At 42.3% G+C, this 130,713-nt stretch overlaps 1 protein-coding gene across 1 annotated transcript; it reads left to right on the top strand.

Moving 5' to 3' along the window:
- Positions 1-9,833: 9,833 nt before the first annotated feature.
- LOC140358191 (SH3 and cysteine-rich domain-containing protein 2-like) lies at positions 9,834-89,660 on the top strand. The gene is made up of 12 exons (XM_072442878.1): positions 9,834-9,969; positions 47,428-47,779; positions 55,674-55,768; positions 61,885-61,969; positions 62,206-62,304; positions 66,968-67,083; positions 68,526-68,592; positions 68,719-68,807; positions 75,526-75,614; positions 83,771-83,822; positions 88,467-88,604; positions 89,497-89,660. The coding sequence occupies exons 1-12, from the start codon at positions 9,883-9,885 to the stop codon at positions 89,593-89,595; spliced, it is 1,368 nt and encodes a 455-aa protein (XP_072298979.1). The 5' UTR covers positions 9,834-9,882; the 3' UTR covers positions 89,596-89,660.
- Positions 89,661-130,713: the final 41,053 nt, after the last annotated feature.

Raw genomic sequence — 130,713 nt, 5'->3', positions numbered from 1 at the left:
ACAAAACCTTTACAGAAATGCTGTGAAATGGGTTTTATTACATTTGGAGTTTTAATGTCATTTTTCAGTCTTTTCTCGTGTGTTAAAGCTCCTGGAGTTGTTTAAATTGTGAACAACAAACCGATTATTTCATCACAAATCTTAAATTCTGTCCAGATTGAGGATCAGTGCAACAAAACTCAGACGCAGACTTCTGCTTGTTTTTCACAAAATCGATTTATTATTCAGGAAATTCAGCGCTATTTGTGAAAAATGTGTGTGTATTGCGTCCAAATTAAATCCAAATTCATTGTCTCCATTGCAAATCAACACATCATCATATTTAGCATTGAATTGGCATTTTAAACCAGCTGCCCTTGAACTGGCACAAAGAGAGTAGAATATTTATGACTATTTGAGGCTGGATTACCTCAGAAACATCGCCACGAAACCACAATTTAAGTCTGTTAAATTTCAATATGTTCTGAAATGTTAGCATAATTTAACATTTAGCTCCTGTTTTGTTTTGTTTTTTCCGCTCGATCGCTACGAAAAACACATGGCACCGGCTGGCCAGGCTAGTTTAGTAACAATATTGGTAAAGCTGAATGGTCTATGTCTATGGTTACTATGGTTACAAAATGCACTGTTGTTCTATTGGTCCGCTGATGATGTAAACCAGTTGGAAAGGTTGTGTCGTTTTTAAGGCTAGAAGAATAGTCCTGGGTTTATATCAAAATGTCACTTTCCTTAAAATGGAAGAAAACGGCTTCAAATTCTGCTTTTTGTTTAGTTTTTTCTTATTTCAAAAACACTGGAAAAACTTTCAAATGGTGTGGCGTTCATACCCAAGAAATTAAAACATTTTGACAATGACTGTAGTTGATAAATTACTGTAAAACTTGTCCTCTTTTTTCTTTTTCTTTTTTTTTACAATTAACGATATAAATGAATATGTACGTATAAATAAATATTAACCTATATTATTAACATGGTTTCCTTGTGACTCCAATGTGTTGTTCGACCAGAAGGGGGCGGCAGAGTTCCTTATAACTTCTTGCAGCTTTTCAAACGTGTTAATTGGGTTTATAATTGGTAGATTATTGTGAAGTGGCTGCTCTGTTTATTAATTTATATTTAATGAAAAGGGGAAAAAGACTAAGTGGCTCTTAACGTAATTAGAGCCCTTTGTTATTAAAATGGCACCAAATTAACGTTGTAAATTATGGAAAAATATTTGCTAAAAAAACGAAATTTCTCATTATTTTGCCTGTTTTGCTCTATATTTATGTATTTAGAATATTTTGATGAATTATTTTCTGAATCAACTGCACTCTAAACCAAAGCTGTGCAATACTGTTGGATGTTTGGTGCAGTATAAAAGATTACTTGCCCACAATGCAACACTATTTGTTTAAAGTTGAATTCTAAAAAATGTACTTGAAATGCGCAAACATCATTGTATAATATTTATTGCACAAAACGAGTTAAATAATTTAGTATAAACTTGTTAAACTGCACAATTATCTGAATACTATTGAGATTAAAGCGTATCATTTAGTTTCACTTCATGACATTTATATCAGTTATTTCCTCAAAGATTACATTTCTTTATTCACCTAAACTATTCTTTAATTCGAGGAAGTCCAGAGTTTAAGAAGATGCTTTTGTGAAATATCCCACACTGAGGCATTATCGTTGCTATCACTTCTCTACATTTATTCATTTACAAGTGTCTTTATATTGCTCCGTGTAATGCCGTAATGTCAAACGTGTTATATCTCTATGGAAAGCAAGTGGCAGAGTCTCGGAAAAGTTACACAGTGCGGCTTTAGTGAAGTCGTGTGTCCGATTCTAAACGCCAAACCCGCTGCAATCTTACGCTTCACCGCCGCGTTTGTTCAATTTGTCGACTCATTTCCGGCTGAGTTCTGTGTCCGATTTACTGGCTCCTGATGACGTCCTTGCATCAGGTTTATTTCCCATCGGCCTTTGCTCCCGGGACAGCGCCATGGCGACTGGATCCGCGGCCTGGTCCTGTCTTCCGCCGTGTGGGACTTGTTAGCGTCTTGTTTTGAGTCCTGTTCAAGTCCAGATTTAGGGCGTGTTCACACTTGGTTTGAGTCCTGTTCTAGTCCAAATTTAGGGCGTGTTCACACTTGGTTTGAGCCAGGTTTAGTGCTGATGTGGACTTGATTTGGTCCTGCTCTAGGACGCGTTCACACTTGCACTTCCAACATGTCAGAACTGTGACTAAAACTGAAACTAAACCTGGACTAGATCACAAAACTAAAAACAAGGACTACAACCAGAACCAGTCCACTTCCAGACCAAAATGGACTTCATTTAGGACCAAATAAGTGAGAATGCACCCTTAGTCCTGGTGAGAGTGAATAAATATAACAACTGTGAACTACTACTACTACTATTACAACCACAATAAACACTACTACAGTACTACTACTGCTACTAACAATGTGAATCCCACCAGCCGAAATACTACACGGTGAAACAACTCTGTGTAACTTCAGACGTATGTTACGACTTTGCCTGGAAGTACTGCTTTAAACGTGTGCATCTTCGTGGATACGAGGACGTGACGCCACCGGGCCAAGTTACAGGTCAGATCTGTGGAGAAATGGCAAATGGTAAGAGTGCAAACTGTAGGAGACGATTTGCAAAGAACAGAACATTTCTAATAAATATAAAAATGAAAACACTGCAAGACAAAGTAATGTTTTCAAATGACACGTCTCTGTTTTGGTGAATTAACTCTCCGAATGCGGCTTTAAAACGCAAGAAATGCAAACGTTCCGGCACAAAAACGCCTTTTGTCGACAATTTGCTTCGCGACTTTGAAGTTACGACAATGGGACAATTGTATCGCCTGCTTTTTCCCCCCGATGGCATTGTTTTGCTTTTATATTAAACGTTCTGTAGCTTTGCCTCGTTTGAGCCTTGCGTGCTCATTTTATTTTAGCATTCACTTTGCTCTCCCCCCGCCAAATAATGAATGAGATAACGCCGCCTTTTGTGTCTCTTCGCTCTGACATTTCGACGGCGCGAAGAAGACTCCGGGCTTTGAAGTCGGGTTTAAGGTGGGAAAGCTCTCAAGGCGAAAAGGAGAACGTTTGTGCCGCGCCAAAGACTTTCAAATTCGGTGTCCAAAAAAAAAAAGGTGCCAGAAACCGAGCAGATGTCCCCCGAGCAGATGTCCCCCGAGCAGGCACAGCTAAACCCCGTGAAACAGAGACGAGATGAGTGAGAAATGCTACGAGGGTCTTTGAGAGGAGATCTGAGAAACGTGGTTCTAAAATCGGACCGTTGTCTGATTTTAGTCCTTTTTTTCCATCCCAAACTTGACCAAAATGCCTGTTCCTGACCATAACCTGATTGAGAAGTTGTATGTGGACATAATGAGCCTCTGCATAGCACCAGGGAGGAGGAAACGCCTTGTTCCAGAACGTCCTGCGTTATGATTCTGCTAAAAACCCTGCCTTAAGTAACAGTATGCGGTGGTACTCGTTTTTTGTTAAGTACAGATGCATGAGCAAAAGTATGACATGAAAATATCTTCTTAAAGTACATTTTGGACGGGTACTTCTACGTCGGGAGTCAAAAGTAAAAGCTTTTCAGATTTTGAAAACTGATAAAGCATCAAAAGTAGTGATCTGGAGTGAAAATTGTGCCCATTTTTGTTCAACTGAATTTATTTCCCAATTTTTCTTGCTGTTTTTCTTTGTATTTTCTCAAACTGTGAACGCGCTGAAAAGAAAGTAAAAAAATAAAGAAAAGGACTTTTTACTTTAGTCAAAAAAATGTAGCGCAGTAGAAAACACAGATACTCTCGAATGTACTGAAGTAAAAGTAAAAAGTATCCACTGTAAAAAGTACTGAAGTAAAATGCAGAGAGCTAAGAATTCTACTTTTACTTTTGTGCATTGTTGCTTTCCGCCACTGACGGTGTGTAACATTCTGGAGGTGTAAATCCCATCAATGCGACAACATTTCTGTGGAAAAAAATCTCTCCGGGTCAAGTACGAGTCAGGTTTGTGGAGATGCAAGCTCACTCCCTGCAAAGAAAAACGTTGAATACATTTTTGTGCAATTACAACACAAAAAACACAAACATCACTTTATTTTAGTGCATTTTTACAATTAAAAAGTCACTTACTAGGGCTTTAAACATGAATCTGTTACATATAATTTAGTACGTTTACCAATAGGCTATTTCAGTTATTTTAGTAAGTGGTCAGATTTAAGTGGAAATGGATGTGTGACTTAAATGCAATTTAAAAAAAACGTTGATACTTTCAGCTAAATCTTAAATGTGAGAACGAGCTGTGGTTTGCTGACATTTACAACTACTCCATCATCTTAATTAAATGCGTGTGATTAGAAGATAAAGTCGGTCTCAAGGTTGTATCCCACTCAGCGCTGCACAAGTGACTGTCGCTAATGCAATAACATTCACTCTTTCCACACTATTCCCTTGAAGTATTTGCCCATGTCAGTTCTCATCCAAATAAGGAAGCGTGTTTGTCCAAGGCCTTGGACTCGACATGGGCGGTATGTTAAGTGGACCGTATTTCTGTCTTATTTTAACGTCAAAGCTGAGTAAGAAGAGCCTCCTGCGTTGCATAATGCAAAGTGAAGTGCCGAGTCCAGTCGTTAAATGTGGCTCACATCACGCAGGGTTTAAGCCTTTTAGAGTTCTGGACTAAGCGAGTTTTAATGCTGTTTTAGAACTGGTTTATTCGATATACCTGTATTTTCTGGACTATAAGTCGCACTAGCCAAAAAATACAAGAAAAAAACATAAGTTGCGCTGGAGTATGAAATGCGGTGTGAAAATAACATATATTATCACATGTAAGTCGCTCCGAAGTATACGTATATAAGTATAAATATAAGTAGAAGTCGCACCCCGGCCAAAACTAATATTATTATATATTATTATTATTATTATTAATAATTTATTTGTTTTTTTATTTATTTATTATTATTTATTTATTATTTGATGCATTATTTTATTTCAAATTGTTTTAATGACATGACAAAAGTAAATGAATGAATAATGTTTTGCACACAGTCCATTAAATTGGTCCCTTTTCAAATTGAGTCTGAATGTGTGTTTTTTTCCCCCGATGTTGGTCCAGTCAATGAATGTCGGTCCAATTTGTGTCATTCGTCTTTTTGATTTAGTTCAGATTTAAATCCTGGTTAAGTGCTTTTCTTTCTTCAGACTTTTCTAACGTTTGGACCTGTTTTTGTCCCATTGGCTGGTGTCCACTTGGTCCAAACCCGAGTCTTGCTTAGACCCTCTTTAGTCATGATACAGACCAGACTAGATAATGTAAAGCTTTGTTGTGAAATGGAACATCTTCAGTTTAGCCTTTTACTATTTTTGACCAATGTTGGATGTGCTGTTTGTTGAGAACACTTTGCCAATACAGATAAAAACTAAATCCATGACCAAACCTGGACTAGTTCAGGGCTAAACGGGGACTAGAATGTGACAAAACTGTGTCCACATGAGGACCAACTACATACAGGACAGAGTAATGACAGAGTAATGACAGAATAACGCAGCCCATTTGCTAATTTTCTATCCAAGGTGAAATTGCTGCTCGCATTAAAATGCAAATGAATGGTTTGGATTCGAGCCGAGGTTTGATTCCTCTTCTGCGAGCAAGTCTACAAGTGACAAAAGTTCGATGTTATTAAATGAACGTTTGTGTTTCTCGTACGGATCCGTCTACTGTAGTTACCATATCGTTTTCCTCATCGTGCATCTACCCTCGATCGGACAATCACTCTTACTTGAGTAGTAGTTGCCCCAAATGCAACATGTTTCTTTCCTGGTTTTGAGAGTGAAAAAAAATCAAAATGAGATACTTTTTTGATAAACTTTGTCCTGTTGCTTTTCTCATACGTCAGTCACAAACTCTCAACAACGTTCCACCAACTTGCACGGAAAAACGAGCAGTAATTGTCAGTATCATGACTTTCGTCAGTGGCTTTAGAGGACGGGTTATGTGGGCGAAATGGACGAAGGGCAAAGCTACAATTGTGGGTCCAAATGGGTCACTTTCCCCTCACGTCTCAAGGAGAAGATGACCGACGTGACGTACGACTTCGCCGGACAGCAGGACGCGCACTGACGAGTTAAAGGAGCGGATTTTTACCGGTGGAAGATCTGCCAACTGCTTGTCTCCGTTGAGATGTTCCACGCTATGGCATTAAACCTGTCTCTGTGTGGAGTCAAGCGGGTCCTACACAAACACACCAGTATTTCATATGTTTGTCTAATAAAACCAACATTAACGATCTTCTAATGTTCGCCGGCGACTCCGTAATCTACACACGCGGCAGTAACGTCTGGAAGGTCACAGAACGATCCCAAACTCCCACCACTCCAGTCCCGTCTCAAATGAAATACTGTTGCCATGGTTTTGGCCAAATCCGACACTCCTCATACTGAACCTGACGACTTTGTTTCAGGGGAACGACGGCAGATTGTCCCGGAATACAAATATATAATAGATTCAAAACGGTCATCCATGTCGCGCGTCAGTGGAATCTGTTTCAAAGTACTATGTCATCTCAGCAAATTTCAAACCTATTCCGCCGCCAAATGTCCACGCCTTCGATGATTCTGTCCCACGTCACGTGTGTCCACTCATCTGGTCAAACGAACGGTCAAAATCCTGGACCAAACAAACAAACAAACAAACCACTTGCACTCACCATTGCCCCATACGACACAAACACAGTCTACTCAGCTCGGAGAACATGGTCAAACCAGAGGAGCAGGAGAACCAGAGGAGCAGTGGAACCAGAGGAGCAGCAGAACCAGAGGAGCAGGAGAAGCAGAGGAGCAGCACAACCAGAGGAGCAGGAGAACTAGAGGAGCAGCTGGAACCAGAGGAGCAGCGTAACCAGAGGAGCAGGAGAACCAGAGGAGAAACAGAACCAGAGGAGCAGGAGAACCAGAAGAGCAGGAGAACCAGAGGAGAAACAGAACCAGAGGAGGAACAGAACCAGAGGAGCAGGAGAACCAGAGGAGCAGGAGAACCAGAGGAGCAGCAGAACCAGAGGAGCAGCAGAACCAGAGGAGCAGCAGAACCAGAGGAGCAGGAGAAGCAGAGGAGCAGCAGAACCAGAGGAGCAGGAGAACCAGAGGAGCAGGAGAAGCAGAGGAGCAGCACAACCAGAGGAGCAGCAGAACCAGAGGAGCAGCAGAACCAGAGGAGCAGTGGAACCAGAGGAGCAGCAGAACCAGAGGAGCAGGAGAACCAGAGGAGCAGGAGAAGCAGAGGAGCAGCACAACCAGAGGAGCAGGAGAACTAGAGGAGCAGCTGGAACCAGAGGAGCAGCGTAACCAGAGGAGCAGGAGAACCAGAGGAGAAACAGAACCAGAGGAGCAGGAGAACCAGAAGAGCAGGAGAACCAGAGGAGAAACAGAACCAGAGGAGGAACAGAACCAGAGGAGCAGGAGAACCAGAGGAGCAGGAGAACCAGAGGAGCAGCAGAACCAGAGGAGCAGCAGAACCAGAGGAGCAGCAGAACCAGAGGAGCAGGAGAACCAGAGGAGCAGGAGAACCAGAGGAGCAGCAGAACCAGAGGAGCAGCAGAACCAGAGGAGCAGGAGAACCAGAGGAGCAGGAGAACCAGAGGAGCAGGAGAACCAGAGGAGCAGCAGAACCAGAGGAGCAGCAGAACCAGAGGAGCAGCAGAACCAGAGGAGCAGCACAACCAGGGGAGAAGGAGAACCAGGGGAGAAGGAGAACCAGGGGAGAAGGAGAACCAGGGGAGGAGCAGCAGAACCAGAGGAGCCGGAGAACCAGAGGAGCAGCAGAACCAGAGGAGCAGCAGAACCAGAGAAGCAGCAGAACCAGAGGAGCAGCAGAACCAGAGGAGCAGCAGAACCAGAGGAGAAGGAGAACCAGGGGAGAAGGAGAACCAGGGGAGAAGGAGAACCAGAGGAGCAGCAGAACCAGAGGAGCAGGAGAACCAGAGGAGCAGGAGAACCAGAGGAGCAGGAGAACCAGAGGAGCAGGAGAACCAGGGGAGAAGGAGAACCAGGGGAGAAGGAGAACCAGAGGAGCAGGAGAACCAGAGGAGCAGGAGAACCAGAGGAGCAGTAAGAGGGAACTGCATCATCCTCTTCAGGAAAAGTACCTTCAGTCCAACAGCTTCTTCTCCACAAATATCACAGATGCAAACTCAAAATACAGTTGAAACAATGGCTCATTGCAAACCCGATCTGTCATTTATTATAGTTAAAATAAAATAAAAAATAAAATCACTTGGATGACTAGAACAAATTAGATTAGATTTAGTTGACTAATTTAGAAGCCTTTTACATTTTTATTGGTTGAAACTAGACTAATACTAAAAATCATACAGTCAAAAGACTAAAATACTTAGAGGTGGAGCCACTAAAGGAGGCCTACACACCTCCAAATGCCTTGTTGCGAATTTGAACCAAAAAGCCATGTTTGAATAAAGGCTTTTTAATTATTTCTCTAAACAGAGTGCCTTGGATCTTTTGTCTGTGGGAATTTTCTACTCATATATTTTTTTTCTGCCACAATTCATAACAACTTTCTCTTTTTGCAAGGAATCACCCGTCTCCAATTCACCACCAGTTTTAATTTGACCTTTTTCTGGACTTTCAGTATCCACGCAGCGCTCCTCATTTATATATATTTTTGACTAAAATACTTCCTTAGGAGTGAAACGGACAACGTTACAGGTCAGATCTATGGAGAGGTGACCCCACTCACAGCAAGTATACATGCTTTTCAAGGTAAATGTTTGAGCGATAACAACACATGTCCAAGATGTATAACTTCAATGCTAGTTAAGGCTATGAGAGAGAAGCAGGTGGTGAACCCTTTAAAAGTTACATAGTGCACCTTTAAAACTACAGACAAAACCAAACACAAAACCAAGACCACAGCAGATGAACATGTTTAACCAAATGCATCTTTAGTTTCAGCCCGTGCCCTCTCCCCCCTCCCGGACCCTCTCCCCCCCTCCCGTGCCCTCTCCACCCTCTCCCCCCTCTCCACCCTCCCGGACCCTCTCCACCCTCCCGGACCCTCTCCCCTCTCCCGGACCCTCTCCACCCTCTCCCTCCTCCCGGACCCTCTCCCCTCTCCCGGACCCTCTCCACCCTCTCCCCCCTCCCGGACCCTCTCCCCTCTCCCGGACCCTCTCCACCCTCTCCCCCCTCCCGGACCCTCTCCCCCCTCCCGGACCCACGCGTCCTGATTTAGTCCTAACGGATCCCGGCAGAGTTGTAAACACCGGCCCTATCACGCGCGCCAGACGCACGGAGAGGCGTGCCTTGGGATGCGCTTAAATCCGCGCGTGCAGCCGGAGAGGGCACACTCTGACTCTGCTGAGCGCATCCCTCACTAACACTAGCTCCTTGTTTGGGGTTTTTGGAGATTTGACCTTCTCAAATCGTTTTTTGTTGCGGACGGTGCGTTTTTTATCAGGACTGTGCGTTTTTGTTGCGGACTGTGCCGCTTTCGGGCTCTGCGCCGCGCGTAAAAGACGCACATCCACGCGCCAGACACGCCGTTAAACGCTCCTTAATCCCCTCGTCTCGCGCGGTGGAGCAAAACGACCTTCGCGAGCAGTTACTGGACGTGTAGTTCGCGCGGTTCCCGTCCCGGACACGCACATGGCGCAGTCGCATCCACGTCGCGTCCACGTCCGCCGCGCGCACTCGTCCATGTGATGTTGCGCTTCTGTCAGTCACGTGCGATGTTTAACTTGAATATCAGAGTCTCTCGCGGATTTTAATAGTTTTTGGCTGTTTTTGGCTCTTTTTTTTGTTTTTCTTTCTTTCCTTCATCTTGTACGTGATTGAACGCGTCGCCGCCGATGATGACCGAGAACAGCGAGATGGAGAGCGACTCGCAGCTGCAGCGCTCGCCCGGGACCGTGCCCATCCAGCCGGTGCCCTCCAAGGTAAGACCCCAAATGCCCTGCTGAGCTCAAATCACAACTTCCAAACTGTCCACTGCACTTTGAATGTACAAGAATAACCCATCATTTAAAATAAATGAATACAAAATAGATATAAAAACTGCAGTAGCCAGTATTTACAGCTATATTCTGATGCCATGATTCGGGCTCGTGTAATAAGACTTTCCATTTGCAGTTGTGATCCGGGGGGAGCGTCACAGCCTCTCGTGACACAATTGACCCTTCTGCTGCTTGTCCGGTGCAAAATGACACTTTTAATATGATATAAATGTTGTTTTCTTACTGATACTACAGCACTTTAGTAAAAAATGGAGAACTAATCGGATAATCCAGTAATAAATGTGATTGTTGGTGTATGTGTGTGCTGAAAAGGAATCTGATGATCATTATTTTTAAATTCTATTTTATTATTGATGTATTATTATTTTTCCCCCAGTTTTTTGTGTGTCTTTGAAATACATTCAAAACAACTTGAAAAAACACCTTACAACAAACAAACAAAACATGTCACACCGGTCAGTACAATGGATTTAAAAATAACAATTTCAATCAGTATAATATTTGTTAATTTTTGCATCATATCCCTTGTCAAAACTTGCCCTGATGCAAAGTTTGTTTTATTCAACCATTTATTCAAGCAGTAAAGTCCCCATTTTCAGCACAGATCGGTCATAACGCCAACAACACCCGTTTAGACACTCACAAAACAGTCACAAAATAGTCACAAAACAGTCACAAACCACAGAGAGACCATTTCCAAAACCTCTCTTACATTTAAACTGACCCGCTGCTGGACTTTACAGTGTGCGTGACATTTCGACCGCCTGATCCCTCCGAAAGTCAGATAACACTGTGATTTTTGGGGTGCATTCGTGTGGACATAGACTGTGACCTTTACTCATGCCTGATTATAATGTGTATTGCCTCTCGACGCCTGCAGGGGGCGTTCAGTTCCTTTTTAAACGACTGTTACCTTTGAAATCAATGGGGAGCCTGTGAGCCTGTCAATTATGAATGTTTAGCTCCTTTTCCTTGGACTGAGTGCCCATCAAACCGCTTTAGTTAAATGTGCTTATAAGGCTGGGACATTAATCATATTCAGTGTTACTTGTCAGTGATTTATTTATGTTTTAACCGAGACGTCAATCTTCTGTCAGTGAAGCTTGTGGATCGGTGTAACGTTTGGACTTCAGGGGAATAAACTGGGTTAGTGTGAAATGGCACAGATTTTACAAGTCTGACTTCTTTATGATAACGAAATCAATCCTGAAAGACATTTTTATTTTGTTTTTGAAAAGGAATAAATGAAATGAATCGAGATCGAGCGATAGGGAGGGGGAAATTAATGATTTACTGAATATTTGGTGTTTGTTCAGCACTTTTTAGCACTTTGGTCGACTTTGTTGTATTTAAGGTGCTCTACAAATAAAGTTGGATTATTTATGAATGTATTTATACATATTTTTTGCTATATCGTCAAGCCCTTGATGTGTTTCTTTGTTGCTACTCTAAATTACATTGTTGAACATGTTGAAACTAAATTGTTTTTTAAGTGAGTGAATGAATCTAGTTTTGACTTTATTTGTTGTTGTATTAATTAAAGTTTTACACCACTCGACTAGGTATTTATGGAGAAAACTTTGAAAAATCTGTGGGAAATGACAGGAAGTGACATCACACTAGAAACACTCGTTCCAGTCAAAGTTTATGCATAATTTACACAAAGAAACAACTTTTTTCACTCTCTAAACATGAATTCAACAAAATAAAGTCGCTTTCATATATTTTCATTTGTCAATTAAAAAAAAAAGCGACATTAGATGAGTTATTCCCCAGTGTTTCCTGGGTAATTTCCTAGTGTTATGTCATCAAATACAACCAGGAAGTGAAATTATAAACCTGAAAAATGTGCTCTTCTCTGATAAAAAAAAAAAATGTACAGCACAATTCAAAATATATTTATCTTAACTGCATTTTAGTTCAATGATTCATCGCAGTGTCGGAAGTTTCAAACGCCTCATTTGAGTTTGTGTCAGGATTTGTACATTTTGTGCTCGGTGTGGTTAAAATAAAGGCGGGCAATAGTGACAAAGATGAATATGATGAAGTATCCGGATAATTATAGTTACAATTCCAACAAAAATGTATTAAAAAACATATTAGTTGAGGTTTAACTGTCAGACAAATGTGGAATGTCTGTAATACGAATCACAAAAGTGCAGAAATGTGAAAGACTGCAACATAACTTTGAACATTTTCATTTTGAATCAGCTCTTTCTTTCAGCATTTTTGTCATACAATAAACAATATCTTGATCTTGACATTTTTGCATATCTTCAAAACAACATTAACATGAATTTTATCAAAATGTCGGTATATTACCCACCTTTATTGTGAAGGAACATGCGTTACTTAAGATGGGGGTGACAGGTGGATTAGCGACATGCTTTTATGTGTATAGATGTGTATATGTGTATTTACGTATTTATTTGAAATGATCTGCTTACAAGGAAACAAGAAAAAATAAACACATTGGACTGAAAAACATCACAGATTTATGCGCAACACTATGTTAATCTGAGGTGCGAGAGGTTCCATTTTGTCCTAAATGATATAAATAAGTGATCATCGTCCATCACTGAACCAAACTAACCTGACCACACGGTTCTGTCCCATTCACGAGCGCTCACTGGATCTTGTAAGTTAGATTCTATCCTCTTCCAGATAGTGGGCGATGCAGAAAGGAATCAAAAAGAGAAATCCATGCCATGTCTTGTATATGAAGTTATTGCTTGAGCATTTTTCGATGACTACAGTTTCCTTCAGGGAAAGAGTGCTCTCTGAAACACTCACCACGATGACTCATCCAGGTGAGTAGCCCACGTCCTTCTGCTCATCCAAGGGGAAGGATAGAGACTGTTCTCTAGGTAAAACAGTATCCCTATTTCTCTCTCTCTCTATTCCCTCTCTCCTTCTCTACCGCTTTCTCTCTCTCTCTATTCCCTCTCTCCTTCTCTCCCTCTTTCTCTAACTATTCCCTCTCTCCTTCTCTCCCTCCTTCTCTCTCTATTCCCTCTCTCCTTCTCTCCCTCCTTCAATCTCTCTATTCCTTCTCTCCGTCTTTCTCTCTCTCTCTATTCCCTCTCTCCTTCTCTACCGCTTTCTCTCTCTCTCTATTCCCTCTCTCCTTCTCTCCCTCTTTCTCTAACTATTCCCTCTCTCCTTCTCTCCCTCCTTCTCTCTCTATTCCCTCTCTCCTTCTCTCCCTCCTTCAATCTCTCTATTCTTTCTCTCCGTCTTTCTCTCTCTCTCTATTCCCTCTCTCCTTCTCTCCCTCTTTCTCTAACTATTCCCTCTCTCCTTCTCTCCCTCCTTCTCTCTCTATTCCCTCTCTCCTTCTCTCCCTCCTTCAATCTCTCTATTCCTTCTCTCCGTCTTTCTCCCTCTCTCTATTCCCTCTCTCCTCTCCCTCCTTCAATCTCTCTATTCCTTCTCTCCCTCTTTCTCTCTCTCTCTATTCCCTCTCTCCTTCTCTACCTCCCTCTCTCTCTCTCTATTCCCTCTCTCCTTCTCTACCTCTTTCTCTCCCTCTCTATTCCCTCTCCCCTTCTCTCCCTCTCTCCTCTCTCTCTATTCCCTCTCTCCTTCTCTCCCTCTTTCTCTCTCTATTCCCTCTCTCCTTCTCTACCTCCCTCTCTCTCTCTCTATTCCCTCTCTCCTTCTCTACCTCTTTCTCTCCCTCTCTATTCCCTCTCCCCTTCTCTCCCTCTCTCCTCCCTCTCTATTCCCTCTCTCCTTCTCTCCCTCTTTCTTTCTATTCCCTCTCTCCTTCTCTCCCTCTCCTCTCTCTCTATTCCCTCTCTCCTTCTCTACCTCCCTCTCTCTATTCTCTCTCCCTCTCTCCTCTCTCTCTATTCCCTCTCTCTTTCTCTTCCTCTTTCTCTCTCTCCCCTTCTTTTCTTTTTTTACGGTATAGCATGGAACGCATACTTTGAAGACGTAAAAGTACAGAAACGTACAACTACAGTAGGTGGCGGTAAATACACCTTTTGGTTGGTGGTAAATAACAACAACAACAACAACAAAAGTGCACCTTTAAAGCCACAGTTCCTACCTTGTGTGGTGTGGTGTGGCAGGTTTGACTGTATAAACGTACTATTTTCTGTTGAATTGAGCATTTACGCAGGTCCAACTAGAGCACAAGTGGTCCAACGTCATCCAGATTGTTCCAAAATGTGCTGTCGCTTTATAGATTTCGAGGACTGGACTCGTGGCGGGTAAAAGCTCTCGAGTGTCCGCTAATGCCAGTCAATGGAACATGCTTCGCTAATGGAACGCTTGAGACGCATTTTCGCCTCCACAGCAATCGCAGCAAACCTGTTTAGTTACTCTGGACTCGGCGTTCGTAAATGTTCTTGAAGATAAACGACGAGTCCAAAAGCAGCAGGGAAACAAACTAAATCCATCACTGCTCATTTCTGCGTCGTCGCTCTTTTCTTTTCTGCGCTACTCGCTTCGATTCGTGTTGGTTTCAGTGACACGTTGAGCCTTGACCCATCTTCAAGAAACTGAAAACAACTAAACCTGATTCACGTACACTGAAATAAAGGAAAACCCTCGACGTCGTGGGAAATACACCGTCGTCAGATATATCGTGCGCTCGGGATCGTGAATGTTGACGTAAATTCACGTCCCTACGTGCTTTCTACGCGAGTTAGTTTCGATATTACTCAGACTCTGTTGTGTGAAGTACAGACCAGCCATTAATGAGGTTGTGTCACGGCTTTATTTAGATTTTTTAGTCTTCGCTGACAACAAAAATTGCAGATTTCCCACCAAAAATATCCAATTTGCGCAAAATTCTTCATCTTGGCAGACCGGCAATGCTTGTTTTATTTCAGTTTATAGTCAGACACTCCCTGCATTATTAAGAGTATAAGAGTCTTTTCTTTTGTCTTTTTTTTTTCTTAATACGGTCTACGTTCCTACCCTCACCTATGGTCATGAGCTTTGGGTAGTGACCGAAAGAACAAGATCGCGGATACAAGCGGTCGAAATGAGTTTCCTCCGCCGTGTGGCTGGGCGCTCCCTTAGAGATAAGGTGAGGACCTCGGCCACACAGGGGGAGCTCGGAGCAGAGCCGCTGCTCCTCCACGTCGAGAGGAGCCAGCTGAGGTGGCTCGGGCATCTGTTCCGGATGCCTCCTGGGCGCCTCCCTCGGGAGGTGTTTCAGGCATGTCCCACCGGGAAGAGGCCCCTGGGAAGACCCAGGACACGCTGGAGAGACTATGTCTCTTGGCTGGCCTGGGAACGCCTCGGGATCCCCCCGGAGGAGTTAGAGGAAGTGTCTGGGGAGAAGGAGGTCTGGGAGTCCCTGCTCAGACTGCTGCCCCCGCGACCCGGCCCCGGATAAAGCGGTAGAAGATGGATGGATGGATGGACTACTGATGCTTTGGTAAACTTGTTAGCATGTTCTTTATGCTATAGTTATCTGAATAACTGTTAATATGTTACGTTCACATACCAGACACTTACCACAGTTCAATGTCTGTCTCCCAAATGCGACTTATACTCCAGTGCAACTAATATATGTTTTTTTCTTCTCAATTATGCATTTTTTTGGCTGGTGCGACTTATACTCCGGAGCAACTTATAGTCCGGACAATACGGTATCTGTTTCTTTATTGTTATACTCCTGTACCTAATTATAAAAAATAATTGGACACAACAGACAATAACTAACTAGGAGCACACATTTGAGGAAACTAAAATATTGCCCCCAAAAAAAGCACTTTCTTTTACATCTTGTGCTCATTTGCATTGGCACGGTCCACTAGACGGAACACGCTCGTTACGGTCTCGTTTGGTCTCGTTTTGGGCTCCTTCCAGAACAATCAGAGCAGAAAACCACGGCTCAACGTCCAACAGATTTGGCTTTAACCTTTGGCCGTGTGAGCGCTGCAGAAGTGCGAGGAGCAGGTGCAGGCGGAGCGGCGCTGGACCGCTCTGAAAGGGTCTGGATCTGGCCGTGTTACGAGAGGTCACGGGAGGTTTGTGAAGTCTGTTTGGACTCGGAGAGCGCCGGGTCGTGAAGGGACGGAGCGAGAAAGGACGAAAAATACAGTTTAAAGCCTCACACCGGTACGACGATCGGAGGTTTGGCGTAAATGACATGATTTTCTCCAAAAAATAAAGATGTTAATGTGATTTTTTAGAGATCCTTTTTACGTCCCACACATTTGGTGATGTTTCAAATGTCATTTTTGAATTCAAACTTTCTTACAAACAATGACTTCTTGTCTAAAAATCTTTATATTTCTGTTTTTGATGTATTTGATGATTGAAAATGCCACAATAAGCTGGAACGTGGGCATACAAACCTTTGACTGCATTGATTGTATTTCTATAGTCCCTGGTCAGTTGAGTCATCAGTCTGAAGCTCGATCAGTCCTGCTTTTTATGTCTAAAGCACCAAAGCTTTCAAAAAGAGTTATTCACACATTTATTTGTAGCCCCGTTAGCTTCCACAAGGATCTCCTGGAGTCCTAGAGTTTGACAGTTTTTATGTTAATTATAAGCTACGATTCACTGTTATTGTTTCGTTTGTGCTTTGTTCTGTCTTTATTTAACGAACAAACGAACGACTAAATGTTTGAATGACGCAATAAGATAACTGTCCGAAACCAGGTCTTACCATTTACTGTAGCGTTTCTGTAAATATATGTTTTATTCCGAAAACTAGCGGCTAATCACTACCGTTACCAAATCACGGCGCTGCCAGAGGGCTGAATCATTGGAAGGATGTAATCAGTCAGCCACATATCCCGTCATGTTTTTAATTAGATAATAAACGAACAGAGAACAGGCTCTGAGTGGTGATGACAGCAGATGCACTATATAATCCTCACAGATTCATATCACAGTCACTGGAATCAGCGCCAGGGAATCGGAGCGAGAGGAAGCACGAGCTCAGTCGTGCGGTCGGGATACAACGTCTCAAACGCATAAGAAATACAAGAAAGAAAGACTTGTTAAACATTTACCAGCACTACAACAAAAGACACGGCTTGTAATGGACATGGAATACATTGAAGTATTCCACGCTTAAGCGAACTCAGAAAAGAAATGGACACGAAGGACGAAAGACGAAAAAGAAGGGCAAGAGAGACTAAAAGGACAAGACAAAAAAGAAGGGCAAAAAGGACAAGACAAAAAAGAAGGGCAAGAAGGACAAGACAAAAAAGAAGGGCAAAAAGGACAAGACAAAAAAGAAGGGCAAGAAGAACTAAAAGGACAAGAAGGAAAAGAAAAAGAAGGGCGAGAAGAACGAGAAGAAAAGAACGACGAGAAGAAGGACGAGGAGAAAAAGAAGGACAAGGAGAAAAAGGACAAGAAGGACGAGAAGAAAGAAAAAGAAAAAGAAGGACTAGAAGGACGAGACAAAAAGAAGGGCAGAGAGGGCGAGAGGGGCAGGATGTCTACAATTAACAAAATATAAAACAAATGCTAGTGTGTTACTAAATTCAAGCTATGTCTTCTTAAATGTTGCCTCAACCTTTTCTTTTGCTTCCTTTCCCGACGATACTTGACCACAGTCACACTGATCTCCTGGAGGTTCCTGGAGGTTCCTGGACGCTCCTGGACACTCCTGGAGGCTCCTGGACACTCCTCTGCAGCCAAAGAGTCGGAGACATGTTATTTTCTGTTCCGTCTCCGAGACAAAATGGAACAAGACATAAAAGTGAAGTTTGGGCCGAGACGACGGGCCCATTTGTCGACTCATGTGAACATCTACCACGGACACGCCATGACTCATTAGAGGGCGAGTGATGATGAGGGGAACGTCGTTGTGGAGGCACGAAGTCTTTTCCTCTCGAAGGGAAAACAAATGACTGTTTCTGCCTTCTGGTTTTCAGTGTCGAGAAATATATACAAAAGATATAAAAGTAATATACAGCATGAGATTGAACACGTTGCCATGTAGTAAAGCAAATATGATGAAGCTGTACAAATGATATATAATGACTTGTTTAGGAGCTATAAACCAAAAATAGCTTGGAACAAAAATGGATGAGTGATGGAAAATAAAAACCATAGTGATTGACAAGCCATTACAAAATGTGATGTCTTTTGAATAGAGAAAAATACTGGAAATGTCTATAACAAGAAATAATAATTAGATTCAGATTTCCTTTCCCGCCGCTCCATGAGACTCAAGGACTTGACTCACGGCGGTAAACATTTTTAAGTGTCTGTTAAAGCATCGACTGAGCTTGTTATAATTAAAACGCTGAACGGCCGTGGCCTTTTTTACCATCGATTCGAGCTCGTTTGACGCTTTCAGCAGGAAAGAAAAGGTTCAGCTCTCAGCTTTTCTCCGCTCTTCACTTATGCGTTAAATAATGTTACATTTGCTCCACTTAAGTATGTTTGAATAAAGCTTTCTTATGCTGGCAAATCTAATAATGACTTAGTTTGTCAAGCGTTGATCGTCGTTGTAGTTGGAGGTGGGAGACGTAACAAAAAACGGTGTGAGGAGTCTTCGCTGCTTTGGATGTGAACGAGACTAAAGATAATGGTGGTTGATTTTAGAAAAAGCACACGCAGTTATGGAGCGGTCACAGTGAACGGTCAGACTGTGGAGCTGGTGAGTCGGTAGAAGAACCTGGGCTCAATCATTGACTCTGGTCTTAACTTTGATGCAGACTGTGAGGAAACTGTGGACAAGACGCTTAGACTTGAGACTCTCTTGTTTTATTAAGTCCTTCTTATCGTTCTGCGTCTCGTCTTGTTTTGGAAATGTGTCAGTGAAGAACAAAAATGGGATTTCTCAGATTGTGAAATGGGCTGGCGAGCTGATTGGACGTCCTCAACGAAGTGTGGAGTCTACATACACCAGACAGACTCAGCTCCAGTGTCATGCAGGACCGGAGCCACGCCCTGATCGCTCTGTTTCAGGAGCCATGCCCCGAACACTCTGTTTCAGGAGCCACGCCCTGATCGCTCTGTTTCAGGAGCCACGCCCTGAACGCTCTGTTTCAGGAGCCACGCCCTGATTGCTCTGTTTCAGGAGCCACGCCCTGATCGCTCTGTTTCAGGAGCCACACCCCGAAAGCGCTGTTTCAGGAGCCACACCCTGGACGCGCTGTTTCAGGAGCCACGCCCTGAACACTCTGTTTCAGGAGCCACGCCCTGAACACTCTGTTTCAGGAGCCACGCCCTGAACGCTCTGTATCAGGAGCCATGCCCTGACCACTCTGTTTCAGGAGCCACGCCCTGATCGCTCTGTTTCAGGAGCCACGCACCCGAACGCGCTGTTTCAGGAGCCACACCCTGGACGCTCTGTTTCAGGAGCCACGCCCTGAACGCTCTGTTTCAGGAGCCACACCCTGGACGCTCTGTTTCAGGAGCCACACCCTGATCGCTCTGTTTCAGGAGCCACGCCCTGAACGCTCTGTTTCAGGAGCCACGCCCTGAACGCTCTGTTTCAGGAGCCACACCCTGAAAGCGCTGTTTCAGGAGCCACGCCCTGATCTCTCTGTTTCAGGAGCCACGCCCTGAACGCTCTGTTTCAGGAGCCACGCCCTGAACGCTCTGTTTCAGGAGCCACGCCCTGTACGCTCTGTTTCAGGAGCCACACAGTGTTTACCATACACGTTTGTTGTAACATAATATTAAATATAAGGATTATCTGTGGATTTGTTGGCCTTATCATGATCATTACTGCAGTACATCGTCTTTAATAAATAGTGGATGGAGTAATATATTTTTGGGGGAGTGCTGTAACCTTATTGTTTAGTCAACTCGTCAAACAATTATTTCTATTGTACATTGAGACTTTCTAAATACATTATCAACCAAATAAAGGTGGAAATAAGGCGACTTTAAGAGTGAGAATATTCACAAAAAGCGTCGAATCGTTTGTTCTTTTTTGACATTCTGATTGAATAATGCCGCTTATCATCATATGTCATTAAAGGTCTTTTAGTGAGTGTTTCAGTCCAAATACAACTACCAGTCGATTAATCATTGCAGCTCTAATTGTGTGCACACTTTCTTTGTTATTTCTTGAAAATGAGATTAAAGCTGTAACGTATATCATTCATTATAATCTACTTTAGTGTTTCGTTTGCTATGTATTTGTTGCAGCTAATGTATTTTTCTTATGATAATGTACATTTAGAAAGAGGATTAGTGGGATTATGCAGCTTTAGCATCATTGTGTCAGCGGTTTCAATATAATCTTTTATCACGCTATCTTCTGTAAATACTGTCCGTCTCCATTTGACTTTGGAGACGCTCTGTCGCCCAATTTCACTGTAGGAAAGGAAAAGTTGGTGCCAAAAACGTCACCGTCGTCTGAAAATACATCACCTTGACTCGCTTCTCCGCTCCTTCACACAAAAGTCCAGTCAGAGACGCTTTGCCGCTCCAGTTCGGACATTTAAATATAGTGTATGTTTTAGGCTGACCTGAAGGCGTGAACTTCTATCTCTAGTTTTACATTTTAAACTCATGTCCTCGGGCTCGAACACTTTTAAATCTGTCCCAATTAGAAGAGTCAGGATTATGCATTCAGGTCACACAATTGTAAGAGCTAATACATGATAATTGTGGCAGTTTAAGAAGCTGAATTAAGTCTTTTTTATTCAATCTGCAGTCCGGAATAAACCTGTAAAGTACTTTTTTTATCATTGAATTTTCTTACTTTCTTATTACCCATCAATGCATTAAAACTCATCAATATTGTGACCAGCTTTACCAGCTTCTGATGATTTTTTGCTAGAATAATGAGTTGTAAAGGAGATGTTATAAGAGAACCAGAATAGGAGAAACGAGCATGTTGAAAAGAGAAAAGAAGTAGTTGTTGTGTACATTTGTTTGGTTTTGTGTGACTGGAACTATTTGGGCTTCTGACTTATTGCCTCACTATTTCCACAGTATCGTCTTTGTCAATGAAAATATGTAATTACTTAAATGAATAGTAAATATATCAAAAATGTTACGTTCTTTTTCAGTAATTATTGGAGCAAATATACCGTATTTTATAAGTATAAGACACACCAGCCAAAATGGATTATAGAGAAGAAAAAACATAGTATAAGTCGTAGTCGAGTATAAGTGGAGTATAAGTATGAATTTTGGGGAAATGTATTTGATCAAATCCAAGACCAAGAACAGACATTTGACCTTGAAATGCAGTTTAAAATAATAACAGATTAGAGAACATGGTGAATAGGTGTACGTATGCTAACGCTAACACCTTCAGCTACATGAGGCACAGACAGAACTGTGGTAAGTGTCTGGTATGTTAACGTAACATATTAACAGTTATTCAGATAACTATAGCATAAAGAACATGCTAACAAGTTTACCAAAGCATCAGTTTTACCCCAAATCACTAAATCCATTGAATTCTTCTTCCTCTGTGTCACTTCTAAACAACTCCACAAACTCCAGAGGAAGAGGAAGTGCAGATTCTTCTTCTGCGTCGCTTAGAGCCTAGAGCGCCCTCTTGTGGTTGTCAGTGTGAAAATAACAAATAAAATCACATATAAGTCGCTCTGGAGTATAAGTCGTAGTCCGGCAAAACTATGAAAAAAGGAAACTACGGTAGATTTGAAGATGTCAATATTACAACATTTATATTAGGAAAAACGCTACAAAAAGAGCTGATTATAAAGAAAATGTTGCTAAATTTCAAATAAAAATTTCACATAAATTTCACATTTGTCTGATAATCAAACCTCAATCAACCCTTTTTAAAGACACGTTTTAACACATTTAATTGGACAGACGTAATATCATCGGACTATTGTCATCGGGATATCCGTGTTTGTCAATGTCGGCCACGCCCACTACTTATATGAAACTATAAATATGACAATGAGGTGGCTGTGGTTGACGTCCATGAAACAAAGTCGTGGTATCTTGTTCTCGGGGACAGTGCGGCTCTCGCTTTGAGCTGCAGCTTGACCAGACTCTTTGTGACACAGACAGTTTGTGAGTGAAGTGTGACTGGCCTGAGCTGTGAAAATCAAGTGCAAAAACAAAAAAATGCTAAAAAAGATCACGCCGAGTCCGTTCTTTCGCCCCGTGCTGCTCCTCACGTGTGCGTTTAGCAGTACAAGTCGTTACCCAAAGGCGTGCTGCGGTTTATTAATTCAAAATTCAAGGTATTTGTCCCTCGCCGGCTTTTAATTAAAATATGAAATTACAAATGACAGCATCCATTATAGCAATTAATGATGCTGTTTGAGGAGTTTGTTTGCTCCGTGTCGAGGATGAGCATGAATCATGTCTAGAGTCTTTTCGAATCCATTTGGTGGATGACACAAACACTTTAATTTGATGCGAAGAGTTGGATGAGTGAAGAGTTATTAAAGCAAAAACATATAAACTGATGTGAATGCGAGGAACCAAAGTACAACAGTTCATTTCAGGCTTTCAGTTAGAACAAAACCATTCACGCTGTTTTATGGATGTATTTTTAATAATTATACGGGGTTTTTGACAGTTATTAAGACACATTTCATTTTGTTCTTGTCTAATATACTTCTCGTTTAAACTACAAGCTAATATTACATGACGATGAGGCAAAAATTACTTTAAAAGGAATGATTTGTGTCTTTTTTTAATTGTATTTTAAATTTTATAGCTGTAATTCTGCTGTCGATCTAAATGGGGGACATAGTCAACATTTCAAAAGTTCTAAGGATCGAAGACCAAGTGTAAAATGTAAACTTTTGAACTAAAGGAACCAGGAAAGCTCAGACTTCTACGACGCCGACATGTTGAACTCTTTAATATTCAATCAAAAATCGCATTACTATCGAGCTCCTCGGCGTCTGAAACAATCTCCTACTGTATTTATTGAGAAATCGGTCCGTTTGTGTTGACTTTATTCCGCCTCGCCCACTTTTCCCTCTTTTTCCCACGTGATCGTCGCTTCTGTTGTAATGACACTTCCGGTCCAGCGGGAACGCCGTTGGTTTGAATGGAGAACGAGGGAAAAGTCTCAACGCTAAAACATGCAATAAAGTAGATTGATTTGAGTAAAATGTTCAATGTTCATGAGACCAACAAGTCAACAATGCATGGATTCTCTGGGCCCGAAAACGGCTTTTAATCTTTGTAGAACTTATCTTCTCTGGAGGTCGGCACTCTATGTTCACTAATACAACCGGAAGAAGGATTACGTGGAATGGCGGCCCAAAACAAAACCCACAAATAAAGGAATAACACTTTTAAATGCATTCTATATTTAGTTAATAAGTCCAGAAATCAATTTTTTAGTGATACCGGCTTCAACTTTGAAATGCCAATTGTCGAGGCTCAACGGCTGCTCAATCTACTATCGACCCGTCCACACCTCAACAGCTTTACTCCTCTTTAGTCACCTTATTCCGGATGCTGCCGTGGGTCGGTTGCCACTAGGGGGTGTGCCAAAATCACTATATCGCCACGAGTCATTTTTGGTCAAATTATTTCACGACACATGTGTAGAAAGGAAACTTGTTTACGTAAAACATTTGACATTTTGACTGTTTTGTTGATTAAAACGGGCGTGTTTCACTTTGAGTTTGTGCAAGTCGCGGTTTAACAAATACAAATGTTGTTCAAATGTATCGGGCTCTTTACAAAATAGCGATATATCATGGGCAATATATCGATAATCGCATGTATCGCAAAATTGTGATATTATCGTATCGTGGGTTAGAATCGAATCGCGCGGTGACCCTGTGATTCCAGCCCTACAACCCCGTTTCCAAGCCGCCCGTTGAACGTTTTATACTATTAGATCTGCGTTATATCCCTCGTTCGCCGTTTAAGTGAACATAAGTGCCAAAACAGGAAGTGCGACGCCATAGCCGTCCTAAGGAAAGTGGGCGGGGCAGAATAAGATGAACTGTTGCGCTCTGATGTGTCCTGCCTTTTGTTTAAACCCCAAAGGCTTCGGCAACGGCTTCAGCTTTGATCTCAGGTAATTGTAGTCGGGCGGAATGAGGACGGCTTAATTGATTTCTAATTGATATTTAGAAAATCCCCAGATCCAGCGCGCGGCGAGCGAGAGCGGGTCGACGCCGCTTCGGAGCGTGTTCGAAATGGGTCGTCAGCTTCATTAATTAATATGGCACCTCGTCAAGTCTGAACTCGGCGATGTGACACCGTTAAGAGGCGCGAGCGCAGACGGGACAGACTGTCTGTGTGATCTAAAGCCTCGTGGTTATTGAAATGACGGCGTTCAATCATTTTTTTACGTTAGCACAAATATGAGGTAAATGTGGGCCAATCGTCCAGCTCAAACAGCCCTGAAGAAAGAACGTTATTGATCTCACAGCAGAGAAATAAACTTATTATTACAGCTCTTATTTAGAGGATGTATTGAAATATGTACAATTTGTTGTTCTGTGCGCAACATTAGAAGGTCAAATATACCGTCTGTAATTAAACTAGGGCTGCAATAACCATTATTTTAGCAGTCGACGCGATTACCGTATTTTCCGGACTATAAGTCGCACTTTTTCATAGTTTTGGCCGGGGTGCAACTTATACTTATACTTATACTCCGGAGCGACTTATATGTGATATTATTTGTTATTTTTTCACACTTGCAACCACATTTCATACTCCAGTGCAACTTATATATGTTTTTTCTGGTGCGACTTATACTCCAGTGCGCCTTATAGTCCGGGAAATACGGTATTTCTATTGTACGTTGAGATTTAAAACTATTGAAAATCAGGCATAAAGTGAAGTTTCTGCTCTTTTGTGGTTACTTGTTTTAACGTTTTATGCGCCACTTAAACCTTGAATTTACTGTCACATTTTCGATGCATTGTCAAAATATTGTCTGAATGTCGTTATCGAGATGATGCAAAACAAAACAATTAAGACATTTTTGTTAATATCGCCTAATTATTACACAGATCCAATATGTGCCTGGGAGCTCCATTATTTCAGATATTATGGATTATTGACAAACCAGTGACAGAAATACTTCCAGGTCAAAGGGTGAATGATTACCTATTGTGCCAGTTGTTCTTATGTCCTCCAAAATCAGATTAGTATCAGATTTCTGAACGTTTAACATGATGTAAATGTCACGCACATTCAGAATATGAGGCGCGTAATACGAGGAATCGAAATCAGAACGAAATCAGATGTTTTTGTTGTTTACATTTCTGATTTTGAGTCTGCACATGTAACTGCCTCCATTATGGGAATATTAGAAGAAAAACAAGTTGTGTTTTTTGTTCAGTGTCAAAACTGGTTTTAGAATCTTTATTTTTACAACTCTTCGTGGGTTTCAGGCATAAGGATGACACGGTGAAGGTCCTTTGTGGTCATTGTCATAATATATAACATCAAAAGTATCAAAAGGGCTGCGCAATTTGGAGAAAAATATCTAATTGTGATTATTCTGATAAGCATCGAGATATTACGAATAGATTTGCAATATTTGTTTTAGAAATGGGATTCTTCAAGGATTTATTGTACTTATTCTTTTGCATAAAAATATTGAGACTTATTTTTACGCAGAGTACGTCAGAATATTTTGTTGTTTGTGGAGGGAAAATATGAAATCTCAGAATGTGCTTGTGATTTACTAATTGTGTCCATTCAAATAACGATTTCGATTGCGATTACCTAACAAAATCCTTTAAATCAGGAAGGAATCATTCGTCTGAAACCGCTAACCACCGCTAACTAACGCTAACTAACGCTAACTAACGCTAACTAACGCTGCTAACCAACGGTGTGAAAGATTGCTACCTCAAAACCCTGATCCTTTTGGCGTGGTCGCCGAACAAACCTGCAAATATCTCCCATTATCTAACGTTTCTGATTTTGCCAATACTGATGTTTTACTCCGCGTAAACACTCGCGGTCCATTTCTAAAACGAGGTAATACGGTCACCAAATCACAGAGCTGCCAACGTCTCAACATGAGGAGGTATGAAGATTCAATCGTCCTCCACAATCTCCCCTCACCCTGTACTTTTGTCTAAGGTCTTGTATCTCTCGGCGTGTTTGGAGGGCGACTGCCACGGCGTAATGACCGCGTGATGGGCCGCGTGATGGCCCGCTTGATGGCCGCGTGATGGGCCGCGAGCGCCGGAGTGCACTGCCGCATAGTAGTAATCACGCTGCCATTATCCTCTACGCTTTTCTCAGAGTAAACGGCTTCTGCGCGGGCTGTGGCGGGGGCTCCGTGTGTGCGTGTGCTAAGTGCGCGACCGGAGAAGGGTGATGTAAAAGTGTGAAAGGCCTGCACGCGGCACACAGGTCTCAGACGGGGTTTAAAGGAGATATTCCAGTTCAGGGATGTCCAGGTTTTTAGGTTCATTGATAATCGTGACAATTTTAGAAGCAAATTTAAGTGTTTTTTGTTCAACATAGAGCAAAAAAAATAGACAAGGCAAGGCAAGGCAAGTTTATTTGTAGAGCACATTTCATACACAAGGCAATTCAAAGTGCTTCACACAGCAGGAAAAATGCAACACAAGCAATTACAGAAACAGAAATACAATAAAATTAACTAAATTAAAAATGATCAATCCAACTGATTTTCTAAACTAATAAAATCACAAACAAAAGAGAAGAGTGCAAAGAAAAAATCCTTTCAGTCATATGCGCAGCTAAACAAAACTGTTTTTATACAGACGGAAATGTTACGTCTGGCTGATTTTTTCACATTTAACTTTATTTTGTTTTTCAGATAGTTAAATTTTTAAAGCTTGAATAGTATTACCGTATTTTCCGGACAATAAATTGCACCTTTTTTCATAGTTTGGCTGAGGTGCGACTTATATGTGATATTATTAGTTATTTTCACACTGACAACCACAAGAGGGCGCTCTAGGCTCTAAGCGACGCAGAAGAAGAATCTGCACTTCCTCTTCCTCTGGAGTTTGTGGAGTTGTTTAGAACTGACACAGAGGAAGAAGAATTCAATGGATTTAGTGATTTGGGGTAAAACTGATGCTTTGGTAAACTTGTTAGCATGTTCTTTATGCTATAGTTATCTGAATAACTGTTAATATGTTACATTAACATACCAGACACTTACCACAGTTCTGTCTGTGCCTCATGTAGCTGAAGGTGTTAGCGTTAGCATACGTACACCTATTCACCATGTTCTCTAATCTGTTATTATTTTAAATTGCTTATATAAGTATAAGTATAAGTATACTCCGGAAAATACAGTATGTGTTAGTTGGACCGTGAGAATGAAGGAAAATGGAAGATTTCACTGTTGTTTGGTCAGAGTCTCACAGATAATCGTGATTAATCATTAAATTGTGATGTTTTTTTTCTCACAATACTGTAATCGTAACACTAAAATTGGATATTGTGACATCCCTGGTCCAGTCTCTTTTATTTTCAAAGAGTCAATGCAAAAAGAAAGAGCTTGAAGTTTGTTTTCTGATTAGCAAAGTAGGAAAGTTGCTTTCAATTCAATTCAGTTAAATTAAATTTATTTTTGTTGCGCCCAAAATCACAACAGCAGTTCTCTCGGAGGGCGACAGGGAAAAACAGATTAAACAATTTTCACAGGGACTTGGCAATGTCCCAATATCCCGTGTCCTTACACAAATGTCCCAGGATCCCGTGTCCTTAGACAAATGTCCCAGCATCCCGTGTCCTTAGACAAATGTCCCAGCATCCCGTGTCCTTAGACAAATGTCCCAGCATCCCGTGTCCTTACACAAATGTCCCAATATCCCATGTCCTTAGACAAATGTCCCAGCATCCCGTGTCCTTAGACCCACCTTCTCGGCCAGGAAAAACTACAAAACCTCGTATTTCTGTGGGAAACTGTGACTAGAATAGAATCTCACTACAAACGCCAATAGTTTTCAGCGAGCTTTGTCGATGCTAGCGTATTTGAAGTAGAGAAATCGAGAACTTGGGCAAATGCAAAATCTGAGGCGAGTAATCAGAGGGATAAAGAACAGAAAGAAATGAGATGTTGTTGTTGTCTTTTGAATCTTTTAACGCCACAAATCTGATTGTAATCTGATTTTGAGTGTGCATACATATAACTGCACCCAATATAGTCAAGAGAAGAAAAACAAGTGATTTTTTTTGTCCTGTGTCAAAAGTAGTTCCGGTATCTTAGTTCTGGAGTAAGTGGAAATGCTGAGTACTCGAGACTCAAACATAACGACTTATGGCTCGACTCGGACGTTTCTGAGGACAGCGACTCGACTTGACGTTGATCTGACTATGATATTGTATTTTTTTTCAATTTCAGACCTGCATGTCATACAAACAACAATACATACCTGTTGAACATATCACACACAATTCCTGGTTTGAAAAGGAAATGGATGAAGCGAAGCGTTTAAGTGTGCCCACCCGTTCACTCCATCAGACTATAGAAAATAACACACGCTAACATATATTATAACTAACATGTATGTCATAAACGCACGCATCCACATTCAGGACAAAGTCAAACCAAAGACGACCTCTGAACCTTCATCAGCCGCTCGGACTTGGACTTCAACGAGCATAAAACCAAAATCGTGTGAGAAATTGAACCCAAAAACCACGTTAGACTGCATGGGTTAGCGGTTAGCTCTTTGAGGCTACACGTGATGATTGAATCCAACTGCAAGATGGTTTTGCTTCACCCTTATTAAATTGTCGTTATCCCAGTTTGTCATAAAGTCTTCCAGTCCCAAACAACAGGGGGCGACGGCGCGCACGAATAATGATCTCCCAAAATAAGTGGAGCACCTGCACGAGGCGTTTTAATGAAGCCCTTTGAAACCGCAGCCGACAAAAACACTGAAGACGCTGCCTCAAACTGCTGCTCCAGGTATCGCAGTTAATTACCTCACGTTTTGATGTTGTGCATGAACCCGAGAGTTTAATTTGTGTATCGACTTTCAAGTTTCCTGTCTTGTCATGTTTATTTCACATACCGGTGTATATATGCCATGTGATTTCTTTTGATCTGGTCTAATTAAGCGTTTTTTCCAGGTCATGATTAGTCTTATGTTAAATTGAGCACTTATAACATTCATTTTTCATCTATTAATCCCTTGACACGGTGTACTTTTTTTGTATAACAACTGTAAGAATTAGGGATTACGCCAACAATTGGATTTCACTTTGTTTGTGTTGCATGTTTGTCACGAAATATGGCCAGTGTACACGATGTATGAAGTAGTTATGTTGCTCTTTATATAAGGTACGTATAATATGTGGTGTAAAACAGGGTGTTACTCAGTGGAGTGCTGTCATAAATCGTTCTGAAATATATCCAAATAAGCCCATTTTCCTCTCACTTCTGCTGCTGAAGCTTGGCTGAACTCACTGCGTCTTTTACAGGCAGTACTGCGGGAAGCTTGGTTCTTCTTCTCCCGCCGCTGCTCAGTCTGTGGCCGTGTTCAGAGGCTCGTTCACGCTCCGCTCTCTAACATGAAGAACCGGAGCGGACAGCAGCTTCTTTTAGAGCTCTGCACATGCTCTGAGGACCACATAGCCTCAGACCAATGGATCTGAGCTCAAACCTGCTGAATAAACCTGTGGGAATCACGGATGTTCGCAATGTGGTGCCAAACTGAGCATGTGCAGAGGAGAAGTGAAGCAACAGCAGCGCCTAATTCAACAAGCAGACTTAAAAAACACCTTTTAGAGACAGGTCTGTGTTTGTAGCTAAGACTCTGTTCACGTTTGTAATGATTCGACAACAATATACAAGGTTAATTTGTGTAATGAATTGGTTAATGAAGTCATAATGGGAGGCGTTCCTTCACGTGGTAGACCTGCGTTTGAGGCCCACTCTCGCATGATAGTTTTATGACCCACTAAACATGAATAAACACCCCAGGTCTGCTTGGCCATCCATAAAAGTCGCCACACGCCACTGGTGTTACTAAACGCTGTAGAGGTCGTAAGTCAAACAAGATGCTTTAATTCACAAGAAGTCCTTTAGTCTTGACCAACAATTACACAATCTGGAGTATATTTACAGCTTGATACGGCCCTGTTTAATGCACCGGTGTAGCTTTGCCCTTGACCTGCTCGAAACTGAAAAATATCCTCTGTAATCAATTTAGACAGCATCAAATTCAAACTAAATGAAACTGAATTATCCTCAGAAATATAGGTATAAAAGCGAAGTGGGCTGAAGCGTGAAGGGGGCTGTGAGTCTGGGATGTTAAGCAGAACTGTCTCGGCAGCTAAGTGTGCTCAAACTGTAGGTCCAAAGGTGCTGAGAGCCAGAATCATGCATTTTAAAGAAACTGCCTCTTCAAATACGTTGTAGAAAAATATTGAGTTGTAGTCATCTGGACACTTTCATTCTCAATCTGTGGATCTAGACTAAGACTTCAAAATACACTTTCAAGTTCTATAATAGGTGCTGCTACTTTAATATTGTACTACTTAACTTACAAAAAATGGTACACGATTATCCAATGATTATTTCTTTCAATTATTTGACTCTTTATTGTCTATTGAGGTTTTTGAAATAGGTTTTTAAGGTAGTAATGTGGTGACTGACGGCGTGTGAAGTGTATTATTGTTGCTGACATGACACAATCGGTCCATCACGCTCCACAATAAATGCATATTATAAAGGCTGTGCTGCATTCAAAGGTTATAATGAGATACTTCAGTGCTCACTTAATAAACTGACAGCATTTGGCACAAATGAGCCTCTGTCGCTGAGGGCATTCTGCACCAGCGCCCGACGGCTTCAGCCTCAGTTTTTATTATGAAAGGTCTTTTGACGTTCAGTGTGTATAACCGTACAACAGTATAACCGTATAACCGTATAACGATTACAAATGGTCTAAATGATATTTGAATGGTCGACTAGTCACAACCACAGCCCTACTTCAAAATATGGTTATTATGCGTCAGGTATTTAGATAATGTTCAACTTTCACTTCTTTCAAAATAAAATACCATAGCTACTTAAACTATTGACTTTAAACGCTTCAAGTTAACGCTGAATGTAGTTTTAAAGCCATTTCCAAAACGCAGGATCAGCTCAGAGTAAGTAGTAATTAGGATCGTTTAAATATTTGGCATGTTTGCTTTACAAAGTGCTGCACATTTTTGGACCCTTGATCATTTGAAGGCACCGACAGAGAAAAGATTGCACGGAAACATAATTGTTTTTGTTGCGGGCGAATGGTTTAAAACATCAAAGCGTGTCGTGGCCATAAACGGCTCTCATCATGGCGCTCCGGTGGGATGCGCGCTTTGTTGTTCGGCGTGGTCCTGTGGGCACCGCGCAGCATCCCATTAATACTTCAGAGCTTCCTGTTGGTGTTCTTTTGCACACCGATAACAGGCCAGAGCGAAGGATATGTTCAATGTTGGTTTTACAGCTGGATTATCTCTTATTATCTCTTTTTATAGCTCAATAAAAACACACACAGACTCTAACAGCAAATATGATATAAATTGAAGTAAATAAATCAGAGATGGTAATAATTGAACATCGTCTTTTTTAACTCAATTCAATAGCATGTGGTGTTTAGCATGCAGAGCTGTCATTGGATTTACATCAGATGCCCTTCCTGACGTCACAGTCCATGTTTATGAGGGCTTAAGACCCAATCAGAAAGCTTCGTGTTCATTGAAATGTATTACAACTCTAACGTAAGCATCAGATTCTAACATTTACAACTCGATTTCAAGGCAAAGGCTCAGAATAGCAAGTTCTATGCCACTTTTCTTAGTCAATATGATGTTATTTTCAGCTACAAATACTAGTACTTTCTCTTTGTTACCATGGGGTCTAAGTCTAGTTCTGATGAAACTCAAAATCATGACAAAACTGTACAAGAAAGGTCAAATTTTGTGCTGTTTATGTGCTTTTTTCCCAGCATTGATAGTTGCTCAAATGAGTATCTTTCAACACTAGTTTTAGAATCGATTTAGTATCTGATTTCCCATACTTTTGACCCCTTGAATTCTACATTATGGCAACATTTTATTATTGCTTCAAAAAACAGTGATAAGAAAGATTGAGCTCCCGGAAGACTCGAACTTTCTGTATCTCCTGCAGCTCTCTGTCAACTTTACGCAATAGCAATAGCAATAAAGATGAATTCATATCTGCCTTAATGTTTTATAGCATTGAGCTTGAAATTCAAAACCTTGGGAAACTGCCGTCATAGTTTCAGAGCGTCTTGGTCTTAGTTTGCGGATGATTCATGCACCTCCACAGAGACAGCCTCAAGTATTGCTTCCAGCTCTAAAAATGGAAGGTTTTGATGGGTAAAAACTAAATAAAAATGCAGTCATGGCGTTTGTTCCCAGGACAGTTTCTTTTTGTCAGTCCCCAGAGTCCGGACTGAGATGGGGAAGAAAGAGGAGGAGTGTGTTTGTGAAGTTTTGCATTACTGTTATGTCTTTTATTGTTGTAAGGCGACCTTGTGTGCCCAGTGCATTCTTCTTTTTCCTTTTCTTTTTCTTCTTCTTCTACTTCTTCTTCTTCTACATATTCTTCATCTCCTTTTTCTTCTACGTCTTCTTCTTCTTCTACGTCTTCTATGTATTCTTCTTCTACGTCTTCTTCTTCTTCTACGTCTTCTATGTATTCTTCTTCTACGTATTCTTCTTCTTCTACGTCTTCTTCTACGTCTACTTCTACGTCTACGTCTTCTTCTTCTATGTCTTCTTCTTCTTCTTCTACGTCTTCTATGTATTCTTCTATGTATTCTTCTTCTACGTCTTCTTCTTCTACGTCTTCTATGTATTCTTCTTCTACGTATTCTTCTTCTACGTCTACTTCTACGTCTTCTTCCTCTACGTCTTCTTCTTCTATGCCTTCTTCTACGTCTTCTTCTTCTACGTCTTCTATGTATTCTTCTATGTATTCTTCTTCTTCTACGTCTTCTTCTTCTACGTCTTCTTTTTATTCTTATTCTCTTTCATTCGTATTTTTTTTACTCTTTTTAATTATTTTTCTTACATTTTTTATTCTTATCCTTTTTATTTTTATTGTTATTAATTGTATTATTCTTTATTATTCTTTTGAAAATTATTATTATTAATATTATTTTTAACATTATCATTTATTTTGGAGAATAGCCACGAATCCTTAAACAAAGTTAGTTAAAGGTGAAATAAAACGGTTCAAAAAGCGTTCATCTCTCCCAGACCAGTGTGGGCCGGCTGTACTGGAAAGGGGCGTGTCTTTGCCAGCGCCCCAAACAATGTAAACAGATTACAACATGGAGCAGAACGATGGAGGCTCTGAAGCGAACGCCGCTGTGAGCTCTAACGTGGAGAGACTATATCGGGCTCCGCGCTGATTAGAAGCCACTAAAGCTCGTATAGAAAGTGCACTTAATCATCTTAATTAGTGACAATTAAAGGTGTTTTCGTTGCACGTTGGAGTGAGAGTTCTCTGACGGGTGAAGGTGAAGTACATGTACAGTATGTTGCCATAAAGCTTTCAAGATCATTTATTTAAACAGAACATAAATATAAACTCTGGTCAGAAAGATGTGGGAATTGAACCTGCAACCGTCTTTTTACTAAGCCACTTATATCTAATAAATATATATAAGAAGGAAATCAAAAGGGTTTAAGTGTGAAATTGAGCTCTTCTTTTAGAACTGTCCATCACAGAAATATTCACATGTTTTAGACTTATTGATAAAAGGTTCCACCACTTTATAATGACAACAACTACTTAAAAAAGGTATTTGTCAGTTACTAAGCGTGAATTGTTCTTAATAAAGTCTATGAATTGAGTCTTTGTTCATGCTTTACTAAGGCAGGAATAAGTGTCGTTATTATAGTGTTACGCTTGTGTCAAAGGGGAAAAGATTTAAAAAGTTAACAGTTTGACTTTTTTCTAATGGGTAAAACGTCTGATGTTTGTAAAAATCACACTTCTACAATCTATTCATACAAATTCATTTTCTTCTTTTTACTTTTTGATGTTCAACCCTCACATTGCTCATGATACATCGTCATTTACTTTTGGGAATATGGCGATATGATTAAGCCTGTTGCAGAAGGAGGCAGAGGGGGATTGTGGGTAACGGCAGAACACTGACTGTGGAGAGTCTGCGGCGCCTAAACATTCTAATAAAGATGCAAAAAGATGTCTATGATATTTGTACAAACTTCATTAAGCATTTGGTCTCAATTCAGTTCTATCTTGATCAAAAATCTACTTTTTTACATCAGGATACACATTTTACACCGTCTCTCCGCGCTCTAAAGAGAACAGTAGATTTGTGTTTTGTGCCTGTGATAGCGGCACGTTTTGGCTCGCACGTGTCTTTTTGCAGGAGACTGTTAGACGACCTCTGACCTTTGGGATGCACTTCATTAGCCTCATAAAAGAGCAGATCTCGATGAGAGGACGAGCGCCTGATGAAGACAAACGGCAGACGCACAGCGACGAGGAGGCTGGATGTTACCAAGCAGAATACATGTTTATTACCATGCAGAGTACATGCAGAATACATGAATATTACCATGCAGAGTACATGCAGAATACATGAATATTACCATGCAGAAAACATGCAGAAAACATGAATATTACCATGCAGAGTACATGAATATTACCATGCAGAGTACATGCAGAAAACATGAATATTACCATGCAGAGTACATGCAGAATACATGAATATTACCATGCAGAGTACATGCAGAATACATGAATATTACCATGCAGAAAACATGCAGAAAACATGAATATTACCATGCAGAGTACATGAATATTACCATGCAGAGTACATGCAGAAAACATGAATATTACCATGCAGAAAACATGCAGAAAACATGAATATTACCATGCAGAGTACATGAATATTACCATGCAGAATACATGCAGAATACATGAATATTACCATGCAGAGTACATGCAGAAAACATGAATATTACCATGCAGAAAACATGCAGAAAACATGAATATTACCATGCAGAGTACATGCAGAGTACATGAATATTACCATGCAGAATACATGAATATTACCATGCAGAGTACATGCAGAAAACATGAATATTACCATGCAGAAAACATGAATATTACCATGCAGAGTACATGCAGAGTACATGAATATTACCATGCAGAATACATGGATATTACCATGCAGAGTACATGCAGAATACATGAATATTACCATGCAGAGTACATGCAGAGTACATGAATATTACCATGCAGAATACATGGATATTACCATGCAGAGTACATGCAGAATACATGAATATTACCATGCAGAGTACATGAATATTACCATGCAGAGTACATGCAGAATACATGGATATTACCATGCAGAGTACATGCAGAATACATGAATATTACCATGCAGAGTACATGAATATTACCATGCAGAGTACATGCAGAATACATGAATATTACCATGCAGAGTACATGGATATTACCATGCAGAGTACATGGATATTACCATGCAGAGTACATGAATATTACCATGCAGAATACATGCAGAGTACATGAATATTACCATGCAGAATACATGCAGAGTACATGCAGTATACATGGATATTACCATGCAGAGTACATGCAGAATACATGAATATTACCATGCAGAGTACATGCAGAATACATGAATATTACCATGCAGAATACATGCAGAGTACATGAATATTACCATGCAGAATACATGCAGAGTACATGAATATTACCATGCAGAATACATGCAGAGTACATGCAGTATACATGGATATTACCATGCAGAGTACATGCAGAATACATGAATATTACCATGCAGAGTACATGCAGAATACATGAATATTACCATGCAGAATACATGCAGAGTACATGAATATTACCATGCAGAATACATGGATATTACCATGCAGAGTACATGCAGAATACATGAATATTACCATGCGGAGTACATGAATATTACCATGCAGAATACATGCAGAGTACATGGATATTACCATGAAGAGTACATGAATATTACCATGCAGAATACATGCAGAGTACATGGGTATTACCATGCAGAGTACATGCAGAATACATGGATATTACCATGCAGAATACATGGATATTACCATGCAGAGTACATGCAGAATACATGAATATTACCATGCAGAGTACATGCAGAATACATGAATATTACCATGCAGAATACATGCAGAGTACATGAATATTACCATGCAGAATACATGGATATTACCATGCAGAGTACATGCAGAATACATGAATATTACCATGCAGAGTACATGAATATTACAATGCAGAGTACATGCAGAATACATGAATATTACCATGCAGAGTACATGAATATTACCATGCAGAGTACATGCAGAGTACATGGATATTACCATGCAGAGTACATGCAGAATACATGGATATTACCATGCAGAATACATGGATATTACCATGCAGAGTACATGCAGAATACATGAATATTACCATGCAGAGTACATGCAGAATACATGAATATTACCATGCAGAATACATGCAGAGTACATGAATATTACCATGCAGAATACATGGATATTACCATGCAGAGTACATGCAGAATACATGAATATTACCATGCAGAGTACATGCAGAATACATGGATATTACCATGCAAAGTACATGCAGAATACATGAATATTACCATGCAGAGTACATGAATATTACCATGCAGAGTACATGCAGAATACATGAATATTACCATGCAGAGTACATGAATATTACCATGCAGAGTACATGCAGAGTACATGGATATTACCATGCAGAGTACATGCAGAATACATGAATATTACCATGCAGAATACATGCAGAATACATGGATATTACCATGCAGAGTACATGGATATTACCATGCAGAGTACATGCAGAATACATGAATATTACCATGCAGAATACATGAATATTACGATACAGAATACATGAATATTACCATGCAGAGTACATGCAGAATACATGGATATTACCATGCAGAGTACATGCAGAATACATGAATATTACCATGCAGAGTACCTGCAGAATACATGAATATTACCATGCAGAGTACATGAATATTACCATGCAGAATACATGCAGAGTACATGGATATTACCATGCAGAATACATGAATATTACCATGCAGAATACATGCAGAATACATGGATATTACCATGCAGAATACATGAATATTACCATGCAGAGTACATGCAGAATACATGAATATTACCATGCAGAGTACATGCAGAATACATGAATATTACCATGCAGAATACATGCAGAGTACATGAATATTACCATGCAGAATACATGGATATTACCATGCAGAGTACATGCAGAATACATGAATATTACCATGCAGAGTACATGAATATTACAATGCAGAGTACATGCAGAATACATGAATATTACCATGCAGAGTACATGAATATTACCATGCAGAGTACATGCAGAGTACATGGATATTACCATGCAGAGTACATGCAGAATACATGGATATTACCATGCAGAATACATGGATATTACCATGCAGAGTACATGCAGAATACATGAATATTACCATGCAGAGTACATGCAGAATACATGAATATTACCATGCAGAATACATGCAGAGTACATGAATATTACCATGCAGAATACATGGATATTACCATGCAGAGTACATGCAGAATACATGAATATTACCATGCAGAGTACATGCAGAATACATGGATATTACCATGCAAAGTACATGCAGAATACATGAATATTACCATGCAGAGTACATGAATATTACCATGCAGAGTACATGCAGAATACATGAATATTACCATGCAGAGTACATGAATATTACCATGCAGAGTACATGCAGAGTACATGGATATTACCATGCAGAGTACATGCAGAATACATGAATATTACCATGCAGAATACATGCAGAATACATGGATATTACCATGCAGAGTACATGGATATTACCATGCAGAGTACATGCAGAATACATGAATATTACCATGCAGAATACATGAATATTACGATACAGAATACATGAATATTACCATGCAGAGTACATGCAGAATACATGGATATTACCATGCAGAGTACATGCAGAATACATGAATATTACCATGCAGAGTACCTGCAGAATACATGAATATTACCATGCAGAGTACATGAATATTACCATGCAGAATACATGCAGAGTACATGGATATTACCATGCAGAATACATGAATATTACCATGCAGAATACATGCAGAATACATGGATATTACCATGCAGAATACATGAATATTACCATGCAGAATACATGAATATTACCAAGCAGAGTACATGAATATTACCATACAGAGTACATGAATATTACCATGTAGAGTACATTTTAGGGTTAGGATAGGGTAATTTAGGGCTTTACGTTTTGTTATCAGCCTCATTTTGTAGACTGGATATTTGAAAGATCATATTTAGTTATTTTATTGTTGATAATGGTCCTAATTTCCCACCACCATCTAACCCTTGAATATGTTGTGTTTGACTGGACACTGGTAGGACAGTGGGACTATATGGGAAATGATCAAATATAAATTAGAAGTGTTTCGCGGGCCGTATTCAAACGTCTGGGGGGCCTGGATCTGGTATAAGGCAAGCGTGTAGTTCTGACAGAAGACCCTTTTGTCCCTCTGAACCATTTTGGAGGTTCACCAAATGTCCCCCAATAGACCCTAGGGACAGTGCTGCAGATAATGTCTACAATCTACAAACACAGCTCCTCTTGGTGAGCTCAGGAGGAAGAAAATGACTCACAGTTTCAGCGCTAATGCAGACACTACGCCTCTGGTCACACGGGTTTATTTGGACGCACAGAGGCTGGGGGCATAGTCACATATTCGGACCACCTACAGTCCCGGCTGCGAGGGGCTTGTGTGATGAAACGCAGTGCACGGCTTTACAGTGTGTCTCAGCAGCTCATCTCTTCATCTGACCGGCCTCTTCAAACTGGGATGAGTGCTGTCTGCTCGGTGGTACGTGTGTGCGGTGTGTGCGGTGTGTGCGGCGGGGCTTTGACGTGACGGCGACAGGCGGCGGTGGCTGTTCATGTCAGTGGATAATAACTAGTGAGTCAATTTGAACAGTATAAAAGAACATAAAAGGAACACAGAACAAGACGCAGAGAGAGAGACAATCAAAGTTAAAAGACAATATACAAAAAGCCCTAAAAGTCTGGCATATTCTGGTGTGTGTGTGTGTGTGTGTGTGTCATGGCCTTTTGTGTTGTGGCCAGAAGTATGTTCCAGAGGTATCCATTCACTGTGTCCATTGCAGAAGCTGTAAGGCCCAAATGCATAGTTCTGAAATCAAGTGGGATGTCAAGAATAGTCTGTAGTTCATTTTTGATTGTCCAATATTTTGAAGTGGTTTGCTCATGGGAGCCACAGTTTCTCCAACAGTTCTCCACAGAACTCCCTCCAAACGTGTCATTTTGTGCTTCTCTTGAGATTCACGTACATTTTCTTCTGCTGTCAAAATAAAATTATCCACTTTCCCCTTTATTTTTCATATCCATATTATTAAAAGCTCTGATTCATATGCCTTAAAGGTGGAATGGCCGATTTTTTCAGCAAATTTTTTATCATATTTCCTCGTGGCGTGGATAAATCATTTGTCCTGCCACGTATCAATCATAAAACGCACCTACCGCTCACCTGCAGCCGCGTCAGGCTCGTCCCCACGTTTCCGCGTGCCTAAGCGCATGGATCTATCGTAATATAGTTCCCTCAGTGTACGGGGCAAAATGAAGACGGAGAAAGACAGTTCGAGCTGACGCAGAAATGGACAGAAATCTACGGGAGACGAGAGATGCGATGCGCTCCGTTGAGCTAATAAACAAACGCACGTGTGTGTTGTATCAGTCCGCACGGGGGAGTGCGCATGCGCACTTCCGCCTGCGTTCTCAATTCGCCGAAAAATCGTCCATTGCGCCTTTAATAAAACAATCTATCAGAGGGTTGTAATGGCCATTGTTTTGTTCAATTTCTTTATTATAATATATATATTTTTTAACCTCTTAAAGTCATGTTTCTCAATTTCAAAGTTTTTCCAAGCGCATTACATAATGTAATAGGATGCATTATTGAAGTTCTTTCTAGTTTTGTTGTCCAATTTGTCACTCTTTCTCTGTGTTTTATGACTACCTGTGTTCTTGTTACAGTAGCTCAGTCGATTCTTCTGACTCGACCCATAAACATGGGTAAAATCCTCCTGCTGCAGTAGCTTAACTCAAGATCTGGAAATGTGTCGCCCACACTGGTCCTGACGGCTTGTTCCAGCATTGATGGATTGGTCCAATGCAGATGACAGATTAACCTTTTCAAGTTGGAAAAGCGCTACAATTTATTTTATTTTATTGCATCAAGCCTGAACCGATTCTTAAAATTCACATCTAAAATCGACCCGAATAATGCATTGTAATGGGTATTGTGTTAAAAATAATCGATTTAATTGGTCGGTTGTGTCTTATGTTTTATACGGGCCGCAGCTCGAAGGAGAACGCATGGGGTAAAAACGTTTAATCAGCAGTAAAAAGTACTACTGATGATCATTTCCCCTGGTGCATATTTGGACACCCTCCTCGCTGCAGAGTTCTTCCCTTCACTTATGCCCCTGAGCGTTTTCATTCCCTTGAGGTAAACTCTTTAGGCTCCCTTCCCTTTGTGTTTATACAAGTTGCCGTCTCGCTCGCTCCGTTTGGGCCGGTCCATAAACAGTGGCCCACTTCCATCCACATGCCTTCCTCCACTCCGCACCTTCAGCTACTTTCAGAGATGCTTCTATGTGTCAAAAGTATCACGCTTCTTCTTGTTAGACCTATAGGCGCAAGCTTTTTTTTCCCCACTTCCTGCCCCGTTGTAAGAATTGCACGTTTAGTTTCATTAATATCGACATTCGCGGCCGCGCTCGTAGCCCCGTTTCGCCGTATCGACCGCCAGTCACAATGATGAATGCCTCGTGCATGTCAACAGCCCTCGGACCTCTCACCTTTAAGCCCGGCTCCTCTCGGCTCGCGTGCATTGATTGGTCAGATAAACACTGCTTTGCTGACATTTACCCCCCAGGGCCTCGCGCTATAATGACGGTGCGAGTTTTTCAGGGTGATTATGTGGTCATTTATTGCGGCTGACGTGTTGGTGGCAGAGGGGCCGGAGTGACAGGAGGGGCCGCCGCGGAGCCCCTCGTGTCTGTGCTCTTCAGCTCGGTGCCAAACATAATCACTTTACAGGGACAGGCTGTTTACAGCTCGCCGCGGCTGGGGTCGTGTACGAAAAGGGTTTGTCTTCTCGACTTTGGACGGCAGACAAAGACGCGAGAGCAGAGTGCGGGAGAGGGAGGCAGTCGCCGTCGTCTCGGACACGATGTACAGTTCGGCTGATGCATTTATATAATAATGATATAATAAAAGGACAGGCTTACGAGAAACACTGATGTGTTTTAGTTTTACCGTGGCATGTTGTAATGTTTTACCTTCTCAGAGACAGATTTGGCTGCTGCAGTTCTCATCTCTGAACTGGAACACATTGAAACCAAGAACTGCTCTGAGGGAGGTGCCTGGCCCTGGTTTGGTCCCGGTTTGGTCCTGGTTTGGTCCTGGTTTGGTCCTGGTTTGCTTTTGGTTTGGTCCTAGTTTGGTCCTTGTTTGCCCCTTGTTTAGTCCTGGTTTGGTCCTGGTTTGGTCCTAGTTTGGTCCTAGTTTGGCCCTGGTTTGGCCCTGGTTTGGTCCTAGTTTGGTCCTGGTTTGGTCCTTGTTTGGTCCTGGTTTTGCCCTGGTTTGGTCCCGGTTTGGTCCCAGTTTGAGTCTGGTTTAATCCTGGTTTGGTCCTATTTTTGGGTCCTGGTTTGGTCCTATTTTGGTCCTAGTTTGGTCCTGGTTTGGTCCTAGTTTGGTCGTGGTTTGGTCCAAGTTTGGTCCTATTTTGGTCCTGGTTTGGTCCTATTTTGGTCCTGCCTTGCGCCCAATTAATGATGAATATTGACTTTACGTAGACTTAGTTTAGTTCTCTTAAATTCACATGATTCAACGGTTTAATCCCAGTTTAGTTCAAATCTTGATCTTGTTTAAGTGAGATGGACCAAATCAAAATATAGTATACGAGTTCATCTTAAGAGACCCAAGAAACCTTTAACTATTACGTCTTTCATTAGTCATAGTCCACGCTCTCCCCCACCAAAGGTAACCGTGGCGAGAGTAGGTGCGACAACAGTTTCAGTTGAAGTAAATTAATTAAGATAAGGTAATAGTCTATTAGTCTATTTATGAAATTTCCCCATGTGGGACAATAAAGGATTATCTTATCTTATTATCTTAGTCATATGTCGGTGTAATCCCTCATTCATCCAGGAGTGTTCCATTGTAGAAAAAGCTTCAGCTGTAGTCATCTGGACTCAGTTAGAAAAAATAGAGGTTTCGACTCTCATCCAAGAGTCATTGTCAATAACAGAATTTAGATCGAGAACTCCGATATTAATACTGTTCAGTGGTAAGACCCGCCCATTGGGAGGAGCCTTCCTGAAGTAGAAAGAGTTGTTTGTTTTAACAGAAACTCCCCCCTTGTATCTACCGAGCTAGCCTATTCAGAATCTTAATGGGCTATTAGAAACCTCTTTGTCTTTGTGAGACCCTGGCTCAACCACCCTGAGTACCTGATTAGCATCTAAATGTCCTGGTCCTGGTCCTCTACCTTTCCAGGGGTTCAGTAACCCATTATAAATAACAGGAAGATTAAACCTTAGCCCTCCATTTCTGTTTAAAGAAGGTCTTTCTTTTTTAACAAAAATAGCTTCCTTGACTCCTCTTTCAAACCATCTTTTCTCCCTGCTTAAAACCTTCACATCACCGTCTTCAAACGAGTGATTAGAGGCTTCAAGATGGAGATGCACGGCACTCTGAGGTCCTGAACTTGTATTTCTTCTGTGCTGATAGAGCCTCTTGTGTAGAGGCTGTTTGGTCTCACCTATGTAACGTTCTTTACAGCTTTCTTCACTGCATTGGATCGAATAAACTACATTGCTCTGTTTTTGAGTCGGCAACTTGTCCTTAGGGTGAACCAGTTTTTGTCTTAAAGTGTTTCCTGGTTTAAAATAAACAGGGACTTCGTGTTGTCTAAAAATTCTCTGCAGTTTTTCCGACAGTCCAGACACATAAGGGATAGAAACACCCTTCCTTCTCTGTTCAGTTTCCCTTTTGTCCTGCTTCTTGGTTCTCTTCACTCTGTTGAGGGCCCAAGCGGGGTAACCACAGGCTGAGAGGGCATTTCGGACATGTTTTTCCTCTTTCTTCTTGCCCTCTGAGCTGGTGGGCACACCTTGAGCTCTGTGTTGTAAGGTTCTGATCACACCCAGCTTGTGCTGTAGTGGGTGGTTGGAACTGTCGAAGTTTAGTCTATACAGACTGCGAGAGGCGAAGATCGTTCTCAAGTTCTTTATTTGATGAAAACATGGAAAAACAGGCAAAACAGTAGCGTGTTGTTCGTCTTGCAGCTGAGATTCGACTCTTCACAAGATTTAGCTGTGTTTTTATATCGCTGTTGCTTGGGTCTGATAAACATGGCCTGACCTTCGCTTTGACGTCCGCTTTAAGATTGTTTAGACTAGTCCACAGATGATTAGAAAATACACAGAATAGTTAAAATACACAGAATAGTTCATTGTGACCCATATGCAGCAAGATCGTCTTGACTCATGATAAATAGGACACAGACTTGATAATAATTTGATCAATATCCACAGAACCAAAGAGCAGATACTGGTCTGTGTGTGTAGGTTTCCTGTATACTTCTATTTGGAGTTTCCCGTCCTCTCCTCTGATCGTGGAACAATCAAGAAAGGCCAAGCGATTCTCCTTAGCGTCTTCTCTTGTAAACCTGATATGTGGGTCCACAGCATTGATGTGATCAGAGAAGGTTTCCAGCTCTTGTTTCTTGATTGTTACAAAAGTATCATCGACATAGCGGAGCCACAGTTTTGGGGCTATGCCTGAGAATGAGGACAGTGCCTTCTTCTCAAAGTGCTCCATGTACAGGTTGGCCACTATGGGAGAGACTACAACTGAAGCTTTTTCTACTATCTTAGTCATAGTCCGATAACACACTGTAGTAGAAAACAACAACCTTCAAAGTGTCAAAACCAGCATTTGTATTAAGTCGAGTTTTAATACCGTCGTCCGGTAGTGCTTTAATTCCCCCTTTGCTGAAGTCTTCATAAAGTGAATAAAGTTGACGTTGTGGCGTGATCCTGATCTGATGGCGTGACGAGAGCAGATTTTGGGTAATGCGTCTCTGAATCATCATTACCAAAGAGATTTCCGTTGATGGGATTACGCTGATGAAGACAGACTACGAGCTTGTGCATTACGGTTCTATTAAAAGCTCAGAGTTTGTACCAAGCTTAACCCTGGCCTGACTGGCATTCATTGTACCACATAATGTCCCGTGTATATATATATGTATGTATGTATGTATGTATGTATGCATGCATGCATGCATGCATGCATGTATGTATGCATGTATGTATGTATGTATGTATGTATGTATGCATGTATGTATGTATGCATGTATGTATGCATGTATGTATGTATGCATGTATGTATGCATGTATGTATGCATGTATGTATGTATGTATGTATGTATGTATGTATGTATGTATGCATGGAGTTTGAAGTGCCCGAGCTGTAACACACAGTTTTCTATGCATGGGGTGAACAAGCTGTCTGCGGCGCGGGCGATAAAACAATAACCATCTGCCAAGCACACACCAAACTGGGCAGGAAAAGTCAAGTAATGTAATTGGATTTGTTAAACTAACTTCCGAGACTGAAGAAATGGGATTATTTTATTTTGAATGGAGCAAGATTTATGGCAATGGTCAAAGAAGGAGGTTTTTAAGATGTTCTGTAGAAGTTTGCGGACGTCCAAAAATGGAAATGGAATTGGCGTCTCTTCATATAAAGTGCTCATTCTGCCATTGTGTCCTTGAGCAAGACGTTATACCTCACCTGCTTTACTGAATAATACTTACAGCTTTACGCAAACAACACTTTTCAAGAACTACACTTTAATTAGCCTTAATAATAACTCAGTTCATGAAGAACCAACAGTTTATAAGAATAATTCAACCTTTTAACTAGTTTAACTGAATCGTTCTTAATAAATGTTTTGTTTCTTGTTCATGCATTATTAGGGCTCATAAAAGAGCTGTTATTATGAAGCATTACAAAGTATATTTGACTATTTTCATAATACTTTACTTAAATGTGTAGGGTCTCAAACTACATGTATTCAGTTTATGATTAAGGAAGATTTCTTAGCAGAAACGAGACAAGACGGGGCACCAGGGTTAAACCCAAAGAGCTAAGATACGGTCCTTAATCGCGCTCGTTAAAAAGGTCTGAAGGGTGTTTCACGATTCAGGGACTTACACATAGTCTAATCAAACAAACAATAGTCAATAACTCTTTCGTGTAGTTTATTTATCAAAAGGGTAATCAAAACACCGGAGCAGAAATGCGCACAGGTAAATCACAGGTGATGTTATATCAGATTTAACAGCAGATTTCATGCAGATAATGTTAAACCAGGGTTTTCCCTTTGATAACCAAACGTGTCTATGCTAATCTATATCAAAAAGAGGGAAAGTGAGAAGCTAAAGGGAGGAGGAACAGCTGAGCTCTACCCAAATCATGCCACAAAACGGACCGCACGCAATGGACTCGGCTTACGGTTCTGTAGAGACTCGTTCCGAATGGTCCTTGTCCGCGGACGAGATCCGTAGCGAGGCGTCGCGTGGAGCGGTGTGGCGGCGAAGGTTCGTGAAGCGTGCGGCGGCCGTGGAGCTGTGTGCTGGCCGGGGAGCGATGCGTCGCGTGGAGCGGAGGAGGCTGCGACGTGCTGTAAGGTCCTTGGCGCCGGGGAGCGGAGGAGGCTGCGCCGGGGAGCGGAGGAGGCTGCGCCGGGGAGCGAGGGGTCGCGTGGAGCGGTGTGCTGCGACCTCCTTGAAGCGGCGGCTGCAACGGAGAGTTCCTTAGCGGTAGAACGCTTTAGCGGCGTGTTAGCTCCTCACGCGGCCTTTACTCAGATGAGGACGTAGCGCTGATCCACGTAAACGGCGTAGATTACTTCAAAAAGAAAAGAAACGAAGTAGCAAAGAAAGTCTCTGTCCGGTTGAGCGCTTAAGCGTAGTTCCGGGTAGTTACAGGTAGTTCCAGGTGGTTTCAAAGTCCTGGGCTGGCATGGCCTTGTCGACCACGTGACGGACGGATTTTGTTGAGACAAAGGAAAAGTGAAAGCGCGTCCGTGGAGACAGCTTCAAGAGCAGAAGAACAAGAAGAGAACAAAGAGGAGAACAAAGAGAGCGTTTCTAGCTTGGAGCGTCCTTTTGATACCTGGCCCGCAGGGCATGCTGGGAGCAAAAGGGGCGGGCGCTACTGCGAGAACTTCCTGTTTAACATTTTCCTGACCGAGAAAATAAAACTGGAGTAACGTAAATAATAATGGCAAAAACATTGAACCCTGTTTTAACATTTACACGTTAAACACTTTTGGCAGTTTGTGCACATTATTTCTTGAGGTAGACACATTTTACATCTTCTTTCACCTGTGATGGGCGCTCGAAAATCAAGCATTGGGAATATAAAACCTTAAACAGTGGAAAAATACGTAACACAAGGTGAAACATGCGGTGTAGGGAGTTGATTCAAACATTTATGGCATAATCACATAAAACAGTTTTCATCGGAGCGTCTTCCTGTAAGACTGTGGGGAGAAGAAGATCTGTTATCAAAAAGTCACAGCGGCTCCCCTGCGGTGAGGGAGACAGGGAGAACGAAAAACCCCCAATGTTCAAAGAGAGATTTTCTGTTATCTGGCCGTGGAATGTCCATCTCCATTCCCCTACAAATGTTTTGTATGATCTGTGTGCTTTGCCCCCGCTCTCCCTTGAAAAAGAGTCCTTGATCGCATAAGGGACTTACCTGGTAAAATAAGGCTTAATAAATAAAGTATAATATTAATACTCTGTTCTGGTTCTCGTGATCGTGACACACCCCTCATCTTTGATGGCATCTATCGCTAAAGTTCCATTTTTATTCATTTATTAAGGATGTCCCTTTTGACGGAGGGTCCTAGTTGTGCTTTAAAAATACACACTTTGCTTAATTAACTTTTTTGAGCTTTTATAACATCGTCTCTATTTCATATTTAGCTTCATTCACACTAGTTTGATGTATAAAACTGTTTTGTAAGTCCTAGGTTTGTTTATCTCCCCAGTAATTCCCTCTGCAGCCAGTAGATGGAGTAATAACAAAATTCTTGACGTGAGAAACAGTCACGGCCATGAAGTAAACGTGTGCTTTTTGTCGACAAGAAAGATGTTTAAAGGTCAATAACAGTACAAATAATGCACCAATGTGTCCTCTAACTATTAGTTATGTCAACATTTTACATTTTAATCAAATATTTTCTCACACTAAAACACCCAAAAGCTGACTTCCTGTCGTCTCTGTCTTGCAGCTGCAGCGGCTGAAGCGCTCGCTCTCCTTTAAGACCATGATGCGCAGTAAGAGCGTGGACAACTTCTTCCAGCGCTCCAACAGCGAAGCGCGCCTGCCGCCGGACTTCATCACGGACCCGCCTCCGCCGTCCCCCCCGCTGGCGCCCGGCTCGCCCCTGCTGGGCGACGCCCGCTCGCCCTCGGTGTCGCCCTCCCTCAGCCCCAACCCGTCCGTGGCCTCGCACTCGCCCTGCCTCAGCCTCTCGCCCGCGCTGCCCGCCAAGCCGGCGCGGCCCCAGGTCAACCACTGCTTCCAGGACCACATGTTCCGCAAGACCACCAGCTGCGAGCACTGCAAGAACATGATCGTGGGTGAGTGGCACAGACGATACGGGGAGTGGGAAACGGTCGAAATGTGAAGAAGCAACAAGGGCTGGATAGTGTATTGGAATTTAGACGATATCGTGAATCGTTTAAATATCGAGTTTATCGTTTAGAGTACAAAAAAATGCTGCAAAAAGAGCTGACAAAAAGATAGAAATGTATATAGAAAACCTTCACATGAAAGGTATATGGTGATATTTCTGCACTTTAACAGATATTACACATTTTTTTTGATGCAACTAATACGTTTAAAGACATGTTTTATCATCTTGATTGACTGTTGTTATCGCAATTCTCCAGAAAACATTGAGATATTCATTTTCTTCAATATCGCCCTAAAAATACCTATAAATAGCTAAGATGTACATGAGTTTGTGCAATATTGAAATCTTGTGTCACAATGATTACTACATGACTTATTGTTCAAAGTGTAAATGATAGAACTAACAATACTTCTGGGGTTCAATATTTTCCTTTCTTTTAAAAAATTGGGATAATTTTCTTATTTGATTTGAATTTTTTATTTTAGCCCATAAAACACAGAACATGACACACATGGAGTGCAAAAGTACAAGTAACACGAGTCCCTTTTGGTCTGTCAAAAACATCAGTCAGAAAAGACGATTTAAAGTGTTTCTTCGGGATCAGCAGTGATAAACAAAAATACTATAAAAGCGCCTGATGTTTCGGTGTTCCCGGGGACCGAGACGGCGTCCGGTGCTGCTCGACGTACGGGTGCTAATTTGTGCACCTCAAACACCGAAAAGGAACATCTTTATACCACAAACTCCCCGGCTCTTCTTCTCTGAGGGGAATTTGAACGCTTCTGTGTGAGCGTTACAGCAGCTAATGAAGGATACATGGACGCAGACGTATTCCCTCCAGTGCGCTGACGAAGGAGAGAATCCGCCAACAGCTGCGATATCCCCCTCCTGGAAGTGCTTCCTCTGGGGTCAAAGGCGACGTGACTATGCACTGCCCCCGACACCAGCAAGTCAACAAATCAACTCCAGAACCAAAAAATGGAGCTCGATTGGCCTTGACGAGACGGTGGAGTGACAAGATGGATGGGATCAACGCGACACAAGAGCGCTGACGGATTAGCTGCGTTTATCACTTGACGGAGCGCTCTTTGCTCAAGGAGGAAAGTAAATGTGCAGGTGGTTCAAACAGCTAGGCTAAACATCAACTGTTTGTGCACAGATATAACGGCAGCAAAGACAATAAAACGTTATTTCAAGAATTTTAAATAACGTCTCAGAATATTCTCTCATGTTCAGTTCATGTTGGGGGGAGATTGGAGTGACCTTTCCCTTGACTGTGCCTCACAAAGACCACAAGGGGCTTTTGGAGACACAGATAACGTTTAGACCTAAACCGCTGTGATATCTGGAGAATCCTGGAAAAAAGGCAGTTTAGAAAGCTGCAATAAAACAATATAACATCTTAGAAAAAGCAGAAACTGGTAATCAGACAGAATACACAAAATTAGGACAGCAGTTATAAAAAGAGGTGAACAGTCGGCAAAAGAGAGAAACCTGAAAGAAGAAACAATGTTGAAAGAAACAAAGTAAAAAAAAAAATATCAGACTTCAGTTAACACTAAACTAACCAAGAATCCATTGTTAAAGAGCAGCCTCCGTCTACAACAAGCATGTCCAAACTACGGCCTGGGGACCAAAAGTGGACCTGAGACCCCTCCGGCTTGCTGCTAAGATGATCCAAACTTTTTACTGGAAAATTGGAAAAATTCAAGCATTTTGAAGTTATACCAACGTAATATTAATGTTCCAAGTCTTATTAAAGGTTATTAAAGGCTCATCGAAACTATGTCAAATGCAAAATTTTTGTCATTCGACAAATTCCACATTGTCGGGTTTTCTGTGGCCCTCTGCTCCTTAAGTTTCAAAATGCGGCCCTTGGTGAAAAAGGTTTAGACACCAGAGAACTACAATATGACAGAGGTTGATTAAATTGATATTAAAGCAAAACAAAGACTTTATTAAATGACAACTTTAATTAACAATGAACTATTTACACTCATATTCTCTCAACAAATTAACATTTTTGTATGAAATTATTGATGAATGTCAATCTGGGTTCGCGAATGGAAGTTATCTATGTCTAACAACATTAGATTAGATATTTGTCTCAACTAGGGACCTCCAGATTATTCGGTTAATCGATAATCGTGATTTATTCAGGCCAAAATATAATTGTAAGAACCAAAAATAATAATAACCGTGACTATTTTAGAAGCAAAGATTTTTTTTCAATATACAGCCCAGAAATAGACTTAAATGTAAAGAACTTTATTTTTTCTGGCTGTTTTTGTCACATTTATCTTTATTTTGTCTTTGGGAGAACCGTTAACCGTTCTCGTGCAGACTTAAGCTCCTCCCCTCGTCCCGCGGCTCGGTCTGTACATCGACCCAAACATAGAACCATTTTTAGGAGCGAACATCCCTTATTATGCAAATGGCTTCTCTAAACGTCCTTTCGACACACTGTTTTCAGAGCGCGGCTCGATTCAGCGGCCGCGACAACACAATCAGAGGAGGAAATTCAATTTGCTTTAAAGAAATTGCACTCGCACAAATATTTCAAAGGCCATAGAAATCTCAAAGGGGATGATGTCACGGACGGCGCGGGGCGTAATAAGTGTCGAGTGCGTAAATGTGTCTGGATCGGAGGTTGTAAAAGACGCGCACGTTCAACCGCCGCTCTCTTTGTTCACTTTGTAAGACGTGCTCAAAACTGTCTCGTGACGCAGAGGTATGAAATCCAAAAGCGGACCACATTTACGTCCCCGGGAGCTGACGTGGGCATTTCTGACAAAAGCTTTGAGGTTTACAACCCTTCAAAATGTCAGCGGCACAACCCGGCTGACATTTTTTGCCTTTATTCCATTTTGTCCAGAATCTGATAAAAAAATAAGCTCCTGGGGAAGGTAGAAATATAGATAAAGAAAGCTAAAAATCACTTATTTTCAGTCAAATCAGGTCTGTACCAAATTAAAACAATGACCTTATAATAAAAAATCTAAAAAAATCATTGGTCGTATTTAGAGCATTCCACCCACACTTCTTTACTTTATTACAATGTTGTTTTTTAGTGGAATAAGCTTTGAAAAAGGAATTGTCAAAACCCAACATATGCCTGAACAATCAGCTCTTCCCTCCAGACGCCGGCTTTACCTCTTCATATATTGACCCAAGAAAATCTAGACACGATCTGATATCCCGCCGTGCATCGGATTAAATCTGACAATAGAATCCAGGACTTCAGAGTGTCGGCGTCACAAAGAGTCCAGGTGTTTGTTTAGTGTGTTCTCCAGAGGTTTAGAAACGGCTTCAGTTTGAAGTGGGGCTCATTTTAGTCTGCGTTTTGGGGAAAATCAGCCTGAATCACAACAATGGTATTCTCTCCTACCGTATTTTCTGGAGTATAAGTCACATTAGCCAAAAAATGCATAATAGAGAAGAAAAAAACAAATAAGTCGCACTGGAGTATAAGTCACATTTTTCGAGGGAACTTTATTTGATAAAATCCAAGACCAAGAACAGACATTTGACCTTGAAATGCAATTTAAAATAATAACAGATTAGAGAACATGGTGAATATGTGTACGTATGCTAACGCTAACACCTTCAGCTACATGAGGCACAGACAGAACTGTGGTAAGTGTCTGGTATGTTAACGTAACATATTAACAGTTATTCAGATAACTACAGCATAAAGAACATGCTAACAAGTTTACCAAAGCATCAGTTTTACCCCAAATCACTAAATCCATTGAATTCTTCTTCCTCTGAGTCACTTCTAAACAACTCCACAAACTCTGGAGGTAGAGGAAGTGCAGATTCTTCTTCTGCGTCGCTCAGAGCCTAGAGCGCCCTCTTGTGGTTGTCAGTGTGAAAATAATCAACATGTGAAATGCGGTTGCCAGAGTGAAATTAAGTGAATAGTAAGTATTATCAAAATCCACAAAGCTGTTTTAGTGCTTACTAATATTACAAATCAGTGTCTCTAAATCCACTTTTTCTTCGTTTTTTTAAATTCTATCATTCAAAAGTGTCAGGGTAACTGTATTTGGGCCTCAGGACACAACCAGCAGGTTTCTCTGGAGCATCCTCCTGATCACAAAGAACATGGATGACACAAAACACACCGACGGTCAAGGACTGGACTGACTTATAAAAACGTATAAAATCCTATTCGGACTCAACTTGAAAATGGACACATTTGACAGACGGTGGTTAAAGTGGGACATTTGTTTGGGTTAAGTTGCGTTTTAGTTTTTATTGATTTGTGGAATGTCTTTTGATTTATGCCACTTTTTTTCTTTTAGATTTTTCATGTTTGCATATCTTTTTTTTGTTCTTTAAATAAACAAAAACACAGGGAGAAACGTGTAAACCCCGCCCCCAAAGACACCTTCATGTGGCCAGAGGTTGTGCCAGGTTTTATGATTGTGTTTCAGACGATCCGTAAAGATACAGTTTCCTGATAGAGACGGGGTTTGAACATGCACAGAGGAAGGTTAATGAATATATTTACAGAAGGACGCTGAGATTAGAGCTGCCGGGAGACGAGGGGGTTAGAGCAGGACTGAAGAGCGATAAGAACATTTCAGACTTTATTACTTCAAACTAACACGCCGCATCTGGCTGTTTGTTCTGGACTTTGTGGGAGAGAAAAGGTTTTATTCCAAACCATCTCCATCTGTAGCTACAGACAGGGACCGGCCTCCTGCTGGTGCCAGAGTCAGGACTAAACATGGACCGGCCTCCTGCTGGTGCCAGAGTCAGGACTAAACATGGACCGGCCTCCTGCTGGTGCCAGAGTCAGGACTAAACATGGACCGGCCTCCTGCTGGTGCCAGAGTCAGGACTAAACATGGACCGGCCTCCTGCTGGTGCCAGAGTCAGGACTAAACATGGACCGGCCTCCTGCTGGTGCCAGAGTCAGGACTAAACATGGACCGGCCTCCTGCTGGTGCCAGGGTCAGGACTTCTTTGCCAAAAAGAAGAAATTGAGACTATCGTGTAATATTTAACCAGTTTTCTGAAATTCTCTTCTATATTATTCGAACCATCAATCCACAACGCGCCGCGCAATCTCTGGACGATTAAAGCCAAGTATCGTTTTTTTTTAAATGATAAACAAACATAATGGATTTTGTGATTTGACGGGGATTACGTGGACTCCAAACGGAACGAGCTTTCAAACAAATCAGTCTTACTAAAAATAGCACCGCCTTTACTTAGACGAGGCGTAATGGACGAGGTCGATCTGCCGTGACAAAGGGACACGAGGGAAGCAGGTGACGTGTTACGCGAGAAACACATTTAAGTCCACTACGTTAAACGAGTCGCGCGCTCACAAATGGAAAGCGGCGGCTGCGCAGAAGGGAAATGAACGATGTAAACGATATCAAGCAGACCCTCGCAGACGTGCCGCCGGGCCCCAGGAGAAACGATTAGGATGCAGATTGAACGCTAAGTAGCGATCGTATTTTTAGAAACAGTGGCGATATTACCGTCTCTGATGACGCCGAAGAGGAGGAGTGACGCCAAATCAATATGACATATGGCGACGGCCGCTCGAGCGCTGCAGAACGATTGATCAAGAGGGCTTTAATTTATTGCATTTACACAGCGATGTTTACTCGGCAACAGTCCTCCACCATCGCAATTAAAGCCACACAGGGAGTAGACGTTTTCACCGACCTCCTGCTGGTGCCAGAGTCAGGACTAAACATGGACCGGCCTCCTGCTGGTGCCAGAGTCAGGACTAAACATGGACCGGCCTCCTGCTGGTGCCAGAGTCAGGACTAAACATGGACCGGCCTCCTGCTGGTGCAAGAGTCAGGACGAAACATGGACCGGCCTCCTGCTGGTGCCAGAGTCAGGACTAAACATGGACCGGCCTCCTGCTGGTGCCAGAGTCAGGACTAAACATGGACCGGCCTCCTGCTGGTGCCAGAGTCAGGACTAAACATGGACCAGCCTCCTGCTGGTGCCAGAGTCAGGACTAAACATGGACCGGCCTCCTGCTGGTGCACAGAGTCAGGACTAAACATGGACCGGCCTCCTGCTGGTGCACAGAGTCAGGACTAGCATGCGCACTGAACAATAGTCAAATGTTTGGTGCCACTTTATAATAACTACACCTTCATTTTTTTAACAAAGCATGAAAGAAGACTTAAAGGACACATATGCAAAATGTAACCATGTTCTGACACTGTTCCCTCATCAAAAAAAGTACATGGAGTAACTTTTCACCCTTCAAGGCAACCGCTGTTGTGATTGCGGGCGTTGCAAAAATACATTTAATTGATTTGAAGCATTTAGTTCCATTCATGTCGGTTGGAAATTCCTCTCCTCCGAGCATCAAAAACACTCCATCCTGAATTTCCCCGATCTGTGATGTTTCCTCCATTTGTGACGTGGCTCTGAGAATCTTTTGTGTTTTTAAGTCCATAAATCATCTCCAGACTCATTTCTCTCCCGTCTCATCACGATCAGTACACGTGGCCTGCATTGACCTGACTGACCTGTTGTTTATTATTTACCCGTTTGATTTAAGGCCCAAAGTCACAGGTCCAGCTCCAGTCACCACCCTTAACGGGAACTAGCTCTGTGGGAAACAGCAGAAATACAGATTTTATTATTTTTCAATATTAAAAAAGTATTAGTTCTAAAACATGGTTCTCCAGAGCATGTTTAAAGATAACAATACAAATCATGTATAATATGTGTCCTTTAAGTTATTCAAATCAAAATACTGTATCTTTTGAATGAAGAAAAGTCCACTCAGAAACATTTCAATCAGAAAGGAATCATGTGTCCCACTCTGTCCCACTTTGTCCTGTCTCTCTCTCTATCCCTCTGTGTCCCACTGTGTCCCACTTTGTCCTGTCTCTCTCTCTGTCCCTCTCTGTCCCACTTTGTCCTGTCTCTCTCTCTATCCCTCTGTGTCCCACTGTGTCCCACTTTGTCCTGTCTCTCTCTCTGTCCCTCTGTGTCCCTCTGTGTCCTGTCTCTTACGTTGTCCCTCTGTGTCCTGTCTCTCACTCTGTCCTTCTGTGTCCTGTCTCTCACTCTGTCCCTCTGTGTCCTGTCCCTCACTCTGTCTCTCACGCTGTCCCTCTGTGTCCCGCTGTATCCTGTCCCTCTCTGTCCCTCTGTGTCCTGTCTCTCACTCTGTCCCTCTGTGTCCTGTCTCTCACGCTGTCCCTCTGTGTCCTGTCTCTCACTCTGTCCCTCTGTGTCCTGTCTCTCACTCTGTCTCTCACGCTGTCCCTCTATGTTCTGTCCCTCTCTGTCCCTCTGTGTCCTGTCTCTCACTCTGTCCCTCTGTGTCCTGTCTCTCACTCTGTCCCTCTGTGTCCTGTCTCTCACTCTGTCCCTCTGTGTCCTTTCTCTCACGCTGTCCCTCTGTGTCCTGTCTCTCAATCTGTCCCTCTGTGTCCTGTCTCTCACTCTGTCTCTCACGCTGTCCCTGCTGTGTCCCACTGTGTCCTGTCCCTCTCTGTCCCTCTGTGTCCTGTCTCTCACTCATTCCCTCTGTGTCCTGTCTCTCACTCTGTCTCTCACTCATTCCCTCTGTGTCCTGTCTCTCACGCTGTCCCTCTGTGTCCTGTCTCTCACTCTGTCTCTCACGCTGTCCCTCTGTGTCCCGCTGTGTCCTGTCTCTCACGTTGTCCCTCTGTGTCCTGTCTCTCACTCTGTCTCTCATGCTGTCCCTCTGTGTCCTGTCTCTCACTCTGTCCCTCTGTGTCCTGTCTCTCACTCTGTCTCTCATGCTGTCCCTCTGTGTCCCGTCTCTCACTCTGTCCCTCTGTGTCCTGTCTCTCACGCTGTCCCTCTGTCCACAGGAAACTCCAAACAGGCGTTGCGGTGCAGGACCTGTAAGATGGCGGCTCATCTGTGGTGCACCTCTGAGCTCTCTCAGCTGCCCTGCTACGGGAAGGTAACCACGCTTTTTACCAAACAGACCATGTCCAACCAGTCCGGGACTCAAACTACCCATAGTAGTATTTATTACTGTGTACAGTGAACCCAATATGTAGTTTGATTCTGTTATAGTACATTTTACTTATTACATATATAGCTTTATTTTTCTCTTTTTTATTTTTTGCAAAGACCCACAACTAGAGGTGGGGAATATATCAGGAAAATGTACAATATTGCATTGGCTGTTTTGAAGATATGCAAAATTACAATATTGAGTAGATATTGTTAAAAAAAAATAAAAACATGATAAATAACAGAAAGTTTCAATGTATTCAAACTATTGTATATAAGATGATATTTTACACTAAAATGTCACAGTTCGGCCACTTAATGTTCCATTCTTGAACCTAAAGACATTTACAGGCAGTTTTAGAGGACACATATTGTTTTTTTCTAGAAGTGTGACTTAAGTAGATCATTATTTTATATGTTGTTCACTGTGAACCACAAATTGATCTAAAATAGCTTCATAATAGAAATTGAACCACTCACTTCCGTTAAACAGCTCAATTAAACACACAGTGGAGTTTAATTCACTTTATTTTATTGTTGAAAAATGTCCACACAACAATTTCTGAAACGTACATGTATTAAAAAAAGTAATAAAAAGTCAGTGCAGGGAAGTGGGTGTGTCTGAGGGGTAGGTGAAAACAGTACATTTCGCACTCATGTAAGGATGTCAAGATAATTCAGGTCACAATATAATCGCAAGAACTAAAAACTAACAATTGTGACGACTAAAGCAGCAAAATTAAGTATTTTAATTCAATCTACAGTTAAAAAAAATACACCTAAATGTAAATGACTTTTTATCCGGCTGTTTTTCTCTCATCAACTTTATCTTTTACGTTTTATTTATATTCAGAATGTTCAATTTCGTAAAAGCTGCTCACAAACTTGATCCATCTGCGAATCGTTTATTTAATTCGACAACATCGGTGCGAAGCGATCACGGCTGCTCAATGTGTCTTTGTTTTTTACTAAAGGGAAAATCTAAAAACAATCAGAAACACCACCGATTCCACCGTAATGTCGTTTACTTCACTTCTGCCGATATTTCAAATGTTTTACTTTCGCTTTTATCAAACCCCAGTGTGAAATTCCTTTATTTTAACATTTTATTTGCGTTAAAAACTGTTTGTGGTGCCTCGATTTGACCGGAAACATTTGCTCCGTACTAACAACACAAACACAACTAAAACACGACATCGTTTCCTGGCGATCGTGAGCGAAAACCCCAACGTGCCATTGAAACAAATCACGTTTTCCCTCTTCTCCCACTCTTCATTGTGCGTTTTTAAAGTTTTTGGCAGCTCATAAACGCGTGCAAATGTCAAACGTCAACGCCGCCAGAAGCCGTCGTTTCGGTCCGCCGCCGACTTAATAACCTCGCCGCGGCGTTAAAACGAGCGTGCATTCGGCCTTGTCCTTCTTCTTCTTCTTCTAATGCCTCTCCAGCTTTTATTATTACGCTTCGCCGCCGAACAAACCGGAGCGACTTTAGTTTGACCTCCGCGTTCCCCCTGTTCCCCCCCGTAGACACTTTTAATAAAGGTGTCACAGGAGCGGAGGATTCTGGGAGATTTGGACTGATGTGATGATACGATTCAGCGCCAGTAACAGTATGAATGCACGTACTTTAGTTTTACATTTAAAGGTGCACAATGTAAGTTCTCTAGTGCCTTTAACTACAACTCAATCACTGCACTGTTCACTTTCTGCACGGCTTCTGTAAATATAGTGTACATAGTAAGCCTTTTTTTATCCTTTAGTCAATGGTTTTTCTTTAATGCATGCCCTTTTTGATTCTATATATGTTGTTTTATCATTGTTTTATGTCGCACAGAATCACCAAAGCAAAAGAGTATTGAAAAAATGTCCAGTTTAAGTCCAACACATCTTGATTTGATTAAATCCTTCACCATTCTAAGCTCACTTACCAAAAACGAACATATTTTTGAACTAAAACGTCTGACTTTGTGATGTTTTGTAGATTGTGTGCCGCGGTTTAGAGATGGGCGACTGTTAGATAATATATACTGTTGTTTTGAAGGTTTGCACTATTTGAATATCAAAATGTAAGTTTGTCGTAAAGAAGTCGACAAAAAGAGCTGATTAACAATAAAAATGACGCTCTAAACTTTTTTATACAGACAATTCACATTTGTTTAACTTTTTTTTTTTCTGATGATTGATATTCTGTCTGAATATCATTATCAAATTGTTATTTTTGTCAATATCACCTGACCAGTTTTCCACTAAAAAAGGTGTGGCACGACTCAAAAAATGTCCAAAACACTGCTATTTTGGAGGCTCCGTCTGTAAAGTTCCACAGTTCGGCATTAAACTCTCACTTGAATTAGCACACGACGCCGCCCGGGCCAATTACGGGTCGGATCTGCGGAGAGGCGAGCCTGCTCACAGTCACAACACACTTTTATCAAGCGGTAAAACACTCGATCGATATTTGCATTCATCTTTTCCTGTAGGAATGTAAAATCAAATGAAAAGAATGATAAGTGCAAAGCCTTACTGCGGAACATTTCAGGCAAAGCGATGACATCTCCATGGAGACAAGGAGGCGACGATAACGCTCCCAGAAAAGTTACGGTAAATAGCGCATCGAAGTCTTTAACGACGTCAAGTGCGGTTTATATTGGACAAACGATCACATTAATACTGTAAATGCTTAAATCCTATAAAGACTTATTCTATGTACGCTGTAAACCGCATTATAATGTAATATGGCATTTATGTTTATTCAATACAGGCCACTTGAACTAAACTTCACATACTAAAAGAGGTGGAGATGCATTGAAGATGGATAAAAACGCAAAATTAAAACGTTGTCTTTAATTGCAACTATTAAAAATATCTATAATAGAGAAAGAAACGTGTTATTGAGTGTCTGCGTGATGTCACGCAGACACTATATGTTCTTGTATTGTGAAAAAATTGTATTATTATATTTTCCATGATTTTCATTTAGCCAGTTTCAACTCCTTAACGCTTCAAGAGAGAGAGAGCGAGAGGGAGGGAGAGAGAGGGAGAGACGCAGACACTCCAGCAATGGCTTCAGCCATTGCAGATTTTCTAGTATTGTATGTTTTATTATTTTTTTGACCATAACACATCGAGTTTGAAGCCTCTTTTCCAAGGGCGACCTGTGCTTTCCCAATCAATGCTAAAAAGTCATATTTATGCTCTTTTGTGGTCAATTTGATTCACGTTTACTTCAAATCCAAATCCACTTTATTTACGTAGCACATTTTGTAAACAGAGCGACATAGAAAAATGTACAATTAGAGCTCAATTTAATCTTCCTAAAACCAGTTCCATCGAATCAAAGCCAAATCATAAAACCATTAAAAAAATCCCAATAAACAAGTGAAATACAATCACTACAACTGAACATTCTGGACTTCCTGTGGCCTCACTCGCCTCTTTTATTTCTCTTTTTATGCACCGTTTTTCACACATTTATACGTTAAGGCCGTGAAAAAAAGCAACCAGATGGCGCCACAATAACTAACAAACAATAAAAGCGAGTCATTGAATCTCCCGGCGGCTCCGGAGCTAAACGCAAGCGCACGTTTGGGTCTGGGCGGAGCTGCGTTGCCGTGACGATGCTCTTTTCCCTCGCGGCCGTGTGTGTTTTCGACGCTCGAGTTTAACGGCGAGGACATCAGCAGTCAGCCGGGACGTTCAGAGATACTCGCGGGGGTTTGAGGGGAGAAAAACACACAGAGCTGCTGCGGAACTGCTTATGGAATATATATTTTTATTTGCAGCATATGTAGATTAAAGATAAAATAAAAAATAAAAATATAAAGGAGTTTGAGGGAGGAATTGGCTGTGATGAGAGCAACATTTACGCCAAATCAAGAGTCCAAAAAGAACAATTAGCTCCTCAAAGTGCACTATGTCCCGTAACGTCTCTAGTGAAGGGATCGCCGTCCGTTCGTTTCCATGGCGATGTCGTTACTTTGCTTTGGATTAGTACGATCGATCCCTATCAAATAATCGTGTGATCGTCAAACGGACATTGAATCGAAAAGTCGGCGGCGTTCTTCGATTGAATGTGAAAAATTACATAACGATATGACTTTTCCCGCCGTGAAACGCTTTGTTCGTAGAAAACAGTTGACGTGAAGCGTTTGCCCGCCATGTTTCCACTTGTTTGTGGTCGATGATGCGTTAGAAAAGGATCAATGTGCCATAGAAATAACCGCTTGGCTCGTTTATTTGCCAAAAACGAGTCGACCGCTAAAATAATAGTCGGTTGATGTTATAGTTTGTGGCATTGAACCGCCATCTTGCATTTATTCAATCACACGTGCATTCTTATTACAAAAGGACTCGGCTCTCCGGAGATCCGACCCGTCACTCGTCTGTCGCTTACAGCTTGTCTCCATGGCAATACATCGGAAAAGTGACACCCTTTGTTTGAGTACAGATGCAGCAGCAAAAAATACTCAAGCTGAAGTTAAAGTATCTCGTTTATGAAAAAGTGTTTGGTCCAGCTCACGATTTTAGCTTAGTCGTGTTTTTATTGATTTTATATGATATTTTCTCTGTCATTGTATCTTTTGGTAACTTTACGGTTTCTCAAAAATGCGTCACTCATCAGCGTTTAGCTCTTTTTTTCCCGTTCAAGTTGAATGAAAGGGGGAAAAAAGATAATTCAACATCTACATCCGTCATCTTAATGTTTTTAATGTTTGAGCCACATCATTTTGTTTAAGCTAATTCGTTAAACCGTATTAATTTACTTAGCATAACTCACTTTAGATGGAAAAAGTTGAATGTGTTTACTTTTTTGAGTGAAGTTTTGCAGTCAGTTTTGCTCATTTGCAACTGTTCCCAAAGGTTTTCGTCCAAAATGTTCATGAAATATCGGGTCAAATTGACTGGCGGCCTGTATAGTACCTTTCCTTTTGTTCAGCCACGTCCAATTCATCGCGTCGCATTATCTTGTCTTGAAAAGCTGTGAAAATGTGCCCGCCGAGTAATAAACTGCCCGGGTCAGTGGGCCGGGGGTCAGGGGCACAGATGGGGGGCAGTAAAAGTCATTTATTACTGGCATGTCTGACAAAAGAGGCAGAAAAAGACTCCCGCACGGACGCTGTAATGAGCGAGTAAAACGTGTTAGCGCCAGGACGGAGCTGCGCATCGGGCGAGTTAAACCGGTCGAATCTGAGTTATTGTCGCTAGATTATTTCAAAATATCGTGGATTTTCTGTAGCTACGTCTTTATTATTTAGTCGAGCTTGAAACTGGGAAAAATGGTTGTGTTTGCGGCGTACGTTCGCTCGACAAAAAGCTGAAATGTGAACTTTAGCTGCAGTCTGAGCAGGTTTTACGCCTCTTTAATGGGATATTATGGTCTGGAAGGATACTTACTGTGGCAATTACAACAATTATTCATAAAGCTAACTTATTTAGATTTAATACTCATAATTCACTGCGTTATACAGTGGCAGAATATTAAAACGCTGCTTTCTGACCAGTTCTTCCATGACGCCTTAAAGTGCCCCCTACAGGTCGGACGACTCATTGAATTAAAATGCAGTTGAAAAAATATATTTTTATGTTATATTTTGCTAAAAAATATAAAAATGTTATCATATGTTATATATATATATATATGAGAGCGACTTTATTTTATTGAATTAATGTATAGACAGTCAAAAAAGTTGTGTAAATTCTGCATAAACTTTCACTGGAATGAGTGTCCCTAATGTGATGTCACTTCCTTTCATTTCCCACAAATTTTTCAATCTGCAAATAGCTGCTCGATTAGTGTAAAACTATAATTTACACGTACGACAGGTATAAACACACCAAATACAGTCAAAAATATAAAATCGTACAAACCTGTCACACGCCCCTTTAAGGTTCTACACGTTATCGCTCATTTTATCGCCTTAAAATCTGTCCTCGTGACGGCCGCTGATGTCACTGATGATGCCGTTGGTTCGTGTCCAGACGCCGCTCGCCGTCGCTTCACTTTAGCCCGAAAGCGAAATGAAAAGTGCATTCGACTCACAATTGTCCTCTTCTCTCCATTAGTCCGGCGCGTTCAAGCGAAACTTCAGCTCGCCGATGATCATCAACGACCAACTGGCCGTGGTCAAAGAAGTGCAGCCCTGTCAAGGTCGGTGTCCACACAGTCCGCTACAAAAGAATCGACCACTAACTGCTGGAGTAATCAGATAACTCAATAATCAGATCGGATTATTGCTGTGTTGAATGTGACTGTTGTACATTGTATTTTATCGATCCAATAACGCCAGAAATCTGATTCTGGATGTTCGGTGGACAGGGAATAAATGTTGATGTTTTTTTAAATTCATTTTTTTTTTTTGCTCGTGTGTGTCACAATAAATCTAGAAATGTCTTCATCTCGACTGCCAACTGTGAAGCGCGAAGTGGAAAAAGAAAAAGAAAAAGAGGAAGAGCAGCAGCCTGAAGGACAGCAGCTTCCCCAAAGTATGTGATTTAAAGTCTTTTTGAGCTAAGCTTTCTTTTTTTCTTCTTTTTTTTTTAAACATAAAACAGCAAAAACAACAATATAAAAGAAGGGAAAATTTTAGATTTTTTCAATATATGAATATTCAAGTTACCTTTACCTCCACATTATGGGCATTTAAATGATTTTACTTAGACATTGTGGATATTTAAATGATCTTGCCTCCTCAAAAATACTGCAATAAATTAATACCTTTTTACGTGAGAGTAAATCATTTTGAACCAAACTGTACGGAAAAGAATCATATCAGGAATACGTAAATTGAATACGTACAATTAAAAACATAAGATTTATAACATGTAAGAGATTATTATGCCACACTCTGCAGCTCAAATGATTCAAACTAATTAGAAAACCTACCTCACTACTGCAAATTTAATGTACACACAATAAAAATCCATCACAAAAATGGAGTTTGTGTAACTAAGTTGTTGTTTTAATTATCACGTGCAAATTAAAAAATACAAACGCATCGGGTTTAGCATCTCCAGCATCACCTCACGCTCACCGCAAGAGCCAGGGACATCTGGACATCTCGACTCCGCCCCAAATCCCTGGCCTCATGTGAAGACGCGTTGGAATTGGCCGATATTAATTTCCAAGTGCAATATTTTTTTAGATTGATCGCTCGCTCACCTGTAATTTCCGATAAGCAGCCGCCTTGATGAGGTCTTTTGTTTGTAATGGCCGCTTTAATGTGCCATCTCCGAAACTCATTTTGACAAGAGAAAGTCCCACAGAGAACATCGAGCGACAGATTTCCGAGAATGAGGTCGTAACGGACACTTAATGAACTATTGTGATTAGTTTTAATGGATGGGTTTTGATCAGTGGCTCCACAGTGTGCACTTTATGTACTGTTTGGTGTACAGTGTGAACTTTATGTACTGTTTGGTGTACAGTGTGTACTTTATGTACTGTTTGGTGTACAGTGTGTACTTTATGTACTGTTTGGTGTACAGTGTGCACTTTATGTACTGTTTGGTGTACAGTGTGCATGTACAGTGTGCACTTTATGTACTGTTTGGTGTACAGTGTGCCCTTTATGTACTGTTTGGTGTACAGTGTGCATGTACAGTGTGCACTTTATGTACTGTACAGTGTGAACTTTATGTACTGTTTGGTGTACAGTGTGAACTTTATGTACTGTTTGGTGTACAGTGTGCACTTTATGTACTGTTTGGTGTACAGTGTGTACTTTATGTACTGTACAGTGTGAACTTTATGTACTGTTTGGTGTACAGTGTGCACTTTATGTACTGTTTGGTGTACAGTGTGCACTTTATGTACTGTTTGGTGTACAGTGTGCATGTACAGTGTGCACTTTATGTACTGTTTGGTGTACAGTGTGCACTTTATGTACTGTTTGGTGTACAGTGTGTACTTTATGTACTGTTTGGTGCACAGTGTGCACTTTATGTACTGTACAGTGTGCACTTTATGTACTGTTTGGTGTACAGTGTGCTTTTTATGTACTGTTTGGTGTACAGTGTGCACTTTATGTACTGTTTGGTGTACAGTGTGTACTTTATGTACTGTTTGGTGCACAGTGTGCACTTTATGTACTGTACAGTGTGCACTTTATGTACTGTTTGGTGTACAGTGTGCACTTTATGTACTGTACAGTGTGCACTTTATGTACTGTACAGTGTGCACTTTATGTACTGTTTGGTGTACAGTGTGAACTTTATGTACTGTTTGGTGTACAGTGTGAACTTTATGTACTGTTTGGTGTACAGTGTGCACTTTATGTACATTTTGGTGTACAGTGTGCACTTTATGTACTGTACAGTGTGCACTTTATGTACTGTTTGGTGTACAGTGTGCAGTTTATGTACTGTTTGGTGTACAGTGTGCTTTTTATGTACTGTTTGGTGTACAGTGTGCAGTTTATGTACTGTTTGGTGTACAGTGTGCTTTTTATGTACTGTTTGGTGTACAGTGTGCAGTTTATGTACTGTTTGGTGTACAGTGTGCTTTTTATGTACTGTTTGGTGTACAGTGTGCAGTTTATGTACTGTTTGGTGTACAGTGTGCTTTTTATGTACTGTTTGGTGTACAGTGTGCAGTTTATGTACTGTTTGGTGTACAGTGTGCAGTTTATGTACTGTTTGCCTGTGTGTTATGTTTAGCGAGGTGCTTCAGGAGACAAATTAAAAGCGAATGGATTGGAGGGATTTAAAACCGCGTGCGTTAAAGATAATACGGAATGATTCAAATTCAAAGAACACCTAAAACTTAATTGTGTACTATGGAAAATGTTGTGTGGGTTAGCTGTGTAGTGCTTGTTGTGCATTTAAACATTTAAGTGATTGTAAGGGTAACAAAGAGCTCAAACAAACTATTCTATAGACTATACTATAAAGCATGCGACTGTTTCCATGTTTATTTCTCTTGTGGAAGTTTGTCTAAGTCTGAAAAATAATTATACATTTTTTCCCATACTTGTGTTGTAAGGGAACCAAAATGTGCATCAAATGGGGACACGAACTGATAAAGGTTCCTAGAGCGCGAACACCCCGTTTTTTTACTTAAGGACAATAGCAACGTGATGGATACCATATTTTCCGGACTATAAGTCGCACCAGCCAAAAAATGCATAATAGAGAAAAAAAAAAAAAACATATATAAGTCACTCTGGAGTATAAGTCGCATAAGGGAAAATTATGTGATAAAATCCAAGACCAAGAACAGACATTTCATCTTGAAAAGCAGTTTAAAATAATATCAGATTAGAGAACAGGGTGAATAGGCGTACAAGGTAAGTGGTGGGCCATTCATTATTCATGCTTCTGTCATTTGATTTGGCAGATACAAAGAATGGCTTACACGGAGCTTCTACTACTCTGGGGACTTTAGGCAGGCAGATATGCATTACTCAAAATGTGTTACAATTTGCCACTCTATGCTAACGCTAACACCTTCAGCTACATGACGCACAGACAGAACTGTGGTAAGTGTCTGGTATGTTAATGTAACATATTAACAGTTATTCAGATAACTATAACATAAAGAACATGCTAACAAGTTTACCAAAGCATCAGTTTTACCCCAAATCACTAAATCCATTGAATTCTTCTTCCTCTGTGTCACTTCTAAACAACTCCACAAACTCTGGAGGTAGAGGAAGTGCTGATTCTTCTTCTGCGTCGCTTAGAGCCTAGAGCGCCCTCTTGTGGTTGTCAGTGTGAAAATAACGAATAATATCACATATAAGTCGCTCTGGAGTATAAGTTGCACCCCGGACAAAACTATGAAAAAAGTGCAGAAAATACGGTAGTTACGTTATCAATAATGTTTAATAACAGTTCTAAAAAGGCTAAATTGACTTGCACACACTGCATCGAAGTTGAAACAAAACCCACAACTTTACCAGGACTAAAGCAGGACTGGAAATGGACCAAATCAAGTCTACACTACTGGTCAAGTAAAAAAGGTTTCTACATGAACAAGCTAAACATAAACTAGCGTGTCCTGCGTCAAAGTTACAAGCATGATACGCTAATAGTTGCGAATGACTTAATAATAAATATATTATAATAAATGGTGAAAGTAGCAGCAGCCACAGTGATTGTAGGCTACTAAAGCGAGTTTTGATTCTCATTGTTTCTGCACTTTAACGTGTCCCATTCTCTCCAAAAAAACATCGTAATCCTTTTTCCCCCTCACTATCTTTCTCCGCCACACACTCCAGTCCTGACCCTAAGGACCAATCTTCTTTTTTTCTCTCGCCTCGTTTTCATTTCGACAGAAGTGTTCTTCCCAGTGCTTTAAAATCCTCTGATAGCTTCAAACGCCGCCGTCGCCCTCATAAAACGCCGCTCTCGACGCGCCGCGAAGATTTCCAACATTTAATCTTCATTTCTCATTCCCTTTTTTCTCCCGCACAACTAGGCTATCGGGCCCCGGCCACGAGTCACGAGTCCCGCCGAGTGTCGAGTCAAATATAAATAAATCAAAGGCCGCTGAAATTTGACGACGTCTCGATGCCGTCGGCTCTTAAGTGGGTCGCACCGGTTCTGAGACTGATTGTGTTACAGTTATATTTAGACTCGCGTTGTCGTTTCGCGTTGGCACAACTCCAGTGGTTTGTGATGCGCGCTTCTCTCCCAAAGTGCCGCCATTATGAATAGTGTAAAGGGGCTGAATGTTGGATGAGGCTTGGGTCGCGTGTGTCACAGGAAGTGAAAGTTAGCGCGCATGCTCATTTCGGGTGCTATTTACTAACTGTAACGATCCGCACTAAACTCTACTACACGTGCTGAATGAAAGTGTTTTGTGACGAGGCCCTGGTTTTTCATAGTTTGCTGCGTTTAGAGGCTCACGCTAACCCTCCCGATGCATTGTGCTAAAAACAAACCTGGCTTTGTCCATTGTTCAGATTGAAATGTCCCAAATGTGTCCAATTTTGGCCGTTTTCGAACCTAAAATGTCTCACTTCCATATGAAAGCCTTACACAATGATGAACTGCAGGAGAAGTTGGTGTCTCGACTTTGGTTTTTAACCTCTTCAATCTACTTTTTAGGATGTTATGCTGTTTGTGATTGTAAACTCTTTGTGCAGGAGACTCTGCGTTAAAAGCTCATTGCGTGTGTCGTACAAATATATAAAATGTGTTTCAGAAAGCCATCGGTCGCGCGTGGATCCCATCTACGCCGCCTTGCGCTACGGCACGTCCCTGGCCCAGATGAGTCGCTCCAGCTTCGGGAGTTTGTCCGAGTCTCCCACGCGCAGCCTGGTAAGAGCTCAAAATTCAAAGTCGTTGGGGTCCAGTTCGAGAGCAGAGTATTAAAGGAGAGCGTATTTCGGCAGCCTAAATGGCCCTCTTGTGTCTCATATTAGCAATTTATGTCATCATTAAGTCAACGAATAGCGCTGTCATCGCTAACGAACTCTTTGGAAGGTCTAATTATATCACAGAAGGGGGTCTCGTCCTGTTAGTTTATTACAGTGGCCTGTTTGGACCATAAAATGACAAGCCCAAGCACGTGATGTCATGTAAATATCCTGCTATAGCTCTTGTCGAGTTTGAAGTCACTTACCGTATTTTCTGGACTATAAAGCGCACTGGATTATAAAGCGCACTGGATTATAAAGCGCACTGGATTATAAAGCGCACTGGATTATAAAGCGGTTTACAAGGCGCATTAAGCCAAACAAAAAGTGTACCACACAAAATCGCTTCGAGGTCAGTAAGCACAACCAGAATTAATTCATATATAAAGCGCACTCGAGGCTTTTATGTGTGCCTTATAGTGCGGAAAATACGGTAACTAATTGCACAACTATATAGCAGCCAAAAGTAGAATTAGATATTTGAATCATCTTTTTGAGAAATGAAATCGCATTTTTCAAACTGATCAATGCGCCACAGTCAATTGTCACTTTTTGTACTTTAGAAAAAAATATGTACCGTATTTCCCGGACTATGAGGCGCACACTGGATTATAAAGCGCACTAGACTATAAGGCGCATCAAGCGAAACAAAACGTGAACCACACAAAAACGCTTCGAGGTCATTAAGAACAACCAGAATTAATCCATATATAAAACTGGATTATAAAGCGCAATGTTGTTTTTTGAGAAAATTAAAGGCTTTTAAGTGCACCTTAAAAGTCTATTTCTGTGCCATTGCTCAAGCGTGGAACAACTCTTAACAAACTGTGGATTCTTTGCACTTTTATGCACGTTTGCGCGGTCAAAATTATATATGTATGACTGAATATTATTATTAACACACAAACCTCGTATCCTCTAGCTTGACATTTACTTTCAAATCGGCAAACCACATATTACCTTCTTTGAACGGAAATACAATTAAATTCTCCCCACTCACCCCAACATAATGGACTTTTTTTTTAGGCCTAGAAGCAAAAAAGAAAGAAGCATAAATTGATTTGTGAACACAATTTCAGACGCGACGACTCCAGGCAACTCTTCCCGTTTGGTTTTTAATTGCCAATTGCTCCGGGCCAATGTTGGGAATGATACTTTAGAAACCGTATTTAGTCGCAGAATACTGAATACTTGCGTTAAAATGTATATTCAGAGCGCTGTAGTCTGGGTTCTCGCGATACTTTCACCTCCAGTCGCATCGTATCGGTGTCAAAATACGCAGCAGAGGAATAAAAAGAGTGTGTGATTGTAACGTTGTATGATTATTTGTGTGTTTTTGTGCAGGACGAGGGAGGAGACGAGGCGCAGAGACAGTACAGCATGGAGGAGGAAATGCCTACAGAAGCAGCAGGTGTGCGTCCACGCTCATTTCCTATTCTTGCTATCTGAAATTGCTTTTTTTTTAAAGACACGACCGGCCACAGCGAACAGCCGGAAAACACGTTTGTAGAATTTCTGTCTATTTTTTTCTTAATAGAGATCCCGGTGCCTGACATTGAGATCGAGATGGAGGTAGAGGCCAATGACGCACCGAGCCAAACCCCGCCAGAGGAAAACAGCTTAAAGGTACGGCGCGTTTTTGTCTTTTTTCACACTATTACTTTAAATTGTGCAAGATTTCGAATGTAAAAGTTTGCGGAGATGTTACTGCTTTGCCTGGAATGGTCAAAAGTATGGCTTTAAGCCTATCGAATGTGCATTTATTAACATTATAGGTGTTTTTATTGCTCAAAGACATGCGTTTTTAGTGCGATCGGGACGTCCTCGCCACAGATCTGACCCGAATCGACTCTAGACAAGTTTCACCTTAAAAAAAAACATTGTATTCTTCTTTTTTAAAAGCTCTATTCGTGCGTAACGGCTTCTTGTTTATCTGTGACATTTTGACAACTTTTGCCCATTTAAAAGATGTAATATTTAGTTTTGAATTGTTAGTTTCTATGGCAACGATGCTAGATTTTTAACGTGGGAAAATGCATGGAAAATAGGCCTGAATCTTGCTTTTTGAACACATCTATTGTATGTACGGAAAACAAGCACAGTTTTTCAGCCCTGGTTGTTGTAGAAGATGAGAAAAAGCAGAAGGCGTGAGAAAACAGGTTTAGCAGCGCAAATACTGCTACTAACAACAGCTGCAAAAAGGTTGCGGTGCTTTCGTGTGCGAGCAGTTAGAACGACAACGCGGTGAGTCTAATGAAGGACTGTGTGACCTTTAAAAACACACAGGAATGTCACAGTGTTTATTATCTCTGGAGAAGGACAAGGCCTGACCATTACTCAGACGTGCGTGAGTAAAACAAAACGGTTGAGTATTTGGAGTGTGAACCTGTGTCCGTTTATCGCACGCTCACGTTTCCTCCTTATAAACGTGGCAGGGCAGGTTCATTTGTAGTGCACGATTTATAACCACAGTCGTTCAAAGTGCTTAACGGGAAAAGATGCGTCGAAATCACAAGACAAACAAATTAAAACATTGTCAGAGAATAACCTGTCTCACATCTTTAGGAAGACTGTTCCAGATTTTTGCTGCATAAAACTGAAACGCAGATTCCCCATGTTTTGTCCTGACTCTGGCACCAGCAGGAGGCTGGTCCATGTTTAGTTTTGACTCTGGCACCAGCAGGAGGCTGGTCCATGTTTAGTTTTGACTCTGGCACCAGCAGGAGGCTGGTCCATGTTTAGTCCTGACTCTGGCACCAGCAGGAGGCCGGTCCATGTTTAGTCCTGACTCTGGCACCAGCAGGAGACCGGTCCATGTTTAGTCCTGACTCTGGCACCAGCAGGAGACCGGTCCATGTTTAGTCCTGACTCTGGCACCAGCAGGAGGCCGGTCCATGTTTAGTCCTGACTCTGGCACCAGCAGGAGACCGGTCCATGTTTAGTCCTGACTCTGGCGCCAGCAGGAGACCGATCCATGTTTAGTCCTGACTCTGGCACCAGCAGGAGACCGGTCCATGTTTAGTCCTGACTCTGGCACCAGCAGGAGGCCGGTCCATGTTTAGTCCTGACTCTGGCACCAGCAGGAGGCCGGTCCATGTTTAGTTTTGACTCTGGCACCAGCAGGAGGCCGGTCCATGTTTAGTCCTGACTCTGGCACCAGCAGGAGGCCGGTCCATGTTTAGTCCTGACTCTGGCACCAGCAGGAGGCCGGTCCATGTTTAGTTTTGACTCTGGCACCAGCAGGAGGCCGGTCCATGTTTAGTCCTGACTCTGGCACCAGCAGGAGGCCGGTCCATGTTTAGTCCTGACTCTGGCACCAGCAGGAGGCCGGTCCATGTTTAGTCCTGACTCTGGCACCAGCAGGAGGCCGGTCCATGTTTAGTCCTGACTCTGGCACCAGCAGGAGGCCGGTCCATGTTTAGTCCTGACTCTGGCACCAGCAGGAGGCTGGTCCATGTTTAGTCCTGACTCTGGCACCAGCAGGAGGCCGGTCCATGTTTAGTCCTGACTCTGGCACCAGCAGGAGGCCGGTCCATGTTTAGTCCTGACTCTGGCACCAGCAGGAGGCGGGTCCATGTTTAGTCCTGACTCTGGCACCAGCAGGAGGCCGGTCCATGTTTAGTCCTGACTCTGGCACCAGCAGGAGGCCGGTCTATGTTTAGTTCTGACTCTGGCACCAGCAGGAGGCCGGTCCATGTTTAGTCCTGACTCTGGCACCAGCAGGAGGCCGGTCCATGTTTAGTCCTGACTCTGGGCACCAGCAGGAGGCTGGTCCATGTTTAGTCCTGACTCTGGCACCAGCAGGAGGCTGGTCCATGTTTAGTCCTGACTCTGGCACCAGCAGGAGGCTGGTCCATGTTTAGTTTTGACTCTGGCACCAGCAGGAGGCCGGTCCATGTTTAGTCCTGACTCTGGCACCAGCAGGAGACCGGTCCATGTTTAGTCCTGACTCTGGCGCCAGCAGGAGACCGATCCATGTTTAGTCCTGACTCTGGCACCAGCAGGAGACCGGTCCATGTTTAGTCCTGACTCTGGCACCAGCAGGAGGCCGGTCCATGTTTAGTCCTGACTCTGGCACCAGCAGGAGGCCGGTCCATGTTTAGTTTTGACTCTGGCACTAGCAGGAGGCCGGTCCATGTTTAGTCCTGACTCTGGCACCAGCAGGAGGCCGGTCCATGTTTAGTCCTGACTCTGGCACCAGCAGGAGGCCGGTCCATGTTTAGTTTTGACTCTGGCACCAGCAGGAGGCCGGTCCATGTTTAGTCCTGACTCTGGCACCAGCAGGAGGCCGGTCCATGTTTAGTCCTGACTCTGGCACCAGCAGGAGGCCGGTCCATGTTTAGTCCTGACTCTGGCACCAGCAGGAGGCCGGTCCATGTTTAGTTTTGACTCTGGCACCAGCAGGAGGCCGGTCCATGTTTAGTCCTGACTCTGGCACCAGCAGGAGGCCGGTCCATGTTTAGTCCTGACTCTGGCACCAGCAGGAGGCCGGTCCATGTTTAGTCCTGACTCTGGCACCAGCAGGAGGCCGGTCCATGTTTAGTCCTGACTCTGGCACCAGCAGGAGGCCGGTCCATGTTTAGTCCTGACTCTGGCACCAGCAGGAGGCCGGTCTATGTTTAGTTCTGACTCTGGCACCAGCAGGAGGCCGGTTCATGTTTAGTCCTGACTCTGGCACCAGCAGGAGGCCGGTCCATGTTTAGTCCTGACTCTGGGCACCAGCAGGAGGCCGGTCCATGTTTAGTCCTGACTCTGGCACCAGCAGGAGGCCGGTCCATGTTTAGTCCTGACTCTGGCACCAGCAGGAGGCAAGTCCATGTTTAGTCCTGACTCTGGCACCAGCAGGAGGCCGGTCCATGTTTAGTCCTGACTCTGGCACCAGCAGGAGGCCGGTCCATGTTTAGTCCTGACTCTGGCACCAGCAGGAGGCCGGTCCATGTTTAGTCCAGACTCTGGCACCAGCAGGAGGCCGGTCCATGTTTAGTCCTGACTCTGGCACCAGCAGGAGGCCGGTCCATGTTTAGTCCAGACTCTGGCACCAGCAGGAGGCCGGTCCATGTTTAGTCCTGACTCTGGCACCAGCAGGAGGCCGGTCCATGTTTAGTCCTGACTCTGGCACCAGCAGGAGGCTGGTCCATGTTTAGTCCTGACTCTGGCACCAGCAGGAGGCCGGTCCATGTTTAGTCCTGACTCTGGCACCAGCAGGAGGCCGGTCCATGTTTAGTCCTGACTCTGGGCACCAGCAGGAGGCTGGTCCATGTTTAGTCCTGACTCTGGCACCAGCAGGAGGCTGGTCCATGTTTAGTCCTGACTCTGGCACCAGCAGGAGGCTGGTCCATGTTTAGTTTTGACTCTGGCACCAGCAGGAGGCCGGTCCATGTTTAGTCCTGACTCTGGCACCAGCAGGAGACCGGTCCATGTTTAGTCCTGACTCTGGCGCCAGCAGGAGACCGATCCATGTTTAGTCCTGACTCTGGCACCAGCAGGAGACCGGTCCATGTTTAGTCCTGACTCTGGCACCAGCAGGAGGCCGGTCCATGTTTAGTCCTGACTCTGGCACCAGCAGGAGGCCGGTCCATGTTTAGTCCTGACTCTGGCACCAGCAGGAGGCCGGTCCATGTTTAGTCCTGACTCTGGCACCAGCAGGAGGCCGGTCTATGTTTAGTTCTGACTCTGGCACCAGCAGGAGGCCGGTTCATGTTTAGTCCTGACTCTGGCACCAGCAGGAGGCCGGTCCATGTTTAGTCCTGACTCTGGGCACCAGCAGGAGGCCGGTCCATGTTTAGTCCTGACTCTGGCACCAGCAGGAGGCCGGTCCATGTTTAGTCCAGACTCTGGCACCAGCAGGAGGCCGGTCCATGTTTAGTCCTGACTCTGGCACCAGCAGGAGGCCGGTCCATGTTTAGTCCAGACTCTGGCACCAGCAGGAGGCCGGTCCATGTTTAGTCCTGACTCTGGCACCAGCAGGAGGCCGGTCCATGTTTAGTCCTGACTCTGGCACCAGCAGGAGGCCGGTCTATGTTTAGTCCTGACTCTGGCACCAGCAGGAGGCCGGTCCATGTTTAGTCCTGACTCTGGCACCAGCAGGAGGCCGGTCCATGTTTAGTCCTGACTCTGGGCACCAGCAGGAGGCCGGTCCATGTTTAGTCCTGACTCTGGCACCAGCAGGAGGCCGGTCCATGTTTAGTCCAGACTCTGGCACCAGCAGGAGGCCGGTCCATGTTTAGTCCTGACTCTGGCACCAGCAGGAGGCCGGTCCATGTTTAGTCCAGACTCTGGCACCAGCAGGAGGCCGGTCCATGTTTAGTCCTGACTCTGGCACCAGCAGGAGGCCGGTCCATGTTTAGTCCTGACTCTGGCACCAGCAGGAGGCCGGTCCATGTTTAGTCCTGACTCTGGCACCAGCAGGAGGCCGGTCCATGTTTAGTCCTGACTCTGGGCACCAGCAGGAGGCCGGTCCATGTTTAGTCCTGACTCTGGCACCAGCAGGAGGCCGGTCCATGTTTAGTCCTGACTCTGGCACCAGCAGGAGGCCGGTCCATGTTTAGTCCTGACTCTGGCACCAGCAGGAGGCCGGTCCATGTTTAGTCCTGACTCTGGCACCAGCAGGAGGCTGGTCCATGTTTAGTCCTGACTCTGGCACCAGCAGGAGGCCGGTCTATGTTTAGTTCTGACTCTGGCACCAGCAGGAGGCCGGTTCATGTTTAGTCCTGACTCTGGCACCAGCAGGAGGCCGGTCCATGTTTAGTCCTGACTCTGGGCACCAGCAGGAGGCCGGTCCATGTTTAGTCCTGACTCTGGCACCAGCAGGAGGCCGGTCCATGTTTAGTCCTGACTCTGGCACCAGCAGGAGGCCGGTCCATGTTTAGTCCTGACTCTGGCACCAGCAGGAGGCCGGTCCATGTTTAGTCCTGACTCTGGCACCAGCAGGAGGCCGGTCCATGTTTAGTCCTGACTCTGGCACCAGCAGGAGGCCGGTCCATGTTTAGTCCTGACTCTGGCACCAGCAGGAGGCCGGTCCATGTTTAGTCCTGACTCTGGCACCAGCAGGAGGCCGGTCCATGTTTAGTCCTGACTCTGGCACCAGCAGGAGGCCGGTCCATGTTTAGTCCTGACTCTGGCACCAGCAGGAGGCCGGTCCATGTTTAGTCCTGACTCTGGCACCAGCAGGAGGCCGGTCCATGTTTAGTCCTGACTCTGGCACCAGCAGGAGGCCGGTCTATGTTTAGTTCTGACTCTGGCACCAGCAGGAGGCCGGTCCATGTTTAGTCCTGACTCTGGCACCAGCAGGAGGCCGGTCCATGTTTAGTCCTGACTCTGGCACCAGGTCGGCCCCTGAGCTCCTCAGAGTCCGAGATGGTTCCTATGGCACCTGCAGACAATAGTCTTCAAAAGGGAATTCATTTCAGTCTAATAAAATGTGTTTCTGATTAAAATATTGCAGCTTGTGAAAATGAAAAATAAATAATGAAGAAAAAACCTTGCACTCTTAATTCTGCTCATTACAGCAAAAGATAATAATGCTGCTGTATCAGACCCCAGGGCGTGGCTGAGTTGGAGAACTTTTAAGTGACTTTTTTGTAATTGTGAAAACTGTCAAACTGTCAAAATCAGTATCGTACCTGCTATTCACTTTGAATGTTACAGCAATCCTGCCTTTTTAGTTAATCTCCCTCTGAAAATATCAGCACATTGTAATCCACGACGCTGCTCTGTGCTTTTTTAATTCCCTGTTCTGATGATGCCAGCGCTCAGACGACCTCCACTGCACAGTTAAGCCTCTCCGATGATACTCACCCGTGTCTGTGTCTTACTATAATACAACAGTCCTGCCTCTCTGCTGCCACTTTGAATGATAATACTTCATGCCAAATAAGACCTTGAAGGTATTTCCAAGATTATTTTAAGTTAGAAGATGTCCGAGGCTTAAAAACGCACAATCTCGTTCCTTCACTCTGAGAGGAGATAGATATTTCAAAGCTGCGTTACCACATTTTCAAACGGCAGAAGTTGTAAGGCAATCGTTGTAAATCGATATACTTATCAGACGGCAAAGTGAAGCCAACGCTCAGTCAATTCTCGCGACGCTCGCAGCTCTTTGTCCGCGGTTAGCGATCAATTAAAGTAAATAAATCTATTAGATGCAGCCGGCGTACGATGTGTTCTCTGTGAGGGAAACTGAATTGACTCATTTACAAGCACAAAGCCGGCGTCCGTCAAAGCGCAAACGACGAGAACAAGTTGACAAACGCGTTGGCCGACTTCGAAATCTCATTCACCCGTCAGTCATCTCTGCTGTTTTTCGTAACGTTCTCCTAAGTTCCCCTCCCCGTCCCGTCCGCAGGTTCCCAAGTGCATCGACGTCCAGTCCATCCACACCTACGTCGCGCTGTACAAGTTTCTGCCCCAGGAACAGAACGACCTGGAACTACAGTGAGTACAAAGCGACACGCCGCGGCCCAGTTATGGCGCCGACGCACACGGGCACGACCGCGTTTGTAAAACACGGTGAGCGCGTACACGTGACCGGGCGTATTTGGGCGATGGAGGCGTCCCGTTTTTCTTCCGCAGAGGACAATCTTTCAGGACAGCTAATTATAAATCCGCAGTGACGAGCTAAAGGAGCAGAGCGGCGGGGGGGAAGTGAAGACGTGGAAGAGGAAGTAAGTGTGGAATTAGCAGAAGGGGAAACAAAGACATAATGAGTTGCAAAATGCTAACGTGAAAAGTATTTAAAAAATTTTATAAAAGTGTAAAAGCTCATATTCTTTCCAGAAGATGCATGTACTTTAATATCTCTTCAGTCTAGACTTTAGATGGTTAATTATGAACGTGCATCTGGCCTAAAACCTGTAAAAATAAAAATAATAAAAATAAATACAAAAAAACTGCTAGAAAACTAGAATAATCTAACCCAATCTGATCAATACATGCACAAAATAAATCAAAAATAAATAATCAAAAATACCTGACATCACTTCAGTTAATTGATGGATTTTTAGAATAACTGTTGTATTCAGAAGACAAAGAACAATTACATTTAAAATTACTCCATATTAATTTGCCCTTTGTTTTGTCTTGGGGCAAAACCTGCTCATGTGTGAACAATCAGAAGGAGATCCGCTTACTCCCTTCACCTGTAACTGTTTAATAACATTTCACCTGTTAACTCCAGAAATCAGATAATAATCATGTTTTAGCCACAGTAACTCGGTCCCTACTTCTTTGATAACCTCTATTTATTAAATTGAATTTGTATATTTAATTGACTATTGAGTATAAAATTGTAATGTATCTAAAAAAAGACCTTAAATAACAGTACAGTATGTTCCAGATTTTTCCTATATTGAGGTTGTGGGAGACGAGGGAGGGCAGCGGGAGGACTCGAAAACCAGGCCATGACGTACAAAGCTGTCACGATGTTTTTGTTTTAGACTTATAAAGGGCTATTTGCATCAAAAGGCGTAATTAAAACCAGGATGTAACATATTAACAGTTATTCAGATAACTATAGCATAAAGAACATGTTAACAAGTTTACCAAAGCATCAGTATTACCCCAAAACTTGTGCGTTGTGACACTGAAGTTTCCCCCCTGTGTGGACTAATAAAGGCTTATCTTATCTTAAATCACTAAATCCATTGAATTCTTCTTCCTCTGTGTCACTTCTAAACAACTCCACAAACTCTGGAGGTAGAGGAAGTGCAGATTCTTCTTCTGCGTCGCTTAGAGCCTAGAGCGCCCTCTTGTGGTTGTCATGTGAAAATAACGAATAATATCAAGTCGCTCTGGATTATAAGTCGCACCGCCTAACTATGAAAAAAGGTGCAACTTATAGTCCAGAAAATACGGTAAGTCGAAACGGTGTAGTCGATGCTTTAATTAAGTTTTTGAATAAAGAGGTCCACAGTTGACTCTTATGAGGGTGTCAATGATTTTAGTTTGTTAGTATGACCAGTATTTCATTATCCACACAGCCAGAAATGGTTAAATCCGTCAGTTGTAGCTTTTGTTTGTCATTCATTTAAGGCTAAATAGAGTTTTATAACATTTATTCTTAGGGACATGTAAAATATTGTTCTTGCCTTGACACATTGACGTGGATGTTTGTCAGCGCTGATCCAGTTTATTAGCTGTTCAATTGTCTTGCGCTTCAAACCTACAACATTTGAGAACATATCACAGGGAGTTTGTCATATATGTCGTTGTGGCAGGAATAGACCAGCGTTTGTGCACTTACATCTGGGCATGTGCGGGTAAAATTTGGACGCAAATTTGGAATGCTGACTCAAATTGTGGAATGACACACAGGAAGAGGGTCATAGGTTTGGTTCCTTAAAGAGGGGGGGGGCTTCTGTGCACACTTTGCATGTTCTCCTTGGCTGGTTTTAGTCTTGGAGCTGCAGATTCACCTTTAACATGCATAATGAAAATATTCTAACTCCAAGCTCAGAAGAAATCACCAGAACGATAAATCTCTGTTCTATAACAATGTAAGTCAACCTTATTAATTCACATGGCAACAGAAACAGAAGATGGATTCACTCTGTCCGTGCAGAATGCAGCGAGAGCAACAATCACAGATATCTGCAGCTGCAGAGACCGTATGCATTACAGATTTAGCTGCTCCAAGCAAAGTCCGGCTCAGGCAAAGCGCAGCTGGAATACTCTCACTATTGTAACCACCATGAACACTTCAATTGCACGTACACGGTGCCAATGTATGTCCAGCTACAGCCAAGACATAATAACATAGGGGAGTGTCTACAGAGCCGCGGCGCGCGGCCGAAACTGCTAGGCTATTTTGTGCCGCAGCTCCTGAAACTGCTGGGCTATTTGAGGGTTAGGGTTAAGGTTAGGGTTAAGGTTAAGGTTAATAAGGTTAAGGTTAAGGTTAATAAGGTTAAGGTTAAGGTTAAGGTTAAGGTTAGGATTCGGGTTAGGGTTAGGGTTAGGGTTGCTATGAAGCTATATGGCCGTGCCTTTTGTCTTTGTATTTATGGCTTGATAAATTAACTCCCTTTTGCAGGTTAATATTTTGTAATGTTTATATTTGCTTTTTACACAATTGTTTTATGAAATTAATTGATTGTTTGATTCCTGCAATTTTAAGGGGGATTTTATTTTATTTTTTTCACCAGTAATTACCCTAGGTCTAGGGTGAAAGAGAAGGCAGGCTGCAGCCAAGTGATGAGGGAGCTGATGGTGGGCTCCCACCTGAGGTCCTGGGGGATGGCAGTGTAGAGGAAGCAAAAAGAGTCTTTGGTGATGATGGGGGAGTCTGTCAGGGCAAGGAGGGCAGGGGGGACTCCGACTTACCTGAAGTCCACGCCTGTAGGCATTAAGTCCAATGATCCATGACTTCTTGAGGACTGGGGTGATGGTGGATGACCCTAAAGCAGGCTGGGGCATGGCAGGACTCTTGGGGGGTGTTAAACATGTCAGTGTAGACAGGAGTCAGCTCATCTGCACAGTGTCTCAAGATGGAGGGGGAGACACCATCCCCGCCGGGGGCTTTGCAGAGGTTCAATCTCTGGAACAGTCTATTCACGTCCTTACCCTGAACTGAGGGGGCAGTAGAAGGCCTGGGTGGGGCTTGGCTGAATTGTTCATTAGGGGGAGAGAGGGGGATGGGGCAGGGGGGACATACATTTGTAATACATTTAAAACACTGTATCATATTTGTATTTTTCTTTTTCTTTTGCCACAATCCGCTGGCTGCACAGGAGGCTTTATGTCTTAGCTTCATCTGAAATCTGGAGAGAGATTGAGGTTTTGTGGGTCACGTCTGTCAGGTAGCGACGGCGTCTGTTCTCCGCCATCTGCCCACGGTCTAAACCACAATATGCTCGCTAATGCCACTCAGTCTGGGGCTCTCAATGAAGCCATTTATCACAGAAGACAAACAGCTGCACTACCCTGATCACAATGAGACCTGAATATAGTCTGTGACAAGTATAATGATGAAAGGCCTGAGATGGCAACACGACCCACTAAAGCTTATTATTCCACCAGCCCAAAAAAACACACAGTCATTTGTTATTGTATAAAAATGGTGGCACTCTCTTTTGAAAGAAGGTTCTGGGTTTTACGTTCTGTTTGTGGTTTGCATCGTCGTGTCGAGATCAGCCAGAAACAATAGGCAGATTCCTCCAGCTAAAGTAGTTCAGACACGGCGGGGTTCTCCAGGCGCTACGCTGACGCACCATCTGCTCACGACAGGTTTCCCCAGCAACATAAACAGATCTGTCAAATTCAGAGGGCAAGTTTCCCCATGAGAATCAATAAAGTATTTCTTACCCACCCTAGGTATTAGGTTTGGCATTACAGGGCTTGTGATTGTGAAAATAAATCTGTATTGACCAATATTTCCATCTGTGTGGGATTGAACCTAACTAATTGTTTAGTAGTAGTCAGCGATGATCTTTTCCATTATTTCTATTGTGCACTTGGACTTTTTAAATACATCATCAACCAAATAAAGGGGAAAATACAGTAACTAAAACTTTCTTGTCCCTTCATACGTGTTTTAGAGTCTGCATAGTTCAGATCACAAATGCAATGATCAAAATGTGATTTAAATGAATTTTGCACAAATATTTTTTTTTGCAGCGCTTCATCACTGCCTTCAACTAACCCTTGAACTTTAAACTGGAACAAACAAGTATGACACTAAAATATGGAAGATCGTTTGTTCCATCAAAGTTGGAATTTAAAATGCTTATGAAATTCTCATTTGGAATTTTTCAACCCTGAAAAAACATGTTTTTTGTATTTTGAATTTCAATCATTAAGTTTTGCATGATACATTTACACATTTTTAAAGCGTTTTTGCTCAGTTTACAAATTAAAAATAAAAAATTCACCTTTTATGCATAATCGTTTCCAAGCCCTCAAATTCAGAAGTTTAAAGTAAGTAGAAAATTCACTGAGAAAAACGTTTTATAGCATATAAGTCTCAAGTGAATGAAACTTGATATCAGGAATCTTTACTGTGAAATTTTTCACTGCAAATTTTACTCACTTGAAAATCAATGCATTAAATATTCAAAAGGTTAATTTTTCATATAGATTTTTTTTAAACTGAGAAAAAAACTAACGGAAAATTTATATTTCAAAATTCAGTGACAGGAATTGAGTTTGAAAACAATTCAAACAAACTTCAAGTGTTGAAAATGACAAAATGACAAAGGCAAAAGTGACCATGTTGCACCAGCTTTATTCAGATGAAAATGAACAGCTTTGGGAACATACTTTTCATCAACAACGCTGATTAAAATAAACATCTAATCTAAAAAAAAAAAATCACACTATCCAAAGAAAGACAGAGTTTTCTCATTAGGACGTGCGTAATTGGGCCGCTGAAATAATTATCTTCCGTTTGTTTTTAATTACTGTTTTTGCCAGACAATAAACTGATTTGGCTCGATCGTATCAGTCTAATGAGGTCCTCAATATTTGCTGAGAATCAAAAGTTTGCGGTAAGAACTGACAAGAATGAAGTAGTCATTTAAGTTGCAGATTGCTCCTGATTATTTTGTATGCAGAAGAACGCAGTGGTGACTCAGCCGCTCTCAGCAGGCCTCGGAAAAACTACGCAAGGGGAATTATAAACAGGATCCATGCAAATACAAAAATAAACCAGTGGCATCATTTTGGAAGACAATTTTTCTGGACATAGTTTAAATGAGATGTGTTGCTTCATTTTGTTGACATACGGTATTTTCCGGACTATAAGTCGCACCAGCCAAAAAATGCTTAATAGAGACAAAAAATATATAAAAGTCGCACTGGAGTATGAAATGCGGTTGCAAGTGTGAAAATAACAAATAATATCACATATAAGTCGCTCTGGAGTATAAGAATAAATATAAGTATAAGTCCCACCCCGACCAAAACTATGAAAAAAGGTGCGACTTATAGTCCGGAAAATACTTTATTTACTAAAAACAGGGTATTTTGCTTACCTTATATAGTTTTTAATTAATTCTGGCATATTTACAGATTTAAAAAAAATAATGATATGCACTGCCCCTGAAATAAATGAATAAATAAATAAATAAATAAATAAATATGGCATGAAAATTCCAAACATGATTTTAACAAAACAAAAAAAAGGCAAAATTCTAATTGGATATCAACAAATTCTTTTGCACGACTCCTCAACATCTTGTTAAGTATATGATTGTAAAGTTTAGTGTGTGTCGGTGCTATGGGCTTGTCTTTCACCATGTCCCACGTACATCTATAAATGCGAGTGGATTAGACGAAAGCGTGAAAACATCTTCCGGCGCGGCTTGGACTGCTGTTGTTTCCAGGCGAACGTGCGTGTGTGGACAGAGCAAAATGATCAATACAATAAAAACTGAGCAAAGTGAGTGTCGGAGATCGAGAGAACTTCAAAACAGTGACGTGTGCAGAAGGTTTAGAGTTGTTCTGACCTCCACAAAGCACAAACCTTTTATTTTACCACTTTATTTCTCACACTAATATCACACAAGCAGTACTGGTCGAAGAAAGCACTCCAAGTGAAAGTAAAACAGTATTTGGAGAAAGTTCTACCCACATAAAAACAATTCTTACCACTTTATAATAATAACTGCACATTAATGACCGTATTTTCCGGACTATAAGTTGCACTTTTTTTCATAGTTTTTGCCGGGGTGCGACTTATACTTATATTTATACTTATATACTTATACTCTGGAGCGACTTATATGTGATATTATTTATTATTTTCACACTTGAAACCGCATTTCATACTCCAGTGCAACTTATATGTTTTTTCTTCTTTATTATGCATTTTTTGGCTGGTGCGACTTATACTCCAGTGCGACTTATAGTCCAGAGAATACGGTACTACCCAAATAAAAACAATTCTTACCACTTTATATTAATAACTGCACATTAATTAGTCTTATTGTAGTACAAACAAAGACCTCATTCATATTTATCCTAGTTCACACGAAGCTTTTGTCACTTGTATTGAATTATATTTTAACACCGTCAAATATGTTATTCAAGGAAAACATGAAGGTCTAAAAACAGGAAAGCGCAGAACAATTAACCCCCGCAGCCTCTTCGTCTCCTCATCTTCACAAAACAGCGTCTTGGCCCTCCGAGGGAGTTATTTTTGACAAATCTATCACATCTTCTTCCATCCCAGTTAATGCCCTTAAGCGCAACAATCCAATGAACTATTCATGGAACTACTCACTCATTTGTCTGCGTCTTTGATCTCCCCCTGGTGGAAATACATTCAACTAAACAGAAAGTGTGAAAGATGAAATTATTAGTAGCGCGCCGGTTTCAAAGTGCAAGTGGTTTTGAAGATTAAACCGTAATTGGATTTGCCGAAAAGATTAGTCAAGTATTGGCAGAGAGCAATTGGACTATTAGTGCAAAGAGTGAAAGATATAATCATAACTGTGGGTCTCAAACTGTTTTTGCAGGTTTAGTGGAGATTTAGTACTGGTGGATTAGTCTTGTTTACAGCTCATTTTAAGATTCATGTCTTGTTTTAGTTCATTTCAATTCAATTTATTTTTGTAACGCCCAAAATCACAACAGCGACAGTGAAAAACAAATTAAACGATGTTCATAGGGACTTGGCAATGTCCCAGCATCTCGTGTCCTCAGACAAATGTCCCAGCATCCCGTGTCCTTGGACAAATGTCCCAGCATCTCGTGTCCTCAGACAAATGTCCCAGCATCCTGTGTCCTTAGACAAATGTCCCAAGCTTCCCTGTCCCAAGACCCTCTTTCTCGGCCAGGAAAAACTATCAAACCTCTTTGGGAAAAAGTATAAACCTGGGGGAATGTAAAATAATGCTCTACGTATGTCATAGTTTACTAGAGCTAAAAAATAAAAAGAATACCTCCTTTAATATAATGACAAATTAAATCTGAAGTCTTAAATTGGCTGAGAAAAAGCCAAAAAAAAAAGACCAAGCACTGTCTTTTTTTGGTTAGTTTTGATATATTACTGCTTTAATTTTGGTTTAGTCTTATTGCCCCATTTTAAACCATTTGAACCGGCGTGAGACGCTTACACCGAGACATTTATCTCCTTTGAAATATGTATAATTCCCTGTACCTTTCAAAAAGGTATTTGCTTCGCTTTGAGAATATTAAAAACAGGACAGACAAGTTGGAGAAGTTGGTGCGGTCGCAAAACTCCAAAACCGAGACGTAATCATATGGGGCCGACTCCCTTTGGGCAAAATGTACAGAAACGAGTGCAACTGGGACACATCGCCTCCTCCTCCTCCCGCTGTATCTAGGACAGCGTGTGCGAGTTTCAGAAGTGCCATCATTAGCATGCAGGTTGGCGAGCGGCGCGGGTCCGGCGGGCGTTTTTTTTAAGTTGTGTGTTGTCACGACTTTCCCGTTCGAAAAAGGGTTCAGTTTCTCCCGCTGACCTCGCTGCCCTCGCAATCGCGACCCGTGACGGTTCGATAATGTTGTCTCGCCTCCTTTTGGCCCCGTGCTCTTCGAATTGTTGGCCACTGTCGTCCCGCTGTCACACAAACAACCCACTCTCGTCTCATCTCTGCCCCTTTCTTTTCTCTTCTCTCTGTCCGTTTCAGCCCCGGCGATCGAGTGCAAGTCACGGACGACTCGAACGAAGAATGGTGGAAGGTCGGTTGTGAATCCTTTTCATTGCATACACGGTGTTGGACGCTTGAGGACATTAATTTTCATTTCAGCGTCTCTCGTTAAAGCTAGGACGGTACAATAGAGCGCAGGATGTGAAAAGAACCCATGTTTTCCCCACTGAAAATCGCTCTGTGCTCACCTTGAACGGCAAACACGTTGATTCTTTCGCCAGGGTTGTCACGATACCGACGTTTCAAACTCGATTTCGATACTATGGAACAGCTTGGTGCTCGTCTGTTCATTCGTTATTGTTCATTATCGTCTTCGGTCGATTGGCACAAGGAAAAACATCAAATTTTACCGAGCGAAAAGGGATCAGGCTGAAGTTGAACGCTTATTTTGACGAAATATGACTTAGAGGATTGCTCGATACCGATTTTGATGCCATAAAGATCATTTAAAAGAAACGTTAAACACAAAGTAATAGACCTTTCTTTATGTTACTCTGTGATCTTTAAACTAGTTCACATAAAGCTCAAGATTATTTTAAAACAATTCATGACAGGTCCATTTTCGTCCAGTTGATGTGATTTAGTATCGACTGGTGTCTGAATGTCAGTATTTTTGACGGCCTTGTTCTTTGCTTTAGCAGAAATATGGAGAGGAAAGTGATTTGTGCGTTTGTAGATGGGAAAGACTAATCGGCTTCAGATATTCGACTGAACGCTCTGTCTTTCCTGGTCGTTGCAAAACTTGACCCGTATTTCATTCAACCCACCCTGGACATTCCTACAGAACGTTTAAGATTCATGCTGGCAGTTCTGTTGCCCCGGCTGCCCTGGGACAGACTAGTGGTTAGAGGGGTCAAAGGGCAAGCCTCGGTCAATTGTATATCCATGGTATCCGAATGGTCAGCGCTCTCACCTCACAGCAAGAAGGTCCTGGGCGTGACTCCCGGGCGGACGCGGGGACTTTCTGTGCGTGTTCTCCTCAGAAAACGCTATGCTACTTTATTCAACCAGTGGGAGTTTCCTGGTTGAATACAGATCAATAACTAATCACGTATAGATTTATGCTACGTTGTTTCCAAGTGCGGCGTGGTCTTCGTTGCATTCATTCTGGTCCTAAACCGAGACGCGTGCCGCTCTCCCCGCCGTGATCGACACGCAGGAGGGCCCGGACACAAATAGAAGCTCGTCTTGTTCGGAAAATTAGACTTTAACATAATGCGATTGAACAACCTCAAAGAGCCCCCCGTTTTATTGAGAGCGTAATGAGCTGCACTCGGCCTCAATGGAAATAAATGGACATCTGCGTCGTTAAGCGCTGGTAACAGGCCGAGCGGGCGAGCGCCGGAGTGCCCAAGGCTGGAGGATATTTATTTACTGCAACTTGTGCTTAGTTTGGAGGCAAATGCAGTGTTCTTTTCCAAATATATGTACAGAATAGTACCGTATTTTCCGAACTATTAGTGGCACCAGCCCAAAAATGCATAATAGAGAAGAAAAAAACACATATAAGTTGTACTGGAGTATGAAATGCAGTTGCAAGTGTGAAAATAACAAATAATATCACATATAAGTCGCTCCCGAGTATAAATATATAAGTATAGATATAAGTATAAGTTGCACCCTGACCAAAACTATGAAAAAAGGTGCGACTTATAGTCCGGAAAATACGGTATAAAGTCCCTACTACTGTATTTACATGAAAAAGAACCTGGATATTAAAGACTACAACAGTTTACAGACACAGTTTATTGTCTCCTCAAATGAATTATGATTTTTTTTGTCAATACGGAAATTAAATCACGGCATTTGAAATATTTGCATTGCTTTTATGTCACTTTTGTCAACGCGTCGGCCGCAAAAGGGTCTATTTTTACCTTTGCTCTATGAAGGCGATGCCGTGCCTTCCTCTAGCCGCGGCGCTGTCTCTAAAACGTCCTGAATTATTCATAATAACAGTGAATCATCTATTACTTATGTATAGCGCCGGGTGAGAGCGCACGACCAAAGGCATCGGCGACACAGACGGTAAACAATTACAGCACAAACATTTGTCATGAAGAGGCTGAGCACGTATGCATTCTTAGCTAAACAATCGTGACGCGTAATGGTGGCTTGCGTGACCTGTGGCTGTACAGTTTTATGGCAAATGTGAATCTAATTGTACTGTATCTGTTTATGCCTCGTGTGGGGAATTGTCACCAGTGCAAAAGGGTCAGCGGGTTCTTTTTTAACGGAGAGAGCGTCGAACAAGAAGCATTAGCAGCATTTCCAGGCTGATTTCCAACCGTTCTTTAGGAGCAAAACAACATCTAATTGCTTTTTTCCTTAGTGCTTTTGCGATTAGCTTTGTAAGATACGTTTAATGAGTAGAATTCTGTCCAAAGTGAACATCGTAAACAACTCCAGGAGCTTTAACCTTTGAGACCAGACTGAAAATACTGTATGAAACTAACACAAGAAGAACGTGTTTGTAGAAATATAAACTATAAGTACAAAATGTTTCTATATTGTTCACTATGTCATTATTATTATTATCTAAATAACTGCAGCCTGTGCGATTTAATAAATACGCAAGATCAACTTACACATGGAGCCCACCGACTGGTTCTAGAAGTACATTTTCCCAACAGAGATTCCAAAAATATATACCGTATTTTTCGGACTATAAGTTGCTCCTGGGTATGTCTCAAAAAAAGCCAAAAAATGCATAATAGAGAAGAAAGAAACATATATAAGTCGTGCTGGAGTTTAAGTCAATTTAAAATCATAACAGATCATAGAACATGGTGAATAGGTGTACGTATGCTAACGCTAACACCTTCAGCTACATGAGGCACAGACAGAACTGTGGTAAGTGTCTGGTATGTTAACGTAACATATTAACAGTTATTCAGATAACTATAGCATAAAGAACATGCTAACAAGTTTACCAAAGCATCAGTTTTACCCCAAATCACTAAATCCATTGAATTCTTCTTCCTCTGTGTCACTTCTAAACAACTCCACAAACTCCGGAGGTAGAGGAAGTGCAGATTCTTCTTCTGCGTCGCTCAGAGCCTAGAGCGCCCTCTTGTGGTTGTCAGTGTGAAAATAACTAATAAAATGATATAATGATGTGTTAATAATATTGCATATAAGTGGCTCTGGAGTATAAGTCAAACTTTGGCCAAACTATGAAAAAAGGTGCTACTGATAGTCCTGAAAATACAGTGTGTATATTGAAAGTTTGCCAGCTTGCTCTGGGCTAATCAGCTCTGTGGGTTAGTAATGAGCACAAGACCTATCGATCTAAAATCTCTGTCTCAAACTTTAGAAATTGCCAAGTTATTGAAAAGTTTTGCTGAATTTTAAGTTGCTCATGTGCTTGATGGACTGAAATCAACCGCGTCAGGGACATTAGTTAGCACGTAGCTGGTCAGCCTCCGTCGTGCCCTTGAGCTCTGAGCATTTTCATTGTTTATAAATCTCTATGGCAACAATGGAAGCAAAAATATACTTCCTGGACTTCCATGTCGAACTGTCGAGCTCCACTGTGCAGCCCGAGAGCAAACGCTGCGGCGGCCTTAATGAGGAAAGTGCTTTTCAAACCGTGAAAGGAGAAATAGCCGTTTAAGTTACTCGCGACATGAACTTGTTCCTTAAAGCGGCGCAATCCCTTCGGCGCATTTCAAACGTTCAAGCGTGAAAACCTCAAAAGACCGTTTTTAGGCGACGAAGCAGATGGTCTATGACAGTCTACTGGGTTTGAATGTTTTATAATTATTATGGGACTCATTAGTACCTTTAGTCTTATATATAACCTAATTTCCTGTCAAAGTCACTGTTTTCATCTTATTTTTTCCTTATTTTTAATATTTACTTATTTTTAACTTTTTTTGCTTATATCCTATTTTTTACTTTTTTTTGCATTTATTTTTTGCTTACATCTTATTTTGGATTTTTTTTAAACCTTTTTTACCTACCGTTTTATTCTTTATTTATTTTTTACTTACATCTTATTTTCACTTTTTGATTACATCTTATTTTTCACTTATTTTTTTACTTACATCTTCTTTTTTTTTACTTTTTTGAAATTTATTTTTGTTTTTTAATTTATTTTTCACTTACATTTTCTTTTTTTAAAACATATTTTTAACTTATTTTTTTTATTTATATTTTACTTATTTTTTCACTTTTTTTTTTCCTACTCGTACATTTGTCTATCTTTACCTTATTCAACCCAAGTTTTTTGCTGTTCTTCCTTCTCATTATTTAGAATTTTACTACAACATTTTAATCTTCGAAACAGTAGCTCAAGCATTACAATTTCAAAGTACTTCCTCGATTTACCGACGTCTACTTTGACAAGAAATAAGGCGTTTAATTATGCTAAAAAACAGTTTCACTCGATACGTGGATCTCATTCTTAACAATAGTTCAAGTCGAAATGTGAGCGATGCAGGAGAATTACCCAGTACATTCAGAACAGAGTACATGGAACAGAAGTAATACAATTAAAGCCCGGCGAAGTCGCGGAATCAAATAAGGATGGATTCTACGTAGTAATCTCACTTTTCTAAACGTTCTCCTCCTCCGTTCGTCCCGTGTCTAATCCAATAAAAACACAGCGAGCGTTTGAATAAGACGTACGTTTGTATCGAGCGTCGTCGTTTATCTTTGTTGTTTTTTTTTCCAGGGTAAAACCGGGGACCGAGTCGGCTTCTTCCCCGCCAACTTCGTGCAGCGTGTTCGCCCCGGGGAGCGAGTATGGCGGGTGATTCAGAGCTCGCAGGGAAGCCGCGAGCGAGGACACATGGCCGTGCGGGAGGCCCAGGTGACCCAGCGACACGCCCCTACTTTAGGAACTGTTCATTCGTTTGTCGGAAGTCATTTAGCCCCAAATTACGGCACACTAAACCACGAACGCTCCCGAAAACGTGTTGTGTATTAGTGGGATTGGACTGTATGTGCTCAGTGTTAGGAGGCGATGACGCGATGCCGGGCAAAAGTAACAGAGCGTGAGTCACCGTAATTGTAAAATAAAGTGGCATTATATTGGCAAAAGTAAAGGAAGTGAGATTCGTTGTACCAATGAATTAAATCGTTTTTAATTCTTTCTCTTTGAAAGTGAAGACTAGAATCATGACTCATTGCAGTAGAAGTCTCACAATTTGTTTTGGAGCGGTATTCAGAAAAGAAGTGGAGGAATCAGAATCAGAATAGGGTTTATTGCCATTTGTCATGAACAAACTGATCTAAAATGTGACTAAAATTGCAATAAATGTAACTACGAGTACTTTGAGTAGTTTCTTATGCCTATTACTTATGTAGAAATGATAGCACTACTTATAATTGAGCAACGATTTGGCGATCAACTGATACTTTAGTTGGTAGTTATGGTATCACCTGTTGCGGTTGTTGTAGTTGTAGATTTACCAACTATTGTAACAGCATTAATAGTGATGGTGTTCATTATGTGGACACAAATCCTTAAATAGTCTCAATCCAGAAGTCTTCAGTCGCCATATTTCAGCATTTTTTTTGGTTATAATGTGTTTTAAAAAATCTCAACGCGCTATAGAAATAATATTTGTGTATTTGAGTAAAATAATCATTATCAGCCTTATTTTCGGTCCTTTACCTCTCACGTCCACCTTAAAAACAGCATTACAGCGTGGCCTCGTGTATGCGTACAGACCCTGTGTGACTGTCCGCTCCCTCTTCAGATCTGCGTGGGGAAAAGGGACGACGGCGAAGTGTTTCTGAAGCTGAGCAGCGGCAAGAAGCGAGGTCTGGTGCCAGCCGACTCCATCGAGGAGATCTGAGCCTCCTCCGCGGGCCCGAGAGACTCCTTTAAACTCCTCCAAACTCCTAACGACACCTGCGCCGCCGCGGCCCCCCGCTCGGGCCCTCCAGCTCGGGCTCAGCTGCGGCGCGTGTCTCGAGTGGTCCTGAGCCGGGAACATGGCACGGCGCACAAAGAAGAGTCGAGTTGTTGTTGTTGTGGAGCATTTCAATACTATTCGTTCACACACACTTCACACGCGTTGATCATCACAAGTGTTTTATCTACGTGAGTTTGTGTCTGTTCTGGGCCTGAGTGAGAGGACGAGGCTCCGCCCTGAGCGATGCTTCAAACTCAGACCACAGGTGTCCAACGGCGACACGAGCCCTGGATGCGCTTCTTGTCTCCATGGATATGTTATTACTTTGCCCAAAATGTTAACAGTAGGCGAGGCGAGTGTCCATATTTAGTCCTGACTCTGGCACCAGCAGGAGGTCGGTCCATGTTTAGTCCTGACTCTGGCACCAGCAGGAGGCCGGTCCATGTTTAGTCCTGACTCTGGCACCAGCAGGAGGCCGGTCCATGTTTAGTCCTGACTCTGGCACCAGCAGGAGGCTGGTCCATGTTTCGTCCTGACTCTGGCACCAGCAGGAGGCCGGTCCATGTTTAGTCCTGACTCTGGCACCAGCAGGAGGCTGGTCCATGTTTCGTCCTGACTCTGGCACCAGCAGGAGGCCGGTCCATGTTTAGTCCTGACTCTGGCACCAGCAGGAGGCCGGTCCATGTTTAGTCCTGACTCTGGCACCAGCAGGAGGCTGGTCCATGTTTCGTCCTGACTCTGGCACCAGCAGGAGGCCGGTCCATGTTTAGTCCTGACTCTGGGCACCAGCAGGAGGCCGGTCCATGTTTATATACAGTCCTTAGCACAGAAGCACACGACTAATACTAGTTCTTACCTCTCTCCATGGAGACAAGCAGGTGCCGCCATCAGGCCAAGTTACAAGTCAGACCTGTGGAGAGGTGACCCGGCTCTAACATGCTAGATCTTAGAGCACCTTTAAATGTCACCGACTGTAAAATATTGACATTTTGAACCAAAGCCTCTTCACCCGTGTTCAGTCCTTGTGCATCGTGTAGGCGTCGTCGTCGTCGTCATGCGTTCAGGTGTCGTCGTCATGCGTTCAGGTGTCGTCGTCATGCGTTCAGGTGTCGTCGTCATGCGTTCAGGTGTCGTCGTCATGCGTTCAGGTGTCGTCGTCATGCGTTCAGGTGTCGTCGTCATGCGTTCAGTGTCTTTATATGCGGCTCTCGACGAGACGACGACTCCGAAAGGAACGATATCAATGCGAGTTGACAGAAGGTCAGATAAAGAAAAGGTCAAACGCATAATCTCTCTTGAGTCACGCCGGGACAGAACTGCAACTGTGTAAAAACAAACTGAAACTTGAGTGAAAACAAACTGAAACTTGAGTGGAAACAAACTGAAACCTGAGTGAAAACAAACTGAAACCTAAGTGAAAACAAACTGAAACCTGAGTGAAAACAAACTGAAACCTGAGTGGAAACAAACTGAAACTTGAGTGAAAACAAACTGAAACCTGAGTGAAAACAAACTGAAACCTGAGTGGAAACAAACTGAAACTTGAGTGAAAACAAACTGAAACCTGAGTGGAAACAAACTGAAACCTGAGTGGAAACAAACTGAAACCTGAGTGGAAACAAACTGAAACCTGAGTGGAAACAAACTGAAACCTGAGTGAAAACAAACTGAAACTTGAGTGAAAACAAACTGAAAACAAACTGAAACCTGAGTGGAAACAAACTGAAACCTAAGTGGAAACAAACTGAAACCCAAAACAAACTGAAACCTGAGTGGAAACAAACTGAAACCCGAGTGGATTCCCAAAGACATTTATGACTTTGTGAACTAAAATCCATTGATAGCCGTTGCTGCTGGAGAGCTCTTAAGCCATATTCCCTTTGGGCAAACGTTTTTTTAAATGTGTTTTGTGTTTGACGTGTCGGTCGATGCTTCAATCATTTGTGGACGTCAAAGAAGTTGTCAAAATGTGACTGTTTTTATGCAGCGTTTGTATTTTGTTATGGAACGAAAAGAAGCGAAACTGAGAAATCAGCGCACATACGGTTTAAATGGATTGTGTGAAACCGATAACTAACCACAGAACCATCGCACAGAGCAATGTGTCTTGCTCAAGGGCACAAATATAGAGTCACTCCACCAACATTCAATTAGTCAATGTTAGTGAACGAATAGATTGAGAGATTTGAACCACTTCCCACATGGTAAACACAGTCTTTGCACCAAACAATTCAACGTTTCCAGCGTATTTCTTCACTAAAAACCACCAACTCCTTTCTCGAGCAAACATTTAACCCGCTCGGCCCGCTCGGCTCGCCCGCTCGGCCTGCCCGCTCGGCCCGCCCGCTCGGCCCGCCCTCTTAGCTCGCCCGCTCGGCCCGCCCGCTCGTTATCTTTTACCTTTGATTTCTCTTATCAAAAACACATTTAAATGGCTTTTAATATTAACTTCCTGAACACGGACGACGCAAACGTTCAATCCGTGCCGTTTACCGTTCTAATTTCTTTCACCAAAGTCTGAACTCTGCCCCAAAACCGCACGTTTTCGCCGACTCAAGATGACCATTGACCATTTCGAATTGACTGAATCCCGATCTCGATTTTAGCAACTTTGGCGAGCTTCAACAAATCATAAACAAACAAATAGATTGAAGGTTAAGAAGTCAGTTGTGTTTCTAGTTTTTTCTTTTCCCCTAAACCGTTGAAGCGCGACAGATCTGCTGGAAATCCACGCTCGCGATGAGGGATTTGGCCTTTGACGCAGAGTTTTCCTGACAGCGCCGCGGGTCGGACGAGGACGAGCGGACACGACGTGCAGAGACCACCGGGGCCCACTAGAGGCGCACTCGTCCCCAGTCGTACACAGACCTGTCGTTCCCCTCTTCTTCCTCTGTGATCAGTACAAAACCGTCTGCTTCGTGACGGTCGGGGACAATCGCAACTCCCTCCGTAGAACCAAAAGACGAAAGAAAGGACGCCATAAAACGCGTGGACCCGTTTTGTAGTATCTTCTCGGCAAAATCGTACTCGGAATTGTGTTTCTTTTCTTTAAGAATCGCTGAGCCTGCTTTTTACCGACGTTTAATAGAGCGAAACGGTCATATCTGTTGATGCTCGTCCTCTGAAAAGCACCATTTTTACGGTAGCTACGGTAGCTTCAGTTATTGATAAAACAAGAGTGTCGAGTTTTGCTCTTGACAAATTGACGGCAGGTAAAGTGTTGAAGTCAGGCAGCAGGTTTTCACCCGAGTACTTCTCCCAACTTCTGGAAGCGTTCATGTTTCCTTCTGTCCTTTTGTTTCCTGTTCAACTCGGAAAAACATTCTCCTGAGTTTTCGAAGACCACATGAAAGACTATTGCATATTTCACATGAATATTGCGTACAGCATCTGTTCCGTCTCGTGCATAGTCTGAACATTTCTCTGTGGCTTCTGTTTACTCCGAGGTTCTTCTGGAGTTTGTTTAGGTTGAAAATCAATTAGAATGTTTTATGATAAATAAGAAGCGCGTTTGTCTTCCGGAGGAGGTTTGCGGTCTTGGTTTTCTTGGTCTAGGTCTTGGTTCAGTTCATCGACACCATCAAAACTAGATACTCCTTTGAACAAGTAATAAAGTATTAACAAAGCAGCTGGGACAACATCAGACCTTGCTAGAACAGTTTTAGAATGATCTAGAGCTTCAACAGAACTATTATAAGAGAAAGTGTGTAAGAGGAAGAATACCGGTATATAAGCAAGTACTATTATTTTGTGCTGAAAATTATAGCCTATTGTTTTAAAAGAGTGTCATAGTGGTATCAAATCTGGAATCGATACCAAAACTAATACAAAAATGCGATACTAGTTTGAACAAAGGGTGTCACAGAATCGTTCCTTCTCTGACATGATCAACTCGTCATGTGGTTTGTAATTCTCATTGTCTCTAATCGAGTATTCAAGTCGCCAGGTACATAAACTTCTATTGCCTCAGACATCCAGAGGCTCTAGGACTCATTAGAACAAGGCTTATTTCCCCCTCACAGTATCCACAATATGAATGACATGTTATTAAAGTTGGAGTTTCCACCAGAGATGTTCTTGCTTGGCCACGTTTAGCGTTAATTGTCAGAACTCTGTCGTGGAATGTTCTATTCAGATTCTATGCAGATTTGTTGACCTGGTTTATGGTTTATATTTAATTACTGGACGTATCCACATGACACTAAAACTGACACAAGCTTCAATGTCTTCTTTGTCAGCATAAAATAACAAAATTGTTTTCATTATTGAACCGCAAAGACATGATTGTTGTCAGTTGAAAGGACTTCAAGCCATAAGATTAATATGGAACATTTGTGAAGCAAATATCAAACTCATAATGATACATTTCTGCATTTGTGGATCAGATGTTGAGAAATTTCTTCTAAATGTCCCATAGTTATTATTCGGCTCCTTTCTTTTCAGATTCTGGCCCTAAATGTCTCTCATTGTCTGGAGTACTTCTTTGAGGCTGTGACATTATAAATGGTTTCATTTCTAATGAGAACCAGCCTAATATATGTCATTCTATCAGTAAAAATGAAACCAAAAATGTCTTTCAAGATCTCCATAAACATTGAAAAGATTCAATTGACCATAAAAAATGAACCTATGAAGCTATTTTTACATCTTATAACTCAAGGTACATGTCAATCATGACCTCAACTATTATCTCAACATACAATAGACAAAACGTTCTTTATTTGGCACATTCTGTTTGGTTTAAGTGGAAAATGTGTGTCGTTGGTTAAAACCTGGTTCAACAATGAAACATCTTGCATTTCTCCTCGTTTCTGTGACTTTACCCAACGTTAACACGCCATTTGTTTGGAACACGGACCTTAATAAAACATCTCTGTACAAACCCGTCTTCTGTCTTTGTTTTTTTAATTTTTCATCTCATCAACTCGCAAAGATCGAAGGGAACTAAAAATAAACAAACCGTGGCATGCTGCGGACAGCTGAGCGCCCGATCGAGCGGCGTTGCAGGGTCTCGCGCGCGTCGATAGATGCGATTGCCACGTTAGCGGCAAAAGTATAATTATAGAACATTTAGAGAGAAGTTATGAAATGCATAACACCTGGATGATTGAACCCAGCGTGAATCGTTTTTCAAAGGCAGCCGCAAAAGCCTTTTGAGCAGACTCCAGATGTGATCAAAGCGTTTTATCCTCTCTCTCGTGTTTTTCTTGGGTTTCTTGCGTGGAAGCCAATCTCCGTGGTGACACCGGTGAAGAGTCGGCACCTGGTGAAGAGTCGGCACCTGTTTGTCGCATAAAAGAAGAATTATTATTATTGTGAAAAGATCCAGGTGTGCGCAGAAGAGGAGATGTATTCTGACCTGTACACTGCCACTTCAACTTCTTCTTCTTCTTCTTCTTTCTTCTTCATCCTCTGCTTCTTCTTCTTCTTCTTCTGCTTTTTCTGCTTCTTCTTCTGCTTCTTCTTCTGCTTCTTTTTCTGCTTCTTCTGCTTCTTCTTCTTCTTCTTCTTCTTCTTCTTCTGCTTCTTCTTCTGCTTTTTCTGCTTCTTCTTCTGCTTCTTCTTCTGCTTCTTCTTCTTCTTCTTCTCCCTCTTCTGCTTCTTCTTCTTCATCAGTCGTTCATTCATTCATCGTTGGTTGATATTTTAAGTTTAAACAGTTTATGTTCACTTAATGTTGTTCAAAGTGTCTTCTACAGGATATTCGTACCAAACAGTTACATTTTGGTACAATAATTACTATATAGACTTATCGTTCAATAAATCATTTTTTATTTTTTTTTCTTTGCACCCGCATCAACATTTATATATATTTTTTTTTGGTATGTATTAAAATGTCGACTGTAAAGAGTTAAAAAATAACATATACAACTCTTAAATTCTAAGTGTTTAATTCTGCTTTTAATGTATTGCTGCTCACAGTTGTTTTAATGGTGTTAGTGGCATTAGGAGGTCTCAGTCTTCTTTCTTATGGTTAATCGTGATATTTTCAGAAACAATAATCAATTAAAGCCGCAAGCGGCATCCAACGGCCCTCGCGGGCCGCCGGCCTTCCGACTCTGCGCTTTCGACTTGATAAAGATGGCGCCCTTATTGTGTTGAATTAAAAAAGAATTTGACAGACGGCGACACAATTGACATGGCAAATCCAGTGCAAATGAACACAAATGTCGGTCAAATGTGCGGGTCCGCCGCACAGAGACCGTGACACTTGGAATAAAAATATGGATAAGTTTTGATGCTCCGCTTGTGTAGATGATTTTCCCCAAATATGAGCTTGATCGAGCTATTGCCCTTAGAGGAGTTTGTTAAAGTGTGAAGCGTAAATGTGAACATTTCAGAGATTTCGCTGTTTTCCCATTTCTGACATATATTTGCGGGTCCGCCACACAGAGACCGTAGCACTTAGAATCAAAATATGGATAAGTTTTGATGCCCCGCTTGTGTAGATGATATTCTCCAAATATGAGTTTGATCGGACAATCGCCCTAGGAGGAGTTTGTTAAAGTGTGAAGCGTAAAAATGTGGTGATTTGAGCGATTCTACGATTTTCCCATAAGGACAACATGGGATGTTTCTGTCATCGCTACGGTTACGCCGTACAAAATATGACTTTGGCTCTCATACTTTTATGATCAGGATGGCAAATTAGAATTTTGTTCAAAATATCATGTCATTTGGAAAAACTCTATTGTTTATAGGCCACTCTGAAGGCCAAATAGTCAGAATTCTGGGAAACGTTTGCGGCTCCGTCGCACAGAGACCGTAAAAGCTATCCTTAAAATTTGGATAACTTTAGATGCACCACTTGTCTAGAGGACGTACACCGATTTTGAGGTCGGTGGGCAAAACGCACTAGGAGGAGTTCGTTAAAGTGTGAAACAGAAAAATGTGGATATTCGAGAGATTTAGCGGTTTTCCCATAGGGATAACATGGGAGGTTTCTGTCATCGCTACGACTACGCCGTAAAAATTAAGGCATTTGTCTGATTGGCTTTTTTGATTGGGACGGTAAAATAGAATTTTGGGTAAAGTTTAGAAAATTTTGGTAAAACTAATTTTTGACCTTCAATGTTAATTTAAAGGTCACTCTGTAGGGGGCGCTATCGCGCCCATTTCAATTTTGTCATCATAAACTGGTCCAAACTAGAAAGTTGAACAACTGATTCAAATTTGGTCCTAATCTGACTTGTTTTGATCAAATGGGAACAATTTTTAGATCTGCAATATTCCAAAATAAGTTGTCCAACTTTGCGGCTGCGCCGCACACAGACCGTAAAAGGTATCTCAAAAAATTGAATAACTTTAGATGCCCCACTTGTCCAGAGGACGTACGCCGATTTTGAAGTCGGTGGGCAAAACGCCCTAGGAGGAGTTCGTCAAAGTTTGACGTAAACAAAATGGCTAACTCAGCTTGTTTTCATTTTCAAAGGAAGATGGCGGCCATAGGGTAAGTTTGGGGGCGTGGCCACAATGTTTTTTTTTGTTTATCCTCACGAGAGGAATGCGTGTCCCGAATTTCGTAGCTTTACGCCAAAGTTGACCTCGGGGCGTCTCCCATAGGCGCAATGTATTTTGACTTTTGTCGGTGGCGCTGTCGCGCCATTTTTTAACGAAAAAAAAAATGGCCCAGAAAAAATAAAATTTTTCACCGATTCTGAATTTTGGGCAAAGTTTGGTGAGTTTTTGAGCATGTTCAGGGGGTCAAATTAGAGATCAAAGCGCTGAAGAAGAACAAGAAAAATAATAATAATAATATTTTTAGCAAAAACAATATAGCCGTTTTTACTATAACAACAAATGATACATCGTTTGAAAGCTCTAAGCCTTCCCGATGCCGCCATGGGGTGGAATTATCATTACGAGCGCTTACGCGCTCGTCACTCCCTATTCCGTCGGGATGCCCCGCCCACTCCCCATAGACTTCCATTGATTTGAGCAGATACAAGCATGGCCCATGCCTGCGGCATGGATTCTCGCATACGGGACGATGCCAGGAGGGTTTTTGGAGGAATGCAGCGCTTCGCGCTGCTGTTGTCAACAATTAGTGAATGGGCTACGCCCATTCACTAATTGTTGACTATTTCTGTCATAGCAGGAGTAAGTATGCATGATCCATGCCTTCGGCATGGGCTAGTTCACTGTACTTGCCAGGGGCGACGGGGTACCAAACATGCGGGCTGCGCCCGCATGTTTGGTCAGACAGTTGCAACGCTGCCTTCGGCAGCGTTGCGGGAGCAATAGGCCCTCCCCCTGCTGGGGCTCGGGCCTAATAATATCGCACGTCAAATTAGCCGAGGACAAAGTATCACCTGACGGAGAGTCAAACCAACAACTCATTTAGATTAAACATGTCACTCACTCGCTCTGAGAAGACTGTTTTACTGAACAAATAGATGTTATTGTCCATAGGGCTGGGCAATATAACAAAATTATTTTTCCCCAATTTCTTTGATGAATTTGACTTTCCCTCAAAACAAATAAAAATGGCGTTCAATCTTAACTTTTAATCAGTGTTTAACTCACCAAAAATGTAAAATGATTTCCTCCAAAGGCTGAACTCAAAGAGGCAGTTGTTTTGCATTAAAAAAGCATTAAACATACATCTTGCATGTATTGATGGTAAAAAAAAAATTATGTTATTGCAAATCATGTTGAGAGAAAACATCCGATGATTTTTGGTGATTCATGAACTAAAATGTAAATGTAAAGGTTTCACATGGAGGTTATTTCTTTACTAAACAGGTTTCCATAAACCAGCCTGTCAAAAAGCAGCCGGGTTCTCATTATATCCTAGAGAGAGATTACACAATACAGGAGGTACCTACAGTGGACAGATACACAGTAATTAAAAAGTCTTGATTACATGACTATCTATTAAAGGAGACACATCATTATCATGTTGTGTGCAAACAAGGCTGAAATAAGCTTCAACATTTTTACCATTGCAGTTGCTTTAAACCGTCAACTCCATGGAGACGAGCAGGTAAATCCACTTAAGACATACATTATTTCAATTGCTTCAAAGCTCATTTTAATGCAAAGTTATCAGTGGGTTGAGAAATTTACATTTTCCCTTTTCTTTTCAGACATATTACGGATGATTCTGTAACATATGCTAAAAGTTACACAACAAGTTAAATAATGAATGCCAAATCGGGAAAAAATATATTTGGTGGGAGCGCCTTTAGCACTCATTCCCTGTGGCGCAGTTTCAATAAGCTGCTGCATTATTCAAATATGTATTTCCATCCAGTGTTGCAGTATTTTTTACACAGATCTTTGATGATGATGAGTGACCGCTGCACAAACACTCTCACTGGGGTTCAGATCTGCAGTAGATTCACTTCTGCTTCTCCTCAGACGTTTTCTCGGCTCGATGCCAGTGAATCGACACTTCTCAAACGCACTGACGTCTCGACCATGACCGCGGGATTCGTCTTTCCACATGGTTGTGTCAGAATCATGTGTCAGAAACTGCATCAGTCGGGTTTAAACACCGTGCAGCAGCTGAAGGATCATCACCTGCAGCAGTTCTCCAGTAGGCGGAGAGGACTTACTGGATTTGCATATTTGAATCCAAGTGGGGGACAGTTTATTGGACAGGCAGTTCGGAAGTAATCCTCCTTTTTCCTCGTTTCTCCTTGCCTTTGCTCCTCGTGCGCATCAATACATAATGCTCGAATAGCGTCACTGGATGTAAAACTCACAAAATCCAACGTGCGATGATTCAAAATACTGCACCCGCGCCATCTTCACGACAGTAAAAGACTGACATTTTCCCAGCCTAACAATCCCGTTAGCTCCAGCGCTCGGTCTCCACAGAAACCCGAATCTAGGTCAAAGTCCCAGAAAATCCACTGACGCTGCTGTTCCCGTCGCACTCCGAAAGTAATCTTCGCCCGAAATGGAGAATGCTTCAGGCAGGTTTTTGCAGAGAGCGTACTGCATCACCTGCACAGTGGAGCATGTTGTTTGTGACGCACGGCCCAAATAAGTCCGGACCTGTTTACAACCGTGATTTGACATTGTTAAGATGCGGAAAATTGAGCAAGAAATTCTGTCATTCTGAAATGTGGGACCTTTTTTTCGAAATCTTTGTATGTTTTGTATTTTCAGGATGCATTGCCCTGGTTCGGTCTTGTTTTGAAGATCATTTCGACCTGGTTTGACTCTTGTTCTAGACCTGGTTTAGTCCTTGTCCCGTCACAATTTTCTTTCTCCCGACGCAGTTTTGCCAAGATTGGATTAGCAAACCTATCTCAAAGCTAACCATAATCAAACTGTCTAAAACCCAATCCCAACCTTTGAAAAATTAAACATTCACTTGTGGCTGTGGTGTGGCAGAACTCGGTTGGGTGAAAACGTTTGTGGACCAGTCCTGATTTTTTTGTCCCATTAGTCCCAATTTTGACGTGTATGAACCCCAGAACCCAACGAAACCTTCTCGATCAGTGGTAGACGGTCCGAACATGCTGCTCTACGCACGGTTTATGAAGGAAACATTCAACTTTAGTGTTGGCTTCACGTTCCACCAAAGGAGACGAGGATGTAGGCTATAACTGGATCCTTACAATGGGATGGGCTATTTATGCTATGTTAAAGGACAATATACGAAATCAACTTTTGAGCATTTAACTGTTATAACATTATTTCCTCGTCAAAAACTGACATGAAGTTGTATTTTCCTTCATTTTCACCTGTTTCACTAATCCTGTCTGTGAAGTTAATCCAATTTGGCACAGACATCCTTCACTTGCAAGGACCACGCCCCCAGCTACAATGCAAAGTGTTTATTGACATGCGAGAAACATGAACAACACGATTCTACAGAAATGGAGGCAGTTTTGGGGCTTCTGGCGATAAGGGCTGTGGGCTCCCGGGTGATGAATCAGAATCATAATTAGAAGAGGATGGGAGGGAGGGGCACGAAGTCACAAACGCTGATGTGTGTGACCTGGATGCTTAAATAGTATAGCCGCAGGAAGGGGCGTGAAAGGGGTGTGGTCCTCAAGATAACAAATGTATCTTCATTTCTTGCCATTCTAAACAAAAAAGCCAATGACGGCACACATCTAGCTGCAAGCATGTTACCGTGGCAACCTGGCGAACACTGCCATGCGTTTTGGTTGACAGGCATTTTGAACGGGATGAAAACATTTACTTTGTCATTAACAGTTAAAATGTGGCACACTTATTCTCCACAACAAACTGAACATAAAAGACAATGGAGATGTAACTCTATCTCGAACTGTGCAGTCGTGAGTCACTAGTAATTCCCATTGGTTCATGAAGGAATCACTTTAGAATGTGAACATATTTCTATCTTCTGTTTTGTTCACGTAAGAGCTGGTCAATTGCTAGTCCAGTCCAGTTTGCTCTACATATCAAAGCATATCATCCCAATACAGTACGCATAAAAGCTGTTTAATTCTAACTTTGAAAACTTCACTTGAAAGTAGAGGCTTCACTGTCAACATGAAGCCCCTGAGACAAGAATCCCACATGATTTATTAATACTGTCAGAATCTGGTGCAGACTCATGAATATTTGAACAGCGACCACACTGTTAAAGGACTCAAATCTCAAACCAGTAGAAAATATTTGTTTTTTCTCTGTTTGAAATAACTAAAATAACATGGAGGAGAGACTAAACCAGGACTTCAAACCATCTAAACAAAAGCAGGACTGAAACGGACTAAACCAGGTCTAAATCACTGCTTCAAACACAAAGTTAAAGCATCATTCAGGGGTTTATTTACTTTTGGACACATAATTCAAACCTGATTACTTACAATCTCCGGCAGAGGGTACAAACCTGGAATGAGTGAAAACTTTAAAAACACAGAGGAGCACTTTCTCCTGACAACCACCTCATGTTTAATGCTTGGAATGACTTTAAACTCACCTGTTCAAACTTGCTTGCCTCTAATACTGTTGTTTAATGCCTTTTTTATGCACATAAAGTGTCTTTGAGTATTAAAAAAAATACTTTGCACTGATTATTATTATTAGGCCCGAGCGCCACAAGCTGGCGAGAGGCCTATTAATCTCGTAAGGCCGTGCAAAGCACGGCTGCGAAAGTGCGCACGTAGTGCCCACGAAATCGAGCGCGAAGCGCTCGCCCACTTCCAAACACTCACTAACGCACTCCTTCACTCATGCACGCCCCGTGCATACTAATTAGTAGTAGGAAAATGGAACATTACCGTTGTAAACGGGCGAAGCCCGTGCAAAAGTGCGCACTAAACGAGCACTTTACATTGGGATGACGACCGCTTCGCGGTCGTCATCCCCATATAAAGCGCTCATTTGCCCTAAGTAGCTCACGAATACGTTCCCCATCTCTTGCATGTTCCGTGCATATAAGCATGTAATGCAAAAATTGAACATTATTACTGTATAGAGGGCCAAAAACACAAAGTGGGCGGAGCCCACTCAAAATTAACGAAAGTACCCGTCAGTGACCAGGGACCCACACCATGAGGTAGGAAAGCGCGAGCGCTTTCCTAAAATGTATAGTTTATGATATTTGAAAAATGGCAAACATTGTTTTCGCATCGGAATATTATTAGGCCCGAGCCCCAGCAGGGCGGAGGGCCTATTGCTCCCGCAACGCTGCCGAAGGCAGCGTTGCAACTGTCTGACCAAACATGCGGGCGCAGCCCGCATGTTTGGTACCCCGTCGCCCCTGGCAAGTACAGTGAACTAGCCCATGCCGAAGGCATGGATCATGCATACTTACTCCTGCTTTGACAGAAATAGTCAACAATGAGTGAATGGGTGTAGCCCATTCACTCATTGTTGACAACAGCAGCGCGAAGCGCTGCATTCCTCCAAAAACCCTCTTGGCATCGTCCCGTACGCGAAAATCCATGCCGCAGGCATGGGTCATGCTTGTATCTGCTCAAATCAATGGAAGTCTATGGGGAGTGGGCGGGGCATCCCGACGGAATAGGGAGTGACGAGCGCGTAAGCGCTCGTAATGATGATTCCACCGATGACGGCATCGGGAAGGCTTAGAGCTTTCAAACGATGTATAATTTGTTGTTATAGTGGAAACGGCTATATTGTTTTTGCTAAAAATATTATTAGGCCCGAGCGCCACAAGCTGGCGAGAGGCCTATTAATCTCGTAAGGCCGTGCGAAGCACGGCTGCGAAAGTGCGCACGTAGTGCGCACAAAATCGAGCGCGAAGCGCTCGCCCACTTCCAAACACTCACTAACGCACTCCTCCACTCATGCACGCCCCGTGCATACTAATTAGTTGTAGGAAAATGGAACATTACCGTTGTAAACGGGCGAAGCCCGTGCAAAAGTTCGCACTAAACGAGCACTTTACATTTACAAAATGTATAGTTTATGATATTTGAAAAATGGGAAACAACCCCCCTATTTTTCACCCAGTGAACATTGACGAAAAGTCACAAAAATTTGCACGCCTCTAAAAATCGTGCCTCTCTACATTCTGGCTATTTCCCTTTTCTAAAATTAAAAAAATTGGCGCGTCAGCGCCCCCAAATGTACCAAAAATGCATTGAGAGATGGGAAATGACCCAAAAAAAATCTGATCGTAGAATCATGAAATTTGGCGCAGAGGTAGATGGTGACAAGAGAAGTAAAAAATATTATTACGGCAACGCCGTCCGCCCAACCAAATGTCGGCCATATTGCTTCAAAAATGGCTAAACATGACTTCGGAGTTTTTCCAAACGTCGTACTTTTACGAACTCCTCCCAGGGCGTTGGCCCTAAAAAGCTGAAATTTGGTGAAAATGCTACTGAGGAGTGGGACATCAAAAGTTATCCAAATTACATTGATACCTCTCACGGTCTCTGTGCGTCGAAGCCGCAAACTGTAGCTAGAATTTCAGAAATCTCCCATATTTAAAATTTCTGCCGTTTGCGCAGATAAAGTCCGAATTGCGTCAAATTAGAATCAGTTGTTAAACTCTTTGCCCTAAACCTACTTGAAGTGAAATAAATTCATTTGGCGCCACAGCGCCCCCTACAGATTTTATATGGAGGTTAAATGTTTAGTTTTGCGAAATTATATGAAATTTGACACACAACTCAATTTTAGCATCCCCATCAAAAAAGTCAATGACTCATGTCATAATTGTTATGGCGTTGCCGTAACGATGACCGAAACCTTTCATGTTATTCCAATGGGGAAATCGCCAGAACATGTTTACACTTTAGACTTTCACAAACTCCTCCCAGGGCGTCAGCCCTATTAACCTGAAATTTGGTGAGACTCATCTTCAAGACCATCAAAAGTTATCCACATTTTCATTCAAAGAGTCACGGTGTCTGTGCGGCAAAGCCGCACATTTTGCCAAGAATTCAAAATAAAATTGCTTTTTGATGGTAAAACAAAGGGGATAAGATGTGACAGCGTCACAGATTCAGCAGTAGGCGTAATAAAAGGACAATTGGGGCGCGTTAGCGCCCCCTCCTCTTGCGGCGTGGCGGCGGTGTGGCGGCGGCGTGGCGGCGGCGTGGCGAGGGCCGATCATTGCCGCTTGCGGCTATATTTAGGCCCGAGCGCCACAAGCTGGCGAGAGGCCTATTAATCTCGTAAGGCCGTGCGAAGCACGGCTGCGAAAGTGCGCACGTAGTGCGCACGAAATCGAGCGCGAAGCGCTCGCCCACTTCCAAACACTCACTAACGCACTCCTCCACTCATGCACGCCCCGTGCATACTAATTAGTTGTAGGAAAATGGAACATTACCGTTGCAAACGGGCGAAGCCCGTGCAAAAGTTCGCACTAAACGAGCACTTTACATTGAGATGACGACCGCGAAGCGGTCGTCTTCCCCATATAAAGCACTCATTTGCGCTAAGTAGCTCACGAATACGTTCCCCATCTCTTGCATGTTCCGTGCATATAAGCATGTAATGCAAAAATTGAACATTATTACTGTATAGAGGGCCAAAAACACAAAGTGGGCGGAGCCCACTCAAAATTATCGAAAGTACCCGTCAGTGACCAGGGACCCACACCATGAGGTAGGAAAGCGCGAGCGCTTTCCGAAAATGTATAGTTTATGATATTTGAAAAATGGGAAACATTGTTTTCGCATCGGAATATTTAGGCCCGAGCCCCAGCAGGGCGGAGGGCCTATTGCTCCCGCAACGCTGCCGAAGGCAGCGTTGCAACTGTCTTACCAAACATGCGGGCGCAGCCCGCATGTTTGGTGCCCCGTCGCCCCTGGCAAGTACAGTGAACTAGCCCATGCCGAAGGCATGGATCATGCATACTTACTCCTGCTATGACAGAAATAGTCAACAATTAGTGAATGGGCGTAGCCCATTCACTAATTGTTGACAACAGCAGCGCGAAGCGCTGCATTCCTTCAAAAACCCTCCTGGCATCGTCCTGTACGCGAGAATCCATGCCGCAGGCATGGGCCATGCTTGTATCTGCTCAAATCAATGGAAGTCTATGGGGAGTGGGCGGGGCATCCCGACGGAATAGGGAGTGACGAGCGCGTAAGCGCTCGTAATGATGATTCCACCCCATGGCGGCATCGGGAAGGCTTAGAGCTTTCAAACGATGTATAATTTGTTGTTATAGTGAAAACGGCTATATTGTTTTTGCTAAAAATATTATTATTATTATTAGGCCCGAGCGCCACAAGCTGGCGAGAGGCCTATTAATCTCGTAAGGCCGTGCGAAGCACGGCTGCGAAAGTGCGCACGTAGTGCGCACGAAATCGAGCGCGAAGCGCTCGCCCACTTCCAAACACTCACTAACGCACTCCTCCACTCATGCACGCCCCGTGCATACTAATTAGTTGTAGGAAAATGGAACATTACCGTTGTAAACGGGCGAAGCCCGTGCAAAAGTTCGCACTAAACGAGCACTTTACATTGGGATGACGACCGCGAAGCGGTCGTCATCCCCATATAAAGCACTCATTTGCGCTAAGTAGCTCACGAATACGTTCCCCATCTCTTGCATGTTCCGTGCATATAAGCATGTAATGCAAAAATTGAACATTATTACTGTATAGAGGGCCAAAAACACAAAGTGGGCGGAGCCCACTCAAAATTATCGAAAGTACCCGTCAGTGACCAGGGACCCACACCATGAGGTAGGAAAGCGCGAGCGCTTTCCGAAAATGTATAGTTTATGATATTTGAAAAATGGGAAACATTGTTTTCGCATCGGAATATTATTCTTTCTTTCTTTCTTTCTTTCTTTCTTCTTCTTCTCGGGACCAACCCCCCTATTTTTCACCCAGTGAACATTGACGAAAAGTCACAAAAATTTGCACACCTCTAAAAATCGTGCCTCTCTACATTCTGGCTATTTCCCTTTTCTAAAATAAAAAAAATTGGCGCGTCAGCGCCACCAAATGTACCAAAAATGCATTGAGAGATGGGAAATGACCCAAAAAAAATCTGATCGTAGAATCATGAAATTTGGCGCAGAGGTAGATGGTGACAAGAGAAGTAAAAAATATTATTACGGCAACGCCGTCCCCCGAACCAAATGTCGGCCATATTGCTTCAAAAATGGCTAAACATGACTTCGGAGTTTTTCCAAACGTCGTACTTTTACGAACTCCTCCCAGGGCGTTGGCCCTAAAAAGCTGAAATTTGGTGAAAATGCTACTGAGGAGTGGGACATCAAAAGTTATCCAAATTACATTGATACCTCTCACGGTCTCTGTCCGCAAACTGTAACTAAAATTTCAGAAATCTCCCATATTTAAAATTTCTGCCGTTTGCGCAGATAAAGTCCGAATTGCATCAAATTAGAATCAGTTGTTAAACTCTTTGCCCTAAACCTACTTGAAGTGAAATAAATTCATTTGGCGCCACAGCGCCCCCTACAGATTTTATATGGAGGTTAAATGTTTAGTTTTGCGAAATTATATGAAATTTGACACACAACTCAATTTTAGCATCCCCATCAAAAAAGTCAATGAGACCCATGTCATAATTGTTATGGCGTTGCCCAACGATGACCGAAACCTTTCATGTTATTCCAATGGGGAAATCGCCAGAACATGTTTACACTTTAGACTTTCACAAACTCCTCCCAGGGCGTCAGCCCTATTAACCTGAAATTTGGTGGGACTCATCTTCAGGGGTGGACCATCAAAAGTTATCCACATTTTCATTCAAAGAGTCACGGTGTCTGTGCGGCAAAGCCGCACATTTTGCCAAGAATTCAAAATAAAATAGCTTTTTGATGGTAAAACAAAGGGGAGAAGATGTGACAGCGTCACAGATTCAGCAGTAGGCGTAATAAAAGGACAATTGGGGCGCGTTAGCGCCCCCTCCTCTTGCGGCGTGGCGGCGGTGTGGCGGCGGCGTGGCGAGGGCCGATCATTGCCGCTTGCGGCTATATTTATTATTATTTTTCTTGTTCTTCATCGCTTTGAACTCTAATTTGACCCCCTGAACATGCTCAAAAACTCACCAAACTTTGCCCAAAATTCAGAATCGGCGAAAAATTTAGTTTTTTCTGGGCAATTTTTGTTTTCCTAAAAAAATGGCGCGAGAGCGCCACCGACAAAAGTCAAAATACATTGCGCCTATGGGAGACGCCCCGAGGTCAACTTTGTTGTAAAGCTACGATATTCGGAACACGCATTCCTCTTGTGAGGACAAAAAACAAATATTATTGTGGCCACGCCCCCAGACTTACCCTATGGCCGCCATCTTCCTTTGAAAATGAAAACACGCTGTGTTAGCCATTTTGTTCACGTCAAACTTTGACGAACTCCTCCTAGGGCGTTTTGCCCACCAACTTCAAAATCGGCGGAGGTCCTCTGAACAAGTGGGGCATCTAAAGTTATCCAATTTTTTCAGATACCTCTTACGGTCTGTGTGCGGCGCAGCCGCAAAGTTGGACAACTTATTTTGGGATATTGCAGATCTAAAAATTGTTCCCATTTGATCAAAACAAGTCCGATTAGGACCAAATTTGAATCAGTTGTTCAACTTTCTAGTTTGGACCAGTTTATGATGACAAAATTGAAATGGGCGCGATAGCGCCCCCTACAGAGTGACCTTTAAATTAACATTGAAGGTCAAAAATTAGTTTTACCAAAATTTTCTAAACTTTACCCAAAATTCTATTTTGGCGTCCCGATCAAAAAAGCCAATCAGACAAATGCCTTAATTTTTACGGCGTAGTCGTAGCGATGACATAAACCTCCCATGTTATCCCTATGGGAAAACCGCTAAATCTCTCGAATATCCACATTTTTATGTTTTACACTTTAACGAAGTCCTCCTAGTGCGTTTTGCCCACCGACCTCAAAATCGGCGTACGTCCTCTAGACAAGTGGGGCATCTAAATTTATCCAAATTTTAAGGATAACTTTTACGGTCTCTGTGCGACGGAGCCGCAAACGTTTCCCAGAATTCTGACTATTTGGCCTTCAGAGTGGCCTATAAACAATAGTTTTTCCAAATGACATGATATTTTGAACAAAATTCTAATTTGCCATCCTGATCATAAAAGTATGAGAGCCAAAGTCATATTTTGTACGGCGTAACCGAAGCGTTGACAGAAACATCCCATGTTATCCTTATGGGAAAATTGTAGAATCGCTCAAATCACCACATTTTTACGCTTCACACTTTAACGAACTCCTCCTAGGGCGATTGCCCGATCAAGCCCATATTTGGGGAAAATCATCTACACAAACGGGGCATCAAAAGTTAGTCATATTTTGATTTTAAGTGGTACGGTCTCTGTGTGGCGGACCCGCAAATATATGTCAGAAATGGGAAAACAGCGAAATCTCTAAAATGACCGCATTTTTACGCTTCACACTTTTACAAACTCCTCCGTGGGCAATAGCTCGATCAAGCTTTACTTTGGGAAATATCATCTACACAAGCGCGGCATCAAAAGTTATCCATATTTTTATTCCAAGTGCTACGGTCTTTGTGCGGCGGCGCAGCAAATTTGACTGACACTTGTGTTGATTTGCACTGGATTGGCCATGTCCAATGTGTCGCCGTCTGTCAAGTTCTTTTTTTATTCAACACACAATAAGGGCGCCATCTTTATCAAGTCAAAAGCGCAGAGTCGGAAGGCCGGCGGCCCGCGAGGGCCGTTGGATGCCGCTTGCGGCTTTAATTTTTATTATTTTTCTTGTTCTTCTGCTTTTTGAGCTCTAATTTGACCCCCTGAACATGCTCAAAAACTCACCAAACTTTGCCCAAAATTCAGAATCGGCGAAAAATTTGATTTTTTCTGGGCCATTTTTTTTTTCGTTAAAAAATGGCGCGACAGCGCCACCGACAAAAGTCAAAATACATTGCGCCTATGGGAGACGCCCCGAGGTCAACTTTGGCGTAAAGCTACGAAATTCGGGACACACATTCCTCTCGTGAGGACAAAAAAAAAAATATTATTGTGGCCACGCCCCCAGACTTACCCTATGGCCGCCATCTTCCTTTGAAAATGAAAACACGCGGTGTTAGCCATTTTGTTCACGTCAAACTTTGACGAACTCCTCCTAGGGCGTTTTGCCAACCAACCTCAAAATCGACGGACGTCCTCTGGACAAGTGGGGCATCTAAAGTTATCCAATTTTTTGAGATACCTTTACCGGTCTGTGTGCGGCGCAGCCGCAAAGTTGGACAACTTATTTTGGAATATTGCAGATCTAAAAATTGCTCCCATTTGATCAAAACGAGTCCGATTAGGACCAAATTTGAATCAGTTGTTAAACTTTCAAGTTTGGACCAGTTTATGATGACAAAATTGAAATGGGCGCGATAGCGCCCCCTACAGAGTTGCCTTTGAGTGAACAAAAACTGGTTTTACACAAATGTTCTAAACTTTGCCCAAAATTCTATTTTGGGGTCCCGAGCAAAAGGCCAATCAAACTTATGCCTCAATTTTTACGGCGTAGTCGTAGCCATGACGGAAACCTCCCATGTTGTTCCTATGGGAAAATTGCTAAATCTCTCGAATATCCACATTTTTCTGTTTCACACTTTAACGAACTCCTCCTAGGGCGTTTTGCCCACCAACCTCAAAATCGGTGTACGTCCCCTAGACAAGTGGGGCATCTAAAGTTATCCAAATTTTAAGGATAACTTTTACGGTCTCTGTGCGAGGGAGCCGCAAACTTTTCCCTGAATTCTGACTATTTGGCCTTCAGAGTGGCCTATAAACAATAGAGTTTTTCCAAATGACATTATATTTTGCACAAAATTCTAATTTGCCATCCTGATCATAAAAGTATGAGAGCCAAAGTCATATTTTGTACGGCGTAACCGTAACGATGACAGAAACATCCCATGATATCCTTATGGGAAATTCGCGAAATTGCTCAAATCACCACATTTTTACGCTTCACACTTTAACGAACTCCTCCTAGGGCGATTGTCTGATCAAACTCATATTTGGGGAAAATCATCTACACAAGCGGGGCATCAAAAGTTATCCATATTTTGATTGTAAGTGCTACGGTCTCTGTGTGGCTGACCCGCATATATATGTCACAAATGGGAAAACAGCGGAATCTCTAAAATGACCACATTTTTACGCTTCACACTTTAACGAACTCCTCCTAGGGCGATTGTCCGATCAAGTTCATATTTGGGGAAAATCATCTACACAAGCGAGGCATCAAAAGTTATCCATATTTTGATTCTAAGTGCTACGGTCTCTGTGTGGCTGACCTGCAAATATATGTCACAAATGGGAAAACAGCAAAATCTCTCAAATTACCATATTTTTATGTTTTACACTTTAACAAACTCCTCCTAGTGCGTTTTGCCCACCAACCTCAAAATCGGTGTACGTCCTCTAGACAAGTGGGGCATCTAAAGTTATCCAAATTTTAAGGATAACTTTTACGGTCTCTGTGCGACGGAGCCACAAACTTTACCCAGAATTTGGACTATTTGGCCTTCAGAGTGGCCTATAAACAATAAAGTTTTTCCAAATAACATGACATTTTGCACTAAATTCTAATTTGCCATCCTGATCATAAAAGTATGACAGCCAAAGTCATATTTTGTACGGCGTAACCGTAGCGATGACAGAAACATCCCATGATATCCTTATGGGAAAATCGTTGAATTGCTCAAATCACCACATTTTTACGCTTCAAACTTTAACAAACTCCTCCGTGGGCAATAGCTCGATCAAGCTTTACTTTGGGAAATATCATCTACACAAGCGGGGCATCAAAAGTTATCCATATTTATATTCTGAGTGCTACGGTCTCTGTGCGGCGGAGAAGCAAATTTTGACTGACACTTGTGTTCATTTGCACTGGATTTGCCATGTCCAATGTGTCGCCGTCTGTCAAGTTCTTTTTTTATTCAACACAATAAGGGCGCCATCTTTATCAAGTCGAAAGCGCAGAGTCGGAAGGCCGGCGGCCCGCGAGGGCCGTTGGATGCCGCTTGCGGCTTTAATTCTTCTTCTTCTTCTTCTTCTTATTCTCGGGACCAACCCCCCTATTTTTCACCCAGTGAACATTGACGAAAAGTCACAAAAATGTTCACACCTCTAAAAATCGTGCCTCTCTACATTCTGGCTATTTCCCTTTTCTAAAATAAAAAAAAATTGGCGCGTCAGCGCCCCCAAATGTACCAAAAATGCATTGAGAGATGGGAAATGACCCAAAAAAAATCTGATCGTAGAATCATGAAATTTGGCGCAGAGGTAGATGGTGACAAGAGAAGTAAAAAATATTATTACGGCAACGCCGTCCGCCCAACCAAATGTCGGCCATATTGCTTCAAAAATGGCTAAACATGACTTTGGAGTTTTTCCAAACGTCGTACTTTTACGAACTCCTCCCAGGGCGTTGGCCCTAAAAAGCTGAAATTTTGTGAAAATGCTACTGAGGAGTGGGACATCAAAAGTTATCCAAATTACATTGATACCTCTCACCGTCTCTGTGCGGCGAAGCCGCAAACTGTAGCTAGAATTTCAGAAATCTCCCATATTTAAAATTTCTGCCGTTTGCGCAGATAAAGTCCGAATTGCGTCAAATTAGAATCAGTTGTTAAACTCTTTGCCCTAAACCTACTTGAAGTGAAATAAATTCATTTGGCGCCACAGCGCCCCCTAGAGATTTTATATGGAGGTTAAATATTTAGTTTTGCGAAATTATATGAAATTTGACACACAACTCAATTTTAGCATCCCCATCAAAAAAGTCAATGAGACCCATGTCATAATTGTTATGGCTTTGCCGTAACGATGACCGAAACCTTCCATGTTATTCCAATGGGGAAATCGCCAGAACATGTTTCCACTTTAGACTTTCACAAACTCCTCTTAGGGCGTCAGCCCTATTAACCTGAAATTTGGTGAGACTCATCTTCAGGGGTGGACCATCAAAAGTTATCCACATTTTTATTCAAAGAGTCACAGTGTCTGTGCGGCAAAGCCGCACATTTTGCCAAGAATTCAAAATAAAATTGCTTTTTGATGGTAAAACAAAGGGGAGAAGATGTGACAGCGTCACAGATTCAGCAGTAGGCGTAATAAAAGGACAATTGGGGCGCGTTAGCGCCCCCTCCTCTTGCGGAGTGGCGGCGGCGTGGCGAGGGCCGATCATTGCCGCTTGCGGCTATATTTCTTTCTTCTTCTTCTCGGGACCAACGCCCCTATTTTTCACCCAGTGAACATTGACGAAAAGTCACAAAAATTTGCACACCTCTAAAAATCGTGCCTCTCTACATTCTGGCTATTTCCCTTTTCTAAAATAAAAAAATTGGCGCGTCAGCGCCCCCAAATGTACCAAAAATGCATTGAGAGATGGGAAATGACCCAAAAAAAATCTGATCGTAGAATCATGAAATTTGGCGCAGAGGTAGATGGTGACAAGAGAAGTAAAAAATATTATTACGGCAACGCCGTCCGCCCAACCAAATGTCGGCCATATTGCTTCAAAAATGGCTAAACATGACTTCGGAGTTTTTCCAAACGTCGTACTTTTACGAACTCCTCCCAGGGCGTTGGCCCTAAAAAGCTGAAATTTGGTGAAAATGCTACTGAGGAGTGGGACATCAAAAGTTATCCAAAATACATTGATACCTGTCACGGTCTCTGTGCGGCGAAGCCACAAACTGTAGCAAGAATTTCAGAAATCTCCCAAATTTAACATTTCTGCCGTTTGCGCAGATAAAGTCCGAATTGCGTCAAATTAGAATCAGTTGTTAAACTCTTTGCCCTAAACCTACTTGAAGTGAAATAAATTAATTTGGAGCCACAGCGCCCCCTACAGATTTTATATGGAGGTTAAATATTTAGTTTTGCGAAATTATATGAAATTTGACACACAACTCAATTTTGGCATCCCCATCAAAAAAGTCAATGAGACCCATGTCATAATTGTTATGGCTTTGCCGTAACGATGACCGAAACCTTCCATGTTATTCCAATGGGGAAATCGCCAGAACATGTTTACACTTTAGACTTTCACAAACTCCTCTTAGGGCGTTAGACATATTAACCTGAAATTTGGTGAAACTCATCTTCAGGGGTGGACCATCAAAAGTTATCCACATTTTTATTCAAAGAGTCACGGTGTCTGTGCGGCAAAGCCGCACATTTTGCCAAGAATTCAAAATAAAATTGCTTTTTGATGGTAAAACAAAGGGGAGAAGATGTGACAGCGTCACAGATTCAGCAGTAGGCGTAATAAAAGGACAATTGGGGCGCGTTAGCGCCCCCTCCTCTTGCGGCGTGGCGGCGGCGTAGCGAGGGCCGATCATTTTTATTATTAATGATGTCATAATGTGAAGAATGTTTTCACAGCCTGAAAATGCAGAATTACTCAAAACCTGTGAACAAAACACGCTGAGGAAACGGTTTGAAGGTGAAGCCTGTGACGCTCGTGCTCTTTTCAAAAATGAGCTACATTCATTATTTAACTTCTGTTGCTTTTGCCTTATAGAAGTCGATCTAGAATAAAAACCTTTTCAACCGAGCATCTTTTTACTAGACTATTTATTGCAATATTGCGAAATTGAAATGACATGAAAGGCACTTGATTAGCTCAAGGTAAAATGTGTCAGAACATGTTATCATAAAAGTGAGTCTTTTCTTTCTCCACGTCCACAGAAGAACGCTCTGAACTCAAACTCATCCTTCCATTTCACGACATTTCAAACACACAAACATCGGGTTTTGACCGAGCGGCAAGACAAAGACTCTTCCTCCATTTTGATGAGATGAGGCAGATCATTTAAGCATGATAGATGAGGGGTGAGAGAATGTATTTATAGGAATGCTTTGTGAGTTCAAAGTCATATAGCAGGTCGTGATTGGCTGAGAGCAACAGACGGGTAAGAATGTGGCGGAAAGTAACAAAGTACAAAATTAAAAGTCCTTTACAGTGGATAAGTATTACTTTTACTTCACTATATTTGAGAGCAAGTATCTGTACTTTCTACTTCACTACATTTTTATCTGGACTAAAAAGTAAAAGTGTTTTAGACTTGCTGAAATAGCTAATGGGTTTAATTTTATTATTTTTTAGCAAATTCCTGGTGATTTCTTACATTTCTGAGAGTTCTAATGCCCAGCTTTGTGCAAACAGGATTAGGCTACATTAAACACAAGTAGAATTGCTTCAGATGACCAATAATCAGGACAATTCTTCAATTCTACGAAGATCTTTCTCACCCGTTAGTCCACTTCAGAAGAAATACAATATCCCCCTCGCCTGAGGTCGCAAATACGCAGACAAAAAGTGAACGAACTAGAAACCACATCCTCCTATTGGCCAGAGGAAAGTCTTTACCTGAGCAGAACAAACCTTTGTTACTGCTGCCCGGGCGATAAAGACACAGATCAAGGTGAGATCTGACTGCACACACCTCACCTTTATACTGAAATAAATCCTTATAAACGTGTGAGCATTGGCTGCAGTGCTTTACTTTACAACATGTTCACAGATGAGCCTGATTCGCTGTTGTGATTGGTGTCATACGTTGAACTGTACTAAACATTGTAGGTGTGAAATGACCTCTTTTATAGTTGTGTGTGAATCACTTTTAAAAATATTAAAGGTGTACATTAATACTTTTGTTTGAGTAATTTTTTTATATTCTTTTTGTCATTTGTTTGCTCTTGTATCTGTACTTTTACTTCAGAAACAACACAGAGTACTTCTTCCACCACAGCTCAGTTCACCGACTTTCTCACTGCTTTGCCCGAAACGTTCCGCATTTATTTCACCTTCTAAATCCCGGGCGCCAACTGCGTTACGGGGTCAGATCTGTGGAGAGGCGACACCGCTCACAGTACGCACACGTTTTCAGCATACACATCTGATCATAAATACAGCGCAAAACGATAACATCTCCACTGAGACAAGCAGATGGTGGGACCCCCTCCTCCCAGAAACGCTGCAGAGCCAAACTTTAATTGGTGCGTCCTCGTTCGTGATTGCGCTCGGGGCTCCGGGCGAGCGGCGTGGTCGTGCGGCGGCGTGGTCGTGCGTTTGGCTCTTTGTAGACTTGGCTCCGGGAGAAACGAGCTGAAGTTTGGGCAGAAGCTGTGCCTCTTCATCAGCTCCATCTGCCGTGGCCAGACCCGGACTGGATTAAGAGGCCTTTTCACGTCCATTTGCGTCGCGCCAACGTTCTCTCGATCCTGTTATCGCTGGCGGAGACGTCGTCGCTCCGCGGAGATGTCGTCAGGGCTTGTGGACGCTGCATTTTTCAAATTTTGATCAGTGATTGATTATCGGGCGGCCCCGCTACGACGTGCGATCAGCTCCAAAACGGTGTTGAACGTTTGGGCATAATTTGTGGACACGATATCTTCTTTTGCGCTCGCTTTGTTTGTGACGTTTGCCTCCCCGTTGTGTCCGATTGACCCTGAAATGTGTCTGACCGTGGCTAAACCAGTTACATGTCTACCCGGAGACATTTTAAGTTATTCACAGATTCTGAAAGTGTGAATTCAAAGCTTTCCAATGATGTCTCACTCATGTAGATCTGATAATATTTGAGTAAGTTGTGGTCATTTGAATGTACACAACTCTCAAACCCATTCACTGAGAAAACGGCCTCTAAAGTTTCTCACCGCAGTGAGCCCAGAGTCACAGGGGGGCTCATTTGCATCTCATTGAGATAAGCCCTCCCCCCTGTCACACTGACACCACCTTCCCCCTACAGCTGTCACTGAAGACTCAAGAGGAGTGTTGTTATTGATGGTAACTGGACTTGAATCAGAACAAAAGGCCCTGAATAGAATCAAAGAATCAGAATCAGAATAGGGTTCATTGCATTTGTCGATAAACATAATTCACAGGTGATTCAGTGCACCAACAATGGTGCACTGAATGATTCAACACAAACAACAAAAGATAAGATAAGATAAGATAGCCTTTAATGTTACAACGCAGTAGATACAGGGGGAAAGGACAGTAACTTATAGGAAGTTTAAAAAACACTCTTAATAGAAGAACTCTTATAAACAGATGCCAGGGCCAGGTATACGAACTGCAACGGGCCCATGGCTTTGAATATATGAGATATGAGATAATAGATATGATATGTACACCACCAGAGTCCAATTACATCAGAGATCACATCCTCATCCTCTTCTTCGTCTGTGCACTCTTCTGTGCTGTGACTCTCTGCGCTGGGCATGTGATGTCTTTTGCCTCGTCAGCACAGAAAGGCCTGATTTTTTCATGCCGATAGGTCTGCCTGTCAAAGTTCAGTCCAGGTGGGACCAGGACATGGAGATTGTCAAACGGAGGCAGAACAGCTGAATTGCGTAGTACTGAAATTCCACAGGTTCTGCTTCACCACCACACCTGGTCTCTTGGCATCAAAGCTGTAAACAAATAACAGGACATTTAAGAAATGGCTAACTATTTCACATAAAACACTCATTAACTATTTTTTTTTTTAACACAATGTGAGAGTTTCAATATAAATACCTGAAGTGCTGATAACTCTTGATCTTTGGAAGCCGTCTGAAGAAGGGACTAAGATGCTTCTGCCAGTCGAAGTTCTTGACAAACACTTTGCCATCCGCCGTTCCAACAAGCTGTTGGATATTGAGGTGAGACTCAGGAGAGATGTTTTCCACTACCTGATGACAAGGGCGAGACTGTAAAAAAAATGAGAACAGAAGAAACATATCTTAAGCAGAACAGAGACCAGCACTGAAGTTTTGCCAGGCTAATGTTTACACATTACAGTAGTCAAATAATATAAACTAACTTCAATGATGTCTTCCAAAGTGTCAACCCTGGTCTTCATGTATGCTCGCTTCATAAGTCCAAAGCCGCAATCAGGGGAGAATTTGGTGTGGCCAGCAATGAGGAAGTGGATGTCCATTGTGTAGTGAAGCTTGGCCCCCGGCTGCAGAGGGTTGGACGGAAAGTGTATCTGTAGTAGACAGAGAGAAAGGAGATTAGATTAATACATATGACATTTGATTAAGACGTATATGTCTCTATAATTGCTATTCTGCATTTGCACTATTATTAGTACCTGCTGTGCAAAGTAATGCATCCTGATGTCTTTGCTTGGTGGCAGTGAGGGTCCAAAGACAGCACATTAGATTCTGTTGTAGAGATCTGTGCGTGGCCTGCAGCTTCTGATGTGTGGGAGAAGCTGCTTCCACAGTGATCTGAAGCTTGATTTACAAACTGCAGGCTCACCTGAAAAACAGATGTTGCTTATGGTTAATTATACTCAATAATAATCATTAAAACATGAAAATCACCAAAATAATGTTTTACACTTACCACGCTCCTTAGCAGACTTCACGTAGAGACCTTAGTCACATGGGTTGGGAGCAACTTCACATGCCAGTCCTTATGGCCAGGTTGTCGACCTGGTAGCATTATGGAATGGACTTCTGCATAGTTTTTGATTAACTCTACAACGGTGTGAATCACTTCATGGCTGATGAACCTGCGTGAACGTGGCTGTGGCTGTGCACGCTTCTTCCTCAACCGTGGTGTTGCTCCATTTTCGTCATAGTGTTTGATTATGTCAGTCAGGGTGCCAATTCTGAAAAGGGGAAAAAAAGGATTAGGGTTGACAGTAATATGGGAATAACAGCGTCAGCGTAACACCAAAAATCTGAAAACCAGTCATCTATCAAGCGCGCAAAAGTGCTGATATCGACACCATTTCGGGGTCAAGCTGACATTTCGGGGTCATTCGTGCACTACTATCCTGCATTTAAAAATAGCAACTGATAATTCACTCAATCAATCATTATCTTTATCTGATATTAAAGGCTGTTCTAGCATACAAATGTAGCTTTAGTGTTTGCAGGAGCCGGACTGAAGTAGGTTAAACGTACGCGTCATGGCTCAATTTAGCGGCTTGTTTCGCCAAAATAGCTGACCCAAAATGTTTGCTCTCCTCCAATTATCCTCACCATCCCAAGGCCGTGTATTTGAACAGTCTGTGCCAGGATATATACCGGAGTTGGCTATAATGGCTTGTTGAAACGTGCAGTGCATTTATAGTGATACTGTTGGTTCATGAAGCATCTATTTTTAGTGTCGGTTCATGTAAAAACGCCGGTCAGAGCTAGAACCCTGCCTGCATCGTTAAAAGTCCCACGGGCGTGACGGACGTGGGTCTCGTTTGGAGGTGTGATGGTTTCCTGTTGCTGCCATTTCCTCAAACTGTGTGCGGGGAATATCAATGTTGATGTAAAAAAAAATCCCATGAGCACAACTTTGATACGAGGAAACAATGTGACCAAACGTGGGACTGGAAGGTTGTGATTACATTGTCGCTCCTTTTTCAAATGAATCTAGGTGCTCAGGGTTTCTCACACTAATAACTCCTGTAGCATTAGAAGTGTATATAAAGTGGTAACCTGCAAATCCAACCCCACTTGTCTCAAAATGATCTGGAACTCATAATTCATGCTTTCGTCTTTACACTTTTGGACTATTGTAACAGTTTGTTTTCCTGTCTAAACAAGGAGGAGCTCTCTCGTCTGCAGCTGGTCCAGAACTCTGCAGCGAGGATCTTGACCCGCACAAATAGAAGCGCCCACATTTCACCCATTCTCAAAGCTCTTCACTGGCTGCTGGTCTTCTTCTGCGTACTTTCTTCTTCTTTCAGGTCCCTTTGAGCCGCGATCTGATCACACCGTACACTCGCTCTCGCTCACCTAGCTCTGGGTTAGGGTTTTCTGTGTTTTTGTTCCTATACAAATAAAAATGTACTTACTTACATCCAGGTGGTGCATTCTGGGCATCATCCCGCTGAAGCCTGCAGGTGGCCTCATTCCTTGCAGGTGTTTGTGATGTGATGTCTCTTCTGCGTTGCACCAGCCAAACACATGTACCAGGCAGACTTTCCCTGCACTGAACCACCCCTAAGCTTTAAGTCTGGAAGCATTGTAGGCATCTCCTTGGTTTGTAGCAGGTCACGATCCTCGAAAGAGACGCTCCCCTATTTCTGGGACTCCAGTCTAGAAAAACTTTGTGTCCCAAAGATAATTTGTCTCGGACACACAGGCTGCCTCACAGAACAAATACACATAGATTCTGCATAACCTGAGAGCTTTAATTTAGTTTATATGGAAGAGTAACACAAGTTAAAGTTCTGCACGGCAAAAAAAGACAAAAAACAAAGAGAAAAAAGGTTATTTTAATTTAGTTGTTGATCACTATTTAGACAAATCAGTGATCTTAGAGATTGTTAGAAATACAAACATCATATGCTTTGCCACACTAGATACCGTATGTATCATTATTAATTGCATTCTTACCTAAACACGTTTTACTGCTGCTCTAGTCATTTCTGAGGTAGTAATTTTCCACGAGGACATTTTTGAATAATGTGTGCTGTTTCTCTTTATGCAAATACAGTCACTGAACGCCACAACGAACTGTCACCTCAGCAAAACGACAACCGTTTACAACGACCTTTAACTTTCCAAACGCAGCGCAGTGTGAACTCCTCTGCTCGGCCCGAGGTACAGTTCATAATGAGAAGCGCACGTGTTTGCACAGGGCTCGTTATTTCACACGAACTTCACGTGAAGACATAGAGGTGGTGAGAACACAATGCTGTCCCTGTGAAAGCTCTTGATAAAACGTGCGAGGCTGGTGACACTTCTGTGAAAAAACTGCAAACAAGATGCTTTTTGTCCTGCCAAACGAAAAGACCACAATCATCCTCAATTTTTAACACAGTATCAGGAAATATTTGATTCTTGAGGTCCAAATCAAGGGTGAACTGTGTGTGACGAATTGTGTTCCTTAGTTTACAAATTAGAATGCATCAATACGCACTTGTTATGTGATTGTTGGCATTTACCAGCATGCATCACTTTTAATCATTAAAGGCGGTATGGACGATTTTTAGGCGATTAGAGAACGCAGGCGGAAGTGCGCATGCGCACTCCCCCGTGTGGACTGATACAACACACCCGTGCGTTTGTTTATTAGCGCAACTGAGCGCATCGCATCTCTCGTCTCCCGTAGATTTCAGTCCACTTCTGCGTCAGCTTCGTCTTCATTTTGCCCCGTACACTGAGGGAACTATATTATGATAGATCCATGCGCTTAGGCACGCGGAAACGTGGGGACGAGCCTGACGCGGCTGCAGGTGAGCGGTAGGAGCGTTTTATGATTGATACGTGGCAGGACAAATGGTTTATCCATGCCACGAAGAAATATGATAAAAAATTTGCTGAAAAAAATCGTCCATACCACCTTTAAGGCTCCTACGAACATGTACATATTTATTTATTCATCTTTTATTTAGTTTATGGCTTATCAACATTTATATGGCATTATAAGCCATCTACAAATGCTATTAATTGTGTAAGTGCTCATAAACACCATGTAATCTGTTCACTGGCCTCTCCAAACCAGCTGTAAAACAGCTGCAGTACATCCAGAACGCTGCTGCTCGGGTCCTGACCAGAACCAGGAAGTACCATCACATTAGTCCTGTTCTCAGGTCTCTGCACTGGCTCCTGTGGCTCAGAGAAGAGACTTTGAAGCAGCTCTGCTTGTGTACAAGTCTCTCCATGGCCTAGCACCAAAGTACATCTCAGACATGTTAGTGCCATATGAACCATCTCGGACCTAAGGGACCGGCCCCCTGCTGGTGCCAGAGTCAGGACTAAACATGGACCGGCCTCCTGCTGGTGCCAGAGTCAGGACTAAACATGGACCGGCCTCCTGCTGGTGCTCAGAGTCAGGACTAAACATGGACCGGCCTCCTGCTGGTGCCAGAGTCAGGACTAAACATGGACCGGCCTCCTGCTGGTGCTCAGAGTCAGGACTAAACATGGACCGGCCTCCTGCTGGTGCCAGAGTCAGGACTAAACATGGACCGGCCTCCTGCTGGTGCCAGAGTCAGGACTAAACATGGACCGGCCTCCTGCTGGTGCCAGAGTCAGGACTAAACATGGACCGGCCTCCTGCTGGTGCCAGAGTCAGGACTAAACATGGACCGGCCTCCTGCTGGTGCCAGAGTCAGGACTAAACATGGACTGGCCTCCTGCTGGTGCCAGAGTCAGGACTAAACATGGACCGGCCTCCTGCTGGTGCCAGAGTCAGGACTAAACATGGACCGGCCTCCTGCTGGTGCCCAGAGTCAGGACTAAGCTGTGCATATGACTGAAATTATTTTCTTTGCACTCTTCTCTTTTATGTCTTTAACTGTTTTTTGATTTCTGTCGTGTCTTTGAGATTTGTATGTATTTTTTTCCTCTTGTGTGAAACACTTTGAATGGCCTTGTTTGTGCTCTACAAATAAACTTACCTTACCTAATCTAGTCTAGTAAGAAACCTTATTTTAAAGTTTTACTGAAACCCCGAACTATCCAAAATGATATATATTCTCCTGTGCACTCCCTTTTGCAAACGGCACAGCTAATACGGTGGCCTGAATGCCCCTGTTTCACCTGATATTAAAAAAAAATTCTACACATAAACAATATACTGTTTTGACCCTGCAAAAATCAGCACAAAAACTAGACTTTTATCATTTTATCTCTGCTCTGAACCATGACTAAGACTCTTGTGTGGCTGCGTCGACAATGACACTCGCTGCTCTTCTCGCTCCATGTCGGGGTCCAGTTCTGTCTGTGCCTTCTACAAACCTGCTCGTGTGACTCACCGTCTCTATGGGATAAGAGCCACTCCACCGTGAACACTCGTCTGTGTGATAATACTCTTTTCACTGCCGCGCTGCCACCGGGTCCGGCCACTATTGTCAAAAGAGAACCTGTATTTTAGACATTTTAACTTATTAAAGGCCTGCTGTAAGAACTAGCTGTCCACGATATGGAAAACACGTCATTCTAGACTTGTACCGATGACTGATTATTTTTCTTTTTTTCATGCAAACGGTGCTTGAGATTTTAAAATATGATTCCCTAATTAGATATTTACACTGTTGATGCTGTTTCAACATTGTCTTGTATCATTCTGCTCCACAGATCTGACCTGTAACTTGGGCTTGTGTCTTCATGGATGGATTATTGTTTTGTTTGCGCTAATATAAGTCGCTGATGTTATGATGGTGAATCTAGAACGACCAGACGATCAGTGCCTGGCAAAAATGAAGACCCAAAGATGAGAATTATTCATGCTAAATGCTGAAATTGGCCACAGTTCTAATTATTATTATATTATTCATGCAAAAGTTACCACCACCTCTGAACACGTCCCCTAATGTCTTGTCTTTTAAATCTCATTTTTATTCTCTGGCTTTGAACACCGTGTGAGTTATGTGGTCCTCTGTTCTCCTTCATTAATTTTATTTATTTATTTTCAATCTATTTTATGCTTTGTACTGCTTTTTTATTCATTTTATGTTTATTTATCTACTTTATTGCTTTTGTTTTTTATTGTGCTGGTTTATTTTATTAGGCTTAGTTCCATTTGTTTAAAAATTATATATATACGTGTGTATTTAAATTATTATTCTATTTTGATATTTTATTTATTTCGCTGACTTTTAGCGCTAAATGTCTGTTTGACATTGCTTTTATGGGTAGCACGTACAGGAAACGCTATAAATAAAGCTGGATTGGATGAGATAAAATGTATTGACGTTGGAGAATAAATACATCTACACTTTAAGAAGTCTATAAACAGAATCATTGCCAAATGACTCAACCGCGTTTCCTCCATTCCTTTTTATAACGGGACATAAGATCTGCTCGAGTTTGGCGCACTTTACTGTCTGCTAATGGCTGCCAATATTAGAAACATTATGGAAATGTGGGGCCATTTAGTGTCCATTTGCCATCAGTGTATGGATCTGAATCAACGTGCTAATTACAGAGTGGTTTTCTCCCTTTAGACTTATAACTGAATATGCTTAAAGCCACAAAACTAAATCCATGAAGGTTACGAATTTGCTCCAACTTTTACATTTTGCTTGGGTTAAAATCGTGCATATAACGTTTTATTCTGAAGGTCACGAGTCTAGCCAACTGTTGCAGACTCTAACATCGAAATAATGTAATTTCCTGTTTGAAGACAAAGCACGTCCACGTCCTGCATCCAGGCAAGTTTGCATTTAAATTGTCTGTGTTTGGAGGGACGGGCGGCAAATGGAAATGTTGTGAACGGCAATAATGATGGCCTCAAACCAACAACAAAAGGCCATTTCGCGTGCATACGTGGAATCATCAAAGGCAGAGCTTCCGACGTGACTGCAGACAAAAGAAAATCACCATATAAATATATAAAAAGGGCCATTATAGTGGGAAAATGTCCGAACACACCCCTGTGATAAGACCTTTATTTCTTTAGGTACTTACTCAATTTGCCATTATTTAGAAAACCCATTTGCAATTTACAAAAATATGGCCGTAGACTAAAGTATGAGTACATTTAAAAGCACAGACGAGGTTCAATGTGCTGAAAACATAAACGACTTAGGGTTACTTACAGAATATTTACTGGAGTTTAAACCGCCATTATTACATTATTACTTATTTTTCACAATTTGACTCTCTCTCTGCTCATTCTCAGTCTCTCCTTCTGTCTTTCATCATAGGGCAGTAAATATCTCTTCACGGATCATTTTGAGACAAAGTTTGAGTCAGAAAAACACGTTCCATGTCATTTCTTTTAGTCGGACATCTTTGTAGGCGTTCCTCTGATCCCAGTCCAGCCCATGATTATTCCTTTTCAAGTGGTATTTCAGATTATATATGACTTTATTCATCCTTGAGTCTGTTAAATGCCTGTTCTGTTTCTCCTGCACACGTCTAATTCCATTGTTACATTTTTTCCACAATCTTCCGCTTTGATCGTCGCCGTCAACGTTGGTCCTGTCGCTGACGAAATCGAGCACCGCACCGTTGCGTGTGTCGTCCGTCGGGATATTTTAAAAGACTCCTCACTTTCAAAGGCGCCTGCTCAAAGATGTGGGACTTTACGCCGCTTTCTTTCACGCCGGGAAGGAAAAAATTAAACCTTAAGCTTAATCGTCAATGTGACCGACTTTCTCTGTGCGGTTCTTCTTGTTTTAATCAACATTCAAACAAATAACCACCCGTCAAAGCACGCGTTGCCTCCATCTCCTCACTTTTGACCAGTGGATTATACCGAACCCTTTGTAGTAATTGAATTTTCTATACGTCTTGTGCCACACGCGCCTCGGGCCATTCAAATTAACCCCTCCTCTTGACGTTAAGCTATCGTCTTTACGCCACGGATTACTGTGTTTTTCACGTCCGCTCATATTTGCAGTCTGAGGGGGCTCGCAGTCCATTTTCCTGCTCCGAACACAATGACGCGGCTAATCCGTGACGTCAGGCGCCGGGAAAAGCTCGGCGAGCCCAAAAAAAGGGGACATTTGTATGCGGAAATCATTCAGCAGATTGTGTACGGCTGGTAGAGCGCGGAGAGGAAACGGCAACAGTGTTCAAAGTCTTTGTCCGAGTCTTCCCAATCGCTCGTTCGCTATTGAGTTTGAAGGTTTTAATTCCAATCGGAGCTCAGCCACTTCACAGACAGACTTCTCTTTTGTCGTCGCGCTGTTGTGACCTTGTTTTTATCTGCTGCTGCCGCTGCTGTTGTTGTTCAGTGTCCCACGGCGACCCACCGCAGGCCCCGGACTGTTTGTCATATTTTCTCCGTCGTTAAATCGTGTTGCTCTGTGCACATCACTCCCCGTCTTCTTTTTGGGAGTCGCATAACACGGCCTCAATGTCAAAGTGTTTACTTGAAAATGACACGAGGCTTGCATTTGTAATTTGTCTGAACAGTCGGTGTGCGCGAACATGACAAAAGTGTTTCCTTTTTGAATAAAGTTCCTCTTTTCTTTCCTTTTGTGATGTGATCTTCTATATACGACATACATATATGATACAGTTGAGTTAGAAAACACTGCTATAGACGCTTTCAGCTTGTAAACAGAACGCTAAAGACGGATGTTATTAGCTCTACTCAATATAGCATTAGCCTCCAAGCGTTACAAGCTACGGAAAAAACACCAGAGCCTCGTTAGAAAACATGACCGTGTGTAGGGATGTCAGGATTATTGAGTTATTTGTGATTATTCCGGTCACAATATAATTGTATTTCATCATGTTTCATCGCAGATTTTGTCAAGCTGGTCGAAATTTTTGACGAATGGGAATGAACGAAAACTAAAGATTTGACTGTTGATTGGTCATCGTAGCTGGTGCTAATTTGTCAGTATTTGTTTCTAATTTGTCAGTATTTGTTTCTATGGCAACGGAGAAGTGCGCCCAAAACTTTGGAAATTAATCACTTCAACAAATTGATTAGAGTTAGTTAACAGATTGTCACAGACATTGTTGTAATTGTGCAAAAGTACAAAGAAAGATCTGCCAGAAAACAAGCTACTTAAAGGCGGTATGGACGATTTTTCGGCGATTTGAGAACTCAGGTAAAAGTGCGCATGCGCACTCCCCCGTGTGGACTGATACAACACACACGTGCGTTTGTTTATTAGCGCAACGGAGGCATCGCATCTCTCGTCTCCCGTAGATTTCCGTCTTCTTCTGAGTCAGCTTGAACAGTCTTTCTCCGTCTTCATTTTGCCCCGTACACTGAGGGAACTATATTATGATAGATCAATGCGCTTAGACACGCGGAAACGTGGAGACGAGCCACACGCGGCGGCAGGTGAGCAGTAGGTGCGTTTTATGATTGATACGTGGCAGGACAAATCGGCTTTCCACACCACGAGGAAATAAGACTTAGATTTGTGCCAAAAAAAACGTCCATTCAACCTTTAACAACCAATGGCAATACATTGGCAAACACGGTAAATATTATTTGTGTGTGTGTTTTCTTTTGTAGTGTTTTGTAACGTATTAGAGCTGAGGCGTTTCTACATGTTTACTTTTAGTTAAAAAGATGTTGAACAGTGTCCTGGCTGAAAAGAGTGCAAATAAATCCAGACACAATCATCGGAACGAAGCGCGACGTCCATTTTAGTTCCAGTAAAACCACAGTCATTGTCTCAGTAATTGTGAGTTAAATCGTGATGTTTTTTCTCATAACAATCGAAACGCCATAATTTGATATTGTGACATACCTAATCATGTGTCAAATGTTTAGTTCTCACACCTAACATTGTGCTGGATCAAAAATGTAGCGGGTTTTGCCAGTGAAATGTGTGTTTTGTTTCATCAAGTGCCGCTCATAATGCGTTAATTTGTAAACTTTAGTAAATAGATCTGGAAGTTAGACTCTTTTTACTCATTGCCAAATTCAATAAACATAAAAAAATGTTTGAATTCAGCCTGAAATGGTCAAAATCCATGTTTTTTGCTTTGATTTCCACTTAAAATGAGCGACATTGAACATTTGTATTGGTACCAGGCTGTTAATTATCCAAAGGGAACAAAACATTTACCATAACTGTGCCGCTCAAGCTGTCGATATCCTTTTGAAACTCTATAACGTGTAATATGTGTCAGTCAAATATGTCCGATGTGGCGTGTTTAATTTCCTACGCTTTCCTTTTCGATGACGAACCGAGCGAACAGAGCAAACCCAGAACGGGCCGCGACGAGGGCGAACGTCGGCCTTCGAGCAAGTGACCGGGGTCGTTTGTCTTTCTGTGAGAAAAACTGCCCACGACGTTCCGCCTCATACCGTGCTCACTCTCCGCCCGCTGAGAGATTATCATGCATTGTAATATTGTAATGGAGTCACATGCCTGAAAGCTGACAACAGATTGATGGAACGGCTGGAGCGACCGCCAAAAAAAAAAAAAAGAAAAGCCTTTCTCATTCCCTATGGCAACCCAACATTAGCATAAAAGTGACTTGAACACGTAAAAGATCGCCGTCAGCGCTCGTCAGCCTGATGTAGTAAGTGATCAAAAGCGATGTTAGTCGGCGATCCGCGTTGCGCCGTAATCTGATTCGCGAGGGCGGCAATTTGTTCTTGATTACACCTCAATTTGTCGACACGCCTTGACGCAATATTGTCCCAGTTTCTTCATATCGACCGCGGTGGAGGACTAATCAATCAACGGCGGACTTCTGAAGACTTGCGCGGGTGATTAAAAAGGGCCGGGAGCGAAGCAATCACGATCCGCCGCGGGTACTTCAGTCTAACGACGCCAAAACTCCACCTCGCGTTATCGTTTATCGAGAGCCATGTGATTAGATCGAGCTCGACTTGGCGTCACGTTCAATAAGAGATGGGTTGATTTGACGCCATTTACTAAAGATCGCACGAAAAACACTGGTGTAATGTAGATTACTCGATTTGCAGCATATTGTGAAGAGCGTCTGTGGTGCATCTCCGCAGATCTGACCTGTATCGGTTTGTAACTTATCAAACGTAAGAATTGCTTTGTCGGCGTGTAGTTAGGTAGTTGTGTAGTTTGTTACCGGCAGTTATGTAGTTAGATATCGTTTTGACACACGGACGTTGTATTTTTTGTCAGCGCAGGTCCAATACCACAATAAAGTGTTCAAATAAACAACATTCAACCTACTTCAACACGTTTTGACACTAGGACATTGTATTTTTTTGTCAGCGCAGGTCCAATACCACAATAAAGTGTTCAAATAAACAACATAAAACCTACTTCAACACGTTTTGACACTAGGACATTGTATTTTTTGTCAGCTTAGGTCCAATACCACAATAAAGTGTTCAAATAAACAACATTAAACCTACTTCAACACGTTTTGACACTAGGACATTGTATTTTTTGTCAGTTTGGTCCAATACCGCAATAAAGTGTTCAAATAAACAACATTAAACCTACTTCAACACGTTTTGACACTAGGACATTGTATTTTTTGTCAGTGCAGGTCCAATACCATAATAAAGTGTTCAAATAAACAACATTAAACCTACTTCAACACGTTTTGACACTATAAATTAGTGCTGCTTTCAATTATATTCCGCAGTGGGGCTCACGAGTCGGTTTCATGGTCATTTTGTTGGTCCCGGCTTGAAAAGTTTGGGAACTCCTGAGTTATTTAGTTGATATTTAGTTAAATTGTCATCTAGCTAGTTAATTTAAAAATGTCCTCCGTGAAGCACATTCCCTCGATGTCCTGAGCACGAATAGCCAAGTGCATTGGGCGTCTGGAATAAAACCTGTTCCAAATTAATAAATGAATCAGCATCACATAATGCCGGGTGATATTTAATTTGTTGACGACCGTCGAAGGGAAACGCCAAATGAGTAATATGATTCAGAGTGTAACCGAAACCTACAGGTCGTGAATGAGCACCGTGTTCAATTATAAACTGTGTAATCTTGAATAATTCATTCACACGCATGCGACAGCAGTGAGTGTCGCAAAGGTTATCCATACGTGAACCTGGCGTCTTACTTTCTGCACATTAACGAAGCCCTGGGGGGACATTGATTACTTTAGCTGCACGCGAATGATGCAAAAACACCAAACTGGACTTGAACGTTTTCTGTCCTGAAATACAACATGTTACTAACTCAACTATCTTGCATTTATTACAAATTACAGCTGTTTCTGTCAAAAAAGTTACCACAGGCTCGCCTCTCCTCATGACCTGAAGCTGGCCTTGTGGCTTCACCTGCTTGTCTCCATGGAGATCAATATGTTTAGTAATATCTAATAATATCTATGGACACAAGTACCAAAAACGTGGACATATCATGCTTAATCAACCGACTAATCTAACTTTAATTGTTCATTGCTGTTTGCATGTTTTTTCCTCCTTCCACTCCGGATGCTCCTCAAAAGCCTGGAAGAACGCTCTCTACTCTAGATTAACAGCTGTTCATCTGCCTGGATGAACTGTCTTGCTGGATGAACCGCCCTCTCTCCTCCTGAGTGGTTCTGCCTCCATGGTCTATCTGCAAATTGAAGAGCGTCAGCCTGTCCGTTTGTCCCCGAGATTTTGTAGTTTTCCCATGCTGAGAAGGAGGGTCTAAAGACCGGGGATCATGTGACATTATCCAACCCTAAACCAGGGTTAATGTCCAAACCTTTTTCACCAAGGGCCACATTTTGAAACTTATACGAAGCAGAGGGCAACAAACAACCTGACAAACTTGTTGAATTAAATTTTGCATTTGGCATTGTTTTGATGATTCTCCACACCTTTAATGAGAGTTGGAACATTAATATTAGGTTGGTATAATATCAAAATATTCAATTTTTTTCAAGTTTACAGTAACATGTACTACTTTTTGTTGTTTGGACCAACTTAGCCGTTAGCCTGAGCGCCAACAAAAAGCGCCGGGTCGTAGTTTGGACATGCCTGCCTAAACGTCTGGGAGACTCTTTATCTGAGCAGATTGTCACACTGGACCATGTCGGTGTAGCCTCCAGCTCTACTGTGAGAAACCTCGGAGTCTTATTTGATCAGGAGCTCTCATTTAAAGCGTGTGTAAATCAAGCCTGTAAAACAGCCTACTTTTCTCTGCATAATATACTGTTGCTAAAATCAGAAAAATCTTGCCTATGAGCGATGCTGAGAAACATATCCATGCATTTGTTACATGTAGATTAGACTACTGTAACTCCCTGATCGCAGAGTGTCCTAAAAGCTCCATAAAAAAAAAAACTTTCAACTTCAAAACATTGAAAACGCAGCCACAACCTTACTAACAGAAACTAAAAGAAGAGAGCACATTACGCCGGTGCTGGAGTCTCTTCACTGGCTCCTGTTGAGTTTAGAATCACATTTAAACTCCTCCTCCTGAATTACAAAGCCATAAATGACATGGCCCCATCCCACCTCAAAGATGCTATAGAACCATATCATCCAAACAGAGCTCTTCCCTCTCAAAATACTGGCCTTCTGGTGGTGCCAAGAGTCTCTAAAAGTACAGTAGGAGGTAGAGCGTTTAGCTCCCAAGCTCCTATGTTATGGAATCAGCTCCTGTCCATGTTAAAGATGCCGACACAGTCTCTTCTTTTAAAACCAGGCTTAGGTCAACGTTTACTCAAACTACTAGTACTTATTTTTGGTCCAGTTAAAAATGTAGTGCAGTAGAAAGTACAGATTCCCTCTTGTAAATGCAGTAAAGTAATAGTAAAACGTATCCCAAGTACCTAATTGACTCAAGCACAGCACTTTTACCTTTGTCACTTTTTGCCACTATAAGTCCCGACATGCCCCAGGGCAGCTGTGGCATCAACGGCACCTCTCCACTCAGTATAAGCGATGCAAATCTATTTTTACTATGTTAATTATATCGTATAGCGTGCTACAAGTTTTAATGAAGCGATACAATTAAATCAGACACACCGTGCTTAGGACACAACGTGAGTTAAGCCTTCGCGACTGCGTTTGCTGATTATGTTCTTATAAATATGTATGTCTGGTTTTATGTATTGCAGTCGCCCCTGTCTCTTGTAAATGTAAATCGCAAAGGTGGCCATGCGGTAAATCCCCTAACCTTTAATGAGGAGAGCTACATGTAGGTTTTAAGGTTTTATGCTTCAAGGAAAATAAAAATCCTTCTCGGCGTCATTTCAATTCTCTCCTCCACTTTAAAGGTCAGCGGCGGAGAGCGGGCAAGCGCCGCGCCCGCGAGCGACGCCCCGAGGCGCCGGGCGATCGAGAAAGGTTTCATTAATAATGGGAAAACGGTGTAAGTGCGTGGGGTTAGAGTTGACTTTAATTAGAGGAGAAT

This window comes from Eucyclogobius newberryi, unplaced genomic scaffold (genome assembly GCF_026437365.1).
Source record: "Eucyclogobius newberryi isolate DKJ021-1_F unplaced genomic scaffold, fEucNew1.0.hap1 SCAF_13, whole genome shotgun sequence".
In the NCBI taxonomy this organism is placed as follows: Eukaryota; Metazoa; Chordata; class Actinopteri; order Gobiiformes; family Gobiidae; genus Eucyclogobius; species Eucyclogobius newberryi.
This window is presented reverse-complemented; position numbering and strand designations above follow the sequence as displayed.

What these genes read in the sequence shown, in the direction of transcription:
- LOC140358191 (XM_072442878.1), top strand. Translation starts at nt 9,883, where the DNA reads ATGATGACCGAGAACAGCGAGATGGAGAGCGACTCGCAGCTGCAGCGC. An exon ending in CTGCAAGAACATGATCGTGG is followed by an intron (nt 47,780 to 55,673) that starts GTGAGTGGCACA and finishes CTCTGTCCACAG; the next exon opens with GAAACTCCAAACAGGCGTTG. An exon ending in TGGCCGTGCGGGAGGCCCAG is followed by an intron (nt 88,605 to 89,496) that starts GTGACCCAGCGA and finishes CTCCCTCTTCAG; the next exon opens with ATCTGCGTGGGGAAAAGGGA.